Genomic DNA, 144,179 nt, shown 5'->3' with positions numbered 1-144,179 from the left:
ATTTGCACTTGAAGCGCCGCAAGCTATAGGGCTACGGACCAAGAGCTGGAAAGTGGGATTAGGCAGGATAGCTCTTTGTTGGCCAGCGTGGACACGATGGGCCGAATGGCCTCCTTCTGTGCTGTAAATTTCCATGATTCTATGATGTCATTTGACGCCTTATCAGCCGGTTTCCTTAAAGGAACCATGGCGATCTTTATTCTGACAGTTGTTCTGTCTGCTCTACAGCAATGAGCTGTTGCAAACACTGACCAGCACTGCACAAAGTTACACGGCTGCACCCAGGCTCTCCCATCACTCCCTCCATATCATAAGCATATGGAGGGAGTCACAGCACGCATGCACCCCACGACACCAATGCAGCCTTGTTGCACATTTCACAGGAGGGCACAAGCAGGAATGTCATCAAGAGGACCAGGCTGCAGTGGCACAAACCTTTCAATGATCTCAGTAGATCACAAAATATTACTGCAAAGCCACACTCAACCTCATCCAGCTGTGCCACTCATCACATTCTGATCACTCTGCCTTCCCTGCCCTACTCCCACACATCCTTACTCACACCAACCTACTTGCACCTCCACCCATGTATCTTCTCTATCTACATTATCACTTTCCCATCTCAGTAGCCATCCCTCACACTCACCCTCATCCTTGTCCAATCATACCAACTAACAATACACAAGGGTAGGCACTTGGGTCTTTTATCCAACATTCATGTAAAGTTTCTGTTAATGTGTTGTCAAACATTGAAATCTTTATTTTGAGCACTTTGCCTTCTTGGACAGATTTGTGTGGACAGAATTGGTTTAGTGAGTTGCAATGAATGTTGAGACAAAACGGTACCCCTGCAATGGTGATGAGTATCAAAGGAATGGGTTGGGCATTGCAGGGATGCTTTATGGTGCTGGTATGGGGTGGTGCCAACCTGGCACATCATGTGGCAGCCAAGGTGTACAGCATCAAGTGAAGTAAATCTGGCCATGGTGAGGTCATCCCTGGCCTCCTGTGCAGCAAAGTGGTCAGGTGCTAATGCCCAGTGTCCTGTGCAGCATCAGGTGATTGCGGAGAAGATTGGTGCTGTTGTTGGTGTACCCAGTGATGTTGGTGTTGGGGCTGATCATGGTGGGATTCTGAGGACCAAGGTGAGATTTTTTCAATGGCACTGATGTTGATGGAATAGATGGAAGCTGAAGTTGAGATGACAGGTGCGATCTGTCCCAGGTGAGATAGGTTGCTCCAATGAGGTGACAGTGGATAGAGTGTTTACTCCATACACTTCCAAACTGCATAAAGAACAAAAGTGTTTTCCAAATCCTGAAGGCTCCAGCTTCTAACATTGAAAATTGAACAGCTGCGTAATAGTCGTTTCTTTTACCAGTTTTGCAGCTGTCACTTATTCAGAGCGATGGACAGTCATTGAAAACCTGACCTACTTACCTGATGTGATCCCTGAGCACCGTGAAAGTTGTCAAAAAGCTGAAAAATGATAACCAGATGGTAAAATTCTGTTTAAGTACCTTTAAACACCCTCTTAACTATTTCAATTGGCTCCCCGTTGCTTAGTGTCGGCTCTGTAAAGCGCTGGCAGACCTTGCACTTGGGAAACTGACACAGAAGCGGGATCACAATGGGATCTGGACCCAATGTCAATCTTTTAGATTTTGACAGCGGACCCGCCCCTGAACCCGACCTCTGAACGCTGGCAAAATCCAACCCATTGAGTTGGTGGCCTGGGGGGGATGAAACAAACCAGACCTTTTTAATAAAACACATTTTCTTTTCACGATGATAAGGCAATATTTATTGTAACTTTATTTTATTTAATTACAGTATTGTAACTATTAAATATCAAAGCTTTTTGATCCCAAGGAAGGACCACTGTTTTGAGATGACTTAAGTCCAATTCTATTTTTAATACATGGGATTTTAGAATTTCACCAGTGTTTGGGAAATCACATTCTGTGATTGACAATGAGCAATTGGATGTGTCAGACTGGTGGAGTTGATTTGCTATTTATAGGTTCGGGTTTAGGCTCCTCTGGTAGAGAGGGTTTCATAAAATAAACTACGTATGACGTTGGCATACATAGAAACATAGAAAATAGGTGCAGGAGCAGGCCATTCGGCCCTTCGGCCCTTCGAGCCTGCACCGCCATTCAATAAGATCATGGCTGATCATGCAACTTCAGTACCCCACTCCCGCCTTCTCTCCAGACCCCCTGATCCCCTTATCCATAAGGGCCACATCTAACTCCCTCTTAAATATATCCAACGAACTGGACTCAACAACTTTCTGTGGTAGAGAATTCCACTCTCTGGGTGAAAAGGTTTCTCCTTATCTCAGATTAGGAGACCAAAACTGTACACAACTCAAGTTGTGGTCTCACCAAGGCCCTGTACAACTGCAATAAGATCTCCCTGCTCCTATACTCAAATCCTCTCGCTATGAAGGACAGCATGCCATTCGCTTTCTTTACTGCCTGCTGTACCTGCATGCCTACCTTCAGTGACTGATGTACCATGACACCCAGATCTCATTGCACCTCCCCTTTTACTAATCTGTCCCCATTCAGATAATAATCAGCCTTCCTGTTTTTGCCACCAAAGTAGATAAGCTCACATTTATTCACATTATACTGCATCTGCCATGCATTTACCCACTAAAGTAGACAGGAAACACAGACTAAACGGTGGCACAATTGAGGAAGAGTGGAGGACTTTTAAGGAGCTCTTTCATAGTGCTCAACAAAAATCTATTCCAGTGAAAAAGAAGGGGGGGTAAGAGAAGGGATAACCAGCCATGGATAACCAAGGAAATAAAGGAGAATATCAAATTAAAAAACAATGCTTATAAGGTGGCCAAGGTTAGTGAGAAACTAGCAGATTGGGAAAATTTTAAACGACAGCAAAGAATGACTAAGAAAGCAATAAAGAAAGGAAAGATAGGTTACGAAAGTAAACTTGCGCAAAACATAAAATCAGATAGTAAAAGCTTTTACCGATATATAAAACGGGAACGAATGACTAAAGTAAATGTTGGTCCCTTAGATGATGAGAAGGGGGATTTAATAATGGGAAATGTGGAAATGGCTGAGACATTAAACAATTATTTTGCTTCGGTCTTCACAGTGGAAGACACAAAAACCATGCCAAAAAGTGCTGGTCACGGGAATGTGGGAAGGGAGGACCTTGAGACAATCACTATCACTACGGAGGTAGTGCTGGCCAGGCTAATGGGACTCAAGGTAGACAAGTCCCCTGGTCCTGATGAAATGCATCCCAGGGTATTAAAAGAGATGGCGGAAGTTATAGCAGATGCATTCGTTATAATCTACCAAAATTCTCTGGAGTCTGGGGAGGTACCAGCAGATTGGAAGCAGCTAATGTAACGCCTCTGTTTAAAAAAGGGGGCAGACAAAAGGCAGGTAACTACAGGCCAGGTGGTTTAACATCTGTAGTGGGGAAAATGCTTGAAGTTATCATTAAAGAAGAAATAGCGGGACATCTAGATAGGAATAGTGCAATCAAGCAGACGCAACATGGATTCATGAAGGGGAAATCATGTTTAACTAATTTACTGGAATTCTTTGAGGATATAACGAGCATGGTGGATAGAGGTGTATCGATGGATGTGGTGTATTTAGATTTCCAAAAGGCATTCGATAAGGTGCCACACAAAAGGTTACTGCAGGAGATAAAGGTACACGGAGTCAGAGGAAATGTATTAGAATGGATAGAGAATTGGCTAGCTAGCAGAAAGCAGAGAGTCGGGATAAATGGGTCCTTTTCGGGTTGGAAATCAATGGTTAGTGCTGTGTCACAGGGATCGGTGCTGGGACCACAACTCTTTACAATATACATAGATGACCTGGAAGAGGGGACAGAGTGTAGTGTAACAAAGTTTGCAGATGACACAAAGATTAGTGGGAAAGCGGGTTGTGTAGAGGACACAGAGAGGCTGCAAAGAGATTTAGATAGGTTAAGCGAATGGGCTAAGGTTTGGCAGATGGAAAACAATGTTAGAAAATGTGAGGTCATCCATCTTGGAAAAAAAAACAGTAAAAGGGAATATTATTTGAATGGGGAGAAATTACAACATGCTGCGGTGCAGAGGGACCTGGGGGTCCTTGTGCATGAATCCCAAAAAGTTAGTTTGCAGGTGCAGCAGGTAATCAAGAAGATGAATGGAATGTTGGCCTTCATTGCGAGAGGGATGGAGTACAAAAGCAGGGAGGTCCTGCTGCAACTGTATAGGGTATTGGTGAGGCTGCACCTTGAGTACTTAAGGAAGGATATACTGGCTTTGGAGGGGGTACAGAGACGATTCACTAGGCTGATTCTGGAGATGAGGGGGTTACCTTATGATGATAGATTGAGTAGACTGGGTCTTTACTCCTTGGAGTTCAGAAGGATGAGGGGTGATCTTATAGAAACATTTAAAATAATGAAAGGGATAGACAAGATAGAGGCAGAGAGGTTGTTTCCAACTGGGGAGCACAGCCTCAAAGTACGGGGGAGCCTATTTAAAACCGAGTTGAGAAGGAATTTTTTCTCCCAGAGGGTTGTGAATCTGTGGAATTCTCTGCCCAAGGAAGCAGTTGAGGCTAGCTCATTGAATGTATTCAAATCACAGATGGATAGATTTTTAACCAATAAGGGAATTAAGGGTTACGGGGAGCGGGCGGGTAAGTGGAGCTGAGTCCACGGCCAGATCAGCCATGATCTTGTTGAATGGCGGAGCAGGCTCGAGGGGCTAGATGGCCTACTCCTGTTCCTAATTCTTATATTCTCATGTTCTTATGTTCACTCACCTAACCTGCATCCTGCAGCCTCTTAGCATCCTCCTCACAGCTCACACTGCCACCCAGCTTAGTGTCATCTGCGAACTTGGAGATATTACACTCAATTCCTTTGTCTAAATCATTAATGTAGATTGTAAATAGCTGGGGTCCCAGCACTGAACCTTGCGGCACCCCACTAGTTACTGCCTGCCATTCTGAAAAGCACCTGTTTATTCCCACTCTTTGCTTCCTGTCTGCCAACCAGTTCTCTATCCACATCAATACATTACCCCCAATACCATGTGCCTTAATTGTGCACACTAATCTCTTGTGTGGGACCTTGTCAAAAGCCTTTTGAAAGTCCAAATACACCACATCAACTGGTTCTCCCTATCCATTCTACTAGTTACATCCTCAAATAACTCTAGAAGATTTGTCAAGCATGATTCGGCTCTGACCAATATTTCAGCTAAGATTAAGGATGGCCAACAATCTACACTGTTAAAAGGATTAACAAATGTTTGTCATTCACTCCGGTGGTTATCAAGTTGAGGATCACCGGCCAGTTCTGAAAAATGGTGAAAGGTGTTATACAGGAAAGGGCTCTTATTAATGCTGGACCCATTGTGGCATCCAGTGCAAGCTGCATGTCAATTGAAACGACAGCACAAATAATTCAATGCTCCAGAGAGATCTCAAATTTCCTTATTGCCTTGAGACACACACAGCAATCATTACAATGTTGCATCAATCAGTCCCAATGCACATTTCTCAATTGAATTTGTCAATTTCCTCCCCTCTCTCTCAGACCACCTTTTATTGTGCAAACATCACAAATGAGCATACATTGAGAAGACAGATGCCTTTCTCGACCACAAGTTAGTTAATGATGAGGAAAGTGAATCATCCATTCAGAATGATCCTACAGGCCCCTTATTGCTGCACCTAATTATTTTTAAATGATTCTAGGATGTCTACTTCTACCCCTCTATCTGGAAGATCATTCCAAGGGTTGGTCACTCTTTGATGAAGATAAACTTCCTGATTTCATTGCAAAAATTACCTTTTACTAATTTGAACCTGTCCTACTCCTACAGTTTGAAATAAAGCATTATTTCAGATTACTCTTTTCCATATGTTTAACTAGTTTAGAAACCTCTACATCTCGGGGTTAATTTTAACACCCAGTGTGTTTCAGTCGAGTGGGGCCAATGCTGACTGGATGGGAAGTGGATGCAGAGCAACTGCTGGAAGAGAACAATCAGGCTGCCCACTGGCTTGCATAATCGCAGGGTCTCTCCTGAGGGAAAAGGGTGTTTTATTTTTAATTCGTTCTGGGATGTGAGCATCACTGGCAAGGCTAGCATTTATTGCCCATCCCTAATTGCCCTTGAGAAGGTGGTGGTGAGCTGTCTTCTTGAACATAGAAACATAGTTGCAATCCTTGTGGTAAAGATGCTCCCACAGTGCTGTTAGGGAGGGAGTTCCAGGGGTGGGGCGAGGGTAGGAGCGTGTGACAGGGAGGCCACTATTTTCCTTGTGGGTCCCGGAGGAGCACTCCTGCTCCCACTGGCCCCACAGAGGAAATGTCTTCGCTTAACAGGAGGGCGCCTTCTTCCGATTAAAATACTTCTGTGAGGGGTCTATTAATGCCTGAGTGTGGCGGGCGCCTCATCCACTGCCAAAGTCATTGGCATTACAATCGGAGATCAGCGGGAAATGGAGCCACTCCATTATACCTGCTCATCCGCTGTCTTCCCATAAGGATGCCTCCTTTCCAAATTGAAAAGCTCAAGGTTTCTTAACTCAGACACTTGACACTCGGGATGAGCCACGTGGCCTTTCTCTGTGTTATCTCCAGCACTTTACTGTCTCCTCTGTTTATTGGCATAATGGTGATAATAAATACAAGAAACATAGTTCATCCCACATCATTACTTTTGTCAAATATAGATAACGACACTAAATATTATTGTGACAACATTGACTAGAGAGCCCTGGTCCTGATTCCAAATCAAGCTACAGAATTCTGCAACGCAGCCAAGCAATCAATCTGGTTCAATCAGTGTGGATGATGTTCTGAATGTTAATCCTTTCTGTAATACAAACCTCAGGCCAATCCTAATGCATGCTTTTTTTTAAATTATGGTGAATATACTTAAATCAAATCACAATTACTTATTACATTTAAAGAAACGTATACCAGGACCTGTACTATGCATATAAATTGTAAAATTTTGAGGTAATTTATCCAACATCATTTCGGTTCTATTTGTTATCTTTTAGCACAGATAAGGGTTAATTAGTATTAAACTGGATGTAGCTAATTTACATTAATGATTATCATACCAATGACTTCTGCTGTTGTAGGGTTTTAATTGACTTCTAACCTTTACATGTTGAAAATTTCTCAGGATTTCAAGCAACTTTGGAGTTAATTGGAAACCTGGCAATTTTGGTGAAATGTTCCACGATTAAATTCACCTTTATTCCCTTGCCGCTGCCAGTGTATCTCATACTTCTCTTTCAGGTTGCTGGAGCATGATGCCCTCTATGTAGGTGTTTAAATCTTTCCTTTGAAATCTCTGTGCCTTTAACACCATGTAATTGAGCATCCAGATAACAATTTTAAAAGTATCCAATTTGATACCTACCACCAGGCATCCGAAACTTTTAAAGACTTTATGAGAATAACAAATACATCCTGGAGCGTGCCACTGGTTGCTCTATGTGCCTTGTTGTAGGTACATTTATGTGGCATTTGAGGGTATGCAGATGTGTCATCTCTCAGCATCCACCTATTATATTCCCCCGGGAGCCAACCATTCAATCAGTTTCAAAGCACAAATAGATGAGGCTACATAACATGAAGGCATCATTAGTTAAGTAATAAGCGAATAGTAATAGCTGGAAAATTTGTTACAGGTTTGGCGGGGGCGCAAACCGCTGGTGCCTGTCTGCTGACGATCACTCCGATCATGATGTCAGTCCTGGTGCAACCCTCACGCTTGCACCCCGGTCACTAAATTAGGTGCGGCCGCCTCATTTAGCGCCCACCAATAATGCCTGGAAAAACAGTCGGTACAGGCTTGCAGAGTTGTTAACTGGTGGCTACTTAAAGGGATGAGGAAGCACTTCCCTCGGAGGCCACAGTCACTGCAATGCTTACACAGAGCACGGTGCATGAGCCTCCGAGTTTGCAGCAGCAGACAGACATAACGGTACAGCTTGAAAACAAGTGATATTGAAAATTTTAATCGGTGCATTACTATGCCGCGCCTTTAAGACTAGGCTTTTCCCGGTATTGCAATTAGAGATCGGCGCATTTAATGGGTCGATTAAATTTAGCTTCGGCATTTTCGTTAGCGGCCCCCCAGGTCAAGTGTGTAACGGCTGATCTTGCGCCACCTTCAGCTTTTCGCCCAATGCCAACATATTTCTCGGTGGGAGGCGCAAACCTTTTCAAGCTGCTAAAGTTACCGCTCGCCCTGGGGCACGACCAAATTTCTCCCCCAAAGTCTCTTACACCTGGTATCAAATCATTACGCAGCCTCCACTTCTCTGGCACCGAATGACTGCTTGTACTCAGCCGCTCTGTTCCACCTTCAGGCACTCATGCCCCTGTCCTCTAGAACTTCCACATTAAATCAGCCATGATTTTATTAAATGGTGGAGCAGGATTGAGGGGCCAAATGGCCTACTCCTGCTCCTATTTCTCATGTTCTTATGTAAACCACCATCCTTTTAGACACCTCTTTAAAACCCTTTTCTTGACCATTCTTTCATCTCACTCCCTGACCTTTATCCCTTTTCTCTTGTACTTGGTGTCCACCTTTGTGTAGAATGCTCTGATGCTGCCGTCTATGTGAGGAGCATTCATGAAATGTAAGTGAAGACCATGTCAATTAAAATTCTTGCACACAACGTACAAGACCTTTCAAATTTATTCAGATTTCTACAACACAATCTAAGAGGCTTACCAGATTCCACATGAAATGTTTAAAATTAAATAGCTAGATTCAAATAACTGTGACCCTGCAACATCAATTAAAAAATGCAGGCTAGGATTTATTTCACGTACAGTTGTAATGGGTTCTTACTACACATCTGGGGATATCAAGCTCTGGATAGCCCCTCTGCAATTTCTTCTCATCCAATCCCAGCAAAGGTACCAGAAGGAAAGCACACTTCTAATATAGAACCCTTAAACTATAGAAGGTTAAAGCACAGGAGGCCGTTCGGCCCACTGTATTTGTGCCAGCTCTGCTAAAACAATCCAAAACTAATCCTATCACACTGGTCTCTCACCATAGCCATGGATTTAATGCATTTTCTCATCTGCAAAATTAGGATTTTCCAATTTTTTGCTTATGGCAGGTATTATGCCAAATTGTAATGGATGCAGGTTGCTGAAACTAAATAGCATGAGTCCTTAGGTATATCATGATCTATTTAACCTGAATATATTGGGAAATATTTTAGTTTGTGTATATTATTGCACATTAATTTATCACACCTATTAAAATTGGCTTTTCATGATAATATGTGACTTTATTGTAGTGTATAATTGTGATGCATTTATATATAATGTGCATAATTTCTAGTTATATAAATTAATAGTAATACATTTGGATTATCTATGAGGTGCATATTGCCTCACATTTATTGTTGTTTGGTGTTTGTATCAATGGTAGTAATTGGTAGTACAGTGCATTTCTATATCAAGGCAAAGTCTAATGCCAAGAGCTTTGGTTTTCCAACACACCCATCTCAATCTAGACTTAGATGAACTCCACTTCAACCCAATGATTCTATAAAGTTCAGTCTTGAAAATTTCAATTGACCCTGCATCCACAGCCTTTTAAGGAACAGAATTCCAGATTTCCAGTATGCGTTATGAGAAAAATATGATTTCTTGATTTCCCTCCTGAACGGCCTAGTTCTAATTTTACGATTGTGCCCATTTGTCTGGATTCGAAAGAACACAATCTAATCCTTTAACTATATTATACACCTTTGTAAAGTCACTCCTAAGTCTATGCATCTCTGAAGTAAATAAACCGAGTTTTTAGCATCTCTGAGTAACTATTCAGTTTATGAAGCTTGTGATACTCATCTGAACCTTTTCCAGAGCCTCTATATCACCTATGAGGAGACAAAACAAAGTAAAGGTTGAACCTTTCTGGTCTGGCACCCTCGGACCTGACTGGTGCTGGGACAGAGAATTTTCCGAACCATGGAAGGTCAAGCCAAGCCTAGGCATACCAGTACTTGCAGACAACGCCCGGGCTCCTGAACGCCTCACCACACTCCGGCTCTTTATTTTTGTTTCTATATTCTATTATAACATGTTTCCCGTGTGGCTGGCACTGCCTCCTGTGCAAGCCCAGCAGAGACGGGATTTCCTGTCACATTTTAAGATAGCTCAGCTGATGCCGAAGCCGAACCACGGATGTTTCCGGCCCAGAGAATCCTGGACAAGAGAAGTCCAACCTATATTCCAAATTGCAGTCTAACCAATGGTGTTGTACAAGGACAAAATGGTGTTCTACATTATATATTGAATATCTTATTAATACAGCCTAATTCCCTATTTGCTTTGGCTATGGTTTCTTGTCATTCATTACAGACTTTTAGAGAATTATAAACTATCCTTTTCTCTCTCAACAAATTTCAGTTATGCTCCATGTCAAGTGTAAGTGTACCCGCTGTTGCTTCTGCCCAAATGCGTAACACTGCAGTTATCCAGGTTAAAGGCCATTTGCCAGAGTTTGGCACATTCCCCCAGTGCATCTAAATCTGCTTGAAGAGATTTGGGGGCCAAAATTGCCCCCCACCAGAAAAGTGGCGCACTTACCCTGTTTGAACTGTTTTCAGCGCCGTGGTGGATGGCCTTCTGTGCGAAATTTCGCTTTTTGGCTTATTTCCCGAGCAGCCCGGAAGTCAGTCATAATGGGGGCAGAAGTACGGCGAAGAGCAGAAGTTTGCATACTAGAGGGACGGAAGTGGGGCGCAGGCGGAGTGTCAGTCATCAGTGTAGCGCTAATTATGTCATTATGTCTCTCCCCTTTACTTAAAGGGGAGAGCCGCTGCGAGCTCTGCCATTCGTTTAGTTAGGTCCACTGGGCCACCAGGGAGGGTTTCGGCTGGGCCAGCAAGCTGGCCCAACCCGAGGGCATAATTGTCGTCCTGACCTGGCAGTCAGCCGACAAAAAAAAGTAAAATGGCGACCATGGCAGTGCGCCCTCCCTTTTAATAGTGCCCGCACCGCTATTTTGAACACACTACAAACACAGTGCACCGACAGAAAAAGCTGTTGGTGACACTGAGTGGCGGCAGCAAGATTTTCTCTGTGGAATTTCGCATTCGGGAGGGCGGGGGGACAACTTCGGCGGTGCATGCCCTGATGATGCACCTAGTATGGATCGGCAGCAGCAGGGTGGAAGTGGGAGGAGCGGGTCACCGCTGTGATACCGCAGAAGGGCAATTTTCAAAATGGCGGCCATTCCACCCCATAGCTTGGCCGCCGATTTCCGGCGGTAACAGGCCTTAAGGGAAGGGGCAATTTCGGCCCCTTGATCTCCTCCACTAACAGTCGCATACATTTTCATATCATCTGCGAACTTGCGGACCATTCCCGCAGTACCTATCTCTAGGTTATTGACAAAAATAGAATAAAGCAGTGGTCCTAATCCTAACACCAATACCTGTAGACGTCGCTGGTAACAGGCCTCGAAACAGATCTGTAGCCATCAATAACAACCTTCTGCCTATGGGAATGTAGCAAATTCTCAATTTGTCACAGCAACTTATCATTCATTCAACAACATTCTGCCTTGTAGCATAACCTATTGTATGGTATATTATCAAAGACTTTGTGAAAATTCAAGAAATTCTGTTAACTTCTTCTAGCAAATTAATAAGTCGCAACCTTTTTTTTCCAGAAGTCATGTTGCGTGTCACTGATGATTTATTCCCTATCTAGCTGATCAAAAAGTGCATTTCTTATGACCCATTCAATTATCTTAGTTTTAACTGTTATCAGACTAATGGGCCTAGAGTTCCCTAGATCCGGTTTGTCAGCCTTTTTGAAAATAGGAACTACATTATCATCCTTGCAATCCAAGAGAACAACCCCAGATTCAAACAAGCTGTTAAATATATAGGCAACGGGCTTATAATACACACATCCCAACTCTTTAATAACCCTCGGGTGGATGACATCTGGACCAGCAGCCCGATCTACTTTGAGGCTCCTTATTCTGTCTAGAATGATATTCATTAAAGAATGTGACAAGATTCAACACCGCCTCCAGTGCACTAGTGCAGCCTTTGGCCACCTGAGGAAAAGAGTGTTCGAAGATCAGGCCCTCAGATCTGCCACGAAGCTCATGGTCTACAGGGCTGTAGTAATACCCGCCCTTCTGTATGGCTCAGAGACATTGACAATGTAAAGTAGACAATTCAAGTCGCTGGAGAAATACCACCAACGATGTCTCTGCAAGATCCTGCAAATCACCAACGTTAGCGTCCTCGACCAGGCCAACATCCCCAGCATTGAAGCACTGACCACACTTGACCAGCTCCACTGGGCAGGCCACACTGATAACATGCCAGACACGAGACTCCCAAATCAAGCGCTCTACTCGGAACTCCTTCATGGCAAATGAGCCAAAAGTGGGCAGTGGAAACGTTACAAGGACACCCTCAAAACCTCCCTGATAAAATGCAACATCCCCACTGACATCTGGGAGACCCTGGCCAAAGACCGCCTTAAGTGGAGGAAGTGCATCCGGGTGGGCGCTGAGCACCTCAAATCTCATCTCTGACAGCATGCAGAAATCAAGCACAGGCAGCGGAAAGAGCGTGTGGCGAACCAGTCCCACCCACCCTTTCTCCCAACGACTATCTTCCCCACCTGTGATAGGGACTGTGGTTCTCATATTGGACTGTTCAGCCACCTAAGGACTCATGTTTAGAGTGAAAGTCTTCCTCGATTCCGAGGGACTGCCTATGATGATGATGATACCGTAGGACAAATTCAAATAGACTTCCAAGATATGAGAGAGGTGCTAAATGATTACTCCTTTGCTTTGCCCCATTTTGGCCAGTAGAAATAGGACTGATTTATGAACTACTCCTACACTTCTGACTAGACCTGTGGTGATCCTCAACTATTTAAATTTTTACTATTTCCATCTCGACAGTGCAACCCATAGCTGATACTTGAGCATCATCCACTGATGCGAAATAATCATCTAACACCTCTGCCATATCTTGGGAGTTTGTTTGAATCTTTCAGTGATATATATATTTAGTGCTGTGCTGCCTCCTTCTTCCATTAAAACAGGAGACTGAAGAATGTCATTTTTAAGTGTTAATTTGCTTTCACTATAATTGGCTAAAGTAATATCCGGGCTATAATAATTAAAGTAATAAACATGTTCGGCATGCAGTCACACATTGAACAGTTAATTTCAGTTACAGTTAAGAAAATGTTCAACTTAAATTTGTTTTTCTTAAATGCCAATTAAGGTTATCAGGCAAAATTGCAGAATACCTGTCTTTCCTTATTGCTGTATTATTTAGCCCTAGCCAGTTGCTCGTCAATGAATGTTATAGATATTGATTTTTAAACTAGTTTAAAGATTTTCTTTTCTCTTTGCCATGTCCTATTTTGGCAAATAGAAACAGGATTGATTTATGAACAGCCTCTACACCTCTGACTCAGCCTACGGTGATATTTGGAAATCTTCCCCATCTTCGACGTGACTAACACCATCTTTGAATTTGCGCTAACTACTCTACTCTTGAGAGGCCTCCAATGAAGCCCACCTCATAGGAGTTTCCTATCATTGGCCTTTAATAAGGCCTCAACAAATATCAAATGACTTTTTAATTTCCTTTTTTGCTAATGTCCTTAAATCCTTTTTCAAAGAAGAAGGAATCAAGACATCTTAAAATGGACAAGTAGTCATTTGCACTTTCAGATCCAATTCCACCACTCTTTACAACAATATACATTGCCCTTACCCTTTGTTGATGAGAGGGACTTCTCCTGGCCCTCCCAGGTTGCATGTGGTACCCAGAAGGGATTGTGCCTGGGCTCTGCAATCCACATTGTTAAATTGTATGGATAGACTATCCTAGAAAAGAGAAAGATTCAATTATTTTTCAAAATCCCCAGACAAATAAATAACCATTGCAGTGTGCTTCTGCCTTACTGGTTTTCCACAAGTGTTTGGGTAGCAAAGAGCATGCACACACCGAAATAAGAGTACCGAAACTGTAGGTGTGAGTCCGTGGCCAAGAATACCGAAAGGGTTCTGAATCCATGTACTTGAAAGCTGTAACATAGAATAAAGGATAACCAGTGGGTGATGACAAACGACTTAAAACGAGGCGCTACAAGCTGTGCGCCCGGTCGCTAAGCTCTAACATTCGCAGTAATACCACATCCGGGCACTAACTGAGGCGAAACACAACCAAAAATCCAGCCCTTCAGCTTTGAAGAGAAATTAAAGAAATGGGGTCTCTTTTCACTAGAACAGAGAAGGTTCAGAGGAAATTTGAGGTGTTCACATTATGAGGTAAATGGGGAAAGTTATTTCCACTGGCCGATGAGTCACTAGCTACAGGGCAGAAGTTTACGATCATCTTGAAAAGAAGAAAGGGAGAGGTTAGCAGATTTTTGTTAAACAGAGTGTTTAAATGGGAAGTGGATAGAAAGTTGAATGAGAAACATTTAAATGGTTATGGGGAAAAGACAGAGGAATGGGATTTAATGGATAGCCCTTGAAGAGAGCCAGTACCACTGCGGTGGGCTTTATGGACTTTTTTTGCTGTAAAATCTTATGATTTTCAAAAAAGATATGGTTCAAGATCGAGCAGTGGGGAAGTGTAGATACATTCAAGGAGGAAATTTGAACACATCACTAATTTTCAAATGCTGAAGTTGCATCCCGAGTTAAATTTTTCTTCAACTGCAATGTTCACAAAATAATGTAACATTGTACATTATTAATATAAAAATTGAAACTCCCAAGTTATTCAACCACATTTAATTTCTAACTGTCAGTAACACGTTTGATTCACATAGCTTAGTTGTGAGGGGCCCAAGTTTCCACACGATAAAAAACAGGCGCCTCTCCGAGCTGGACGCCCGTTTTTCGCACCTAAAACGGTGCCTAAAAAAAAACTCGCGATTCTGGAGCGTTCTGCAGCTCCTTGTCTGCCTGGCGCGGCGCCCAGGGGGGCGGAGCCTACACTCGCGCCGATTTTGTAAGTGGGAGGAAGCGGGTACTATTTAAATTAGTTTTTTTCCTGCCGGCAACGCTGCGCGTGCGCGTTGGAGCGTTCGCGCATGCTCAGTGTGAAAAAAACATTGGCACTCGGCCATTTTTGTAGTTCTTTGTAGCTGTTTAATTTTTGAACATTTTTTTTATAAAAGCACATTGCCATCAGCACATCAGCACTTGCAGCCTTCTCACTGTCTATTCCCCCCCCGCCCCGCGGGAAGAACGGGCGCCTCCTCTCCCCCCCGCGGGAAAGAACGGGCACCTCCTCTCCCCTCCCCCCTCCCCGCGGGAAGAACGGGCACCTCCTACCCCCCCCCACGGGAAGAACGGGCGCCTCCTACCCCCCCCCGCGGGAAGAATGGGCGCCTCCCCCCCCCCCGCGGGAAAGAACGGGCGCTTCCTCTCCCCCCCCCCCCCGCAGGCAGAACGGGCGCCTCCCCCCCTCCCCCCCACCGCGGGAAGAATGGGCGCCTCCCCCCCTCCCCCCCCACCGCGGGAAGAACGGGCGCCTCAGGCTGACTGCAGAATTCTCCGTGCCTGAAGCACTTTCACACAGGTAGGAAGATGGTTTATTTAATCTTTTCTTTGCTTATAAATGTTTATTCAGGTTAGATTTATTTGTATAATATTTGTAGAAGTATAAATAAGGATTTATTGTAGAATTTAATGAGTTCCTTTCCCCCCCCCCCCCGCCCACCTCGTTCTGGACGCCTAATTTGTAACCTGCGCCTGATTTTTTAATGTGTAGAACAGGTTTTTTCAGTTCTACAAAAATCTTCACTTGCTCCATTCTACTTTAGTTTGGAGTACATTTTCACTGTGGAAACTTTGAAATCAGGCGTCAGTGGCCGGACACGCCCCCTTTTGAAGAAAAAATTCTGTTCCAAAGTAGAACTGTTCTACCTGACGAGAACTGCAGAAAAAAAAATGTGGAGAATTGCGATTTCTAAGATAGTCCGTTCTCCACCAGTTGCTCCTAAAAATCAGACGCAAATCATGTGGAAACTTGGGCCCAAGGAGTTTAGTTGTCTGTGACAAGATCTTACCAATAAAATATCCTCCATATAACTGAAATTGTATATTTTCTGTCTGAGGTATCTATGGCAACATTCAATAGCTAACGTCTTATGTTTGTTGTCTATTTGAAGGGTTGGATTTTCTGTTTTGCCGTTTTCGGGGCAGGAAAGTTACCACCCGGATAACGTCTGCGCGGTGCGGAGAAATTTTTGCCATTTGGGCCCTGCACTAGGGGCGCAGCGCAAAGGGAGACATTACACAACTTCCGCGGCTCAAAAATGGGAACCTCGCGAACTAAAGTGCGGAGCCAGGAGCGCTCAGAGAGAGGCCTTGGGAGGGGAAAAAAAAAACCTACAAAAACATTCCAAAAACATTGCCCACACCACCGCAACACAAATCGCTACAAAAAAAAAAGAATAAACACTGGAACATGCCTTTTTTGCACTTTATCTACCTCACTGCTGCCGGCATGGCTGGACCGCTGTGATTTCCCAGGTGGTCATTGCGGGTCGCGCTTCGGGGCGTACGGGTCGGGTGCGAGTCCAAACTACTGCCGGCGTTGCGTACCCGACGCAGCTCTGAGGCACCGCTGCAAAATCCGACCGGAGGATTGCGACCGGAAGCAAAAGACCTTGCCGCCCCATTTCTCGCCGCTGCGGGGTGGAACCTGATGAAACCCGGAGTGCAAAAGACCCAAAAATCCAGTCCCAAATCTTCTGAGATATTAAAATGGAGAGATATGCAACCCCATCTTACATAGTCTCTTTCACAAAATTCAAGTAGTGTATTAGCCATCTTCATACAGCATCTAGTTCCTGTAAAGTTGTTGAAGATTGTATGTTTTTATAGATGTACCAAATACTTTCACAATCCACAGTGATATGGGATCAATGCTGTGAAAGGCTCTTTTCGAAGTCCATGCATTTTATTGTGAACGAAGTCTGAGACCAAAGCACTGATGGCTTCAGTTCTGCCTATCCTTTGTATGTTTTTTCGCTCCATTGTTCATCGACATCATCTTTGATGCATTGAAAGTAAATAACTAAGGATGTTTAATTCCATAGGCCCCGAACTTGGTGAAAGCTAAGTTCTGGCCAAGTAACGCCCAAAGGACCACTGAGATACCTGACAGTACTTTGGGCAGGAGATTCGTGGAAAAGTCTGAGAAAGACTGCCCGGCGGCAAAAAAACGACTTGCGCCATGAATATGGGCAGCACCAAATGCAATCCTTGGCAAAGTACCACCAAGGATTGAGTCGGGCCGAGGGAGGGGGGAACATTTAAAATTTTAAATTTTCAAAAAATAAAAAAGAACACCTGAAGCACTGGAAAAAAAGTAAAGAATTTTACTAACCTTTTTTTGCAGGTTTTCTTACTTTTAAGGTTAGATCTGCCTCCACACATGGTCCTTCCGCCTGCTGCAACGGACTCCCGCCCACACCAAATTGAATATATTTAAGGCGGAGATAGACAGATTTTTGAGAGAGAAGGGAGTAAAGGGTTATGAGGAGCGAGCAGGGAAGTGGAACTGAGTACACGATCAGAGCAGCCATGATCTTATTGAATGGCAGAGCAGGCTCAATGGGCCAAATGGCCTAATCCAGCTCCTATTTCTTATGTTCTTAAACTGGCAACTCGGCGGGCAGGAGGACACTTATGTGAGTTGCGTGCCAGCTGACATTAGTGGGCGTTTCCCAGCGGTCTCCCTTCCTGCCGGCGGTAGGCCTCCTCCAAACTCACTCGGCGGGGAGACCGCCCAGAAAACTCGGCGGCAGTCGGAGGCAGCGGGCGGTGAGTGCACCAAGTTCGGCCTCATAGTAACTAGAGTCATTTTTTGTTTGGTGTTATGATCCACTTTTGTTTCTACCATTTGACAGTTGTTCTGTTACTGGTGGCTAGGTACTTGTTTCTTATCACACACAATATGATTCAATTAATACAATGACAATAAATATCAGTGTCCAAACTCTCCCTAATATATTTGCCTTTGTATCGTGTTTGCGGTATTGTGCTTATGCCAATGCAGTGGATTTATCAATGAGGAACTGAGTGAATCTGTATGTTAATCAATAAAACATTGTAGATATATAGGTTCCAAAATGGCACTCAGCCAGTTTCCTCAAAGAAATGCGACTGATGTGTTGATGCCCGCCAACCCGGATCAGCACTAACCCACCATATTTTGTGGGGGTCAGCTCATTTGCATATCATGGGCATTAGTATAACATGTTGGTGTAACTCTCAGATAATGAAGCAGTCCGTGCCAGCATGCAGCAAGACCTGGACAACATTGGGTTGATAAGTGGCAAGTAATATTTGTGTCACACAAGTATTGGGCAATAATTGTCTCCAACAAGAGAGAGTGGAAACACCTTCTCCACTTTGACATTCAATGGCATTACCATTGCTGAATCCCCCACCAGCAACATCATGGGAGTCACCATTGATCAGAAACTTAACTGGCCTAGCCACATAAATACAGTGGCTACAAGAGCAGGTCAAAGGCTGGGTATTCTGTGGTGAGTGACTCACCTCCTGACTCCCCAAAGCCTTTTCACCATCTACAAAGCATAAGTCAGGAGAATGATGGAATACTCTTCACTTGCCTGGATGAGTGCAGCTCCAACAACGCTCAAGAAGCTCGACATCATCCAGGACAAAGCAGCCTGCTTGATTGGCACTTCATCCACCACCTTCAACATTCACTCCCTCCACCACTGCCGCACTGTTGCTACAGTGTATACCATCTACAAGATCCACTGTAGCAACTAACCAAGGCTTCTTCGACAGCACCTCCCAAACCCACGACCTCTACCTTCTAGGCGCATACAATTCTGACTTGGAAATATATTGCCATTCCTTCATTGTCGTTGGGTCAAAATCCTGAAACTTCCTCCCGAACAGTAGTGTGGGAGAACTTTCACCTCATGGACTGCAACGGTTCAAGAAGGCGGCTCACCACCAACTTCTATTCGGGATGGGCAATAAATGCTTGCCTTACCAGCGATGCCCACATTCCATGAAGGAATAAGCAAAAATAATGCATGGGTGAGGAAATGGATCTTTAAAAATCATCATTCACTTTAAATGGTCGGCAGTAGGCTGAAGGAGGAGTAGGTAGGTGGTGAATATTCTGCAAGACTAAATTTGATGCAAGTGGCATAAAACGTCTCATTTAAGATTTCATGACTGTTTTAGAATGTCTTCTATTGGAGGAGCAGGCAGGGCGATGCAAAGCAGGGAATGGGCTATCCAAAAGGAGCAGAAGAGTCCCAAACTTCAGTGAGTCTGATCTTTAGATACTCCAGAATGAAATGCAACAGAAGAGAGAAAGGTTGTCAGGTTCCCATGGGAGGAAACTTCACAAAACTGTATTGAGAACTATGAGAATGGAAATGGCATTGCAAATGAGTGCTTCCTTTCATACCCCAGAACAGTAGACCAGTGCAGGAAAAAGTTCAAACGACCTGATGAGGCCAGACAAGGTAACAGAATGGCCACTGTCCTATCTTTTTCTTGGACACCATGGGCTCCAATATTATTACCCCTCGAATATGTACTCACTGTACTATGGGTTTAGGGGTTCACTAAATCTGTAGCACCAGTTTTAAGCTAACCTGCCCAGCAGGAATAGACCCGGTTTCGGTCAGACACCTGTTGTACACCACACTTGGTTTTACGTTCCTTTGACTTCAATGGACTGTAAAATTGGATTGGGTGCAAAACGGGCATCCAACCCAAACTAGCCCACTAGGTGGGTACGGTTACAATCAGGGATTCGGTCTTCAGTAAGTGTTCAGCATTAAGCATTGGCAGCCACCCTTGTAAGAATGACTTATTTCAAGCAAAACCTGAACATAATGGCTACAAAATGTAAGTGGCCACTGGTGACATATTTAACATTTGAGAGCAGACCATGTGCAAGGAGCAGGCCTTAGATCTGTTGGGGAGGTATTCTAGCCATGGGAGACAGCAAGATTGGTGGGACTGTGCAGGCTGTAGGTTATTGGGTACAGACCTACAAAATCATCATGTCATCCTTGTAATGCAACGGACAGCCAGGAAATCACTCACCCTTAATCTCTACCTAGTCTGTGATCATCCATTCTATGGTTATGCCCCCTTTGCTGCAGAGTTATTATTATCTTTGTATTGTACCGATGAAAGACTCGACGAGGCAATGTGTTGTACTCAAACCGTAGTGACCTTGGTCCTTTATTCGTAACTCCAGAGTGAGGCAGCCGCATGATGGCTCCCCTTTTATACAGCCCCTGTCACCAGGGCAGGACAGGAAACCCCGGTCTCCACCAGTTGCACCCTCTAGTGGTGCCAGCATCTATATGCCCAGTGTAAACCTTATTGATAGTACATCAGGTAAACAAGTCTCCATCTTATGCAACTATACAATGGCTACACATAGAGTATATCTATAGTCTGCATATATAACAGTTATCACAGCAACCAGGGGTAAAGGGAAAGATGATGATTAGGATAAGATGGTAAAGGCAGGAAGAAGGGTGGACCGAAGGAAACGATTTCCTTTGGCGGGGGAGTTCAGAACAAGGGGGCATAAGCTTCAAATTAGAGCCAAGCCATTCAGAGCTGATGTCAGGAAGCATTCCCTCACTGGGGTAGTGGAAATCTGAAACTTTCTCCCCCAAAAAACTGTTGAGGCTTGGTCAATTGAAAAATTCACAATTGAGAATAATAGATTTTTGTTACATAAGAACATAAGAATTAGAAACAGGAGGAGGCCACCTAGCCCCTCGAGCCTGCTCCGCCATTCAATAAGATCATGGCTGATCTGGCCGTGGACTCAGTTCCACTTACCCGCCCACTCCCCGTAACCTTTAATTCCCTTATTGTTTAAAAATCTATCGATCTGTGACTTGAATACATTCAATGAGCTAGCCTCAACTGCTTCCTTGGGCAGAGAATTCCACAGATTCACAACCCTCTGGGAGAAGAAATTCCTTCTCAACTCGGTTTTAAATTGGCTCCCCAGTATTTTGAGGCTGTGCCCCCTAGTTCTAGTCTCCCCGACCAGTTGAAACAACCTCTCCGCCTCTATCTTGTCTATCCCTTTCATTATTTTAAATGTTTCTATAAGATCACTCCTCATCCTTCTGAACTCTGAGTAAAGACCCAGTCTACTCAATCTATCATCATAAGGTAACCCCCTCATCTCCGGAATCAGCTGAGTGAATCGTCTCTGTACCCCCTCCAAAGCCAGTATATCCTTCCTTAAGTAAGGTGACCAAAACTGCATGCAGTACTCCAGGTGCGGCCTTACCAATATCATATACAGTTGCAGCAGGACCTCCCTGCTTTTGTACTCCATCCCTCTCGCAATGAAGGCCAACATTCCATTCGCCTTCCTGATTACCTGCTGCACCTGCAAACTAACTTTTTGGGATTCATGCACAAGGACGCCTGCAATTTCTGCGGTCTGGAAGAGTCCGTGTTCCATGTTTTTATGGAATGCACAAGGTTGCAGCCCCTGTTTTATTATTTGAAGGGGCTGCTCCTGAAATTCTGGCTGCACTTCAGTCCCACTCTCCTGATCTTTGGGCACCCTGTGCGGAGGGGAGCGGGTAGGTCCGAAGGCCTCCTCGTAGGACTGCTCCTGGGCACGGCCAAGGGTGCCATCAGCCGGTCCAGGCAGCGGGCGGTCGAGGGGGTCGTTCAACCTGACTGCCTGCCTCTCTTCCGCTCTTACATCCGGTCCAGGGTGTCCTTGGAGATGGAGCACGCGGTGTCCACCGGTACGCTTGCGGCCTTCCGCGAGAGGTGGGCACCGGAGGGACTGGAGTGCATCATCACGCCAGGCAACCAAATTTTAATTTGATTTTACGTTTTAAAGTTTAATTTGTTTTAATTGCCGGTGTTTTTAGTGTCCCCTTCCCTTTTCTAGGGGGCACCGGAAAAAATTGTGATTTTAGTGCCCAAAAAAAAAGAAGAAAAAAAAAAGAAAAACACAAAAAAAAACAAAAAAAGGAAAAAAGGGCCTTGTAAATGTCTGGTGTGTCACCCAGGTCGGGTGGCACAGTTTAATGTTTATGTTTTGCAGGTAGACTCTAAAAGAGTTTCATGCACAAGGACCCCCAGGTCCCTCTGCACCGCAGCATGTTGTAACTTCTCCCCATTCAAATAATATTCCCTTTTACTGTTTTTTTTCCCAAGGTGGATGACCTCACATTTTCCGACATTGTATTCCATCTGCCAAACATTAGCCCATTCGCTTAACCTATCCAAATCTCTTTGCAGCCTCTCTGTGTCCTCGACACAACCCGCTTTCCCACTAATCTTTGTGTCATCTGCAAATTTTGTTACACTACACTCTGTCCCCTCTTCCAGGTCATCTATGTATATTGTAAAGAGTTGTGGTCCCAGCACCGATCCCTGTGGCACATCACTAACCACCGATTTCCAACCCGAAAAGGACCCATTTATCCCGACTCTCTGCTTTCTGTTAGCCAGCCAATTCTCTATCCATGCAAATACATTTCCTCTGACTCCGCGTACCTCTATCTTCTGCAGTAACCTTTTGTGTGGCACCTTATTGAATGCCTTTTGGAAATCTAAATACACCACATCCAGCGGTACACCTCTATCCACCATGCTCGTTATATCCTCAAAGAATTCCAATAAATTAGTTCAACATGATTTCCCCTTCATGAATCCATGCTGCGTCTGCTTGATTGCACTATTCCTATCTAGATGTCCCGCTATTTCTTCCTCAATGATAGTTTCAAGCATTTTCCCCACTACAGATGTTAAACTAACCGGCCTATAGTTACCTGCCTTTTGTCTGCCCCCTTTTTTAAACAGAGGCGTTACATTAGCTGCTTTCCAATCCGCTGGTACCTCCCCAGAGTCCAGAGAATTTTGGTAGATTATAACAAATGCATCTGCTATAACTTCCGCCATCTCTTTTAATACCCTGGGATGCATTTCATCAGGACCAGGGGACTTGTCTACCTTGAGTCCCATTAGCCTGTCCAGCACTACCCGCCTAGTGATAGTGATTATCTCAAGGTCCTCCCTTCCCACATTCCTGTGACCAGCACTTTTTGGCATGGTTTTTGTGTCTTCCACTGTGAAGACCGAAGCAAAATAATTGTTTAAAGTCTCAGCCAGTTCCACATTTCCCATTATTAAATCCCCCTTCTCATCTTCTAAGGGACCAACATTTACTTTAGTCACTCTTTTCCGTTTTATATATCTGTAAAAGCTTTTACTATCTGTTTTTATGTTTTGCGCAAGTTTACCTTCATAATCTATCTTTCCTTTCTTTATTGCTTTTTTAGTCATTCTTTGCTGTTGGTTAAAATTTTCCCAATCTTCTAGTTTCCCACTAACCTTGGCCACCTTATACGCATTGGTCTTTGATTTGATACTCTCCTTTATTTCTTTGGTTATCCACGGCTGGTTATCCCTTCTCTTACCACCCTTCTTTTTCACTGGAATATATTTTTGTTGCGCACTATGAAAGAGCTCCTTAAAAGTCCTCCACTGTTCCTCAATTGTGCCATCGTTTAGTCTGTGTTTCCAGTCTACTTTAGCCAACTCTGCCCTCATCCCACTGTAGTCCCCTTTGTTTAAGCATAGTACGTTCATTTCTGACACAACTTCCTCACCCTCAATCTGTATTTCAAATTCAACCATACTGTGATCACTCATTCCGAGAGGATCTTTCACTCGGAGATCATTTATTTTTCCTGTCTCATTACACAGGACCAGATCTAAGATAGCTTGCTCCCTTGTAGGTTCTGTAACATACTGTTCCAAGAAACAATCCCGTATGCATTTTATGAATTCCTCCTCCAGACTACCCGTGCGATTTGAGTTGACCAAACGATATGTAGGTTAAAATCCCCCATGATTACCGCCATTCCTTTTTCACATGCCTCCATTATTCCCTTGATTATTGCCCGCCGCACCGTAAAGTTATTATTTGGGGGCTTACAAACTACGCCCACCAGTGACTTTTTCCCCTTCCTATCTCTAATCTCCACCCACAATGACTCAACATTTTGTTCATTAGAGCCAATATCGTCTCTCACAACTGCCCTGATATCATCCTTTATTAACAGAGCTACCCCACCTCCTTTCCCTTCTTGTCTATCTTTCCGAATCGTCAGGTACCCCTGTATGTTTAATTCCCAGTCTAGGCCACCCTGTAACCATGTTTCTGTAATGGCCACCAAATCATACCCATTTGTAATGATTTGTGCTGTCAACTCATTTACTTTATTTCGAATGCTGCGTGCGTTTAGGTGGAGTGTTTTAATCCTAGTTTTTAAACCATGATTTCTAGTTTTGACCCCTCCTGCAGTCCCTTTATATTCAGTGGCCCTTTTTGTTTTGTGCCTTGGGTTTCTCTGCCCTCCACTTTTACTCATCTCCTTTCTGTCTTTTGCTTTTGTCTCCTTTTTGTTTCCCTCTGTCTCCCTGCATTGGTTCCCATCCCCCTGCCATATTAGTTTAACTCCTCCCCAACAGCACTAGCAAACACTCCCCCTAGGACATTGGTTCCAGTCCTGCCCAGGTGCAGACCGTCCGGTTTGTACTGGTCCCATCTCCCCCAGAACCTGTTCCAATGCCCCAGGAATTTGAATCCCTCCCTGCTGCACCACTGCTCAAGCCACGTATTCATAGAAACATAGAAACATAGAAAATAGGTGCAGGAGTAGGCCATTCGGCCCTTCTAGCCTGCACCGCCATTCAATGAGTTCATGGCTGAAAATTCAACTTCAGTACCCCATTTCTGCTTTCTCGCCATACCCCTTGATCCCCCTAGTAGTAAGGACCTCTTCTAACTCCTTTTTGAATATATTTAGTGAATTGGCCTCAACAACTTTCTGTGGTAGAGAATTCCACAGGTTCACCACTCTCTGGGTGAAGAAGTTCCTCCGCATCTCGGTCCTAAATGGCTTACCCCTTATCCTTTGACTGTGACCTCTGGTTCTGGACTTCCCCAACATTGGGAACATTCTTCCTGCATCTAACCTGTCTAACCCCGTCAGAATTTTAAATGTTTCTATGAGGTCCCCTCTCATTCTTCTGAACTCCAGTGAATACAAGCCCAGTTGATCCAGTCTTTCTTGATAGGTCAGTCCCGCCATCCCGGGAATCAGTCTGGTGAATCTTCGCTGCACTCCCTCAATAGCAAGAATGTCCTTCCTCAGGTTAGGAGACCAAAACTGTACACAATACTCCAGGTGTGGCCTCACCAATGCCCTGTACAACTATAGCAACACCTCCCTGCCCCTGTACTCAAATCCCCTTGCTATGAAGGCCAACATGCCATTTGCTTTCTTAACCGCCTGCTGCACCTGCATGCCAACCTTCAATGACTGATGTACCATGACACCCAGGTCTCTTTGCACCTCCCCTTTTCCTAATCTGTCACCATTCAGATAATAGTCTGTCTCTCTGTTTTTACCACCAAAGTGGATAAACTCACATTTATCCACATTATACTTCATCTGCCATGCATTTGCCCACTCACCTAACCTATCCAAGTCGCTCTGCAGCCTCACAGCATCCTCCTCGCAGCTCACACTGCCACCCAACTTAGTTTCATCCGCAAATTTGGAGATACTACATTTAATCCCCTCATCTAAATCATTAATGTACAGTGTAAACAGCTGGGGCCCCAGCACAGAACCTTGCGGTACCCCACTAGTCACTGCCTACCATTCTGAAAAGTACCCATTTACTCCTACTCTTTGCTTCCTGTCTGACAACCAGTTCTCAATCCATGTCAGTACACTACCCCCAATCCCATGTGCTCTAACTTTGCACATCAATCTCTTGTGTGGGACCTTGTCGAACGCCTTCTGAAAGTCCAAATATACCACATCAACTGGTTCTCCCTTATCCACTCTACTGGAAACATCCTCAAAAAATTCCAGAAGATTTGTCAAGCATGATTTCCCTTTCACAAATCCATGCTGACTTGGACCTATCATGTCACCTCTTTCCAAATGCACTGCTATGACATCCTTAATAATTGATTCCATCATTTTACCCACTACCGATGTCAGGCTAACCGGTCTATAATTCCCTGTTTTCTCTCTCCCTACTTTTTTAAAAAGTGGGGTTACATTGGCTACCCTCCACTCCATAGGAACTGATCCAGAGTCAATGGAATGTTGGAAAATGACTGTCAACGCATCCACTATTTCCAAGGCCACCTCCTTAAGTACTCTGGGATGCAGTCCATCAGGCCCTGGGGATTTATCGGCCTTCAATCCCATCAATTTCCCCAACACAATTTCCCGGCTAATAAGGATTTCCCTCAGTTCCTCCTCCTTACTAGACCCCCCAACCCCTTTTATAACCGGAAGGTTGTTCGTGTCCTCCTTCGTGAATACCGAACCAAAGTACTTGTTCAATTGGTCCGCCATTTCTTTGTTCCCCGTTATGACTTCCCCTGATTCTGACTGCAGAGGACCTACGTTTGTCTTTACTAACCTTTTTCTCTTTACATATCTATAGAAACTTTTGCAATCCGTCTTAATGTTCCCTGCAAGCTTCTTCTCATACTCCATTTTCCCTGCCCTAATCAAACCCTTTGTCCTCCTCTGCTGAGTTCTAAATTTCTCCCAGTCCCCAGGTTCGCTGCTATTTCTGGCCAATTTGTATGCCACTTCCTTGGCTTTAATACTATCCCTGATTTCCCTTGATAGCCACGGTTGAGCCACCTTCCCTTTTTTATTTTTATGCCAGACAGGAATGTACAATTGTTGTAGTTCATCCATGCGGTCTCTAAATGTCTGCCATTGCCCATCCACAGTCAACCCCTTAAGTATCATTCGCCAATCCATCCCAGCCAATTCACGCCTCATACCTTCAAAGTTAGCCTTCTTTAAGTTCTGGACCATGGTCTCTGAATTAACTGTTTCATTCTCCATCCCAATGCAGAATTCCACCATATTATGGTCACTCTTCCCCAAGGGGCCTCGCACAACGAGATTGCTAATTAATCCTCTCTCATTACATAACACCCAGTCTAAGATGGCCTCCCCCCTAGTTGGTTCCTCGACATATTGGTCTAAAAAACCATCTCTTATGCACTCCAGAAAATCCTCCTCCACTGTATTGCTTCCAGTTTGGTTAGCCCAATCTATGTGCATATTAAAGTCACCCATTATAACTGCTGCACCTTTATTGCACGCACCCCTAATTTCCTGTTTGATGCCCTCCCCAACATCACTACTACTGTTTGGAGGTCTGTACACAACTCCCACTAATGTTTTTTGCCCTTTGGTGTTCTGCAGCTCTACCCATATAGATTCCACATCATCCAAGCTAATGTCCTTCCTAACTATTGCCTTAATCTCCTCCTTAACCAGCAATGCTACCCCACCTCCTTTTCCTTTTATTCTATCCTTCCTGAATGTTGAATACCCCTGGATGTTGAGTTCCCAGCCCTGATCATCCTGGAGCCACGTCTCCGTAATCCCAATCACATCATATTTGTTAACATCTATTTGCACAGTTAATTCATCCACCTTATTGCGGATACTCCTTGCATTAAGACACAAAGCCTTTAGGCTTGTTTTTTTAACACCCTCTGTCCTTTTAGAATTTTGCTGTACAATGGCCCTTTTTGTTCTTTGCCTTGGGTTTCTCTGCCCTCCACTTTTCCTCATCTCCTTTCTGTCTTTTGTTTTTGCCTCCTTTTTGTTTCCCTCTATCTCCCTGCATTGGTTCCCATCCCCCTGCCATATTAGTTTAACTCCTCCCCAACAGCACTAGCAAACACTCCCCCGAGGACATTGGTTCCGATTCTGCCCAGGTGCAGACCGTCCGGATTGTACTGGTCCCACCTCCCCCAGAACCGGTTCCAATGCCCCAGGAATTTGAATCCTTCCCTGCTGCACCATTGCTCAAGCCACGTATTCATCTGCACTATCCTGCGATTCCTACTCTGACTAGCACGTGGCACTGGTAGCAATCCCGAGATTACTACTTTTGAGGTCCTACTTTTTAGGCCAGGGTATTAAGGGTTACAGAATATTAAGGGTATTAAGGATTACAGAATAAAGGTGGGTAGTTGAAGTTAAAAAACAAATCAGCCATGATGTAACTGAATGGCGGAGCAGGCTCGAGGGGCCGAATAGCCTACTCCTGTTCCTAGGATGATGTTAAAAGTGATAATAATAGTTATAATGTGCAGCAGGCCACACAAGAAAAATCCTGCCCAACCTCACCATCCCCTGTATCACTTGCTTCCTCACTTCAACACAACAGGTCAGATACTTTTACCTGGGGAGAAGTAGATAGTCTAAGCGTGGATGTACCAGCAGATGATTTATGGAGCACGAGGGAGCCAGTGACGGTTATGAAAATGGCTGCTCTTGGCTCATAAGTCATGGGATTTCGATCTCGTGTTTACTTGCTGGCAAAGAAGAAATGTTGCAGCATAGAAGGTCCTACCTCCTTGCCGGCATCAATGACACAGTTTCACTGTAATATGCAACATATTTCCACCTCACAAGTGGCCCAGGACCAGTGAGTGTCTCCTCATCCACAGAAACACAAAACTGCAGCCCCAGAGATATTGGAGGACACGATAGACGGAACTCTGTATGTTGTCTTTCAGACACTGAGATGGGTCATGATCACGCAGAAGTCTCTGAATCTACTCCAGGCTGCAGACTCCAAAATAAAACACCTGCCAATATTCTGCTGGCAACAGTTTTGGCTCTTTATATCTCATTTTTATATCTCATTACAACTTGCCGGTGCAGTGCAGGGGCATATTAATCACAGGATTTTGGCACTCCTACTCCAGTCCAGGTCATATATTACAATACATTCCAAGTAGCACTGACACACACACACTGTAAGAAAGCCCCAGACCCAACTAGAAATGGGGTGGAAACAACAATAATAAAAACAACAATGTGAAACCCAACATAAACATGCTCCACCACAATTTACAGGTCGCAGTGAGTACAAAATCCATTCTCGCGGCAAAGAAATGCTGAATGAGTAATTTGATGAAAAAAAAGTCATATATTTTTACGATTTCCAAAGTCCCAAAGCACTTCACAGCCAATGGAGTAGTTTTTTGAAGTGTAGTTACTGTTGTAATGTCGGAAACACGGCAGCCAATTAGTACATAGCAAGTTCCCACAAAAAGTAATGTGATACTGACCAGATAATCTGTTTTTGTTATGTTGATTGAGGGATAAATATTGGCCAGGACACCGGGGACTACTCCCCTGCTCTTCTTCAAAATAGTGCCATGGGATCTTTAACTTCCATCTGAGAGAGCAGACTGGGCCTCAGTTTAACATCTCATCCAAAAGACAGCACCTCCAACAGTGCAGCACTCCCTCAGAGTCTTCACCTATACTTTAATGCTGAAGTCTCTGGTGTAGGATTTGAACCCACAACTATCTAACTATCTAACTATCAAGAGTGCTACCAACTGAGCCATGGCTGACACTGGTGGCTTCAGATTTGAATTGTGAGAGTACTTGGATATAAATAACATCACTGTAATTGTAGTTATCCTGTTTGGGTCAAAAATTTGTAATTAATAGTGCTTATCTTCCATGCCTTCTAGAAATACATCTTGAATGTTGTTCTTTTTATGATGAAATCCAATATAGCTAAAAGTATTGCAAATGATTCTGCACGATACTTGCCAGGATTTTCTTTCAGCTGAATATCATTTTTCAGTCTGAAGTCATTGATTTGGCTTGGCTTTACTTCGGTTAGATTGGGTCATGACTGTACTTAAAATATGAACATCTATAATGTTTTCCTTTTGTCCATCAATTGTAAAAAGGTAGTAATATCAAATGGATAAGATGCTATTACATGGCTTGGGGTAGCAACAAAACCATTGTTAGAACACTATCTCCATAAGGACTGCAGTCGTCAGGACAACGAGGGAAGTTCAATAATTACGATCTTGTCCTCATCACCCATAGCCCAATAATGAGTACATCAAAAACTATCAGCACCTCATTCTACTTTTCTAATGAGGCTTTTACAGCAGAATACGGGCCAATAATCAAATTGACCAAATGAACTAGATCTGCCAAATGAATAAGGACTTCCACAATGAACCTCCAAAACAGGTTTTAAACAGTTCTAATCTAGTTAATATGTAAATATCGTAAGTTGAAGCATCTTTACTAAATGATTAGATGTTCAGACAACTCTCTTGCTTCTTGCTTAACTGATAAATAGTCTTTGCAATCAGAGACAGCAGTTGTTTTGTCAAATGTGTCAGAATATTCATCTATCCATGGCAGATAAAGGGAATGAGTCATTAAAATTATCTTCAACCATTGTGGGCGACACCCCACCCCCCCAATGACTTAACTGGTGCAGCCTGGTAAATATCTCGGCAATACAGACCAGGAAGATTTAGGTCAATTCACAGCCTGTTGCTGAAATGATTGGGGTGACGGTAAGGTTGCTATAGTTGACCTCAGTGTTGCTGAATAAGAAAAGAAAAATCAGCCAGGATTTCTAGGACGTGCCACGAGAGCGGAAAATTGATTTTGTACAGAAAGAATAACAATGAAGTTTGAATAAATGTATTAGGGGAAACCTCAGAGAACCAAAAGGTCTAGCGAACTGTACAAATTGTTTAAAAGGATAAAATGACTCTCGTGGCAAGCGGTCAAATGTTTCCAAGGAGGATGTAACCTCCTATTGTTATCAATTTATAGCTATTAAACATTGCATTACAAACATAATGACACATGTTAAAGGTGTTTGAAGCACAGTCTGTTCTGCAAATGTGGCAGATTGTTCCTTCAGCGATGTATGGTATTTGCAACATTTACATTGCAGCACTGGCACTGCCAGACGTTGGCAGCAATGCCGTATTGCCAATGAAGCAGCACTCACTCCACTGCACACTGCCAGGCACCATTTTATTCTGCCTGTGGGTGGGCTGTGCACTCATCCCACTCATGCAGGCCAGCACTATCCTTTTCCGATTGCTGGTCTGGGTGGACGTTCTCTGGCCAACAAGGAAGGACCATGGGCAGAAAATGAAACTTCCACCCTGTTTTATTTGTGTTGTGTTGCTATAGGTACCCTGAAATCTGCGCAGAAATGTAAGTGGAGCAGGTTCTGGAGTGTGACAGCCAAGGCCATCAGAAGTGGTGTACAATACAAACAGGGTATGAAGAATCTCTTTTGAAATCGACATACACAGCAGGGAAGATCTAACATCAGCAGATACACAGTCTCTTGGAGTGGAAATTATTATTCCTCAATGCTTTTCTCTCCATTGGGAGTGAGCCGTCGCCCACAATCTTAACTGGCCATTCTTCTTGACTGAGCCCAGCTGGTGAGGGTCAGAGCAACACATAAAATGTTGCATTTTAAATGTGACATTGCTTTTGTCATGTGTTCTGAATAATTGGAATGGTTGAATCTCTTATTTTCTTGTACATTGACGTGCATCTGAGCAAACGTACACAAGAAAACCCGAGAAAGGGTTAATTTAAAGAAAATGCTAGAAGGGCTGTACCAACAGTCAAATAGGAGGGCATATAGAAACATAGAAACATAGAAAATAGGTGCAGGAGTAGGCCATTCAGGCCTTCTAGCCTGCACTGCCATTCAATGAGTTCATGGCTGAACATGCAACTTCAGTACCCGCTTCCTGCTTTCTCGCCATACCCCTTGATCCCCCTAGTAGTAAGGACTTCATCTAACTCCCTTTTGAATATATTTAGTGAATTGGCCTCAACTACTTTCTGTGGTAGAGAATTCCACAGGTTCACCACTCTCTGGGTGAAGAAGTTTCTCCTCATCTCGGTCCGAAATGGCTTACCCCTTATCCTTAGACTGTGACCCCTGGTTCTGGACTTCCCCAACATTGGGAACATTCTCCCTGCATCTAACCTGTCTAAACCCGTCAGAATTTTAAACGTTTCTATGAGGTCCCCTCTCATTCTTCTGAACTCCAGTGGATACAAGCCCAGTTGATCCAGTCTTTCTTGATAGGTCAGTCCCACCATCCCGGGAATCAGTCTGGTGAATCTTCGCTGCACTCCCTCAATAGCAAGAATGTCCTTCCTCAAGTTAGGAGACCAAAACTGTACACAATACTCCAGGTGTGGCCTCACCAAGGCCCTGTACAACTGTAGCAACACCTCCCTGCTCCTGTACTCAAATCCCCTCGCTATGAAGGCCAACATGCCATTTGCTTTCTTAACCGCCTGCTGTACCTGCATGCCAACCTTCAATGACTGATGTACCATGACACCCAGGTCTCGTTGCACCTCCCCTTTTCCTAATCTGTCACCATTCAGATAATAGTCTGTCTCTCTGTTTTTACCACCAAAGTGGATAACCTCACATTTATCCACATTATACTTCATCTGCCATGCATTTGCCCACTCACCTAACCTATCCAAGTCACTCTGCAGCCTCATAGCATGCTCCTCGCAGCTCACACTGCCACCCAACTTAGTGTCATCCGCAAATTTGGAGATACTACATTTAATCCCCTCGTCTAAATCATTAATGTACAATGTAAACAGCTGGGGCCCCAGCACAGAACCTTGCGGTACCCCATTAGTCACTGCCTGCCATTCTGAAAAGTACCTATTTACTCCTACTCTTTGCTTCCTGTCTGACAACCAGTTCTCAATCCACGTCAGCACACTACCCCCAATCCCATGTGCTTTAACTTTGCACATTAATCTCTTGTGTGGGACCTTGTCGAAAGCCTTCTGAAAGTCCAAATATACCACATCAACTGGTTCTCCTTTGTCCACTTTACTGGAAACATCCTCAAAAAATTCCAGAAGATTTGTCAAGCATGATTTCCCTTTCACAAATCCATGCTGACTTGGACCTATCATGTCACCTCTTTCCAAATGCGCTGCTATGACATCCTTAATAATTGATTCCATCATTTTACCCACTATCGATGTCAGGCTGACCGGTCTATAATTACCTGTTTTCTCTCTCCCTCCTTTTTTTAAAAGTGGGGTGACATTGGCTACCCTCCACTCCATAGGAACTGATCCAGAGTCAATGGAATGTTGGAAAATGACTGTCAATGCATCCGCTATTTCCAAGGCCACCTCCTTAAGTACTCTGGGATGCAGTCCATCAGGCCCTGGGGATTTATCGGCCTTCAATCCCATCAATTTCCCCAACACAATTTCCTGACTAATAAAGATTTCCCTCAGTTCCTCCTCCTTACTAGACCCTCTGACCCCTTTTATATCCGGAAGGTTGTTTGTGTCCTCCTTAGTGAATACTGAACCAAAGTACTTGTTCAATTGGTCTGCTATTTCTTTGTTCCCCGTTATGACTTCCCCTGATTCTGACTGCAGGGGACCTATGTTTGTCTTTACTAACCTTTTTCTCTTTACATACCTATAGAAACTTTTGCAATCCGCCTTAATGTTCCCTGCAAGCTTCTTCTCGTACTCCATTTACCCTGCCATAATCAAACCCTTTGTCCTCCTCTGCTGAGTTCTAAATTTCTCCCAGTCCCCGGGTTCGCTGCTATTTCTGGCCAATTTGTATGCCACTTCCTTGGCTTTAATACTATCCCTGATTTCCCTTGATAGCCACGGTTGAGCCACCTTCCCTTTTTTATTTTTACGCCAGACGGGAATGTACAATTGTTGTAGTTCATCCATGCGGTCTCTAAATGTCTGCCATTGCCCATCCACAGTCAACCCCTTAAGTATCATTCGCCAATCTATCCTAGCCAATTCACGCCTCATACCTTCAAAGTTACCCTTCTTTAAGTTCTGGATCATGGTCTCTGAATTAACTGTTTCATTCTCCATCCCAATGCAGAATTCCACCATATTATGGTCACTCTTCCCCAAGGGGCCTCGCACAACGAGATTGCTAATTAATCCTCTCTCATTACATAACACCCAGTCTAAGATGGCCTCCCCCCTAGTTGGTTCCTCGACATATTGGTCTAGAAAACCATCTCTTATGCACTCCAGAAAATCCTCCTCCACTGTATTGCTTCCAGTTTGGTTAGCCCAATCTATGTGCATATTAAAGTCACCCATTATAACTGCTGCACCTTTATTGCACGCACCCCTAATTTCCTGTTTGATGCCCTCCCCAACATCACTACTACTGTTTGGAGGTCTGTACACAACTCCCACTAATGTTTTTTGCCCTTTGGTGTTCTGCAGCTCTACCCATATAGATTCCACATCATCCAAGCTAATATCTTTCCTAACTATTGCATTAATCTCCTCTTTAACCAGCAATGCTACCCCACCTCCTTTTCCTTTTATTCTATCCTTCCTGAATGCATATAGAAAGTCTTGTATTTCGACATGGAGCATCAATCAGAGCGCTTTCGTACCTCTCGGTCCTGTTGCTGAACTGTTGATGGAGAAGAAAGCTGCCCGTTTGTCATTAAATTGAATTTTTGGTTGTTGATTTTTACTATAATAATTCACTCTTCAGTCCAATGGCTCAGTCTGTTTATTTTTTTTGTAAGACCTAACTTTGTTCATTCTCTTTGGAAGATATTATCACTTTTATTACCATTGATCAGAAAATTAGGTTTTGGAAACATGCAGGGAACACATTTTAAGGTAAATTATTTAACATCTGTGACTTTTGCTGAGAGTCTGTTTAATTTTTGTTGTGTAATCAATTCGATGAAATCACTTCAGTGAATAAAAATTGTTTTTCACCACACTTGACTGACTCATGTGTCTAATTAAGGTATCATGAGAGGACTGTAGGGAGAGAAAGATAATGAATACTGGAAATCAATGCAAAATATCCATTAGACTGGCCATATTTGTACTGCGTCAAAATGCGCATTTTTTCTCTGTGACACCTGCAGTCTCTTTAGCTGGAAATAATCACAATGGAACATAGTTTTGTGTCCCCCCCCACCCCTGTGTTTCCACAGGTGTACATTGGGCAGGGGTTTCTGGATAGTGGTTTTGAGCAGGAATCCTGACTGACTTAACCCTTCGTAATTCAGGCTCTCTCAGCACTTCACTCGCTGCCTTAGGTGAAATCAACTAGCCAGCTCAGACCAGTGATCAAATCTGTAACTCATTTAGTAAGTTTGGCTTAAGTACTTGTTGCATTAACCACCTTCAGTTTAATTTACTAATTTTGCATCTTCAGTTGCTCTGGTTACAGCAGAAATATGTGCCTTTCAATTATCTTTTGTGGTTTCAGAAGAACATAAGAAATAGGAGCAGGAGGAGGCCATTCAGCCCTTCGAGCCTGCTCTTCCATTCAATAAGATCATGGCTGATCTTTGACCTCAATCCACTTTCCCACCCTGTCCCCATATACCTAGATTCCCTTAGCATCCAAAAATCTATTGAATCTTGAATCTACTTGAATAAATGTGAAGCCAGTGTCGATCAATAGCCCTTGTCGACGATTTGAGGTAGAAATTGCCCTCCGCCTCAAATGGGGCGGATAATTTGAATTAAATGAATATTCTCTGCCCGAATCCATGGGGCAGAGAATAGAGGGATTTTGCCCTCTTTTGGTATACAAAATTGTCGGGGCGGTGTTTGTAGCAGTTGAGGGGCAGAAGTGCGACCAGAGTGGGGAGGAAGGCAGGCGGTGTCATGAGCACCACGCTGAGCACGGCAGCACGACGCGGACATGTCACGTCGCGCTGATGTGTCACAACATCCCTCCCCTTCACTTAAAGGGGAGGGTCGCTATGAGCTCTGCAGACCCTCAAGAGGGTGTGCCAGCCTGTTTGTTAGCGACCTGGCTGAATCTGTGGCCGCTATTGTCGGGTCGACTGCACTGCCCAGCCACTGGCAGCTTCCTGGCGGGAAAAACTTTCGGGGGCACAGAGCAGCGATGGCTCAGTGCCCGAGGGACAATTTATCTCGCGGGGCAGAAAGGGATCATGGCCAGGCAGTAAGAGGTCGGCGCGTGCCGTTTCTGTTTCCGCCACCCCCCCGGCCCAGAGATATTTTCGAATGGGTCGGACCATCCACCTGCCCCTGGCCTTGCCTCTTAGAGGCGGTAATGGACCTTAAAGAAGTGGGGGGCAATTTTGACCCCTTTGTTTCATCCTGAATAAAATATGTTAAGACTTCTTGTTGAGATTTTACTTGAGGGTTAGAGTCCTGTTATCTCCAAATTTTGATATATAATCCTCCAAGTCAAATCCCATTATATCATGGAGAAAGTTATTGAAGAAAATCTGTTGGGTCCCTTTTATCTTTTGAAGTGCCAGGAAGAATTAGATTTTATTTCTGCTTGAGAGGTTTTGAGAAAGTAGATAGCATAAAACAGTTTTTACTGGCAGGCGGGTTAGTAATCATAGGACACAGATTTAAGATAAATCCAGGGAAGAAATTAGATGGGTTTTTTTACAAGGCAAATTGTTACAATCTGGAATATACGACTTGGAATATATATAAAGGGGGAAGGAATCTGTAACTTTCAAAAACGAATTAGATATATACCCATAAAGGAGAAATTTGAAGTGTCATTGGGAAAGAGCACGTGAATGGGATTAATTGGAAAACTCTTCAAAGATGGGCCGAATGGCCTCTTTCTCTGCTGTATGATTCTATAATTGTATGATTGTGCTCACATGGATTTTTTTTTTTAAGTATTTCCTCTGCCTCAGTGTTTGAAATTCTAACTATAGACAGTTTGCTGGAGTTGGCAGTTTGCTAATACCCACAGCTTATGACTAGCAGCATGCTATCTAATGTAAGGATGAGTTCAGTGAGTCCTGTGCTCCCATTAGGAAAGGAAGCACAATATTGGAGATAGTGCGACAGCATTATAGCTCTAATTGTCCAACACACACCCGCTTTGAGCCTTGCATCCAATGAGAGCACAACAATGCTAACTTACCATCTAGAATCAAGCCTCTGTGGAGCATGCTGCCATGACAAGTCTTGTTTAGCTATAATAGTAGACCACAGATTTTGCTGTTTCCCTCAATTCTCACGATTTTAAATAATATAGAATACAATTTGCAATTTGTTTACCAATTTAGGGCCGGGAAAGGAAAACATCTCTTCGAAAGACAAAGCACACAAATGCTTAATTAAAGATTAAGAGCTAAACAGCCAGAGCTCGTGCACATTGCTGTCTCACTCAAGAGTTCTAGTTTTCCCTGAATTTAGGGCCCGAGCAGATATTAACACAATTGTTTTTGTTTTATAGATTATATAATGTTGATTAAACCTAACTTATATTCATATTATGCACTCATATTACTCTTGTGCAATTCAACTTTGTTTGCAATCATACTTCAGTAATAATGGAGAATGGAGGTAGGGAGGTTGGTTGCATCTTTTTTGTCAAATGATGTGATAGCGGCTTGAAAAAGTAACGGAATCAAGTAGAGCCAAAGCCTATCCCCAAGGAGAGAAAAAATAGGGGACTATACTTGTGATATCTTCTGTATGACCTCACAAACACAAAAGCTCTAAGATGGCTGATAACTTCAGGAACCTGTCAGGTGACCTGTTCCCTCTTTATTGTTGTAAACAGTAATGGCTGCATTACCACAGTAGTCCACTGGGTGGAGTTATATATATTACACTTCTCCCTCCTTAATAAAGAAGTAATTATAACAATCATCATACATAATTTACATGGTTATATATAACAACGGATGTGAACTTATTTTTGCCTTATTTACAAATCAAGCTTAACTGCTTGTTTTCTGTTTCAAAGAGGATACCTTCACTCTCGAACAAATCCTTCCAAACATGGTGTCAAACTTAGACTCATTCTAGGTTGATCCTGAGGAATGTTTTACTCCAAGGGGAACTCTCTACAACTTCAGGCTGTTGTCCTGCGTGACTTCGACTCAGACTTAAATCCTGACTTTCTCTTGCACTAGTTTCCAGTACATTGGATGCAGGATATGCTACTGATACTCTACTTGTATCAAAACTATCTGATGAGTCAGCAATAATCGAATCATTCCAACCTTCAACTCCTTCCACATTTTCAGGTAAAATATGATCAATGCGAACAAACCTAACCTGTCCATGATCAAATATCTTGATCAAATATGTGGAAAGACCACATATCTTTACCACTCTTCCTGGTAATGGTTCTTCACTCTCACCTTCTGATTTAATTTCACACTTCTCTCTTTTACTCTACCTCTATCATCAGACTTAGGTACAACACGAATGGGTGTAGCCCAATTACATAGGTCCATCTTAGAGATAATGTTGTCAGTCTCTAGTCTTTTGAGTTCTTGCTCAACTTTCTCCTCGAGTGCATATGGTACAGGACATGGCTTGCAGTAAACTGGTTTAGCTTCATTCTGTAACCTGACACTCGCCTTGAAGCCTTGGATCGAACTGCCTGTTTCACAGAAGACCTTTGGATACTTCTTGCTGACATCATCCTTTGATGCAAATCTTGTTTCAACACAAAAAATCTCACTCCAATCCAACTTCAGTGATCCCAACTAATTTCTTCCTAGTAAGGCAGGCTTGTCTCCTGCCACTACTAAGAGAGGCAAGCTCTGAAATTGATCCTTGTATTTCACCGGTACGGCAATACGACCTACCACAGGAATTTTCTCTCCTGAATAGCCTCGCAGTTCTATCTTGAATTTCTCCAATGGGAAATTATGCAATTTGTCGAGATATAGCAATTCCAGTACTATGCTCACGGATGCACCAGTGTCAATTTCCATGGGTATCTTGGTTCCTGCAACATCTACTTGGATGATGATATTTTTCAAATTGCTGTTGGATACCCTCATGCTCCTGATGATGTGTATCTCATCATCTTGTTGCTTTTCTTCCACGCTATGTAGTCTCTGGGGGTTTCTACTTATAGCCTGGAAAGTTGGTTGACTGTTCAGTTGCCATGCCTTCACAAGATGCTCAGTTTTCCTGCAGAAGAAACGCTCTGCCTTCACATATGGACAACTTTGAGCAATGTGTTGTCCCAGGCACTGATAGCATGACGTCAGTGCTCTGTTATCATTGCCAGTTCCTGAGACCTTGGGGCCCAACTGCCTTTTACTTTTAACCTGCAGGCGAATTCACCTCGGTTGTCTCACGAATGGAAATGCTACAAAATTTTCGGGAATATTGGTTAGTCATATCCAGTGACAAGCTGACAAGCTGAATCAAAAGTCAAGTTAGGGGTTGTCAACAACTTTCTTCTGATTGCTTCAATTTCCATCCCACAATCAAAGCGGTCACGCAATGCTGGGTCCTGAAAGTTTCCGAAATGACAGTGAATAGATAGCTTTTTTAATGCTACAATGTAGTCACTGATACTTTCGTCCATTAATTGATTTTGTGTTCTGAAACGATAAGTTTGCAGTGCTGTTCTCCATCAGTGATGTGTCCTTTGGCTTGACAGGCACAAGCAAATTTTTTCAAGGTTTCATACACCTCGAGCCCTGCTTCAGTTAAGAATATAGCCTGTTTTCTTTCCAACACCACCCAGTTACGGTTTTCATCATCGGGGACTTCGATGATACTATTCATGGTAAAAAATATTTCTAGCCACTCCATGTACACTCCGAAAGTTTCACGATGACGTTGAAACTCACCCAAGCACCCTATTATTCTCATAGGTGCAACCATATGGACTCTGGAGCTGCTAATCAAAACAAAGTAGCCCTCAGAGTCTCTCTGTCAGTTGGCTGAATCATCCACCAACAAACATTTCAGCTAGGTTATCCAGAAATCCTATCCTTTGTCACCAATGTGATATCTTCTGTACGACCTCACAAATACACAGTCTATAAGATGGCTGATAACTTCAGGAACCTGTCAGGTGACATGTTCCCTCTTTATTGTTGTAAAGAGCATTGGCTACATTACCACAGTTGTCCACAGGGTGGAGCTACATATATTACAGTACTCACTTCTGTTACCGCTACATGTCTCCTTAAAGGCAAATATAAAGCACCAAGAAGAAGTGTAAGCTAGGTCCCTGCACTATCTGCTGAAGCATGATACACCAATTTTGCACCTTTCATGTCTTCAGCACATCCCAAAGCACTTCATAGTCCATGAAGTACTTTTGTAATGTAATCATTTTTGCAATGTAAGCAAACATGGCAGCCAATTTGCACACAGCATGGTCCCACAAACAGCAATTATATAAATAATCAGACAGTCTGTTTTGAGGGATAAATGTTGGCTAAGACAACAAGAGAACTTCCCTGCTCTTTGAATAGAGCCATGGGAACTTTTACATCCACCTGAGATGGCTTTAGGTTTTATCTGAAAGATGACCCAGAAGACATTCCCTGAACACTGCACTGGAGAGTCAGCATAGAGTATGTGCTCAAGTCTCTGGGGCTAGAAATTGGTCTTTTGGTGATAACAGTTTTGGCATTTTTCGCCAAAAATATCACCAATCACACCGCTATTTCTTAAAGGCCTAAAATTGGCAAAAAAAATGCACCCAGCGGTAAAAATCGGCGTTGCACGAGGATTCACGATGGAAACCGCAGTGCTCGCCAACTTTAGTCCGAGGCCGATTACTGCTAAAAGACAGGCCCAGGGAAGGAGCAAAATCACAAAAAAAATAACAAAAAAACAAAAATAAAATATCACAAAATATTAACAAGAAGACCCTTAACTAAATAATTGCTGCAAAAAATTTAAAAATAAAATCTGTAACATACCTTCTTTGCAGGTCTTCATACGTACCGCTGTTTCTGGGGCTGCAACAGCGGCTTTTCTCTGGCGTTTTTTTCATCCAGAATATGGGTGCGCCGAATGGCCAATTTACAGCGATATAGTTTTTTTTCGTCTTGTACACTGGCAGTCCACTTTTCAGCGGTATTTCCAAACCGTCACCCAAGACTTTGGCCAATTTACCGGATCTCCTTTTTCTACCAAAAACGGCAAAATATTGCTGAAAAAACAGGCGCAAGAATGGCCAAATTCTAGCCCTCTATGTGTGAGGCTTGAACCCATGACCTTCTGAATCAAAGATGAGGTTTACACCACTGAGCTAAGGCTGAACAGCTGGTGAAACACCTGAGGCTAAAAGACAATTTAAAATTTGGATATTAAAAGAATCAATTTAATTGAAACACAATGCAATTTACTTTTTGTGTGTGAAAATGTTTTAAATTTGCTTCTTTGCAGGCAAAGTACTCTCAATAATGCTACATTTCTATCATTTGTCCAGTTGTGTTGCCTCTTTCTTCCCTAGTTTTCAAATGGTTTGCTGCTTGAAGCACTTTGCTCATCTTTGTCCAGAGGTAAAATTCTGTGGGTTCTTTTGGTTTCCCACCAGAGAAACGGCATAAATTAAGTTACGTGGGAGACCCGGAGAACTTTAGGGAATTTCAGAGTCAATGTGTGCAATAGAGCGAAAGTTAACTGTGACAAGAGGCCATGTAGTCACCATGCTGAACATTCGTTGTGGCTTATAACCAGTGATAAGATTGTCCATGTTTAATGTTTGGAAACCTGATGGAAATAATTTTTCATGCATTACACATAGAAAAATAGAAACATAGAAAATAGGTGCAGGAGTTGGCCATTCGGCCCTTCGAGCCTGCACCGCCATTCAATGGGTTCATGGCTGAACATGCAACTTCAGTACCCCATTCCTGCTTTCTCGCCATACCCCTTGATCCCCCTAGTAGTAAGGACTACATCTAACTCATTTTTGAATAGATTTAGTGAATTAGCCTCAACAACTTTCTGTGGTAGAGAATTGCACAGGTTCACCACTCTCTGGGTGAAGAAGTTTCTCCTCATCTCGGTCCGAAATGGCTTACCCCTTATCCTTAGACTGTGACCCCTGGTTCTGGGCATCCCCAACATTGGGAACATTCTTCCTGCTTCTAACCTGTCTAAACCCGTCAGAATTTTAAATGTTTCTATGAGATCCCCTCTCATTCTTCTGAACTCCAGTGAATACAAGCCCAGTTGATCCAGTCTTTCTTGATATGTCAGTCCCGCCATCCCGGGAATCAGTCTGGTGAACCTTCGCTGCACTCCCTCAATAGCAAGAACGTCCTTCCTCAAGTTAGGAGACCAAAACTGAACACAATACTCCAGGTGTGGCCTCACCAAGGCGCTGTACAACTGTAGTAACACCTCCCTGCCCCTGTACTCAAATCCCCTCGCTATGAAGGCCAGCATGCCATTTGCTTTCTTAACCACCTGCTGTATCTGCATGCCAATCTTCAATGACTGATGTACCATGACACCCAAGTCTCGTTGCACCTCCCCTTTTCCAAATCTGTCACCATTCAGATAATAGTCTGTCTCTCTGTTTTTACCACCAAAGTGGATAACCTCACATTTATCCACATTATACTTCATCTGCCATGCATTTGCCCACTCACCTAACCAATCCAAGTCACTCTGCAACCTCATAGCATCCTCCTCGCAGCTCACACTGCCATGCAACTTAGTGTCATCCGCAAATTTGGAGATGCTACATTTAATCCCCTCGTCTAAATCATTAATGTACAATGTAAAGAGCTGGGGCCCCAGCACAGAACCTTGCGGTACCCCACTAGTCACTGCCTGCCATTCTGAAAAGTCCCCATTTACTCCTACTCTTTGCTTCCTGTCTGACAATCGTTCTCAATCCATGTTAGCACACTACACCCAATCCCATGTGCTTTAACTTTGCACACTAATCTCTTGTGTGGGACCTTGTCGAAAGCCTTCTGAAAGTCCAAATACACCACATCAACTGGACTTGTTCACTTAACTGGAAACATCCTCAAAAAATTCCAGAAGATTTGTCAAGTATGATTTCACAAATCCATGCTGACTTGAACCTATCATGTCACCTCTTTTCAAATGCGCTGCTATGACATCCTTAATAATTGATTCCATCATTTTACCCACTACCAATGTCAGGCTGACCGGTCTATAATTCCCTGTTTTCTCTCCCTCCTTTTTTAAAAAGTGGGGTTACATTGGCTACCCTTCACTCCATAGGAACTGATCCAGAGTCAATGGAATGTTGGAAAATGACTGTCAATGCATCCGCTATTTCCAAGGCCACCTCCTTAAGTACTCTGGGATGCAGACCATCAGGCCCTGGGGATTTATCGGCCTTCAATCCCATCAATTTCCCCAACACAATTTCTCGACTAATGAGGATTTTGCTCAGTTCCTCCTTCTTACTGGACCCTCTGACCCCTTTTATATCCGAAAGGTTGTTTGTGTCCTCCTTAGTGAATACCGAACCAAAGTACTTGTTCAATTGGTCTGCCATTTCTTTGTTCCCAGTTATGACTTCCCCTGATTCTGACTGCAGGGGACCTACGTTTGTCTTTACTAACCTTTTTCTCTTTACATAGCTATAGAAGCTTTTGTAGTCCATTTTAATGTTCCCTGCAAGCTTCCTCTAGTACTTTATTTTCCTTGCCCTAATCAAACCCTTGGTCCTCCTTTGCTGAGTTCTAAATTTCTCCCAGTCCCCGGGTTCGCTGCTATTTCTGGCCAATTTGTATGCCACTTCCTTGCCTTTAATACTATCCCTGATTTCCCTTGATAGCCACGGTTGAGGCACCTTCCCTTTTTTATTTTTACGCCAGACAGGGATGTACAATTGTTGTAGTTCATCCATGCAGTCTCTAAATGTCTGCCATTGCCCATCACTGTCAACCCCTTAAGTATCATTCGCCAATCTATCCTAGCCAATTCACGCCTCATACCTTCAAAGTCTCCCTTCTTTATGTTCTGGACCATGGTCTCTGAATTAACTGTTTCATTCTCCACCTTAATGTAGAATTCCACCATATTATGGTCACTCTTCCCCAAGGGGCCTCGCACAACGAGATTGCTAATTAATCCTCTCTCATTACACAACACCAGGTAAGATGGCCTCCCCCCTAGTTGGTTCCATGGTCTAGAAAACCATCCCTTATGCACTCCAGGAAATCCTCCTCCATCGTATTGTTTCCGGTTTGGTTAGCCCAATCTATATGCATATTAAAGTCACCCATGATAACTGCTGCACCTTTATTGCATGCACTCCTAATTTCCTGTTTGATGCCGTCCCCAACATTACTACTACTGTTTGGAGGTCTGTACACAACTCCCACTCGCGTTTTCTGCCCCTTGGTATTCTGTAGCTCCACCCATACCGATTCCACATCATCCAAGCTAATGTCTTTCCTTACAATTGCATTAATTTCCTCTTTAACCAGCAACGCCACCCCACCTCCTTTTCCTTTCTGTCTATCCTTCCTAAATGTTGAATACCCTTGGATGTTGAGTTCCCAGCCTTGGTCACCCTGGAGCCATATCTCCGTGATGCCAACCACATCGTATCCATTAACTGCTATCTGCACAGTTAATTCGTCCACCTTATTCTGAATACTCCTTACGTTGAGGCACAGAGCCTTCAGGCTTGCCTTTTTAACACACTTACACCCTTTAGAATTTTGCTGAAAAGTGGCCCTTTTTGTTTTTTGCCTTGGGTTTCTCTGCCCTCCACTTTTACTCATCTCCTTTCTGTCTTTTGCTTCTGTCTCCATTTTGTTTCCCTCTGTCTCCCTGCATTGGTTCCCATCCCCCTGCCATATTAGTTTAACTCCTCCCCAACAGCACTAGCAAACACTCTCCCTAGGGCATCGGTTCTGGTCTTGCCCAGGTGCAGACCGTCCGGTTTGTACTGGTCCCACCTCCCCCAGAACCGGTTCCAATGCCCCAGGAATTTGAATTGTTCCCTGCTGCATCACTGCTCAAGCCATGTATTCATCTGAGCTATCCTGCGATTCCTACTCTGACTAGCACTTGGCACTGGTAGCAATCCCGAGATTACTACTTTTGAGGTCCTACGTTTTAATTTAGCTCCTAGCTGCTTAAATTCTTCTCGTCGAACCTCGTCCCGTTTTTTACCTATGTCGTTGGTACCAATGTGCACCACATATTGAAAAAAAGCTTTTGCAGCTTTCAGAGTAAAAAGCAGAACAAATTCTTATTATTATCTTTGTCATAATAACATATCCTAATGTGAACCACTAACAGGCTTTCTGTCGGTTTGATTGATGTCATGTTATGCCAGTCTATTGCGTCCAAGAACGGGTGCGCAGGAGATGGGGCGCATGCTGGACATTGCCTGTTCACATGGTGTCGGGCAACATGTTATATTCGTGCTGGGACCTTATTAAAATGATTCCGGCATGCCACCTGTGCTACCTGCATTACTCATGGATGCATGCCTGTTGGGGAGGAGCATGTGAAATTGGACATCTTTGATACTACTTAAAGGCAGCCTACTCCTCTTAAATGGGAGGTGCACTCTGGTTGCAGACAGCAGGGAAATTTTTCAGATTCAGGAATGTGGCTGGGAAAGATCCAGACAATGCACTCAGGTTCTCTGATGCTGCATTGGAAGCCTTGGTACAGGCAATGAACAGGGCAGAGGGAGAACTTGTTTTGTCTAACACTGCTGCCATGGAAGGTTAGATGGTTACCAACCTGACTTTGTGTGCCAGAGTGACTCCTGCACTCTGCTCTCATGCAAAACTGTAGGAGTGCTGAGATGCACTCTCAGGAAAGTGACCTTAGATCCATGGGAGAAGCACCCCCACCTCTTACTCTGCCAAGACCATTGTTATTGCCAAATCTGTGCTGGGGCAAGAGCTGCTCGAGATCACCCACCTTGAGCACCTCGACTGTTTGCTCAATGACTTTTCTGGTGGCAGCCAATTTCTCATTGTAGGTCAGCTCGGCAGCTGTGCTTGGGTTCCCGACAGGAGTCATGAGCCGAATCTGAAAGTAATGGGCCTCATTGCCAAATAGCCAGTTTTTAAACTCATGGCTTGGTTGGAACAAAGGTGGAACGGAGCACTGACGCAGGATAAGTGAATCATGAATGCTGCCAGGAAACTGGGCATCGACCTAACTGATGCGCTGTGTGTGGTTGCAGACAAGCTGGATGTTCCGGGGGAGGAATCCTTTACTATTGACAAAGATGTCAGGATGGTGTTGGGGAGTATGCAAGGCAATGTGGGTGCAGTCTATGTCACCTTGAACCCTGGGAAGTCTGCAGTACGGGAGAAGCCTAGTGGTCCCTCGTCCTGTCCATGGGGAAAGCGATGTAGCAGTTCCTCCTGGCACAGACTTCAGAGTGGTGGGCTGCAAACTCAGATGTCACTGATGCCAACTGCTGTAGCCTGGAAGGAGCCCTTGGCATAACAGTTGAGGTCTACAGTGATTGTAACAGGCAGAGGTGTCCATGCCCTGGTTTGAGGCTTGAGTTATGGTTCCAGCAGCTGACCTAACTTTGTGAAGATAGTCAACATCTGTCTACTATCAACCACGTTGCCACCTAGCAAACATAACCCATTGTTGTAACCGATTTACATTGATCACTGTTTAGAATCAGCCATAGTTAATTGACTGAAGTATTCTTTTAAATATTCTCTGTAGTGGACGGTACAAGATTTACCACAACAACAACTTGCATTTATATAGCCGCTTTAATGTAGTAAAGGTCCCAAGGCACTTCACAGGAACGATTTTCAAACAAAATTTGACACTGAGCCACTAATGTTGCCTTTAAGCGGCCTGGCAGCTCTCTGGACCTCACACACAGCCATCTTGCCAGCTTTTCAATGGAGAAAACTGCACATGTTCGATATTTTGAATGGGCCGCGCAGCCCCTTAAAGGGGCCGTGCGCCCCCAAAAAAATTAATGAGAATATTACGGGCCACATAAGGAGCTATTAGGACAGGTGTCCAAAAGCTTGTTCAAAGAGATAGGTTTTAAGGAGCTTTTTAAAGGATGAGAGAGAGAGGTAAAGAGGTGGAGAGCAATAGGAAGGGAATTCCAGAGCTTAGGGCCGAGGCAGCTGAAGGCATGGCCACCAAAGATGGAGTGAAGAAATTTGGGGATGCGCAAAAAACTGGAATTGGATGAGCACAGAGATCTCGGCGGTTTGGAGAAGTTTACAAAGATAGAAAGGGGTGCTGTCATGGAGGGATTTGAAAACAAGGATGAGAATTTTAAAATGGAGGCGTTGCCAGACTGTGGCTGAAAAATTAGTGCAGCGCGAATGGATTTCTTGGCCATGATTACTGTGACAATGGCTTTTACTCAACAGAATTTTTTTTTAAAGCTGCCTTTACGTGCATTGCAAGATGATGGTGGAATTGGGAAGTTAAAATGGTATGCTAAATCACAAGAGCAAATTTCAAGCATAGTTTCTAAAGTTATACAAAACCCAATTATTTTATTTGTAATAAAAGATGCAAGCCAGCTGCTCATTTCAAAAAAATAATTTTGCATTCTGAATGGGTTTGAGCTCAAGCTGACTGACATTGTTATTCAGAAAGGAACTTCTTCTACTTTTTGATTTGCGGTCTGCCCACAGGTTGAAGAATAGCCGACTCCTGGCTGTTGTTTATCAAGCATTAAATATGTTTTCTATGAACAAATTAAAGTTGAAAGTTTTTTTCACCAAAAACCATTTGAATAATTACACTTTCAGTGATGATTTATGATATAACAGTATTTATGGGGTGAAATAATCCTTTTTTTAAATTAAAAATAACATCCGCCCCATCAATTCTAGAGCTCTCACAAGCACCAGCAACAAAATTATTATATAATTTGATAAGTTTCCTTTTTCTTTTGTATCAGTTGAGTGTTATTAGTTGTGCTCCTCTAAACAGGAGGCACTTTTGTTCAATTTATTTTATTTGGGTTGATGACACTTAGGCAACCCAATGTCTCCTTAAGGGTCCACTTAAAAGAGTTAGTACACTCACAAAAAAATATTGTTTCACTCTGTGTTTTCTGCAAGGTGGGATGCATTACTACTGGCGCTCACCTGAAAAACCAATCAGAATACACTTGCAACAATGTTGCTGAGCTACTTGTTAGGCTGTTAACCGTGCACTCAATTGGTGAAAGCTTCAACAGTTTGCTCATGCTGCTGTACAACGTTTGGGCCTCTGCTGTTTTTTGTTCTGATTGGTGAACTCGTTCGAGTAAGAAATCCGGTATAACCAGACGGTTGCGTGTTCACTCAAGCTCCAAAAGGCAAGTCTGTGTTAAAAAAATAGTTTGTGGGAATGCTCTTTACTCTCGATTTGATTAAGCTTCTTAATAAATTCTGGTTCCCAGGTCGGCAGTTGTTAAAAACTGTGAGTAGTTTACAGTGTAAAAACTTTACTGTTGACACTGAGGAAAATGTTCAGTTGGGTAGCTGAGATTGGGAATGTCTGAAGAGAAATATAGTCTCTTCCATTCAGAATGCTGACTTGCAGAGTCTTAGATCATTCTGATTAACCTTTGACCATTCTATCAAGAACATCTAGAAACAAAAAGTATAATAATGAATAGTTAACATGTATTTCAAAAGGGAAAATCTTGCTTGAACTTTTTTGAAGAGGTAACAGTAGATGTAATTTATCTTGATTTTCAAAAGGCCTTTAACAAGGTACCCAATAATAGACTGATGGATAAGGTCAGAGAATGCGGTATCAGAATGGATAGCTATCTGGCTTCAAGACAGAAAGCAGAAGGTTGGTAGGTAGGTAGTGGTGTTCTACAAGGATCAGTGCTGGGACCACTCTTGTTCATAATTTACATTAACAATTTAGACTTTGGAATCAAAAACACTATTTCTAAATTTACAGATGATACCAAATTGGGGGATAGTCAATATTGAGGAGGACTGCAACAAATTACAGGAGGACATTAATAAATTTGCAGAATGGGCAAATAATTGGTAAATGAAGTTCAACAAAGATAAATGTAAGGTAGTATATTTTGATAAGAAGAATAGGGAGGTCACTTATTACTTGGAGGGTGCAAGTCTAGGTGGGGTACAGAAACAAAGGGATCTCGGAGTACAAATACACCAATCACTAAAAGTTGTGCCACAGGTTAGCATAAAAAAAGCTAACCAAGCACTAGTGTTCATTTCTGGAGGTATAGAACTGAAAAGTAGGGAAGTTATGCTAAACCTATTATCAAACTTTGGTTAGAGTACTGTGTGCAGTTCTGGTCACCATATTATTAAAAGGACATAGAGCCACTGGAGATGGTGCAGAGAAAATGTACAAGGATGATAACAGAAATGCAAGAGTATACATATCAGGAAAGGATGAACAGGCTGGATCTCTTTTCTCTTGAAAAAGGCAGGCTGAGGGGGTCACCTAATAGAAGTCTTTAAAATTATGAAAAGTTTTGATAGAGTGGATACAGAGAGAATGTTTCCACTTATGGGAAAGAGTGTTATCTAGAGGCCATCAATACAAGGTAGTCACTGTTGTGGAGCAATATTCCTCTTTCCCGAGTGGACCCACTGAAATAGAGGATCAACGCCCGATCGTTGACTCCAGAGATAGGTTCGAAACGATCTTTATTCCAACATATGCCGGGAAAGCTCTCAGTCTCAGCCGCTCAAGACAGGAACTTTCAAAAACGCAAAGGATTCACACATTATTATATAGATTTTGAGTAAGCTGGCCTCCAACTAATCCTTGAAATGACAGTGATCGAAAAAACTGCCAGTGGCAAAAGAAAAGTTATCTAACTGCCACAAAGAACACAAATGAGAGAATAGATACAAAGAAGGGGATTCAGTCAAAGCATTTGTCAATCCTTATCAGATTGCCTGCTAAGTGGCCTGTGATCTTTTCACCCTCCATAGCATATGGAACCAATCTCAGCCTGACATTGGAATGTGTTTGTATCTACAGGTTTGACCTTGCCCTGGCCTCTCCAGCCTGTGGCATTCTTTAAAAGATAAACACACAAGCTTGTTCTATATATTCCCTCAAAATCTAAAGTTTAATTTATGTTATACGGCCATTTCTCATCATTTATAAGTGAGTTTTACGCACAATCTGTCGGTATTTTCCTCATCTCCTACAGTCACCAAGAAATCCAATAGGGAATTCGAGAATGTGGAACTCGCTACCACAAGGAGTGATTGAAGCAAATAGTATAGATGCACTTAAGGGGAGTCTGGACAAGCACATGAGGGAGAAGGGAATAGAGGGTTATGCTGATAGATTTAGATGAGGAAAGATGGGAGGAGACTGCAGTGGAGCATAAATGCCGGCATGGACTGGTTAGGCCAAATGGCCTGTTTCTGTGCCGTATATCCTATGGAATCATAATCCAATGAATAAGTTGATTTTATTTCTCATTTCTTTTCAACTTTTTTGAATTGTTGACAACTTAACAGTGCAAGGTACTATCTACATGTTCAATATTTTTAAATTTGAATTATATGGGGCCAAAATTGATCCTTCTAATGCACTCTCGATGTAACTCTAGCAGATATGCTGGGTACAGGTCTTGCACAGGAATTCCCACTTGGCCTAGTAAGGGGAGAAGCCTCTGCCTGCCCCTGAACCAAGGCTATTAACGCAGGAAGGGGTGTGGTTACATTCCTGATCTGACTGGAATTTGGCAGGTCAGTAAAATCAGTGGGATCAGGCATACCACACCTAACATCATAGCGGCAGAAGGGGAACCCACTTTTTGCGTCCAGGCCTGGGATCTGGCCTTGTTCCCTGAAGAAAAATTCTGCTGATAACCATCAGCACTTTTTTTAAAAAAGGGGCAATTGTGTTTTCTCTCTGGGGGACACTCTGCTGGGATCTCAGCCTCCTGGAGAAGGCTGGCACTCAAGGTGTATCCCTAGTGACATGGGTAACTGCCTCAGATATTTACCTTGGTCACCTCGCCCTGACCTTGCAAACTCTGGTGAAATCAGTCCCGGACTAACTAGTAGGTATATTCTGATATTTGTGCGGCATGTACAGCCTGAACATTTTTGGTCCATGTAACTTTTCATGCTCACTAAACATCATTTGAAGAATAATGTAAAAGCCCAATGCTGTCTTTTTTTGGTGGAATGCTAAGAATTACTTGTGACTGTTAAATATCCCTACAAACACAGAGTCATAAGGCTTTGTAGTTTTGGAAGTACTTTACTTCTAAATTATTACAATAAAATAGGTCCAGTAGTAATGAATTTGTTTTTGCAGTCTTGCCTACTACAAACCAGGGATAGGATGATATCAGGGTTAACAACATAAGAATGAAGTATTTTGATTTACTCAATCAATAAATGAATTATATTGGGGTTAAATTGCATTCTTTGCAGTTGATAATGGTCACCAATATATGCGCGGTTCCTTTGGCACATATCAATACAAACAGGAGAACTATTTACTACTTTCTGGTCATCACAGATCATTAGAGTGAAAGGAACAAGACTGTGATAATCAGAAAGTTAGCCTTTTGACACTTACCTGATGAAATGTGTGAATTACGTTTGCTTACTTACCTGGATCTCTGAGGCCGTACTGTGTCAGACAACATCCCTGATGCTCTTTTAGAAATGATACCACAAGTATATAGAACAATTCAGAATGACCAATTGCAGAGATGGGGGAGAGCCGCAATAACTTGTATAATGCCTTGTTAATGTTGCCGAAACATCTTGAGATAATTCACAAAGTGAGCATTTGATCTGAGCAGAATTGAGGGAAGGATTTCGACTTGGTCCTCCATTTTAGGATTTGCTTTATTAAGCTTAACTACAGTTCAATGAAAGAAGACTTGAATTTTGATATTAATTACTTATTTTTGGATTCATATAAATATTGAATTTGATACAAATGTACAACCTATAATAAAACTTTAAAAAGATTATGGTAGCTTTCACTCCTTCACAGCCTAGCTCTAATTTTAAGATTATGCCCGCTTGTTTTGGTGTCTCTGCTTCTGTCTCATTGAATCCCTGTATTATTTTAAACACCTTGATTAGTTCACCTCTCAACCATCTAAGGTCAAGGGGAATCCAAGCCATGTTTATGCAGCCTGTTCATAATTTAGGCTTGTAAGCCCTGGTATCATTTTGGTGAATCTGTGCTGTAGCCGCTCCAAGATTGATAGATCTTTCCTGAATGCAGAGGCCCAAATGGAGTGCAATATTCCAGGTGGGGTGTGATCAAGGCTCTGTATAACTGAAGTATAACTTTCTCCACTTGGATTCCAGCCCACTTGTGATAATGACTAATGTTCCATTAGCTTTTTGTGGATTATTTTTGTACCTATGCACTAGCTATGTATTTTGGTGTTTTGTATACGTGGTCATCCAAATCCCTTTTGCTCTTCCACACCTCTTGGCCGCTCATCATTGAGAAAATATTCTGACTGTCTGTCTTGAATTTCAAGTGGATGGCCTCTCACTGCCTCACATTGAATCCTTCTACCTTAGTTTTCCCCACTCACTTAATAGAAACATAGAAACATAGAAAATAGGTGCAGGAGTAGGCCATTCAGCCCTTCGAGCCTGCACCACCATTCAATAAGATCATGGCTGATCATTCCTTCAGTACCCCTTTCCTGCTTTCTCTCCATACCCCTTGATCCCCTTAGCCGTAAGGGCCATATCTAACTCCCTCTTGAATATATCCAATGAACTGGCCTCAACAACTCTCTGCGGCAGGGAATTCCACAGGTTAACAATCTGTCTATGTCCCTTTTTAACATCTTGCACCCATCTACACATCTTACTGTGTTAGTCTAATTTGTGAATTAGATTCTAAAAATGAGCTACTGCTTTCTGGCAACATCCTAACTTTAACCCCCCCGTTGCTGGGTGAGAACTACTCTGTGGGGATTAACACATTGGTACACGCATGGTACACACACTTTGACAACACATTTTAGGGCAGCATCTGAGGCCCATACCCAGGCAGGTGCGGGCCTCAGTGAAATGCAAATACAGAGTCTGATAATGTAATTCAGATCTCGAGATCTTAATATGCATTCAGTTGTTTAGTGCCTGGTGCTTTACAAAGAAACCTGCTGGCGCCACACAGTTGCAAACCCAGAAGACGGCTGAGAAGGTAAGTAAATTTAATTTGTTTTGAGGTCCCCTTGTGGGCCAGGAGAACTGGGAAACTTTAGGCCTCTCCTAACCTAGGCTGCCCACCGACCTGGAGTATAGTAATACGTCTCAGGACTCGTATCAGTGAGTCAGGGCAAGTGACATTACACCAGCAGGCACTGACATCTCGCCCCAATAGTAAATGTTTTCTAAGGCCAACAATGATATTCTGCTGCTGAAGTAAATCTAAGTCCCTTTAAGGTCACACATCGTGACAGGAGTTTCAGGGCAGTGTCCTAGGCACAACCATCTTCAGCTGCTTCATCAATGGCCTTCCCTCCATCATAAGGTCAGAAGTGGGGATGTTCACTGATGATTGCACCGTGTTCAATTCCATTTGCAACTCCTCAGATAATGAAGCAATCCATGCTCCATGCAACAAGATCTGGATAACAATCAGACTTGGGCTGATAAGTTGCAAGAAACATTCGCGCCACAAAAGTGCCAGGCAATGAACATCTCCAACTAGAGAGTCTAATCACCTCCCCTTGATATTCAATGGCATTACCATCATCCATTCCACCACCATCAACATCCTGGGGTCACCATTGACCAGAAACTTAACTGGACCAACCACATAAATACAACAGCAGGTCAGAGGCTGGCTATTCTGCAGCGAGTGACTCGCCTCCTGACTCCCCAAAGCCTTACCACCATCTACAAGGCACAAGTCAGGAGTGTGATGGAATACTCTCCACTTGCCTGAATGAGTGCAGCTCCAACAACATTCAAGTGGCTCGACACCATCCAGGACAAAGCAACCGACTTGATTGGCACCCCATCCACCACCTTAAACATTCACTTCCTCCACCACCGGCGCACCATGGCTGCAGTGTGTACCATCTACAAGATGCACTGCAGCAACTGGCCAAGTTTCTTTCGACAGCACCTTCCAAATCTGTGATCTCTACCGCCTCGAAAAACAAGGGCAGCAAGTGCATGGGAACACCACCACTTCCAATTTCTTGTCCAAGTTACACACCATCCTGACTAGCAAATATATTGTCGTTCCTTCATTGTCACTGAGTTAAAATCCTGGAACTCCCCAACTGCAGTCAGAATCAGAGGAAATCATAACGGGGAACAAAGAAATGGCAGACCAATTGAACAAGTACTTTGGTTCGGTATTCACTAAGGAGGACACAAACAATCTTCCGGATATAAAAGGGGTCAGAGGGTCTAGTAAGAAGGAGGAACTGAGGGAAATCCTTATTAGTCAGGAAATTGTGTTGGGGAAATTGATGGGATTGAAGGCCGATAAATCCCCAGGGCCTGATGGTCTGCATCCCAGAGTACTTAAGGAGGTGGCCTTGGAAATAGCGGATGCATTGACAGTCATTTTCCAACATTCCATAGACTCTGGATCAGTTCCTATGGAGTGGAGGGTAGCCAATGTAACCCCACTTTTTAAAAAAGGAGTGAGAGAGAAAACAGGGAATTATAGACCGGTCAGCCTGACATTGGTAGTGAGTAAAATGATGGAATCAATTATTAAGGATGTCATAGCAGCGCATTTGGAAAGAGGTGACATGATAGGTTCAAGTCAGCATGGATTTGTGAAAGGGAAATCAAGCTTGACAAATCTTCTGGAATTTTTTGAGGATGTTTCCAGTAGAGTGGACAAGGGAGAACCAGTTGATGTGGTGTATTTGGACTTTCAGAAGGCTTTCGACAAGGTCCCACACAAGAGATTAATGTGCAAAGTTAAAGCACATGTGATTGGGGGTAGTGTGCTAATGTGGATTGAGAACTGGTTGGCAGACAGGAAGCAAAGAGTAGGAGTAAATGGCAGGCAGTGACTAGTGGGGTACTGCAAGGTTCTGTGCTGGGGCCCCAGCTGTTTACATTGTACATTAATGATTTAGACGAGGGGATTAAATGTAGTATTTCCAAATTTGCGGATGACACTAAGTTGGGTGGCAGTGTGAGCTGCGAGGAGGATGCTATGAGGTTGCAGAGTGACTTGGATAGGTTAGGTGAGTGGGCAAATGCATGGCAGATGAGGTATAATGTGGATAAATGTGAGGTTATCCACTTTGGTGGTAAAAACAGCGAGACAGACTATTATCTGAATGGTGACAGATTAGGAAAAGGGGAGGTGCAATGAGACCTGGGTGTCATGGTACATCAGTCATTGAAGGTTGGCATGCAGGTACAGCAGGCGGTTAAGAAAGCAAATGGCATGCTGGCCTTCATAGCGAGGGTCAGGGAGGTGTTACTACAGTTGTACAGGGTCTTGGTGAGACCACACCTGGAGTATTGTGTACAGTTTTGGTCTCCTAACTTGAGGAAGGAAATTCTTGCTATTGAGGGAGTGCAGCGAAGGTTCACCAGACTAATTCCCGGGATGGCGGGACTGACATATCAATAAAGACTGGATCAACTGGGCTTGTATTCACTGGAGTTCAGAAGAATGAGAGGGGGTCTCATAGAAACGTTTAAAATTCTGATGGGTTTAGACAGGTTAGATGCAGGAAGAATGTTCCCAATGTTGGGGACGTCCAGAACCAGGGGTCACAGTCAAAGGATAAGGGGTAAGACATTTAGGACTGAGATGAGGAGGAACTTCTTCACCTAGAGAGTGGTGAACCTGTGGAATTCTCTACCACAGGAAGTTGTTGAGGCTAATTCACTAAATATATTCAAAAAGGAGTTAGATGTAGTCCTTACTACTAGGGGGATCAAGGGGTATGGCGAGAAAGCAGGAATGGGGTACTGAAGTTGCATGTTCAGCCATGAACTCATTGAATGGCGGTGCAGGCTCAAAGGGCCGAATGGCCTACTCCTGCACCTATTTTCTATGTTTCTATTTTTCTAACATCACTATGGGAGTGCCTCCACCTCATGGACTGCAGCGGTTCAAGAAGATGGCTCACCATCACCACCTCAAGGGCAACAAGAGATGGGTAATAAATGCTGGTCTTGCCAGCGATGCCCGACCAACCATGAATGAATAATAAAAAACATGTGTTGAGTAAATAGTGGCCGAGGAAAGAGTTTAATTGATCTTCAGCCTGCAACTGTATAGGGTATTGGTGAGGCCACACCTGGAGTACTGCGTGCAGTTTTGGTCACCTTACTTAAGGAAGGATATACTAGCTTTGGAGGGGGTATAGAGACGATTCACTAGGCTGATTCCGGAGATGAGGGGGTTACCTTATGATGATAGATTGAGTAGACTGGGTCTTCACTCGTTGGAGTTCAGAAGGATGAGGGGTGATCTTATAGAAATATTTAAAATAATGAAAGGGATAGACAAGATAGAGGCAGAGAGGTTGTTTCCACTGGTCGGGGAGACTAGAACTAGGGGGCACAGCCTCAAAATACGGGGGAGCCAATTTAAAACCGAGTTGAGAAGGAATTTTTTCTCCCAGAGGGTTGTGAATCTGTGGAATTCTCTGCCCAAGGAAGCAGTTGAGGCAATCTCATTGAATGTATTCAAGTCACAGATAGATAGATTTTTTACCAATAAGGGAATTAAGGGTTATGGAGAGTGGGCGGGTAAATGGAGCTGAGTCCACGGCCAGATCAGCCATGATCTTGTTGAATGGCGGAGCAGGCTCAAGGGGCAAGATGGCCTACTCCTGTTCCTAATTCTTATGTTCTTATGTTCTTATGTAGGTGAGAACCTTGGCTTTCTTTGATGGACAGAAATATCCTTGTCCCTTTTATTAATTAAGAGGCTTTTGGTAGTTGGGAGGCTTCCTATAAATTCCAGACAACTGCCTTTGCTCATTTTATACTTAAAAAAATAATTACAACTGTAAAAAATGATTGAGTGAACAGAATTTGGATTGTGATTTATGATGTGATTATTCTGACAAAAAAAATACAGAAAATCCTATTGGTCATTAAAAAGTTTTAATTTAAAATGTATGTACTGTATGACTCTTGGGTACAATGTATAATGGGCAATATGTTGTGGACTGGTACAAACTCATCAATAACCTGTCTGGCAGAAATTGCCCCTCTCAAAAAGGCCAGGTATTAATGGGGTGCAAAAGGATTTTCACCTGGGCATGGTGGCCAGAGCACCGCCCCCCCCCCCCCCACCGCACCCGGAATTACCCCTGGGGCTCTGCTGGCGAATAGTGTTTTGGGCCTCGCCCTGCAATCAGCGCACCGACCCAGTGCACACATGGCGATGACGAAAATTGCCCCGCGGGACGCGAGGTCGGAGTGGGGCGACGCCACCGACAGCTTTCGGGGCAAGAAGCTACGGTGGCTGTGGTGCCCCAGCCACCCTTGCAGGGGAGGTGGTAGCGCGGCAGCCACCTTTTTTTTCCTGTCAGCCGACCCTTTCAGTCGACCCGACAATGGTGGCCGCTGGTGCGGCCGGGCCGTCAACATGCAGCCCGGCACCCCGTCTGGCCCGGCCGACACCCTCCCTGGTGGCCCAGTGGGCGTCACTAAAGAGGCTGCAGAGTTTGCAGCGTCCTTCCCCTTTAAAAGGGGAGGGACATTGTGGCGCATCAGCATGACGTGGCAAGTCCGTGCCACGCTGACGTCATCAGTGCGGTGCTGATGTGCTGAGCGTAGCGACGTGCAAACGCCCCGTTACCGCAACAACATTTTTTTAATTCAAAGAGGCGAATTCCGGGCTTGTGACGGGGCAATTTCGGCCCCGATGTCTTCAATCTTCTGGACTACTCCAATTGCTTAAATTAAAAGGTCAACATCTTTTGCACAACAAATAGTTCTATTAAATACATTTTTTAATCAAACAGGATAAAGTCCGTATTTTAGAAAAACAATTTTTAATAATTAATACAGAAATTGAATTCTCTGCCAACTGGTGCTGCAGAGTACACATTGTACATTGAACATTTTATTTGCATGAGTGATATTTTGCATTCTTCCAGCTATTTAATTCTTTGTTGCCTACTTTCACAGTAAAATTAATCCCATTTGGGATGCCTTAAATACCACCTTCTTCATCACACTTTATCAGAGGAACTGTTTATTGTTTGGAAATACACAGCTGATTTGGCTGTATCCTGATTTCAATAGGCTCATATTCAAGTAACAATGATCTACTTTAACATGACTTGTATAATTGCATTGTGTATTTATAATGGAAAAGCACTTTATTATTAAAATAAACTCCGTTATGTAAATTAATTGCAAAGCAGTATCCTAAAATACAGCATCTAGAATGCACTGCCTGAATGGGTGGTAGAAGCAGATTCAATCGTAACTTTCAAAAGAGAATATATTCTTGAAGAAAAGTATTATGTCCGTAATGTACTTATGAATGAGTCCACGAGGCAATGTGTTGTACTCAAGCTGTAGTGACCTTGGTCCTTTATTCCAAGCTCCAGAGTGAGGCAGCCACATGGTGGCTCCCCTTTTTATACAGTCCCTGCCACCAGGGCAGGAAACCACGGTCTCCACCAGTTGTGCCCTCTAGTGGTGCCAGCATATATATATATATACACAGTGTAAACCTTATTGACAGTACATCAGGTAAACAAGTCTCCATCTTATGCAACTATACAGTGACTATACAGAGAGGATATGTATGGTCTGCATATATAACAAAAAGGAAAAAAACATGCAGAGCTATGGAGGAAGAGCAGCGAGATTAGAACTTTCATAGAGCTGGCCGAATGTATTGGAGATTCATTGCATTGCAGCACATTATTCTGGATATGATATCAAGAGGGACGATTTTTGTTGGAAATCCTGTGCACAATGAAGTAATGATAAACTGAGAAGGCAAAATGTCGAAGACCATGTGGAGAAAGATTACACCGTCACGCAATGATTTGTTTTAGACTTGGAATACTACTTGTACAGAGGATGTGATAAGGCACTATATAGATGCAAGTTCTTTTATTCCTTTTTTTTAGTACTTTTGTGGCTCAGTAAAGACAGAAAATCTGTTGGAGCCAATATTTTTAGTCAAGGTAGTTAGTTCCATGGCTGGCTGCTTCTTATCAGAATCCAGAAACAAAGCAGGAGGAAGGGTGATGGTATTGACGGGTCCTGTGGATTAAATGTATTTGATGGGCTTTAACCAATTGAATATTGGATTTCTATCACCAGCATCATACACTTTAGAATTAAGAACATAATCTCAGTAGACTAGTAAGGCATGGGCTAGAAATTGGATGCATTTACGTCTCCCGGTAGGGGGTACAAATGCCATTTGCAACTGGGCACGGCGCTGACATAGCCTCCTGCCAAATTAGGTGGGAGTTTAGCGACGGCACTATGGCGATACACCCTGATCTCCGGGCGCCCAGAGATTGTGCCATCATTGGCATACACATCGCCCCATTAGCGCCACAGACCCAAAATTCATTTTTACCCCCCTGCAGCAGCGCCGGGCAAAAACACCGTCAGCTGCAGGAAGCGCTGATGGGGCGACCGGTCGCTGCCAGGGCAATAATTAAAGGTGAGGTGGTCAAGGGAAGTGAAACAAAACTTAGCTTTGTTGATGTCGTTTTCTTCGCGGATTCCTGCTCGTGATCGTTCAGCCCGGCACTCAGCTTGAGTGCCGGACTGATCGTCTGGGTTTGCTGTGCCCTTGGTGGTCCAGGTAAGTCCGTTTTAAATTGCAGAGCCTGCTGCGATGGCCCTTCGCTTTAAAGGAGGGGAGGTCCATTTGTTCACGGCAGCGCTGCACGGCCCTGTGTGCAGCACTGCTGAGCTTCCTGTCATGCCCATGTCCCTTAGCGCTCCAAGAAGGAAGTGGAGCGCCTGCTTTAGTTCTGAGATAAATCTCTAATTAAAAGTACAGTTGTATAACTTGAGCACTAATGACCGGTTCATCTCTTTGAATTTTTAGACCCATTGATGTACAGTCTAAATGTGTGAATGCTTTGCCATCAGCATACTGTAGTTACTCAAGATTTGCAGCAAGCTTAGATTGAAATACCAGATTTTATTAAGTGGAAATAGATAACCTGGTGGTATAACATGCAAGCATATTAATCTATTTAACTACAGAATGTGGGGACATTGGTTTGCAGCCATGATTTTCACAATTCGGCATTTTTACACAATGGAAGTCAACTCAAACAGCTGTTTGTGGACAGTTGTAGAGTAGTACTGGCAGACGCATAGGACCAAGTGTCTCTTTGCCAATTATATAGAATAACGAATGACACAATGTTAAGGAATGGTAATAAGGGACACTATGAAGAATGGTAACTAAACAATGGGATCTAAAAGAGGGTGGGAGGGCGAAAAATAAATCTTAACCTAAGGGGAACGGAAATGTATGTTAAATTTTACTTATGCTAAAGTGAGGCCTAACTTTGGAAATTATATTTCCGCATGGAATATAATACACGTGTTGAATTCACACTCCACGGGGGTGAAATTGGCCTACGCCAGTCATACAAAAATGGCTCCGAGCGAATTGGCAGCCCGTTTTACACCCCGCCCCATTTTCTCTTCCTCTGAAGTCAACAGAAATGAAAATTGGTGCGGTGTCAAACTGGCTCCGATTCATTAGGAAGCCTTTTCGTGCTATTGGCGTTGGCCAATTCCACTCCCACAAATTTAGCATTGGTGCAGTTGAATCAGCTTTGCACCAATACTAAAGTTAATCAGGTGTGAAAGCCTAAGCTGTTTCTGCTATGCTCCAGTGGCACATCCGATTCAGACTTCTGAATTCACTGTAACTGCTGTGTGGGCACAAAGTGTATTAGCTTCAGGCCAACATCACAGTGCATTGTAAATGCACCTGTAGCTTACACGGCAGGGTTTTATGGGAATGGTAGTGCAACCAATACCTTACCTATTTTTAAGTTTGACCTCATTGTGCCTCCAGCAATTAAGTAGTCTGTCACATCAGAGGTATCCAAGGAATGGCTTCCCAGCACAGAACCAATGCCTCAGTGAAAAGAGTGAAAAATATACTGAACTAGCATAACGTTATTGCGGTCCGTCTGGAAACAGCTTCATGTCTCACTGAAGATGTTGTTTGCTATAGGATCACAACTCCGTAATTCGATCTTCTGTGAATTTGTTAGCAATGTGCATTTCCAGTCATGGAATGACGTTTTGAAAATCTGAGCTGTAACATTGCAAAAAGTATTGAAATGCAAAATGCTACATCCCTCTAGAAACTTGGAGGTCGAAATTGGCCCTTTTTATAGCAAGACACTTTTTGCCCGGGGAAGGAAGGCGGTACCTTCTCCCGGGAAATTGTCCAGGAGTTTGCGTAGGCACTGTCATAGCAGTGTCTACAATCGCTGGGCGCAGTGACCCCTCACTGCCCCACGCCGATCCCTTAACGCCCCACAGGGGAATTTGCCCTACGGGTGGCGAGGCTAGCGCAAGCAGAAGTCAACGCCAGCTTCTCAAGTCGCGAAGGTGGAGGACATCTGTTTTCCGGGCACTCCTTAATGGGGTGGGCGCCAGCGCACCAGGCCGCCATCTTTTTTTTTCCATTGATACTTGGGTCCGCTCAACAATGGCGGCCCGAGCATGGTCATGGCTGCCATCGTGCAGCCTGGCACTCCATCTTGGGTCACTATTGGCCAGATCGCATGCTGCCCTGGTCACCTAGTGGAGGTCATCAGAGGCCATGCAGAGTGCGCAGCGGCCCACCCCTTTAATCGAAGGGGAGGGGTGTTGAATCATGTCAATGCTACGCGGATGCTTCCTTCAGCACCCCAGTAACGCCCCAGTTACCGCCCCCAAAGGAAGTGGAACATGCGAGATTGCTTTAGTGGCGGTAAAGGCAATTCCGCGGCGGGGCAGAACTTCTACGTCGATCACTAAAAGTCCAGGCCCCAGAAGGTTACCGCCCGCAATCGGGGCGCAGGGCAATATTGCCCCCTTGGGTTGCTGCATGTTAGTGCACATTTCCCACAAGGAAAAGATGCTGCGGGGAGCTAGTGTGTAACAGGGACTAGCACGTGCTGAAACTGTTCTGCCGCAATGATTTCAAAATGGGTGCTATATTTCTGCTGGATGAACAAGAACAAAAAGCAAGTTCCATTAAATCTCTAGAACAGACAAATCCTCTGTTTTCTGTCATGGACACTGGCTGCAGCAAACTGAAGTTAACGGAAATGTAAGGTGGTACATGAAATTCAGCAATGAAAACATTTCTATTTAATCAAGTTATAGATTTTATACACTTGGAATTAATTTAACAGAAATTGCTGAGCTATCAGATAATGCTAAGTATAAAAGACCATAGCTGGAGTTTCCTCTAGCTCTTGTTGGGGGACAGAACCTCAACACACTCCAAACCAGGCCATTGGCCCAAGCCTGGGATACACCAGGTGAATAATTGGCGGCCCATGCATCGTGAGACACTGAGCCTAGAATGACCTGGACCTGTGAAGATTTGGGTAAAATGTGAAGAAATTTCAGCTCCCTTTACAAAGTGGGGAGGGGATGCAATAATAAATAATTTGTAAAGTAGTTATTACTCTTATTGGGCCCAAGTTTCCACATGATTCGCGCCTGATTTTTAGGAGCAACTGGTGGAGAACGGACTATTTTAGAAATCGCAATTCTCCACATTTTTTTTTCTGCAGTTCTAGTCAGGTAGAACAGTTCTAGTTTAGAACAGAATTTTTTCTTCAAAAGGGGGTATGTCCGGCCACTGATGCCTGATTTGAAAGTTTCCACAGTGAAAATGTACTCTAAACTAAAGTAGAATGGAGCCAGTGAAGATTTTTGTAGAACTGAAAAAACCTGTTCTACACATTAAAAAATCAGGCGTAGGTTACAAATTAGGCGTAGAGAACGAGGTGGGGGGGAGGGGGGGGAAGGGAACTCATTAAATTCGACAATAAATCCTTATTTATACTTCTACAAATATTATACAAATAAATCCAACCTGAATAAACATTTATAAGCCAAGAAAAGATTAAATAAACCATCTTCCTACCTGTGTGAAAGTGCTTCAGCCAGGGAGAATTCTGCAGCCGTTCGTGCCGCTGAGCGGGAGGGGTAGAGAGAGAGAGAGAGAGAGAGAGAGAGGGGGGAGAGAGAGAGAGGGAGGGAGGGAGGGAGAGAGAGAAGGGGGGAGGGAGAGAGAGAGGGGGAGGGAGAGAGAGAGGGAGAGAGAGAGGGGAGGGAGGGGGGAGGGAGAGAGGGGAGAGAGGGGGGAGGGAGAGAGGGGAGGGAGGGGGGAGGGAGAGAGGGGAGGGAGGGGGGAGGAAGAGAGGGGAGGGAGGGGGGAGGGAGAGAGAGAGAGCGGGGCGGGGGGGGTGGGGGGTCGGGTCGGGTCGGGGAACAGGAGCGCGGGCGGGTCGGGTCAGTCGGGGGGGGGGAGCGGGTCTCGGGTCGGGTCGGGTCGGGTCGGGGCGGGGGGTGTCGGGTCTCGGGTCGGGGGAGAGCGGGTGTCGGGTCGGGTCGGGGCGGGGGGGCGGGGAGCGGGTGTCGGGTCGGGTCGGGTCGGGGGGGGGAGCAGGTCTCGGGTCGGGTCGGGGCGGGGGTGGAGCGGGTGTCGGGTCTCGGGTCGGGGGGGAGCAGGTGTCGGGTCGGGGGGGGGAGCAGGTCTCGGGTCGGGTCGGGGCGGGGGTGGAGCGGGTCTCGGGTCTCGGGTCGGGGGGGAGCAGGTGTCGGGTCGGTGGGGGGAGCGGGTGTCGGGTCTCGGGTCGGGGGGGGGGCAGCGTGTGTCTGGTCGGGGGGGGGGGGAGCGGGTCTCAGGTCGGGGCGGGGAGCGAAGCGAGTGTCGGGTCTGGTCGGGCGGGGAGCAGGAGCTGGCCGTGGGAGGAGCCTCATCCACGCAGCCCCAGTGAGGCCATTGGGCCAGGGCTAGGGGCTGCGTGCTTCGGGCCCCTCCCACACAGTTCGGCGCCTGGAGCTACTGCACTTGCGTGCCGACTGTAGCGTGCATGTGCAGCGGTCCCGGCACTGTTTTCAGCGCCGGGACCTGGCTCCGCCCCCCCACAGCTCGTGCTTGCTGCGCCGAGGGCCACAGGACCTGTAAGTAGGTGGAGAATACCGAGGATTTTTTTAGGCGCCGTTTTAGGCGTGAAAAAGGGGCGCCCAGCTCAGAGAGGTGCCCGTTTTTTTTCTTGTGGAAACTTGGGCCCATTGAGGTGGCATCTATTGCTATTATTTGGCAATATTCCACAATGTATTTTTTATCATTGTAAATGCACTGACTGTCTAATTGGGCAGTAGATAGAACATCATGCTCTTCCCCTTCCCGTCTCCTCCGGTCTCTAATGTTTCCCTTCCTCCTTTTCCATGAGAAAGCAGCATACAGAAAATACAGACAATTTGGCATATGTGTTTCACTGCAAAGTTTTTGTCTAATCTTTCATGGCAATGTATAATTGTCAGTCCCTGTCGGGTCTTGAGGGCATTATTTGAACTCTTGCAAACTTTGTCTCCAGCAGCAGATAGCAGACATTGCAGCTGTGCCAAAATAGAGCACCATTACTATCTCTAAATTAATTAAAGGTTTTACTGTAATGATGAAGTAATGGTAAAAGCTTGATTTTTCACCCTTTAGTTGGCTCGTCTCAGTCAATTTTCTCGTGTTTGAAAAATTCAGGAGGAGCATATCTTGTTAACTTTATGCTTGACATTTGTCTTTATGACTTTAATGCAACTCTAGGCAAAGAGCAATAGATCTGGGCCAAATAGCTTCGTCAGCCTGTTTCTCAAATGTTAATCCTCATATTTTCTGTGTCACCTCATACTATACTTATCCTGAGTGACAAAAATGTTGTGTCAGAGATTAGTGCTTAGCACAGCATTTTCTTGCTGCAAGGTCTTTCTTTGACTGTTCCTTTTCAGAAAGCTTTCTGTTCTCACGGCGACCAAGGCCACAGTAAGAAATGTATTTCATGCCCTTACCTGACTTCCTGATTGATGATGTAATCTGTGAAATTGTTGCAGTGTCACGCCAGATATGATATATTTGGATGTAACCACACAGGCAACGAGGTTATATCTTAATTGTTATGGAGCATGGAGTTCAGATTTATTGTCATGCAAGAAATGTGTTTGCCAGCTTGCTGACGTGTTGTTAACCCTCTGCTCCCCAGAGGGGGATACATGTCGAGTTAAATACTTAGTGAAATGGGCCTAATTGTAACAATTCAACTTTTTTTATATTTATGCTGCCAATGTTGTCTTTCATGATGCTATGACTAAAAGGCATCTCTAAAGATGAGGTGGGGGGCACGGAATTATTTTTAAAAGCTTATGTGATTATGGATTTTACATGATTGCAGATAGTGGTTGAAGGTAATCTGTGTCTTCTCATTACTGCCTTCTTCCAGCGAGCTTCTCCTTACATATGTCCTGAGCTCAAATTGGGAAGCTGTGGATGATCCAGCATGTGGATTCTCCCATTTGATGCATCATTGTAATGCCCCTGCTGACGTACCAGAAAGCAAACTTTGCATTCCTGAGCAGAGCAGGAGAAGACCTCCTCTTGGGACCATTTTCTTTCTGTCTTATTTGGCAAAGATTAAAGATTAGCAAAGCTACATTTTAGAGAAAGCCAGAGCACCTGCATTAGTCAAGGTGGCAACTGAACCACAGGTTCCAATCAATGAATGTAGCTGGCAGTAACACTGGTATTTATATTAAGGTACAATAAAAATTTATATTTCTACAAAGTGGCTAAATGGCATTAATGATATTTTACAATGCTTGAAGTATAAATGTATTTTTTAACATGATTCTCTATATTTATGATTTTTACAACTATAATACTTTTGACCAGACCCCAACTGCAGGCAGACACTGTAAATGTTCTGTGGGGTGGGCATATCCTGATTAGAGGATATATCTTGTGTTAACTAATGTAGTTTTATTGATGCTTTTTATGGAAATAGATTTTTAATCAGTAGTTGAAAATGAATTGGTGGAAACCCAAATTGTTGAGAGGCATTTCCCGAATATGATAAATGAACCAATTTTGTTTTTTTATGCAGCTAAATATGATTCAGCTACTCAGTGGGTTTTCCAACTGTATGGAGATAGTGAGTAATATATCGGCAATTAAATGTGTGAGATAACTAGTCATTATTGGTGTTTCTTTAATAGAAATCATGGGTGAGTGACATTCAGGTACCAGCTTATTGTTTTTACACTGTTAAAGCCGGCTCCCTTATAAAACAGTAGAATCGTACACCCACATTATTTTAGAAATATATACAGGTGCAGCTTTGAAAATCCGGAGTTCTGGACTCCGGGATGATGCATGGCAGGTTCGTCCTGAATCCGCAAAATGTCCCGGAATTCATACACCCTGCCAAACCATTACTGCCGCCAGCCGGGCCCAGGGACAAGTCAAAAAATGAAATCCAACTACCGCACAGTGATAAAAATTGCAAGAAAAAAACACCAATCCTAACTGTTCCAGGCCAGGACTTCATAGTCACCGCACCGCTGCTCCTGGGTCCGCAGCAACTCTGCACAGCACACAAGTCCACGGCCAGAGCCCACCAAGCTCCGCGCTCAAGTCCCCGGCCAGAATCAAACGCTGTACAGCACACTGCAGCTCCCTAAAGCAGTAACCGCGCAGATTGCCACGCCCCATGACTCCGAACGGAGCTGACCCGACCTCACCCGAGCAGAATGCGATTTTAAGTTTGCACACCTGTACCTGTAATAAAAAATACTACCTGTACCTGCACCTGTACTGCACATGCACTTTTAAATTCAGCATTAAAAGAAAAATTAGTGGCATTAAACATTATAGGGCTACCCCAGCTGATCCACCTACATCCCATGATCAGATCCCACCCAACCGGACTCAATCACTGTGGTGTTTTTCATGATTTAAATGATCTGCACAGCTAAAGATTGTGAATGTGTTGTCACTGCAAACATGTCATAAAACCCAATGGGTTCAGATAAAGGAAAGAGGAAGCATAGTTCATTTTCAATTGCCAAGAAAGTGGAGTTACTCCAGAGAGTAGACAGAGGTGCTTCAGTGAGAAGATTGAGTGAGGAGTATGGACTCGCCACCATCTATGACATCAGAAAACAGAAAGAACAGCTCATGAAGTTTTATGCGGAAAGTGATGCTCGGAAGAAAATGAGTAAGAGAAAAGGTATGCAGAAGCCGAGATGTGAAGATGTGGATCGAGCTGTAATGGAATAGTGGCGACAGAGGCGAAGCGAAAAGATTCCTTTGTCTGGCCCAATGGTGGTGCAACAAGCTAAAGTATTCCATGCACAACTGGGGATTGAAACTCCATGCGAGTACTCTTCTGGTTGGCTAGCCAAATTTGAAAGGTGTCATAGCATCAGGCAACTGAAAGTATGTGGTGAGAAAGCCTCAGCAGAGCATGAGGCAGCTGAAAATTATATTGATGAGTTCATCAAACTAATTGCTGTTGAAAACCTTTGTAAATGTACAATGCTGACGAGACAGCACTGTTTTGGCACTACGTACCGCGAAAAACATTAGCAGCAGAGGAAGAAGCACAGCCAGCAGGTTTAAAAGATGCTAAAGATAGGTTGACTGTGCTTGCTGCTGCAAATGAGGCTGGGACACAAGTGTCAGCTTATGGTCATTGGGAGAACCCATGTGCAAGATGTTTCAAGGGTTTGAGAGTATTGCCAGTGCATTATTATGCCACTAAGAAAGCATGGGTAACCAGGATAATCTTTCTGAACTGGTTTGAGAAGAATTTTGTCCCTCAGGCGTGTGCTCATTGCACGGAAGCTGGCCTTGAGGAAAACTGAAAAATATACTTGCTGCGAGACAATTGCTCAGCACATCCCGATGCTGAGCTTTTGGTAAAGGATAATGCCCATGGAATCTACTTACCTCCAAATGTTACATCACCGATACAGCCAATGGACCAAGGAATTTTGAGATCGATGAAGTGTCTCGACAAAAACGAGTTTATGTGGTGTTTGCTTAATGCTGTGAACACAGGCATGGGAATAAAAGCATTCTCAAAAGCTTTCTCGATCAAGGACGCCATAAGAACATAAGAAAATAAGAAATAGGAGCAGGAGTAGGCAATACAGCCCCTCGAGCCTGCTCCGCCATTCAATAAGATCATGGCCGATCTGATCATGGACTCCGCTCCACTTCCCCGCCCGCTCCCCATAACCCCTTATCCCCTTATCATTTAAGAAACTGTCTATTTCTGTCTTAAATTTATTCAATGTCCCAGCTTCCACAGCTCTTTGAGGCAGCGAATTCCACAGATTTACAACTCTCTGAGAAGAAATTTCTCCTCATCTCTGTTTTAAATGGGCGGCCCCTTATTCTAAGATTATTCCCTCTAGTCCTAATCTCCCCCATCAGTGGAAACATCCTCTCTGCATCCACCTTGTCAAGCTCCCTCATAATCTTATATGTTTTGATAAAATTACCTCTCATTCTTCTGAATTCCAATGAGTAGAGGCCCAACCTACTCAACCTTTCCTCACAAGTCAACCCCCTCATCCCCAGAATCAACCTAGTGAGCCTTCACTGAACTGCCTCCAAAGCAAGTATATCCTTTTGTAAATATGGAAACCACAACTGCACACAATATTCCAGGTGTGGCCTCACCAATACCTTGTATAGCTGTAGCAGGACTTCCTTCCCAGCTTTTATACATCATCCCCTTTGCAACAAAGACCAAGATACCATTGGCCTTCCTGATCACTTGCTGTACCTGCATACTATCTTTTTGTGTTTCATGCACAAGTACCCCCAGGCCCCGCTGTACTGCGGCACTTTGCAATCTTCCTCCATTTAAATAATAACTTGCTCTTTGATTTTTTTCTGCCAAAGTGCATGACCTCACACTTTCCAACATTATACTCCATCTGCCAAATTTTTTCCCACTCACTTAACCTGCTTATGTCCTTTTGCAGATTTTTTGTGTCCTCCTCACACGTTGCTTTTCCGCCCATCTTTGTATCGTCAGCAAACTTGGCTACATTACACTCAATCCCTTCTTCCAAGTTGTTAATATAGATTGTAAATAGTTGGGGTCCCAGCACTGATTCCTGCGGCACCCTACTTGTTACTGGTTGCCAACCAGTGAATGAACCATTTATCCCGACTCTCTGTTCTCTGTTAGTTAGCCAACTAATATATTACCCCCAACACCTGCCATATGGGCAGCTGCGGATGCATGGAACTTGATAAATGCAGACACCTTGGTCAATGCTTGGCATAATATCTGGCCATCAACTATGTTTGCTGAAGATGATGCTGATGATGCTCCTCAGGACTTTCAAGGCTTTTGTGTGTCCAGGGAGAAAGCAATGATTGCTCAACTTTTAGATTATGCAAGAGGGCTGATTGCAAAGCTGTGCAGGAATTGAATGAGGACGATGTCGCAGAAGTCATGGACATAGACAACAATGCTCCCATTGTGCATGCAGTGACAGATGAAGAAATCATGCAGAGGGTTTTGCATCCAGAAGAAAAGGATGAAAGCCGTGAGGATGATGTCGATGCCTGTGATCAAGTCACAAGAGTGCCCATTGATAAAGCAATCAATCTATGTCAAGAATTAATTAACGCCTTAGAGCAACAAAGCGTCATAAGTGAAGAAGAAATACTGCAGGTCTACAGAATTCGGGAAAGATTAGTGAAAGAAAAGCCCAAATTATTTAAACAAAGAACAATATTAAATATCTTTCAAAAGATGACGCCTCAGAAGGCCCAAGGCATACAGCGTGCAACTACACCAGTAATTTCCACATTAGATCATCATCATAAGCAGTCCCTCGAAAGGAGATGACTTGCTTCCACGCCAAAAAGGGATGAGTTCACAGGTGTTTCAATGAAGGATCTAATATTCCAGATCCCGAACTACATCTCGGAGGGTGGAAGATGCCTGTGCTTGGATTTTTTTAACGTGTGGTGGCCATTGCACACCAGCCACCACACGGACTTGAGAGAGCTAGGTCTTGGTCCAGTGGCAAGGATTACCCAAGACGACTGGAGACCAGCTCTGCTGCACAGACCTAGTGCGCACACATATCGCAGTGTGGGCTGGCTCGTGCTGCCCCTGGGCCTTCGTCTCTTCTAGGCCCCAGACTCACTCCTCTCCTGGGCCCCGGTCACTTTCTCTTCAGACTCTTGCTGTTCCTTCGCCCCTCCTGCTGTGCCTGGCCCGCACTGCAATCAGCGACCTGACTTTGCAGCCATCGCCCTCCTGCAGTGGTTTGCCACCGCACACTGCTCCCTCTGATGGCCCCGGCCTGCTGATGGTCTTGCAGGCCGGGACCACACCGATTTCTGGGCCAGACCGACGCACGCTGCTCCCTCTAATGCAGCCTTTCAATCACAGTAAATCCTCTTCAATTCACTAACCTGGCCTTTCGATGGCAGTGCATTTACCCAGCATTAGATAATCTATTACTGGGCCATCATCAGCCCCAGACATCAGAGCTGAGCCCTCAACCTCAAGCACAACCTGCAGCCAATTGTAACTGTACCTGTTTATTTTTACTCTGTTTACCAAATAAAAGCCTTCATTTACTGTTTTATATTTCATAACTTTAATGTTTTTAAATAAAACCTTTATTATATTTCATGCTTTGAGTACTGTACATTCCTTTTCAAATTTGGTGATGGTAGAAAAAGATACAGGCCGGGAAGCTCACATCAAGTATGGTGAAATAGAAGCCTCTTTTAACCCAGGGTATGTTCCTATGAACTTTGCATTCAAGTACTGTACTGTACAGTCTACAGGTACAGGGGTACAGGGCATCAGACTACCATCCAAAACATACAGGTACAAAAACAAGAGCGGGAGACTTACCATGTGTTGCGAAGAAGAGAGGACTGCAAGGCCTGCGAAGATAAGAACTACAAAATGACATCCAAAAATGCAAATATCGGAACCTGGGCTCAGGCATTTCCGGACTCAGGACGTGTTTCTGGTATTTCGAAATCCGGAAATACTCGAACACGTTCGAAAGTCCAGAAAAACACGAAATCCGGAACGGCCTCAATCCCGAGGTTTCCAGATTTTAGGTGCTGCACCTGTATATGTGCACACTACCAAGTCACCTCAACTCCGGGGGACTGCCTAAGAAGAAGATAGTGCACAGCAGATGCCAATTCTAATTGGAAAAAGAAATTGATGCACTTTGAAAAGACTGTGGGGCCGAAATTCAGCGTACGGATAAGGCCCGTTTCCACCGTTTTGCGGCGGCCATGCGGCTGAATTGAGTGGCTGCTGCATTGCAATCCAATAGCCGCCCTGACCCAAATTCACCTCGGGGGTTTTTCAGCCTGTCTTCACTTCCGCCCCGCTGCTGCCAACCACCGCAAGCGTATCATCAAAACATTCACCACCGCTCTACTGCACCTCCAGAATACTCCGACAGAAATTTAATTCAAAGAAATTGTTGCTCCGCTGCGCGGTGGCCCTGCCAGCTATCTCTGTCGGTGCACCTCCTCCTGACTGTACAACCCGGCAGCGCAGCGGCCCTTCAAGGGGTAGCGCACTGCTGCGGCCGCCATGTTTTTATTTTTACCGGCCGACTTCCCAATCGGCCGGCAAAATATTGCCCACGGGTTCAGCTCTTGGGTGCCAGGCTGCTGGCCCAGCCAAAACCCTCCCTGGTTGCCGAAGCTAAAAAAAAATGCCCATTTTTCTCCTCTTTAATGGAGGAGAGAGAGTGTGGTGATGCACACGCACTATGATATCATTACCACTGAATGACAGAGGCGGAGACTCGATCCCGCCCCAACTTCTGCCCCTCAGCAGGACTTACCGCCGCACTTCTGCCCCCACTATGACTGACTTCCGGTCCGACGGTAAAAAAAGTACTAAGTGCCTAAAATCGATCGAGAGTCTGCTTCAAGTTTCCTGGTGGAAAAACCAGGTAGGAAATCGTTGGTGCACCAGTTTTCTGGCATGCTTGAATTTCAGCCCCTGTCTGTTTTCAGATTGTTTGGCTTAGTGAAGATGTTTGGATAGCCCAGCTTTAAGAAAGAATTCCTCATCTTTTCACAGTATTGCAATAAATACAGTTGATGGGGAAATAATTAATTCTATGTAAGTAAATGATTGCAGGATATTTAATTGTGCTAAGTAATTCATTACTTCAAGTATTTTTTACATGCTTGATGAAATCTGAATTGGTAGAATGACAAATTCTTCAATATGCTGATGTTAGTCACAATGGTAATTTAATTTTGGATTGTGTTCAACATGATGCTATATCTCCGCGATCCAAACAATCTTCGGTATAATTTACACCAAACCACACCATAGGGCTGTGTAGGCTATCAAGGCATCTTGGGGAAAGTGATTACGCACACTTGACTTCACTTTCTAAAATGTGCCCATGAAAGTGAGAAATGGCTGTACTGGGAAAAGGAACATTTCTTCATTTGATCTACCTAATGTCAGTCTTGACACACCAACACGGCTTAACTTTCTGTTAGTTCGTCTCTAACTGCAACACCTCTTCAACACCCTCTACTCACTGGCTGCCTTCTCCCATTCCAGTTCACCTTGGCTGCCAATCAACCCCCCCCCACCCTCCCATCCACCATCTGTGGTCTCATCCTCCCTTCCACCAGCAGTGGTACCTCTCCCCCCGCCCTTCCACCATGGGCTACCTCTACCCCACTTCATATCCTTATTACTGTAACTCCTCTGACTGAATTTTCCATCTGCAGTCCCCCTTCTCCATTGGCTGTATCTATCCTCTCCTGATGGCTGTCTGACTGGCTCATGTCTCAGAACCAACACTTGTGACCTGAATTTCCCTTTCTTAACACTCTTCCTCTTACCCCTCCCCTTTCCCACTCTCAATCTGCTTCCCTCTCCCACTGTATTCTCCCTCCCTCCCTTCCCCACTCACCTCCGTGCTCCACTTGCCCCCTCCCCCTCTTCCCTTGCTTCCTCCTAACTTTCTCTGCTCTACCACATTAGTTCAATTATTCTCTATCCTCTAACCCTGCTGTACCTGGGAAATCTCCATGGGAAATCAACACGTGTGTGTGTGTGTATTGGAAGGAAAGAGAACTTCCCTATATGCTGTGACTCCCTCCATAAGCACATGGAGGGAGTCATAGGAGAGCCTGGGTGCAGCCATAAAACCTTTGTACAGTGCTCGTCAGTGTTTGCAGTACCTCAATGCTGCAGAACACTGACAGAACAACTGTCAAAATCAGTGTGGACATGGTCCCTTTAAGGAAACCGTCTAATGACACATCATCAAATGACATCATCAGACCCACTTCCTTTTAATTGGCCAGGAACCTCCCAGGGCGAGCTTAACAAGCCCCATCGAGATCAGATTCTTCTCACAGTGAAGGCTGGAGCCAGGAGCGGGGTCACAACACACACCAACCCCGGCCGCCCCGGACCTGCCATAGTTGGCGAAATCGCGGCGATTGTTTCATTCTACTTCACTCTAGAACCATGACTGGGCCGTGACTGCAGATTTTCACTGCCAGTTTGGCATTGGTGTAAAATGCGAATGCCCCCTGAAATTCATGTGTTTGAATTAAAATGTGATAAGTTTTAAAGCAAGTATATTCTTTCCACATTCTAAATTTATTTCAGGGATTGTGTGCACGACTTTTTTTTTCTCATTTCTACTGCGTTAGTTGTGAAGTCTATCAAAATATAGTAAACTTATATTCACTGCCTCTCCAAAATGAACGCATTTTTGGACAGATGAATGACTGGCGTGCAATGTATAAACTCATTGCAATAATTCCCCAGCTAATTCAACCTTTTAATTTAGGTGTGTAAGATGAAATTTAAAAAAAATCTTTTTAATTGAACTTGGCCTTGCCTTCTTCGGATTCAAAATTAAAATGATGTGAAAATAATTGGAAAAATCAGTACATTATTCTCCAGGCATTTTATTTATTCAAATTTTGTCATATTTCACAATCACTTTTCTAAAATTTTGTAATAACATGGGAATAAGCGCATCACCTATTCTTGCACTTCAATTTTCATCCCTAATCCCCTTTTCCCGATAGTAACTTGATCTGAAGTACCATTTCACAGGGAGGTGGTGGCCTTTCAGAATTTCAGCAATTATTCAAGAATGGCCCTAAAAACTATGTGGACAGTCGCACTTCTGGAGGGGAGCTTCGGAAATTCAGACACATCTACTTTCATCAATTGACGAGAGATATCTACCATCCCAGTGGAGAGAGGTCAACATTTGTCCGATCTTCAAGAAGAGACTCGGGTAATGACAGCAAAGTGTTACTAACCAGTGTGCCCTATAAGCTTCTTGAGTGCATTATCCATTCACACATTATGACCCATCTGGAGGAGCATGAGGTACTTGCAGACAACCAACATGGCTTTTGAGCCAAACTCTCCACAATGACTCAACTGGTTATTGATGATAGACAACATTACTTGCTGCATTGAGAAAGGGGAAACAGTCCACATAACCTTCCTCGACTTTGCAAAAGCCTTTGACAAGGTGCCACACAATAGACTTCTCACCAAACTACAAGCTTACGGATTTCGAGGGTCTACTCTCGCATGGCTAAGACATTTCCTTACCTCAAGAACAAAAGCACAACAGTAAGGTACTGAGCTTCCTGAAACTGAACCTCTGCTCAATCCCAAAGAAAGTGAAAGAGCAAGCCTTCACAATGCTAGATAGACCAATTCTGGAATGTGTTAGTCCTGCATGGGACCCGTACCAAAATTGAGCAGCTTCCTCTTGATAGCTGATTTAGATGAAGGAATTGAAGATAATATCTCCAAGTTTGCAGATGACACTAAGCTGGGTGGCAGTGCGAGCTGCGAGGAGGATGCTAAGAGGCTGCAGGGGGACTTGGACATGTTAGGTGAATGGGCAAATGCATGGCAGATGCAGTATAATGTGGATAAATGTGAGGTTATCCACTTTATTGGCAACAACAGGAAGCCAGATTATTATCTGAATGGTGACAGATTAGTAAAAGGGGAGGTGCAAAGAGACCTGGGTGTCATGGTACATCAGTCATTGAAGGTAGGCATGCAGGTACAGCAGGCAGTAAAGAAAGCAAATGGCATGCTGGCCTTCATAGCGAGGGGATTTGAGTATAGGAACAGGGAGGTCTTACTGCAGTTGTACAGGGCCTTGGTGAGACCACACCTTGAGTATTGTGTGCAGTTTTAGTCTTCTAATCTGAGGAAGGATGTGCTTGCTATTGAGGGAGTGTAGCGAAGGTTCACCAGACTGATTCCCAGGATGGCAGGACTGACATATGAGGAAAGACTGTATCGGCTAGGCTTATACTCACTGGAATTTAGAAGAATGAGAGGGGATCTCATAAAAACTTATAAAATTCTGATGGGACTGAACAGGTTTGATGCAGGTAGAATGTTCCTGATGTTGGGGAAGTCCAGAACCAGGGGTCACAGTCCAAAGATAAGGGGTAAGCCATATAGGACCGAGATGAGGAGAAACGTTTTCACCGAGAGTTGTGAACCTGTGGAATTCTCTGCCACAGAAAGTTGTTGAATCCAATTTGTTGGACATATTCAAAAGGGAGTTAGATGTGGCACTTACGGCTAAAGGGATCAGGGGGTATGGAGAGAAGGCAGGGGTGGGGTACTGAGGTTGCATGATCAGCCATGATCATATTGAATGGCGGTGCAGGCTCGAGGGGATGAATGGCCTGCTCCTGCACCTATTTTCTATATTTCTATGAAGCGATCAAGAAGAAAGCTGCTCGATTCTGTATGAAAGACTACAAACAGACCAGTAGCATTACTGCAGTGCTGAAAGCCCTAGATTGGGAAATGCTTGAGAGGAGGAGGAGGGACTCTAGATATCAAATTATCAGTGGACAAACTGGAATCTGAATGGAAAGTGTGCAACAACCTGCATGGCACAACAGATCAACAAGAGGGATGACTGGTCAAGAAAGATGTACACAAGTTCAGCTATTTCCCATGACAATTGTTGACCAGAACCAGTTTGATAACAAAATAGTAACCACAAGGTCACTAGACATATTTAAACAAACTGAAGAATTTGAATTAGTAATTTCACTGTTGCATTCGGCCAGTGACCTTGCCCCTTACAAAGTTGTCGGAGCACAGCTGGAGTCAACCGAGACAAGAAAATCGCACTGCTCATGATTTTCTGACCATTAAAATATCTAGTAACTTCTCCTGTCAGGCAAGTGCTCCCTGCCAGAAGCAGAGTGTCGAGAGTGGGAATCTGGCATATTTAAACCTAACCATGTCCTTACTTAGATTTTACATGTGCATGTTCAGCAAGTATTTCTAGATAGCCAGAACCCCAATAAAGGAGCACTGAGGCAAGTTTCAATGCCTTGGCTTATGGTTTGGAGAAGCTAAAGAACTTTCATGATGCCTTTTATGACCTCGGGACATTTCAAAACAGTTTACTTCAAAAGTGAAGTCCTTTTTGAGGTGTAATCTCTGTTTCAAAGTAGGGAAATGCGAGAAGCCAATTTGCACACAGCAAGATCTCACAAACAGCAATGAGATAAATGACCAGATAACCTGTTAGTTAAGGAATAAATGTTGGCCAGAACACTGAGGGAACCTTCCCTATCCTTCTTTGAAACAGCGCCATGGGATGTTTTATGTCCACCTGAGGGCAGTTGGGGCCTTGATTTAACATTTCATATGAAAGATGATATCTTAGACAGTGCAACATTACCTCGCTACTGCACTGAAATGTCAGCCTGGATTATGTGCTCAAGTGTCTGGATGATGAGATGATCCAGTACAAACTGAGGATTAAACCCACATTTCTCTGGTCTGTAGGCTCAGTGGATGACTTGTAGTTATTAGGAAAGTTGTTAATTGGTTTACTTTTTTAATAAATAATATATTTAGGTTCACTGAACTTAATAAAACCTCATGCAAACATCATCTCCTGTCAATGTATATATATTGGAAACATTACTATCCCAGCATATTATTCAATCCAGCCTTGGGATTTAATGCACTTTTCTAATAATAAATATGCTTCAATTGTTAGATTGTATTGATTCTACAGGGAATCTGGGACCTGTGAATAGGGCAAGCAACTGTGTATCTTGTTAACCAATCTGATTGAAGAATTGTTAATGAGCAGCACACAGTCTATACCAGAACGTGTCGGTTAGAATATTTAATTCAATGCCAAATTAGGTACAGAAAGCGAAATAAAGAGAGGAAAAGAAAAATGAGATCGGGATAAGAGACAGAAAGATAAAGTTTTTAAAATATATATTTAAAAATAGTTATATCTCCAAAAATAATTGAAACCTGAAGGAATGAAACTTCACATTTAAAAGTTAATTTTCAGTGCCACAGACATTATTTGGAACTAATTAAGACTTATCATGCTGTTAAAAAAATGTACTTGCACTGGAATGGATAATCCCTAACATTTTAAAATAAAATCACAGAATAGTACAGCAAAGAAGGAGGCCATTCGGCCCATCGAGTCTGTGCTGGCTCTTTCGAAGAGCAATCCAGTTAGTCGCACTCCACCGCTCTTTCCACATATTCCTGCATTTTTTTCTCCTTCAAGTATTTATCCAAGTCCCTTTAGAAGGCTACATTGAATCTATATCCACTGCCCTATCAGGTAGTACATTCTAAATCCTAATCCTCATGTCACCTCTAGTTGTTTCGCCAATCACCTTAAATCTGAGCTCTCGTGTTATCGACCTATCAGCCATTAGAAATATATTTTTTAGTTTTCTGGTGAATTTAGTGTTTATCTGTCACATAACTACTGCAATTTCATTGAGTTGCATGTTTTACAATGCAAGATACCGGTATAGCCCAGCTTCTGGAGAAGCAGGACAACTTCCAGATTCATGTGTTTACCTGCACATGTGCAGAAGTTCCTGATTGATTTACACTTTAATAACGTTCAATACTGTTAGACCCATTATTATTTCTACGGCAATATCCAGCCCACTGTGATTAACATTTGAATGAACATTAACTGTATTGCACCCCCACGCACCAAAAACAAGGAGAGAAATTCACTATAGACCCGTATGGGGCGCTAACTTTTAAAAGTTTGAAAAGTTAGCGCCAGGTGCTAACGATTTCCAATTTTAAAAAGATGTGCCGTTTGTGCTCCAAGAGGGAAGTGGAGTGCTAAATCAAGTGCTCCACTTCCTTCTTGGAGTGCACTTGGCAGCAGGCACACTGGGCCTTGCAGCACTGCCACGTTAAAAGGCTTCCCTCCCTTAAAGGGACGAGCTATCGCTGCAGGCTCTGCAAAATAAAAACAACTTACCTGGACCACGACTGCGTGGGATCGCGGCTTCCATCAGCCCGGCACTCAAGCAAAGTGTCGGGCTGATTGATTGTGGGCAGGAACCCGCACAAAAATCTGGAAGAAAAAAGGTAGCCCCCCGTAGGCGCTAACAGGAGGCGCAAAAGGTACCCAATTTTGCCCCCAAGGTCTCTTGTGCAAATTGCTCAAAAAGCTGTGGAAGAGAAAAAAAAACACCAGCTGGCCTCTGTACAACCTAGTCACTCTCCTAGCCAAGTAGAACACTTGACATTGATGAGGAGGAGAAGTGGAGCAAAAAGCAGGATTGCCAGATTATCCTGGTCAACTTCAGAATTCTTTTTAGTTGGCTTGTTGGTAATTCTAGAGTTATCCTGGACTCCGGGGGACTGCCTAAGAGAATTCTAGAGTAATGATCTGCCCTTTCTAATGACCTTTTTTATTCTCCATACATGAGACTCTCTCTGATTCATGCAGTTTGCTCAGTTCTCTTTCAACAAAGCAATGTTTGTAAACTCACATGTTTCATTACATTTCCTTGTTCCCTTGCCCAGTCGCAGAAACTGTGAAAAGCACTTGCTGCAAATGCCAATTTAATGACTCAGTCCTTTGATTATAGAGACAATGATATTCTGAATCTACAATCCCAAAAAGGGGACCCAGGACCAAGACATTTGTATAAAAACATTGGCCTGTGTGGTTTATTGATCAAGAATAGGGAGGGGGAAGGGGGGCGGAAATGTTAAAATGCTAAAACACAGTACATTTTGGTCTTGTAGCTGTCCAGAGAATTAAAGGTGAGGCTAGCAAATAGATGAAAGTAATTTAAATGGAGAAAGACGAGGCGTGAATGATAAACAACTATTTCCTTTGGGCAACTACTTCACTAGGACAGAAAGGCTACCAATCAGCAGAGAAGAAACATCACATCAGTAACGGCCTTAATATTCTTCCAGACAACACTATTGTTCCATTGCATTGGGAGCAGGTTATCTTTGACAAGCAATCAGGGTATTGAAAGGAAGGCATTTTTTTTGAAGATTAAAAAAAAATGTAGTATTTTATTTCTGTAGGATAGGAAGACCGAATCTTCAAGGAGCAGAAAAGCAGACTAGTACCTTTCAATGGAAATATGTATTTATTCAGCAGTGTCTTGCTTTGTTTCTGCAATTCTTTGAAACAAGAAAGAGGATTACATGTTAACCTTTTGAAAGCGGAATTATTATCCTGGTAAAGAAACTTGCCTGACAGTTCACTGAATGAAAATGTCACATTTACTAAATTTGGTAAAGTGCAGTGACACAAAACTGCATTGAAATAATTTGTGCTGCATCAACAATAGCACCAAACTTCATCCCATATTCAATATGGTTTTTGGAATGGTTTGTTCCAAAAAAATGAGCCAACACAAAATGTCCTCAAAAATGTCTTGTCTTAAATCTTTGCATATGTATTGTAGAGCTGAGTTTCTATATTACTCCATGTTTAGTAGTTTCCCTATAAATAAGAATGCAAAATGTATCCTGTTCATAAAGGAACAAGAAGAATATTTTCCGTATTTATTGAAGGTGGACTGTGGGAAAGTGAGAGCATATTTTCTCCACAGATTGGTTGGCTATAGCACCCTATTCTTGGCTGATGAAAGGTGTGCTCACCACACTGCAAGATGACTTTGAATCAGTTTTTCATTCTCACTGAAGCTACATGTTGCGGTATTTTTTGACACGGCAGTGATGTGACAAAGCTTATCACCAATGTTGTTGACGGTATCAGGCGTAAAACAGGACTGGGAGTGGAGCTATGAACCAAGTTCATCTTAAAGCACAGCAGACCCTGGGATTTTGCTTGGTTACGACATCCCACGCACTATAATCTTACTGGGAGGAGGGGTGCTCCCAATCCTTTTCTTTAAAACAAGGGGCTAGATTTTCCACTTCACATCACCCACCTATGGCCCATCTATCGCCCAAAATGGACCTCTATCGCCCATTTTGAGCAAAAAAAGTGGAAACTAGGCCCAAAACATCGCCGGAAAAACAGGTGCCTAAGTTTCCACTTTGATCGCCGAGATGATCGCCCAAATGATGTAATGTATGCTCACAGGTTTGTTGAGTTGGGAGTGGCTTAGCCAGTCACATGATGTTCACAAGACTCAATAAAACCCCAGCCAGTTAGGTTCGGGGGATTCACGATGAGCCTGGTGGATGAACTGGCAATATGTAATGTGATTGTTAAACCTTTTGCTAATAAACCAGCTAGTTCTTAATGACAATGTGTTACTATGAATTCTTAAGCAAAGAACCCATGAAGCAAATACATTACAGAAGGGTTACAGTATAACTGATAGAAAATGGACTAAATCATTTTGTGATCAACTCAATTAGTACATGGCACAGTACAGTACACACATTCCGCCAGTCAGTTAGATGCTTTTCTATAGCTGACGGCTGATGTTGTTCTCATGACAAAGCAAACACTGAAATGACATTTCTATGTTTAGTTTCTTAGTTGGGCAATTTGGATTCCTACCAACTGAAAAATTGATTCTGTCATTCAGCAAGGCATCAACATGTCATTGTGCAGCCAGGAAGTGGCATCTTTCATAGGTGGCTGTGCGCATTCAAATCCTCAATAATTGATAGAAAAAATAATCGGTTGTCATATCCGTGCTATCATTTGAGAATGTATTTTTCTTCTGTACAGCTCTTGTATTGCTGTTTAGCAACCGGATTTCCCCCAACATTTACACTTCCTGTTATGTGCTGTTTGCATTTGTTAACGATTGAACAAGAATTGCAAAAAGAAATCTCTTCGCAATCGTTCTGTTTATAAAATGTTAATACGGCTGAGATAGCCTGAGATGTCAAGAGTCCCTTGGTTAATTTGGAGTGTAATTGTTTGACATTTTCTGAAGGTTAGCTGGGTGTGTGTGGGTGGGGGGTGGGGGAGGAGCTAATGGGGGACAGACAACTACAGTTCCAAAATCCAGCTCTCTTTCATTCTACATAATTGAAAATAAATCAAGCTGGCATTTTCTGATGGACTTGCTGAAAACCAGCCAGCTCCTGAGGGATCTATTGCTTGTTAGCTATGGATTTGTAGAATTAATAACCAGTTTTAATAGTCCGTAACTTTAAATAGTAAGCTGACAAGGATTTGCAACACGTTCCTTCTCTAGGAGTGCTGAAATTTCTTTGGAGCTTCAGTGAAATGGTTATTTTACCATTGCCCAAAAATTGGGGTCGGCGATATAGCTATGGAGTACGCTGCCGACCTTCGAAAATAATTTGCACTTGTCTTTTGCAAGGTCACACACGTAGACTTGGTGTTAGGCGCTGCAGAGTTGTGCAGAGCGTATTGCATCATTGAGCCTAGACGTGCAGTATACAGCCTATACACGAGAAGACACTCTCTCAAAATCTGTCAAAACTAAGCCACGCCCATAGAAACTTCTTTCAGTCTATAGCATTGAAATTGCCTTGAAGATTTTAAAAGACTTGTAATGAAACAGCAAATTGTTCCTTAATAAATTTAGATGCAAGTATTGAGAATATTCATGTTACATATTTCATTGTGAGACAGTTACTGAATGCATTAAATGAAAACAAATAGAGGATAGAACTGTTGGTAAAATATGCAGAACTGTATAGTTACCAAAACTGGAACTTGGACATTTCATATATCAGCGTTTTGTTAATATTATGCAACAAAATACCTATATATTTTTTTTTAAATGCAGTTTATGTATAGAATCATTTTGTTCTTTCTTGAGTCTTCTACACAATCGTGTTTAACAGACAATTATCAAACATCTTTGCCTTTAAATTTTCTTTATCGGCATCTCCCTGACTAAAATTTTAAAAGTTCATATTTTTATTTGAAATATGAATTCTCAAATTCTTTGAAATGGAGCACGGATGTAACTTGCACCGCTATAGTTAGTCAAAACATGTGAATGTACATCATTAATAATGTAAAATTTATCATTAGTGCAAACCTTTTTAACAACTTTTAAAATGCAACTGCTGTCAGGAACCATGGCAGAAAATGCCTGCAAGGCCTTCCGGGTTCCCTTCTCCATGAAACAGGCTCCTGCACCTGCTTTCTCTAACCGTAACATTTTCGTCTGTAATTGCTGCACAGTTGACTGCACCAGAAATGAGTATTTCCCCATCGGTACGGATCTACCTTCGCCTGAAACGGGTCGCACCTTCCGCTCCTGATGGTTTTTTCTGCTGTGTAAAAGATGAGGTCGACTCATTAGCGAAATTCAGATCTTTGGCGGTTTTTTTCCGGCGAACAGAAAGTCAGTCATAATGGGGGCGGAAGTGGGAGTGGGATTGAGTCTCCACTGCTGTCAGTTAGCAGCAGAGTGGAGATGATGTCCTGACGCATGTATGTCACCACACTCTCCCTTTCACTTAAAGGAGAGAGCCTTCGGCATTGTGAAACATCGGTCCACTGGGCCACCAGGGATGGTTTCGGCCAGGCCAGCAGTCCGGCATCCAAGAGGGGTTGCCAGGCTGCCTCTTGGCGACCCGGCCAAACCTGGGGGCATATTTGGCCGGCCAATCTGGAAGTCTGCCAGCACAAAAGAACATGGCGGCCGCAGCAGTGCGGCCTTCCTTTGAAGGGCCGCTGTGCTGCCATGGCTCAGAGTAAAAGCAAGGTGCACCGAAAGAAAAAGCTGTTGAGGGCACCGTGCGGCGGATTTCAAATTTTTCAAACTAAATTTCGCAGGAGGTATGATGCAGGTGCAGGGGATTGGCAGTGTGCCCTTTGATGACACACTTAGGATGATTGGCAGCAGTGGGGCGGAAGTGGGGACTGACAGAAAATCCTCAGTGAATTTCACTGGTGGCGGCCATTGGACCGGAAGTCAGCGGCCGCTTGACTCTGCACCTGGTCACCACTTTCTGGCAGTAAGTGAATTTCGGCCCCCATCTGTCAAAGGGCGTACCTTGGCAGATCACAAGTTCCTGATTTAGAGCATGCGGAATACCCAAACTTGCGGTCAATTTCAAAGGCAGTATGATGGCATACTCTGAATACGCCATCATACCCACCGCAGAATTTTCCCCATTATATCCCATCAACAATAAATACTGAGGGTACATTACTGGGCAGTATGTGGGTATGCTTACATGTAGGATGAGTGATTTTGGCACATCATGACTAATCTTATAGCTCTGCACTTACCGGCCTCAAAGTTCAAGTGGTAGGAACGGGCACAAGATGGATTGGAACAATCAGGATTCCACCCGATCCAAAGAACGGCCTAAATTCTAGTTGGATGGTTTAGGGTGATGTTGGGTCTTCCACCCACTACTTCCCCACCGTCCCCCTCCCTCCCCCACCGACCCCCTCCCTCCTTCACATCCAAGAACAGTTAGGGAAATCTATCAACAGGGATGCTATCCAGCCCTTTCATTATTTTCGAGACATCGATCAGGTCACCTCTCAGTCTACGCTGCACTACAGTCAATAGACTAAGGTCCTTGAGCTATCTGAGTAGCTGACATTCTTTAAGCTGGGAATCATTTTTGTGGCTTTTCTGAACTTTTCCAAGGCTACTATATCACCCACTATATGGGGGGACCAAAAGTAGGCACAGTACCCTTGATTCGGTCTTACCAGCGACCTGTTGAGTATCAAAATGGTGTCCTATGATTTACGCTGTGTGGTTCTATTACTACAGTCCAATGCTCTGCTGCTTTTAACTACAGTTTCTCAACATTGGTTATGATCTGTGCGCAATATTACCAAGATCTTTTTCTCTTACAACCTCTTTCAGTGTTGTTCCCTGCAAATGGTACATGTATTCTGTGTTGGCCCTACCAACTTGCATGACACAGCAGTTAACTTCTGCTGTTCCCTCCACTTTGGGGCTATGTTGATGTCAATGATGGATTGGATTAGGCGATGATCCATCCAACAGTCGTCAACTCCTGTCATGGCGCGGTTGATGCGTACATCCTTGCGATCCTTGACTCGGACGATGACATAGTAGAGCAGGTGCCAGTGTTTGGAGCGAGGGTGTTGCCAGGATGCCTTGTATTTGTCCCTCTGTTGGAACAAGGTGTTGATGATAACAAGTTCATGTTCTAGACATTTTGTCAGGAGTAGGGTACCGCTGGAGTTGGCTTTCCCTACCCCCTCTCTGCCAATCACGCCTCCCCAGAGGGCTGTGTCTTTGCTGACCCTGACGTTGAAGTCACCGAGGAGGATCAGTTTGTCATCCGCAGGGACGCGGGACAGGGATTTTGAGAGGTTGGAGTAAAAACCCGCTTTGGTATCATCTGTCGCATCGAGTGTTGGGTGAGTCAGAGAGTCGTAAGATGTTCGTTAACCCCGCAGGGGGAGTTCTTTGAGGCGGTCGACCAGCACATTTTTGATGGCGAAACCGACTCCGTGGAGGCGCCGTTCTTCCTCTGATTTCCCTTTCCAGAAGAAGGTGTAACCTCCACCTTGTTCTTTGAGCTGGCCTTCCCCTGCCCGCCGGGTCTCGCTTAGGACGGCGATGTCAAAATCAAAACGTGTAAGTTCCTGGGCAACTATGGCGATGCGGCGTTCTGGCCTGTCGCTGTTGGAGTTGTCCATGAGGGTCCTGAAGTTCCAGGTCCCGAACTTTATGTTAAAGGAGTGGAAGATGCCTGTGCGTGAGTTCTTTTAACGTGGGGTGGTCGTTGCTCACTGGCTACCACATGGGCTTAGCTGAGCAAGGTCGTGGTCCAGAGGCAAGGGGGTCTAAGACGACTGGAAGCCAGGAACTGCTGTATGGGCCTAGTTGCCTACGGCGAGATGTTAGCCGCAAGCTCGGTGCTGAGTAGCGCCCATGATGGTAGGTGGTCTGAGGCTTGGTTGGGGGCAGGCATTGTGAGGGTCAGTGGCCCACTGGAGTTCAGTGTGGAAGGTCAGGGTGTTCACAGCCATGGTACTCACCACGTGCTGGAGGAGAAGAGGCCAGGTCACCAGTGGGGAAGGAGAGGCCCAGTCATCGCTGAAGGAGGAGGAGAGGCCGACCGTCGTCGTAGAAGAGGAGGAGACCCGGTCGCCTCGAAGCGAGTACGGTGGTGCCAAACAGCCAAACTTAGGCGGTACTTTTTTCAGGAACGGCGTTACTGAAAATGGCAATATTTTGACAACGCCATCCTTAAGGTTAGTGGAATTTAAGCAGTTTATTTTTAGGACAAAAATTTTGTTTTAACGAAATCATTGACCTCAACATAGCCCCAAAGCGGCGAGAGCGGCAGAAGCAGTACTTCAAAAAAGTCAATGCCGGAGCACTCAAAGACCCAGCTAAGAGAGCCCTATATAGTCAGCGCTTCACAGCTAACCTGGCATGCCTTGATGACACCGAGACGCAGAATGCCTACAGCGCTTGGTCTGCCCTCAGGCCTCCATAACCAATGCCTGCGAAGAGATGCTCGGTCACTTAGCCAGGAAACACCAGGACTGGTTTGATGAGAATGACGAGATCCAAGAGCTAATAGATCATAAACGCAGGGCATTTCTGAGTCTTAAACAACAACCCAACTTGGGAGCAGCAAGGCAGCATTACAGACAGCTTAAGGCCGAGGTCCAACAAGCAATTCGGGATCTAAAGAAAAGGTGTGGATGGAGAAAGCACAGGAGATACAGCAGCTGGCCGACAGCCATGATGTGTGAGGATTCTTCACTGCAGTCAAGGCCACCTACGGTCCAATCACCCAAGGGCCCACCCCACTGCTGGCCAAGAACGGGGAAACACTCATCAAGGACACTGAGGCAGTCGGGGCCCGTTGGAAGGAGCACTTCGAAGATCTCCTCAATCAAGACTCTGCCTTTGACTCAAGTGTTCTTGAATTCATCCCGCAGCATGCTACCCATCACCACCTCAGTAAAACCCCAACACTGCACAAGGTAGAAAAAGCCGTAAGACAGCTTAAGAACAACAAGACTACGGGAGCGGATGGAATCCGTGCTGAGGCACTGAGGTATGACGGAGAGGCACTGTTGGCGCGAATACACGACCTCATCTCTCATCTGGAGGGAGGAGAGCATGCTGGGAGATCTCAGAGATGCAGTGATCGTGGCCATCTTTAAAAAAGGGGACAAGTGCGACTGCGGTAACTACAGAGGAATCTCCCTGTTGTCAGCCAGTGGGAAAGTCGTCGCTAGAGTCCTCCTCAACCGTCTTCTCCCTGTGGCTGAGGAGCTCCTCCTGGAGTCACAGTGCAGATTTCGTTCCCTACGGGGCACAACGGACATGATTTGTACAGCGCGACAGCTGCAGGAAAAGTACAGGGAACAGCACCAGCCATGATACATGGCCTTCTTCGACCTTACAAAGGCCTTTGACATTGCCAACTGCGAGGGTCTTTGGAGCGCCCTCCTCCATTTCGGATGCCGCCAAAAGTTCGTCACCATCCTCCGCCTGCTCCACGACAACATGCAGGCCGTGATCCTGACCAACGGATCCATTACAGACCCAATCCACATCCGGACCGGGGTCAAACAAGGCTGCGTCATTGCCGCAACCATCTTCTCAATCTTCTTCGCTGTCATGCTCCACCTCACAGTCAACAAGTTCCCCGCTGGAGTGAAACTAAACGGCAGAACCAGTGGGAACCCGTTCAACCTCCATCGTCTCCAGGCCAGGTCCAAGACCACCCCAACCTCTGTCGTCGAGCTACAATACGCAGACGACGCCTGCGTCTGCGCATATACAGAGGATGAACTCCAAGTCATAGTCAACGTATTTACTGAGGCATACGAAAGCATAGGCCTTACGCTAAACATCTGTAAGACAAAGATCCTCCAAAGGGCACAGCACTGTCCCCCAGTCATCAAGATCCATGGCGCGGCCCTGGACAATGTGGACCATTTCCCATATCTCAGGAGCCTCTTATCAACAAGAGCAGACATTGGCGACGAGATTCAACACCGCCTCCAGTGCACCAGTACAGCCTTCGGCTGCCTGAGAAAAAGAATGTTTGAAGACCAGGCTCTCAAATCTGCCACCAAGCTCATTGTCTACAGGGCTGTAGTAATACCTGCCCTCCTGTACGACTCAGAGACATAGACCATGTACAGTAGACACATCAAGTCACTGGAGAAATACCACCAGCAACGTCTCCGCAAGATTCTGCAAATCCCCTGGGAGGGCATACGCACCAACGTTAGTGTCCTCGACCAGGCCAACATCCCCAATATTGAAGCACTGACCACACTTAATCAGCTCTGTTGGGCAGGCCACACTGTTCGCATGCCAGACACAAGACTCCCAAAGCAAACGCTCTACTCAGAACTCCTTCACGGCAAATGAACCAAAGGTGGGCAGAGGAAACATTACAAGGACACTCTCAAAGCCTCTCTGATAAAGTGCAACATCCCCACCGACACCTGGGAGTCCCTGGCCAAAGACTGCCCTAAGTGGAGGAAGTGCATCCGGGAGGGCGCTGAACACCTCGAGCTCATCATTGAGAGCATGCAGAAATCAAGCGCAAGCAGTGGAAAGATCGTGTGGCAAACCAATCCCACCCACCCTTTCCTTCAAAGACTATCAGTCCCACCTGTGACAGGGATTGTGGTTCTCGTATTGGAATGTTCAGCCACTTAAGGACTCATTTTAGAATGGAAGCAAGTTTTCCTCAATTCTGAGTGACTGCCTATGATGATGAATAACATGCATGACACTACAGTTATCTAGATTAAATGCCATTTGTCATTGTGTGGCCCAGCACTAAATCACAGATTTTTGTGTAATCTACAAATTTACTTATCATAGTCTGAACACCACTGTCTGGGTTATTAATTAAAACAGTGAACAGTAGTGAGCACAGAACCGATTCATGGGGGATACCACTGGTAAGTGCCTTCAAGTTGAACCATTAATTACAAGAACCAATTCCTCATCCAGAGTTTCAAACCCTGACTGATACCATAAGATAAACCTATTGTGAGGTAACTTATCAAAGATTTTCTGATAGTCCAGTAATGTCTCCTGGATTTCTCTCTTCCACTACCCTAGTGACTTCCTCAAAAAAACTTCATTTTTCGAAAACCATGTTGTGAAATTCTAATGGCCCCTTCCCAATGAATATGAAGGGCATCTTTTTCGAGTCTTTTCTAGCATTTTGCCAATAATGGATGTCAGGCTGATAGGCATGTAGTTGCCTGGCTCTGATTTGTCTCCTTTATTTTTTGAACATAGGAACTACATGAGTTATCTTCCAGTATTGGGGAATTATCTTTGACTCTATTGAACTATTGATGATACGGACAAAAGTGCTCACAGAGTACCTGACCCATCTCTTTAATCACCTTTAGATGGATATTATCCATCCTCGAGCCATATCAATTTTGAGCTTTCCTAATCTATCCAAGATGGCATTACTATCTATTTTAGCAGTAATACTGTTGTTCAATTTCGAGCAGCCGATGACATAAGCGTCAGCTAAAGGAGAATAGACTAATGCAAAATAATCATTTAGTAGCTCTGTCATAACCTGAGAATCCGTTTCTATCTGCCCTATCATATCCTTTAGTGGTTCTATATGCTCCGTAATGATCATCTGACTTCTGACATAACTGTAAAAGCTTCTGCTTTTACTGCCACAATTATGCATCATCTTCTTTTCCAGAGATCTCTTGGATACTCTTGTGGCTATTTTTCTCACCTTCAGTTGCATGTGATACTGTATTCTGTTATTCGGTGAGTTAAATGCCTTAAGTGTTGAGAGTGCCTTCTGTTTCGATCTGGTTTGCCTCTGCACATTTCTGGTTTTGCCATGCACTCTTTTAACCATTGGGACATACAAACATGGCTTCATGCTGTTTGAGAATAGTTTTAAATGGAATCCTTTTGTCCTCAGTATTCGATTGCCTATCTAGCAGGGTTGCCTAGTCAACTTTTGTCAGGTCTTCAGCCATTTTTGTAAAGGACAGACTGAGGTACACCTAGCTGTACAATCCCAGCTTCTTCAGTCTCTCTGCATAACTGAAGTCCCCCATCCCTGGTATCATTCAAGTAAATCTCCTCTGCATCCTCTCCAATGCCTTGACATCCTTCCTCAAGTGTGGTGCCCAGAATTGGACACACTACTCCAGCTGAGGCCTGACTTATAAGGTTTAGCCTAACGTCCTTGTTTTTTTTTTACTCTCTGCCTCATTTTATCTTTACCTTCTCACCTCGTTTTCATTCTGATTGCGTCTTGTAGTTCTGGCATTCTGTGCGGGCGGGGAGGGAAGTGCCAAATTATGCATTTGCGGAGAATATGATCCCAGGCCATGCATGCACAATTTGGTGGATTGGAAAAAGATGAAGAAAGGCCAAGTGAAAAAGTTGCAGAGATGGAGGAAATTGTGAATCTCAGGCCTCTTGAGATACATGCAGGTCTCTGGAAAGAAAAGGTTGGAGTGTGCAACAATAGAAAAAACATAAAAAATATGTCATTATTATCTTCCAAATGTATTTTACACTACATATTCAGTAAGGCCAGAAATTAAAAATGAGAGCTGAATCCACTTTTTAAAAAATGATTTCCGAAGTATTATTGGCTGAAATTGCAGTCTTTCAAAAGGGTAGCTCATTTGTGGGTGTCTGTGGAATCTATCCTTCAGTGCATCAGGACGGTTAAATTATGTTAATTAGTGTGGCAATTAAGGGCACATTTTCGAGCCAGCATGGTAATTCATGTGACTGTCGAACAGGTGAATGAGGTCTTGGAAAACAGATGGGGATCCATATTGCAGAAACCCCATATGAATTGTTCAGTGTCTAATCTTCCACCTGGCCTATCACTCAGTCTGAATTGCCTTTTGTGCAAGAATTTAAGTTTAATATTGAAACTGATGGAAATTGCACTTAAATGAAGCTGCACATACTCCCTGGTTTTGTAGGGGAACATCCTATGTGATCATCTCACCCTTATAAAACAAGTAGTGATGGAAAGGCATATTCCATCCCTTGTTGAAGCTTATAAAGGTATCTGATGGATAGACCTTTTATAATGTCATTTTTCTTTGGATTTTAACTGCTAGATTTCTGATTGCTGCATTGTTTTCAAGAGCTAGGCCATTCCATAGAATTATAGAAATTTACAGCATGGAAGGAGGCCATTTCGGCTCATGTCCACGCTGGCCAACAAAGCACTATCCAGCCTAATCCCACTTTCCAGCTCTTGGTCCGTAGCCTTGTAGGTTACGGCACTTCAAGTGCATATCCAAGTACTTTTTAAATGTGGTGAGCGTTTCTGCCTCTCCCACTCTTTCAGGCAGTGAGTTCCAGACCCCCACAATGCACTGCGTGAAGAAATTTCCCCTCATCTTCTCTAAAACAGAAGAGGAATAAATGGCTCCAAGAGGTTTGTTCAAATAGTGTTTGGATGGTTATAATGCTGTGTGGTATGGTGGTATGCTGGCGTATGTGGGTGAATGATTGCTTGTAATTAATTCTTACTCAGTCAAAGAGAGAGTATTGGCTTGGGGAAGGCTTGCTCTCTCTCTCCTCTCTGGCCCCGGAACTTGCAGAATATGCAAAGGCATAAAGTTTCTGTGCTCTTTCCCAATGAGTGTTTGCCTCCTCCTGTTTACCACCAATGGCACTAAAATTCCCACTCTCAATCCATATGTGTGTAAATGAACATGTCAGATTTTGCTAGAAGGGCCATATTACAACATAATTCTAAAAGGACAATGAGTGTTAAAAAAACAAGCCTGAAGGCTTTGTGTCTCAATGCAAGGAGCATTCGTAATAAGGTGGATGAATTAACTGCACAGACAGCTGATAACGGATATGATGTAATTGGGATTACGGAGACATGGCTCCAGGGTGATCAAGGCTGGGAACTCAACATCCAGGGGTATTCAATATTCAGGAAGGATAGACAGAAAGGAAAAGGAGGTGGGGTAGCATTGCTGGTTAAAGAGGAGATTAGCGCAATAGTAAGGAAGGACATTAGCTTGGATGATATGGAATCTGTATGGGTAAAGCTGCGGAACACCAAAGGGCATAAAACGCTATTGGGAGTTGTGTACAGACCACCAAACAGTAGTAGTGAGGTTGGAGATGGCATCAAACAGGAAATTAGGGATGCGTGCAATAAAGGTACAGCAGTTATCATGGGTGACTTTAATCTACATATAGATTGGGCTAACCAAACTAGTAGCAATACGGTGGAGGAGGATTTCCTGGAATGTATAAGGGATGGTTTTCTAGACCAATATGTCGAGGAACCAACTAGAGAGCTGGCCATCCTAGACTGGGTCTTGTGTAATGAGAGAGGATTAATTAACAATCTTATTGTGCAAGGCCCCTTGGGGAAGAGTGACCATAATATGCTAGAATTCTTCATTAAGATGGAGAGTGGCACAGTTAATTCAGAGATAGGGTCCTGAAATTAAAGAAAGGTAACTTTGATGGTGTGAGACGTGAATTGGCTAGGATAGACTGGCTAATGATTCTTAAAGGGTTGATGGTGGATAGGCAATGGCAAACATTTAAAGATCACATGGATGAACTTCAACAATTGTACATCTCTGTCTGGCATAAAAATAAAATGGAGAAGGTGGCTCAACTATGGCTAACAAGGGAAATTAGGGATAGTGTTAAATCCAAGGAAGAGGCATATAAATTGGCTAGAAAAGCAGCAAACTTGAGGACTGGGAGAAATTTAGAATTCAGCAGAGGAGGACAAAGGGTTTAAATAGGTGGGGGGAAATAGAGTATGAGAGTAAGCTTGCAGGGAACATAAAAATTGACTGCAAAAGCTTCGTGATGAAAAAAAGATTAGTGAAGACAAAAGTAGGTCCCTTGCAGTCAGAATCAGGTGAATTTATAATGGGGAACAAAGAAATGGCAGACCAAGTGAACAAATACTTTGGTTCTGTCTTCACGAAGGAAGACACAAATAACCTTCTGGAAATACTAGGGGACCAATGGTCTAGTGAGAAGGAGGAACTGAAGGAAATCCTTATTAGTCACCAAATTGTGTTAGGGACATTGATGGGATTGAAGGCCGATAAATCCCCTGGGCCTGATAGTCTGCATCCCAGAGTACTTAAGGAAGTGGCCCTAGAAATAGTGGATGTATTGGTGGTCATTTTCCAACATTCTATAGACTCTGGATCAGTTCCTATGGATTGGAGGGTAGCTAATATAACCCCACTTTTTAAAAAAGGAGGAAGAGAGAAAACAAGGAATTATAGACTGATTAGCCTGACATCTGTAGTGGGGAAAATGTTGGAATCAATTATTAAAGATGAAATAGCAGCGCATTTGGAAAGCAGTGATAGGATTGGTCCAAGACAGCATGGATTTATAAAAGGGAAATCATGCTTGACAAATCTTCTCGAATTTTTTGAGGATGTAACTAGTAGAGTGGACAAGGGAGAACCAGTGGATGTGGTGTATTTGGACTTTCAAAAGGCTTTTGACAAGGTCCCACACAAGAGATTATTGTGCAAAATTAAAGCACATGGTATTGGGGGTAATGTATTGATGTGGATAGAGAACTGGTTGGCAGACAGGAAGCAAAAAGTAGGAATAAACAGGTCCTTTTCAGAAAGGCAGGCAGTGACTAGTGGGGTACTGCAAGGTTCAGTGCTAGGACCCCAGCTATTTACAATATACATTAATATTTTAGACGAAGGAATTGAATATAATATCTCCAAGTTTGCAGATGACACTAAGCTGGGTGGCAGTGTGAGCTGTGAGGAGCATTCTAAGAGGCTGCAGGTTGACGTGGACAGGTTAGGTGAATGGGCAAATGCATGGCAGATGAAGTATAATGTGGATAAATGTGAGGTTATCCACTTTTGTGGCAAAAACAGGAAGATAGAATATTATCTGAATGGTGACAGATTAGGAAAAGGGGAGGTGCAACGAGACCTGGGTGTCATGGTACGTCAGTTATTGAAAGTTGGCATGCAGGTACAGCAGGTGGTGAAAATGGCAAATGGCATATTGGCCTTCATAGCAAGAGGAATTGAGTATAGGAGCAAGGAGGTCTTACTGCAGTTGTACAGGGTCTTGGTGAGGCCACACCTTGAATATTGTGTACAATTTTGGTCTCCTAATCTGAGGAAGGACATTCTTGCTTTTGAGGGAGTGCAGCGAAGGTTCACCAGACTGATTCCCGGGATGGCAGGACTGAAAGACTGGATCGACTAGGCTTATCTTCACTGGAATTTAGAAAAATGAGAGGGGATCTCATAGAAACATATAAAATTCTGACGGGATTGGACAGGTTAGATGCAGGAAGCATGTTCCCGATGTTGGGGAAGTCCAGAACCAGGAGTCACAGTCTAAGGATAAGGGGTAAGCCATTTAGGACCGAGATGAAGAGAAAGCAGGAGTTGGGTACTGAAGTTGCATGATCAGCCATGATCATATTGAATGGTGGTGCAGGCTCGAAGGGCCGAATGGCCTACTCCTGCACCTATTTTCTATGTTTCTATGTTTACAGATGTTGCTGTGATAGTTCCTGTTTTGGGCTGCAGTTGGAAGGTTTAACTTTCTGCAGTTTGGGGATGTCTGTGAAACTATGAAAGCTCCTCTGTATTGGACGCGGTAAGCACCTTTTCCACCACCTCCTCTTGCACATTCTTCACCACACTGCTATGGGAAGATTGTCTTTTAGTGTTAAATAAGGTTACTTCCCTTCAGCCACTTCCTGAAGGAGCAGCCCCACAGCTGCGTCGGTGAATGGAGAGATTCTTTGTGCGTATCAGTCTTCAGCAGATGCAACAATTTGCTGCAGAAATAAATAACTTCACCATTAATCCAAAGGTGCAGCCCATTTAAGAGCTGCAACCTCTTTAGATTTCATGTCTACACCCGCCCCTTCCCTTTGAGCAAGCTCCCAGCAGGAGGTTATTCCAGGCTGGAGGTTTGCAATGAATGTATAATTAGACCATCCTCAGAAGATCCAGTGGAGTTGGCCATTCCTAAATCACACAACTGAAAAGTCTGCAGCCCAAATGCTGTGACTGGATAATTTGCCTTTTTGAACGATAGATTTTTGGATATTAAGGGAATCAAGAGATATGGAGATAGTGCAGGCAAGTGGAGTTGAGGTAGAAGGTCAGTCATGATCTCATTGAATGGCGGAGCAGGCTCGAAGGGCGAAATGGCCTACTCCTGCTTCTATTTCTTATGTTTTTATGTGTTTTGTAGACTGATTTAATTGTCACTCAGACCCCAGGGCCGATTTTAACTTGGCCAGCTCAGCGGAAGTGAGGAGCCAGCAGCTCTAAAATAGCTGTGCTGCGCTTCGGGTTCCGTACCTATTCGGATCCCACCAGTCCGAATTAGGTGGGAGCTTCATCATATCGAATATAAATGAGGGACCTATGAAAGAAACAGAATCCCGATGCAATCTGGAGAGGGAACCGTGCATGCCATGCATGCTGTGCTCAGTTATACCGGGCACTGAAGCAGAAAAGGCCACAAAAGGTAAATTGAGAATTATTTTTGTGGAGCCAAGTGGGCTGTTGCTGCCCCAGACATCCCCACCCTCCCCAGTTCCGCGATCAACCCCCACTCCCTGGGATCTACCTATCAGCCTGTTGGCTGGCCCCTCCTTCAAGCCACTCAATAGTGCATCGGTGAAAGTGGCCAGGCCAAGTGGGACATCTGTTTGGAGTGTGGACATTGCCGATGGTTTGACAACGTGGCCCGATCCTTGAAATGGCTCAGGCCTCCTGTTGGCAATATCGCATGTTGCAAGCCTGGAGTTACACTCTACCACAGTGTGTGCAAGATTTTTTATTCTGCTAATTAATACATCTAAAAATGGCTCTTGGAGGTAGGAGCTGATGGGGTCGAAATTCAACCTCCCATAAAGGAGACCACGTACCGCCAGAAAGTGGCGGGCAGACGGCGGAGTCGAGCAGGCGCCAACTTCCGGTCCAATGGCCGCCACGATCGAAATTCATCCCGGGGATTTTTCTAGCGGTCCCCACTTCCTCCCGGCTGCTGTGGTGCCCCTGACAGCTTTTTCTCTTGGTGCAGCTTCCTTTCACTCTGGGAGCCACGGCAGTGCGGCGGCCCTTCAAGAGGAGGGAGCAATGTCGCGGCCGCCATGTTTTCTTTTGCTGGACGACTTTCCAATCGGCCGGATTATTATGGCCCCGGTTCAGATGGGCCATCAACAGGCAGCCTGGCAGCCCCCTCTTGGGTGCCCGGCCGCTGGCCCAGCCAAAACCCTCCCTGGTGGCCCAGTGGACTGAAGCTAATCACTGGTGTTCTCCGTTTTAAATGAGGGGAGAGACGTGGTGACGGACACGTTCACTGACATCAGCACTGCTCTGTCGCTGACTGACAGCGACGGAGACTCCGTCCCACCCCCCATTTCTGCCCCTCACCAATGCTTACCGCTGCACTTCTGCCCCCATTATGACCAACTTCTGGTCCATTCCAAAGAAAATTGCCAAAGAGGTGAAAATCGATCAAGAGGCCACGTCATTTGATGTGATGGTGAAAACACTTGGAAAATGGTCGGTGCACCAGGTTTGTGGCGGGGGTGAATTTCTACCCCGATGTTTTTGAAATTGGGTGGGGCAGAGCTGTCTATTGTCAACCACCCAACAAACATAACCCTTTGTTGTAACCAATTTACTTCGACCACCATTCAGAATCAGCCATAGTTAATTGGCGGAAGTCCTCTCATAAATATTCTCTGTAGTGGGCAGCAGCAGATTTACTACAACAACAACAACAACGTATTTATATAGCGACTTTAATGTAGTAAAACGATCCAAGGTGCTTCACAGGAGCTTTATCAAACAATGTTTGACACCGAGCCACATGAGATATTGGACAGATGACCAAGAGCTTGGTCAAAGAGGTAAGGAGCAACTTAGAGAGAGAGAGAGAGAGAGAGATAGAAAGGTGGAGTGGGAGGGAATTCCAGAGTTTAGGGCCTTGGCAGCTGAAAGCATGGCCACCAATGGTGGAGCGATGAAAATTGGGGATTGCAAGAGGCCAGAATTGGAGGAGCACAGAGATCTCGGACAGTTGTAGAGCTGGAGGAGGTTATAGAGATAGGAAGGGGTGAGGCCATGAAGGGATTTGAAAACAAGGATGAGAATTTTTTACTTGAAAATGGTCATGGGCAAGGAACTGGGAATGAACAGCTTTCCAGGTAATTATAATGTTTAGGCATCAAAAGTAAAGTGCATTCAGAACAGCAACAGAAAGCTTTTAAACTAAAGACAGCATCTGAGAATAGCCACTTGGTGCCTCCCCTGCTTCATGTTAATTTGCTGGATAAATTCAAAGCACAAAGTTTTGCTGTTTTTTTGTTACCTACTTTTGATAACCACTCCTTGACGTGTGCTGGAGAGGAAAAAGATCATAAATAAGTAACCAAGGATTTTGGAACCTCATTATTATTCACATAATCACTGCCAGTCCTTGCAGCAGTGCAGCATGATGGATGAATGCCCTGTATTCTCCGAGCCAAGGCTGAGCAGCTGCACTGTGTTGGGTTAGACTGCACACTTTCCATTTAAAGCTTGGTGAGTCAGAGAGAAGCTGCCCACACAGAATTGGTTAAGTTCTTTATTCTTTCTGAAGGAAGCAGTTTATCCCTTATTTCATAAGCTCAGGTGGGGATGGCATTTCTGACAGAAATGGTCTGTATGATTTGCTGTCTGCAGTCTCTTCGTGAGGGCACAATAATCAAATCCAGTGGTTTTTTCATATTGTTCAGTGCATTTGAAGAGGTCAGACACTCCATGATTATACTCTTGCTCTTGAATTAATTCATTCCAACTTCAGCCCAAATATTTTAGAGGAATGCCTCCCTAGTCCAATGCAATGGGTACCAGCAATATTTTTACCAAGAGTGCATCAACTAAAAGATCAGAATTTGTGGCACATGTCAATTATCTTGAGATGATACAAAAATGGCAGAATCAATTATATTGGTTATTTATGTAGATAGATCTTCCCAATGCATTATCAAGAGTGTTGTTGTGATATAAAAATTATGAAAGATGAATACATTCTAAGCTAATAATTAGTTTGAAGCTTTCCAAATTAGGGTCAAACTGTCCTTTTATGTAGAAACGTTGTTTTCTTAGACACTGGAAGCTTAATTGTGACCATTCAGTTGCTATTGTCCACTTTGAACTTATATAAAAACAATGGTCCATTATGCCAAGCAACAGGAATTGTAACAACCTAATCTCAAAAGTGATAATTGTTTTATCTGCATTAATACATTTTCTTGTTTTATGCTGGATTCTGGCACTTGCAGCTTGCAACCTGTAAAATGAAGTTGGAATTAATTAATTCGAGAACAATTTGTATCCTGTTCAGGCACAAATCTTTTTCAGATTTTCATTATTATCCTGAATAAATATTGTGGAGCAGAATTGTTTGATCCTACTCCACCGGAGATTTTGCTTTCATACTTGTGAAGTATCTGTGCGGTCACTAAATTGGACACCCACTGAGAGGATACACTGCCTGATAACTGACTGGCAAAAAGCTTGGAAGTTGCATAATTTTACAAAATGGCCAATTTAATCTTTGGTGCTTTGAGTCTTGTGAGGAATTCCAAGTCTGGACACTCCATTGGGCCACACCTTTTAACTTGGATGCTACTATTCCAACATCTGGATCAATCCACCTCTGCTATTTGGGCTAGATGGGTGTAGAAAGTATAGCCCAGCAGGGAGGGTTTGGTAGTAGGCCAGCTGTCACCACTCGCAAGACAAGTTTTAGTCAAAGCCAGGATGTCAATATGATCATCTACCATAAAATATTGGGTAGCAAGAGTTTTGTTCATGTGTGGATGGACATTCTCGAGGGAAATGCAAAGAGGGACGGTTATTCCAAAGAGGCAGATGTGAGGGGAATGGGCCATGGGTGCTTTGGTATGCCCTTTGGAGAATGTAGAGAGAGAGAGAGACAGAACGTAGTTGAGGGCTTTAATCAAGAGGAATTTAAGCCTCAGATGGCTGCAGGGAAATGGAAAGGAAGAGTAGTGATGGGTTTGGGTAAGGATTTGAGGGCTGACAATAACTGAAAGGAAGAAATGAAAGATGACATGGCTGGGTAACAGTAAGGAGCAAATAGAAGGGGACCGACAGGGGGGCGGGGGAAGGAAGAAGTTATGGGTTTGGATCCAGAGCAGCAACTAAATATGTGGGTGCTATAGACATTGCAAAGTTTAGCGGAGACCTGTTGTGGTCATAACCAGAAGACAGGAAGGAAATGATATGAACCAGTTAATGTCAGTGAGACCTATGGCAGGATTAAGCCAATCTGTAGATAGCTTGGTGCTCCCCCCCGCCCCCTGGCAGCATCTGCCAGCCACTGTGGTTGGCATGTCTGATTGCTATGTGGTGGAGGAACGTAGGTCTGATGAGCCATGGACCTGAGACTCACCGACTCTTAATGGTCGGCAGTGGCGCGGGCAATGTTCGCTTCTGAAACCCAGTGCAATTTGCACCCACCCGGTTTGCCGATTGCGCCCAAAGCCAAACCTCTGCCCCACATTGCGGCCCCATTATGGCCCCGTACTGTTAGCAGTACGCACCAGCGAATCTGGTGGAACAGCAGGGGAGCAATGGAACTAGCACCCAGGCACCAGGAGCAGTAAAAATCAGGGAAGGTGAAGCATACATCCATGGAATCAGTGCGGATGAGGGAGCTGGTCTGAGCAATAGGTAGCAAGGAGTGCACAGGATTGGAAGCATCGACAGGTGGCGAGGACCTGCTCCAACCCTGCCCATGAAGGGTGATGGCGTTCTGAAGGATGAGCGGAGCAGATGAGCAGCCACATGAAGAAAGCGGATATCGCAAAGGGGAGATCATTCAGCAATGTCCATGGCAGGATGGGAACTAGTCGGGACAGATTGCAACCAGTCCATGGTAGGGTGAAACGTCCCAGCAGAGGAGCAGCATAATTAAGCCCACAAAAGAAGGCCAGATACTGGACTATAGGCAGTTCAGCACAGGTTATAGGCTTGGAATTTCTTGGAAAGTGTTGCCGTTACTGCGATGTAAGAGCATTAGAATCTGTTGCATTAAAAAGATAAATGTTTTTGCAGTTGCATTTTCTTAAAAATGCTGTGCTTAATGTGTATTTAATAGTTTGAAAGCTGCAAACTTCAATTTTTCATACATCAATGAGATAGAGGGACATAAAGAAGGAAGGTGGCATATGTTCTGCACTATCCTCTGATTGTTGGCAATGATTTCTGCTTCTTTTTCATTGCTTTTTATATTCTGGCATCTGCTAGTAAGAATCTCGGCAAAAGTTTGGCACAAGTAGCTATTGGAAAGCTCGGTCTAAAAACGGACTTCAAATTTGACGTAACTTCTGTACAAGAGCAATCCTGGAAATTCTGAGATTCCATGGTCTCCATAGCAAGTGGTGGCAAAAGTGGAAGTTACAGTGAAGCTCAGAAACCAGAGGAAAAATGGGATTAGGCTCAGGAGAAAGTGCACTTCTGCCTCGGAAACACAACAGGGTAAAACTGAGCACCAGAGTTCAGTCCAGAAGGCCAACAGCGGGAGGTGTGGGGATGGATGGCCACTTTAAGCTGGAATAGGTTAGCTTAAACTTGAAGAAATTGAATGGCAGAGCAGATTCAAAGCAGCTGAGGCACAAGGAGAGCTATGCAATCTTGATGACAGAGGGGTCCATAAAATTCAATGTTAGCAGAGTCCCAACTGTCGAAGAACACAAATAAAAACAGAATAAACAAGATCAAGAGTGGGCAATGTGCATTGTATTGGTATCTGACTGGAGACTCACCACCTTGGACCCTATCTAAATTTCAGGGCTATGGTTTTCTGGGGGTGGGGGGGGGGGGCGATATCAGAACATAAGAATTAGTAGCAGGTGTAGGCCATTTGACCCCTTGAGCCTGCTCTGCCATTCAATAAAATTATGGCTGATCTACCTCAACTCCACTTTCCTGCACTATCCCCATATCCCTTTATACCCTTAATAATCAAAAATCTATCTATCTCTGTCTTGAAAATACTCAACGACGAAGCCTCCACAGCCCTTTGGGGTAGAGAATTGTAAAGATTCACCACCCTCTTTATCTCAGTCCTAAATGGCTGACCCTTTATTCTGAGACTGTGACCCCTGGTTCGATACTCCCCAGCTCGGGGAAACAGCCTCTCTGCATCTACCCTGTCAATCCCTGTAAGAATGTTGTATGTTTCAGTGAGATCACCTCTCATTCTTCTAAACTCTAGAGAATATAGGCCTAGTCTACTCCATCTTTCCTCAGAGGACAATCCTCCTGTCCCAGGAATAAGTCCGTTGAACCTTCATTGCACTCCCTCTATGGTATGTGTATCCTTCCTTATGTAAAGAGACCAAAACAGTACACAATATTCCAGGTGTGGTGACACCAGGGTCCTATATAATTTGGCTTTGATGTTTTTGTGGCGATAATGGCGGCGGGGCGGCAAAGTTAGCGCCCGGGAACAGTTTTTGCCTCCGTAAGTAAGTTTGGGCAGCTGGGCACTGAGTCAGTGGGCACAGCGCTAAGGGAGATGTTGTACACGTCTCTTAGGGTGCTAGGATGGGAAACTCCTGAGCTAAAGAGCCGGGTTGGGAGTGCTCCAAGATACACCTGGGGGGGGCGGGACCCACAAAAACATTACCACAACACAAATCACAAAAAAAATTTAAAGAAAAAACAATCACACTTGCAATTACCTACCTCTTCGCTGTCGGGATCGTTGGACTGCCTGATTTCCCAGGCGGTCAGTGTGGGGTGCAGATGGGTCGGGCTGAAGTTCAAACTCACACCGACGATCTCTTCCGGGCGGTGCTGCTCCGTGCTGCCGTTAAACGGGACCAGAGGATCACTGCGGGGCGCTGGAGGCTGACTGCCTGGCCAAAACACCTCGCTGCCGTCATTGCCACTGCTCCGGGGCGAAAAATGGAGCGCTGAAGATCCAAAAGTCCAGCCCCATTACTCCTCAACTCAAATATATATGTATATAAAGACCCTGCACCTCTAAAAAGTAAATCTTGAGCCTTCAATACTAGTATCCCCTTCAGGTATTCATTGACTTCTGTTTTCTTTTCTTCAGTATAATTGGAGAAATGTTGGATATGCTAAACTAATTACAAAAGGATGGAGGAAAGCCATAAAATGGAAGGACCCAGGATGAGATAGTTGGATTGAGATGGGATGTAAAAATCCCATATAGAAGCGAGCCAAACGTGAACAGAGAGGACTGAAACCAGTACCTAAATATCATGGCATATTTGATTCAGATGTTTTGGCATCCCATGAACTGATTTAATATAAAATGACTGAAAGCTAGTTATTGGATTCCCCCAATGGCTCACAGTTTAACTAGTGAGTAACTGAGCTGTGCAGACCAGCACTGTCCCAGGCTCAATTCCCAATCTCTGCCAGGTTAGCTGATCCGAGTCGGGACTAAAATCTGTCCCAGTACCTTTCGATTCAGGAAGATAAAATCAACTAGGGTTCCTGTTTCTTCCTGTTATCATTCTTGGCGCATGAATAATAGTCACTTGGATGAGGTTAGTCCAACAAACGGTCAACATCTCCACACGAAGGAAGAAAGAAAGATTTTCATTTATTTGGTGCCTTTCATGACCACCGGACGTCTCAAAGCGCTTTAAGTCATCGAAGTACTTTTGGAGTGTAGTCACTGTTGTAATGTGGGAAATATGGCAGTCAATTTGCGCACAACAAGCTCCCACAAACAGCAATTTGACAACCAGATAAGCTGCTTTTGTTATATTGATTGAGGGATAAATATTGGCCAGAACACCGAGGATAACACCCTTTCTCTTCTTCAAAATAATGCCATGGGATATTTTATGTCCACCTGAGAAACCGAGGTCATGTCTGCTCTAACGTCTCATCCAAAAGGCCACACCTCCAACAGTGCAGCACTCCCTCAGCACTGCACTGGAGCGTCATCCTAGATTTATGTGCTCCAGTCTCTGGAGTGAGACATGAACCCACAACCTTCTGACTTAGAAGCGAGTGTGCTACCCACTGAGCCACAAGTGGGAAAAAAAAATGGCAAGGAAAGCAGGCAAACCTTGTGCTATTTTGTATTAAATTCAGAATTGGTAAAAATAGCTGTTTCTTTTGAAAATGAGTGCACGAAGAGATACCTTCGCTGGGACAAGGAGCAACCTGTAATTTCACTGCCTCAAAGCAACTCGTACACTGTGACAAGTCTCCCGCCACACGTAGGAGGTGCTAATCATTATCCAAAACAGTATTAACTGACTGACTACGTACATCATTTTGCCCTGAAGGTGGCATTAGAGGTGAAATAAACAGCAGCTTTCTATCCAAGCTTCAGTGTCAATCTGCAGTGTGTTTGAGATGTCTTTACACCCACATTTACTTCAGAAAAATGTCGAGCAGAAAGAGAGACTATTCTACTGCTTACATTTACAATTTGAAAACAGACACAAAAATTGAAAATGTTGGAAAGACTCAACAGTCCAGACAACATTTGTCGAGAGAAGAGACATTCCAATGTTTCAGAAGCAGACCGTTCATCGGAACAGGTTGTTTGGACTTCAAACATTAACAAACCTGCCGCAGATGTTTTATAAGATTTGTTTATTCAGCTGCTGTGGGTAAGTGAAATGCTTAATTCTCAAGTTTCACCTAGGCTTAGTGGTAGCACTCTTGCCTTTGAGTCGGAAGGTCATGGGTTTAATCCATTACAGCATGTAATCTAAGCTGATACTTCACCACAGTAATGCGGGAATGCTGCATTGTCAGAGATGTTGGGGCCGAAATTGCCCCCTCTTTAAGGCCCATTACCGCCTCTTAAGAGGTGGATAGGCCTTACCGATCGGAGGCAGATGGATGGGCCGACCTGTCCTAAATTGCCCCCGGGCTGGGAGCGGCGGGAATGGGTTCCCCCACGCCACCCATGCTGCCGCCCAGCAGGCACGCACCAATCCCCTTACGACCAGTGGCGACCTCTCTCCGATCCCCAAGGGTAATTGCCCTGCCCCACCCGCATCCTTTAATGCTCCAAGAAGATGCTCCACTCCACTCCTGGAGCGTAAGGCCAATTTTTTCAGAGCGGGGAAACATTAGCACCTGCCACTAAGTTTCCCACCTTTCAGAAGTTACCATTGCCAAACGGGACAATGATGAATTTCTCACCCATAAACTTTGAGTCAATTAAAAGCTTTATGTAAATAAAGCCATGTACTGTTTATTCATACACCTTAACATCAGGATAGATTTCTCTCTGCTCCTTAAAATATATAAAATGACAAAATTACAACTCTCTTGAAACATGGATGATTTCTTATTGTAATCTCTCTGCAGTGAAAGACTACAATAACAAATAGACCTGTAGCTCTTGACTGCGATCTACATGCACTGATCTGTCTCTGCCTGCCCTCTCACTGACTGACGGCAGACTACCTGTGGGCTGTTAATATAGTTCTGTGTGAAAAAATCTCTGTCACTGAGCTGCCAATCTCACACACACTGCCTCAGACTGTGGCTTATTCTGGGAACTATGCCCAGGTGGCGTCCTGTAGTATGGCTGGTTACGTGCAACGCTAGGCAAATTAAATAAAATGATAACTTAAGCAACACAGTGTCCCAATGGTACATTGATGGTACATTGTGGATTATGTCTGATAATAGCACAAGATGTCTGATAATGTGCATGACGACCCACCAGGATATCAATTAACATTTTACACCACCATCTCTGGGCCAATTACATTTGAGTTTTTTCCCAGACAACTGTCTATTCTAAATTAATGGCTTTCTGCTGACAAGAATATTTTGCATGGCCTCAAGTTAAGCTGATTTTAGCAATACAAACATTCATGAAGGAAATATAACAATTTTGCCACAATTACCACAGCTTGGATGAGAAATCTGTTGCAATTAATATGCTCAAACTATATAAGAACATAAGAAATAGAAGTAGGAGTAGGCCATATGACCCCTCAAGCCTGCTCCGTCATATAATATCATGGGTAATCTGATCTTGGCCTCAACTCTACTTTCCTGCCTGTTCCCCATAACCCTTGACTCCCCTATAGTTCAAGAATCTTTCTATCTCAGCCTTGTATATGTTCTCTGGGGTAAAGAATTCCAAAGATTCATGACCCTCGGAGAGAAGAAATTCCTCCTCATGTCCGTCTTAAATGGGTGACCCTTTATTCCGAAACAATGACCACTCGTTCTAGATTCCGCCACGAGGTGAAACATTCTCTTCGCATCTACCCTGTAAAGTCCCCTCAGAATATATGTTTCAATAAGATCACCTCTCATTCAACTAAACTCCAATGAGTACCGGCCCAACCTGCTCAACCATTCCTCATAAGACAATCCCTTCATCCCAGGAATCAACCTAGTGAACTTTCTCTGAACTGTCTCCAATGCAAGTATATCCCTCCTTAAATAAGGAGACCAAAACTGTATGAAGTACTCTAGGTGTGGTCTCACCAATGCTTTGTACAGTTGTAGCAAGACTTCCCTACTTTTATACTCCACCCCCTTGCAATAAAGGCCAACATTCCATTTGTCTTCCTAATTACGTGCTGTACCTGCATGCTAACTTTTTGTATTCCGTGTACAAGGCAACCCAGATCCCTCTCTACCGCAGCATTCTTTAGTCTCTCTGCATTAAATAATAATTTGCTTTACTATTCTTCCTACCAAAGTGGATGACCTCACATTTTCCCACATTATACTCCATCTGCCAAATTTTTGCCCACTCACTTAACCGATGTATATCACTTTGCAGTCTCTTTGTGTCCTCCACACAACTTGCTTTCCCATCTATCTTTGTATCATCAGCAAAGTTGGCTACAATATACTCAGTCCCTTCATCCAAGTTATTCATGTAGATTGTAAAAAGTTGAGGCCTCAGCACTCATCCCTGTAGCACCCCACTAGTTACAGCTTGCCAACCAGAACATTACCCATTTATCCCGACTCTGTTAGTTAGCCAATCCTCTATCCAAGTTAATATATTGTCACCCACACCATGAGCTCTTATCTTGTGTAGTAACCTTTGATGTGACACTTTATTGAATGCCTTTTAGCATATTAATTACCTCTGAGACTTTTGATACAAAATTTTGGGACTTGGAATGCAATTTGCAATACATATGTTAAGTGTTATATAATGACTTGCAATGCTGTCATATCAAATTGCTTGCATTCTCAATCCGTGCTGTTTCATCCTTTGTCACAAAAGCATATTCATAGAGTCCACCATAGGGAGAATGAGGAGCCCCAGGCACAACTATTGGTAGTGGAGGAAGAAATGGATAAAGGAGATTTGCAGCTTTAAAAACTCATGTACCAGCACTAATTGACAGGACATGTACCCAACTGATAAAGCTGTCACTGATTCATAATGCCCTTCAGGTCTGTGAATCCATCCGACACTGATACATTGATATTGGACCTGAACTTTTGAACATCATCCACCAATCCATTTCCAAAGATTGCAAATTATGCTTCTTAATACCATTGAGTTTCCTTCTATAGATGGCGTCATGACCTACACATTCATTGGCATGGCAACAAATGATCATACGGACAATCTGGTCCATCAAGCCTGTCGCACACAATTGCGATACCTTGTGTATCACAATATACACTCTCCACCCCATCCTAAACCATGTGACCCCTGGGAGAGTCAATAAACTAGATTAAGAAACCCAGGCCAATTTGGGGGGAAAAAATCTTGGAAATTCCTCTCTGACCCATGTAATCGATCGAAATGAGTCCAGGAGATTACTCTGGCCTTGAATTCCCTGCTGTACAGGTGCAGCGTCGAGAATCTGGATCCCTCAGGACCGAGGCTGCTGTGTATCTGCAAAGCATGTACTCCCATGTTCCGCCACCAGGGAGCACATCCCCTGAAGTCCCAAGGGGTCCCAGCATCCCTTAGGAGCACTGTATACAAGCCAACCCCTAAGACTTGTTCCTCACTCTGGAGTGTCTTAATAAAAACTGAGGTCACTGTTACTTTAACCTCCCTGTGTGCAGTCTCATCTGTGTTAGGAACACAATAACTGGCGACGAGTATACGAATCCAATGCAAAGATGCAGCAAACTGTGGGCATCCTGGAGAAGTTCTTGGAGGGTGAGGACTGGGAAGCCTATGTTGAACGGATACACCAGTACTTTGTAGCCAACGAGCTGGGCGGAGAAGAAAGCGCTTCAAAAAGGAGAGCGGTCCTCCTCACGGTCTGCGGGGCACCGACCTACAGCCTCATGAAGAATCTTCTGGCTCCGGAGAAACCCACAGATAAGTCATATGCAGAGCTGTGTACACTGGTTCGGGAGCATCTTAACCCGAGGGAGAGCATGCTGGTGGCGAGGTATCGGTTCTACACGTGCCAGCGATCTGAAGGTCAGGAAGTGGCGAGCTATGTCGCCGAGCTAAGGTGACTTGCGGGACAATGTGAGTTTGATGGCTACCTTTAACAAATGCTCAGAGACTTTTTTGTACTGGGCATTGGCCACGAGATCATCCTACGAAAACATTTGACTGTAGAGACACCAACCCTCAGTAAGGCAATTGCGATAACACAGGCGTTTATGTCCACGAGTGATAACACCAAACAAATCTCTCAGCACACAAATGCTAGCAATGTTCATAAATTAACTGGAACTGTGTTTGTGAGCAGAAATGTACAGGGCAGAGTCTGCAAATGCCAGCAGGCCTCAGGTGACCCAGATGACTCAGAGTCCACAACAAAGGATGAATGCAAGGCAATTCACACCTTGTTGGCCTTGTGGAGGCTTCCATTCAGCCTATTCATGCCGCTTCAAAGGATATGTTTGCAAGAGCTGTGGAACAATGAGACACCTCCAACGAGCTTGCAAACGAGCTGCAAGCTCTGCAAAACCTGCTAACCACCACGCGGCAGAGGAAGATCAGTCCATGGTGGATCAAAGCAATTTCGAGCCTCAGAGAGAGGAGGCAGATGTTGAAGAACACGGAGTGCACACATTTTCGACGAAATGTCCACTTATAATGCTAAATGTAAATTTGAATGGCTTACCTGTAGCCATGGAACTGGACACTGGCGCTAGCAAATCCATCATGAGTAAAAAGATGTTTGAGAGATTGTGGTGCAACAAGGCACTCAGACCTGCCCTGAGCCCCATCCACACGAAACTGAGAACGTACACCAAAGAGCTTATCACTGTCCTGGGCAACGCGATGGTCAAGGTCACCTACGAGGGCACGGTGCACGAACTGCCACTCTGGATTGTCCCAGGCGATGGCCCCACACTGCTTGGAAGGAGCTGGCTCGGCAAAATCCGCTGGAACTGGGATGACATCCGAGCGCTATCACATGTCGATGAGGCCTCATGCACCCAGGTTCTGAACAAATTTCCTTCCCTTTTTGAGCCAGACATTGGAAATTTTTCCGGGGCGAAGGTACGGATCCACTTGGTCCCAGAGACACGAACCATTCACCATAAGACATGAGCGGTACCTCACATGATGAGGGAGAGAGTGGAAATCAAGCTGGACAGGCTGCAACACGATGACATCATCTCCTCAGTGGAATTCAGCGAGTGGGCTGGCCCGATTGTTCCAGTACTCAAAAGTGATGGCACGGTCAGGATTTGCGGCGATTATAAAGTAACTATGAATCGTTTCTCACTACAGGACCAATACCCGCTACCTAAGGCAGACGACCTATTTGCGACGCTGGCAGGAGGCAACACATTCACCAAGCTCAACCTGACTTCGGCCTACATGACGGAGGAGCTGGAGGAGTCTTCGAAGAGCCTCACCTGCATCAACATGCACAAGGGACTGTTCATCTACAACAGATGCCCATTTGGAATTTGGTCGGCTGCAGCGATCTTCCAGAGAAACATGGAGAGCCTACTCAAGTCGGTCCCACGTATGGTGGTTTTTCAAGACGACATATTGGTCACATGTCGGGACACCGTTGAGCACCTACAAAACCTGGAGGAGGTCCTCCAGTGACTGGATCGCGTAGGGCTGCGGCTGAAGAGGTCGAAATGCGTCTTCATGGCAACAGAAGTGGAGTTTTTGGTGAGAAAGATCACGGCGGATGGCATTCGTCGCACCGACGCCAAGACAGAGGCTATCAGGAACGTGCCCAGGCCACAGAACGTCACTGAGCTGCGGTCGTTCCTGGGACTCCTCAACTATTTTGGTAAATTCCTACCAGGGTTAAGCACCCTCTTAGAGCCCCTTCATGTGCTATTGCGTAAAGGTGAGAACTGGGTATGGGGAAAAAAAACAAGTAATTGCTTTTGAGAAAGCCAGAAACATTTTATGCTCCAACAAGCTGCTTATATTGTATAATCCATGTTAAAGAATTGTGCTAGCATGTGATGCGTCGTCATACGGAGTCGGGTGTGTATTACAACAAGCTAACGTTGCGGGGAAGTTGCAACCTGTTGCCTATGCCTCCGGGAGCTTGTCTAAGGCCGAAAGGGCCTACAGCATGATTGAGAAAGAAGCATTAGCATGTGTGATTGGGGTAAAGAAAATGCATCAGTACCTGTTTGGCCTCAAATTTGAGCTGGAAACCAATCACAAGCCCTTCATATCACTGTTCGCTGAAAACAGGGGAAAAATACTAATGCCTCAGCCCGCACACAAAGGTGGACACTCGTGCTATCAGCGTATAACTATACCATCCGCCACAGGCTAGGCACGGAGAACTGTGCGGATGCGGCTACCATTGCCCACCACGGGGTTGGAAATGGCGCAGCCTGCAAACTTGTTGATGGTCATGGAAGCGTTTGAAAATGATAAATCACCTGTGACGGCCTGCCAGATTAGGACTAGGATCAGTCAAGATCCTCTGCTGTCCCTAGTAAAAAACTGTGTACTGCATGGTAGCTGGGCCAGCATCCCCGTTGAAATGCAAGAGCTAATCAAGCTGTTCCAGCGGCAAAAGGACGAACTGTCCATTCAGGCAGACTGCCTGTTGTGGGGTAACCGCATAGTGCTACCCAAAAAGGGCAGGGAGACATTTATCTCGACTCTCCACAGCATAAACCTGGGTATAGTAATGATGAAAGCGATAGCCAGATCCCACGTGTGGTGGCCCGGCATCGATTCTGACTTAGAGTCCTGTGTACGGCAATGCAGCGTGTGCGCTCAGTTGAGCAACGTGCCCAGAGAGGCACCACTAAGTTTGTGGTCTTGGCCCTCCAGACCATGGTTAAGGATTCATGTCGACTATGCAGGCCCGTTTCTCGGTAAAATGATCCTGGTGGTGGTGGATGCTTTTTCAAAATGGATTGAACGTGAAATAATGTCGGGAAGCACTGCCACTGCCACCATTGAAAGCCTGAGGGCCATGTTTGCCACCGACGGCCTGCCTGACATATTGTCCAATGACAATGGGCCATGTTTCACCAGTGCCGAATTTAAAGAATTCATGACCTGCAATGGGATCAAACACGTCACTTCAGCCCCGTTTAAACCAGCCTCCAATGGGCAGGCAGAGCGGGCAGTACAAACAATCAAACAGAGCCTCAAACGAGTCACAGAAGGCTCACTCCAAACCAGCCTGTCCCAAGTACTGCTCAGCTACCGCAAGAGACCTCACTCGCTCACAAGGGTGCCCCCGGCTGAGCTACTCATGAAAAGGACACTTAAAACCAGACTCTCGCTGGTTCACCCCAATCTGCATGATCAGGCAGAGAGCAGGCGGCAGCAACAAAATGTAAATGATGGACGCACCACTGTGTCACGGGAAATTGATCTGAGTGACCCTGTGTATGTGCTAAACTATGGACATAGTCCCAAGTGGATCGCGAGCATGGTGATAGCTAAAGAAGGGAGTAGGGTGTTTGCAGTCAAAGTAGACAATGGACAAATTTGCAGAAAGCACCTTTACCAAACGAGGCTGTGGTTCACAGACTGCCCTGAACAACCCACAGCAGACACCACCTTTTTCGAGCGCACAACACACACCCAAAGGATCAACGACACTACCCTGGACCAGGAAATCGAACCCATCACCCCCAACAGCCCAGTAAGGCCAGGTTCACCCAGCAGCTCTGCAGGGCCAATAACACGCCAGCCCAGCAAGGGCACAGCCAACACACCAGAACAGACATTTGTACCGAGGTGGTCCACCAGAGAGAGAAAGGGTCCCGACCATCTCACCTTGTAAATAGTTTTCACTTTGACTTTGGGGAGGAGTGATATTGTGTATTTGTAAAGCATGCACTCCCATATTCCGCCACCAAGGAGCGCAGCCCCTGAAGTCCCAAGGGATCCCAGCATCCCTTGGGAGCACTGTATATAAGCCCTGTTCCTCACTCAGGAGTGTCTTAATAAAGACTGAGGTCACTGTTACTTTAACTTCCCTGTGTGCAGTCTCATCTGTGTTCGGAACACAATAGAGGCCATTCCAGATTCCGGACTTTTGATCGTCTTTCTGAGTTCACGAATCCAGAAACACCCAAGCACAGATTCGGGTATTTCCAGATTTCGGAATGTCAGAAAGGGAGGCGGGGGCACTGAGGAGAGAGGGTTGGGGCCCCGCCGAGGAGAGAGGGTCCGTCATGAAGACGTTGTTTGGGTGGGCCCCGTCATGGAGGAGCTGTTCGGGCAGGCGCCGCCGAGGAGGTGTTCAGGCGGGCAGGCCCCATTGCAGAAGAGGTGTTCACGCGGGCCAGTCCCGTTGCGGAGGAGGTGTTCCGGCGGCCTGGTCCCGTCGCAGTGGAGGTGTTCAGGCGGGCCAGCCCCATTGCGGAGGTGGTGTTCAGGCTGGCTGGCCCCGTTGCGGAGCAGGTGTTCTGGCGGGCAGGTCCCGTTGCGGAGGTGGTGTTCGGGCGGGCCCCGTTGTGGAGGAGGTATTCGGACCGGTCGGCCCCGTTGCGGAGAAGGTGTTCAGGCGGGCCGGTCCTGTTGAGGAGGAGGTGTTCGGGCAGGCCGGAGGCACGGCCCCGAGGTAAGGGCAGCAGCGGCGAGCGAGTGCAGGCGAGTCCCAAGGTCGAGCAGCGGTGTGAGGCCCCAGATTCGGCAGCTCCGGATTCCGGAACATTTTACAGATTCACGACGACCCTGCCACCGATCGGTCCGGAGTCTGGATTTCGGAACATTCCGGATTCCAGGACTCCGGATTTTCGAAGCTGCACCTGTACCTAACTTCTGTAAGAGGTGATTTCTTCTGCAGCCAGAAACAAATCCAGCTTTCGCTTGAAGGAATTCAGCGAGTCTGCATCCACCACACAAAACACCAGCTTGTTCCAAATGTCTACTATTCTCTGGGAAAAGAACTACTTCCTGACGTCTAGCCTAGATCTATACAACTTGTGACCCCTGGTCCTGCCTAACCTCTGTAATTGAAATAAACTTTCAGCTGGAACACCATCTATTCCCTCCATTGGGCTCTTTAGCTGCCACCTCAACTTCTTCCACCATACTTTACTGTGTGTATCAACTCACAATCCTTTCAACTCCTCCTCTATGTTCCTTTGCAAGAAATTTCAGAGTTGGTGCCTGCACAAGATGGAGTGAATGATAACTGTGATGTAGTGGGATCTTGTGCATCACTGGGGTCTCTCCCATCGTCTTCTAAAATCCCTATAGAAAGGGAAAAGAAGCAATTAGCCTTTTGATTCAGAAATATGCCAAGACATTTATTGTGTGCCATACCATTGCGTGGTATGCTAACATTTTAGTGAGTGGATGAGTTTGCAGGGAGCGATAAGAGCACGAGGAATAATGTTGGGAATGCCCTTGGACCTGCTTTCACTCTGCCACTAACTTTTCATGCTCCCACTACTTTGTTGGAATCTTTCTCCCTCCCACCACCCCCCCCCACCCCACTACCAATTTGTAGGCTAGCTGCTTTGTGACTGTTGATTGAACACATGTTGGGATGCCCCACACAAATACACACCATCCTCTGATCTCTCATCATGCTTCAATTCTGGTTCAGAATGACATTAAGTTAAACATCAAAATTATTTTGGAGATTCCAAATTACTCATGAGAAAAATTGCAGGAGATGAGATGCTTTCAAGAAATCAACTGTATCAAATCTCATTAACCCTCTGGCAGGGACCATTTCAAGCATTGCCCTGGGCTCAAGGGGCAAATGGCTGCCTTCTGTGCTGTAATCATTTTATGATTCTGTGATTCTATGAAATCTGAATCCACAGCAGGAACATTTATCAGGGAATTAATTAATCTATTTAAGGAACTATTTTGAGTAATTGTGTAAACCCTGGGAATGACAACCTTCGGTTTTAAAAAAAAAATTGATAGTGCTCCTGTCATTGTGATGGTTTTTATCAAAATTATAGATTCCTTTTCCCTCGGTATTTGTACATATATGTATGTGTTTATATAGGATTTTAGAGTTCCTTCTGTGTTCACTGTTGTTCAAGTTTAAAATTTTGAAGACATGAAGACTCTGAAACCAGAGGGAACTCGAATGTACAAAACGAATGAAATCTTACTGCCAAAATAATCTATAATCTGTCTTGAGAAGGAGGAATCAATGAAAGCCTGAATGAATTTTTTTTTAAACCGATGTATTTCAGAGTCCAGGATTCCTTTTGCTCAGGCATATTTGTCTGAAATCTTGTCTCTGCTCAGTCAGACCATTGGATGGGGCAGCACCCAGTAGCTATGTTGTTCTGCTCAAGAGGTGAAAACCTGGTAGATATTGATTAGCACTGATGCACATAGCATTGTACATCCCTCACAGACTTGGCTAACTGATGGGGAATGAATGATAACAGTGCCTTTTGAGGAAAGATTAAAAAAAAATGGATAGTTACACCTCAATCCATCTGTTTTGATGTGCTGTGGAGCTATTTTTTCACAACTCCCTAATTTAGTCATTCCCAAGTTTAGTCAGTGTAAAAAAATCCGGCTCACTGTATTTTTAAATAAAGCTAAAATGGGAACTCTCATTAACCCTCTGGCAGGGATTAGTTCAAGCATTGCTCTACTCCTCACACAGTCTCGCCTCTTTGTCGGTGTCGACCAAGGGTCAGAGGTAGCACTCTTGCCTCTTGAGTCATAAGATTGTGGGTTCAAGCCCCATTCCAGAGACTTCAGCACATAATCCAGGTTGACACTTCAGTACTGTGCTGAGGGAGTGCTGCAATGTCAGAGGTGCAGTCTTTTGGATAAGATGTTAAACCGAGGTTCCAGCTGTCCCCTCAGGTGACGTAAAATATCCCATGGCAATATTTCAAAGAAGAGCAGGGAGTTTTCCTGATGTCATAGCCAAAATTTATTCCTCAACCATCATCACAAAAAAAAACAGATTACCTACTAATTATCACATTGCTGTTTGTGGGAGCTTCCTGTGCTCAAATTAGCTCTGCATTTCCAACATTACAATAGTGACTACACTTCAAAAGTACTTTGTTGGCTGTAAATCACTTTGTGATATTCCTGTGGTCGTGAAAGGTGCCATATTATATGAATGCATGTCCTTTCCTTTAAGAGGCCATATCCGAGCCAGTAGAAACCAAGAATAATGAAGAGTGGTGGGTGGTGGTGAGGGAGAAACACCCAAAATGCAAACATCATCATCATAGGCAGTCCCTCGGAATTGGGGAAGACTTGCTTCCACTCCTAAAGTGAATCCTTTGGTATCTGAACAGTCCAATACGAGAGCCACAGACCCTGTCACAGGTGGGACAGACATTCTTCGGGGGATGGAGGGGGTGGGACTGATTTGCCGCGTGCTTCTTCCGCTGCCTGCGTCTGACCTCTTCATGCTCGTGGCGTTGAGATTCGAAGGGCTCAATGCCCTCCCGGATGCACTTTCTCCACCTAGGGCGGCCTGTGCAGCAAAACCAACTAAAGCATGGAGTAATATGCAGCCAAGATTAACTGAAAGCACAAAAAAAAGCTAACCTTCCTTGACAAAGGCCTGCCGAACGGACCTCACTGGGAAAAGTCCAGCATAGTCAGTTTTTATGGGTGAAGCACAAATTTGGGTGGAGCCTCACTCAAATGTCAGAAAATATGATGTAGGACTCCATTGCAAAAAAAAATTACTTTTAAGGGAGGTTTATTATGCATGTAACTTTTCCGAGCGAAGCGAGCCATTGAAAAATCAGGCACAGAAAGAATGCAATGCTGGAGGCAGGAATTTCCAGGCTACAGATGCCATGAGGCTTCGCAAACAGTTTGCATCATTGGAAAACCTACCCTAGAACTGAGCGCACTGTTGCCCAGGGTTTAAAAACAGCAGAAAACCAAAAGGAAAGAGAATATTTAAGAAGCATAGAATAAAAATAGTTAAATTTTGCTGGATGGCGCTCCTGTGAAGCGCTTTGGGGCGGCCTTACTATGTGAAAGGCACTTTTTTCAATGCCAAAGCAAAATACAGTGGATGCTGGAATCTGAAATAAAAACAGCAAATGCTGGAAGTACCCAGCAGGTCAGGCAGCATCTGTGGAGAGAGAAACCGAGTTAACGTTTCAGGTCGATGACCCTTCATCAGAACTGGAAAAAGTTAGAGATCTAACAAGTTTTTAAGCAAGTGTGGGGGCAGGGAAAGGGGGTAGGGGAGGAAAGAACAAAAGGGAAGGTCTGTGATTGGGTGGAAGGCAGAAGAGATTAGAGAGACAAAAGGGATGATGGTTCAAGGGAAATGGAGATGGTAATGGGACAAGTTAAGAAACAAGAGATGAGTCCAGATAGAGTGTAACGAGAGATGGCAGAATCACCATCAGCTGCCGTGGGAAAGAGAAAAAAACAGAAAAAACATAGTGGGATGAGGTTATGGATTCAAATTGTTGAACTCGATGTTGAGTCCAGAAGGCCGTAAAGTGTCTAAAAAAAACAATGAGATGCTGTTCCTTGAGCTTGCCTTGAGCTTCATTGGAACTGTGCAAGGGGCCGAGGACGGAGAGATCAGAATGGGAGTGGAGCGGAAAATTAAAGTGACAGGCGACCGAAAGCTTGGAGTTCCAAACTGAACGGAGATGTTCTTCAAAACAGTCACCCAATATGCGTTTGGTCTCCCCAATGTAGAGGAGACCACTGCGTGAGCAGCGAGTACAGTATACTAAATTGAAAGTACAACAAGTAAATCGCTGTTTCGCTATATAAATGCAAGTTGTTGAGAAAATACTGGATATTACAGAAAGAAATAGATGCCTTCAGAAAGACAGAAAATATGACAGAAATTGCAGAGAGGGGAATGGGGATAGAAAAAGAGAGAAAATATTACAGAATCTTTACACAAGGCGAGGGAGAGGAGAGAAAAATATAGAAATCACAAATTCAGAAATCAGAAGATTACAAAGAATGAAAGAAAATTGAGTAATGAAGGATGATAGTACAGGTGGAAGAGCTACTCATTTGGGAGGGAAAGAGATCCTGTGGAGGCAGAGAGAGAGCGAGAGCCCGTTGACTGGTTGGGAGGAGGACGATAAGAAAAGAAATCCTGCTGTAGAAGGGAGAGGGACTTGGGATCAACTGCTAGTGGGTTGCTGTCTGAGCTGAGGGGCTGCATATTAGAATCATCGGGAGTGCCACAGGAGATTTTGTGGCAGTAAGTGTTCAAGTAAGTTGAAATGTGAAGCCAGAGTCGTAGGGGCTCAAATTGCACGCCGCCCCAGACGAGTTGCACGTACCATTTTTGAACGGTTCCATTCCACCCCAATGTGCGGGACGGACAATCCGGAGAAATTCAGGTGTTGGTGCTTTTTTTCCCCCTGAGTGCGGCAGAAGTGGTCTCAACATTGGGGCATATGTGAGGGCGGGTCGGAGTAGCCGTCATTAGGGGGGCAGAAGTGGGGGCGGGACGAATGGCCAATGCTGCAAGTCATCAGCGCCGCGCTGATGACGTCATTGCGCTGGCGCGTCACAAGCTCCCTCCTCATCAGTTAAAGGGAAGGACAGCTGTGAACTCTGCAGCCACTTTAGTGGCAAACACTGGACTACCAGGGAGGGTTTCGGCAGGGTCAGGCTGCCTATTGGCGGCCCAACCGAACCCGTGGCAATAATTATCGGCCCGACCTGGCAGTCGGCCGACAAAATAAAATGACATGGATTCGCCGGCCGCAGCACTTCCCCTTTAAGGGCAGGCCGCGCCACCAATCCACAGAAAGGGCACCAACAGCAAAAGCTGTCAGTGGCACCGATCGGTGACGGGGCCGCTCCCGTGGGGCAATTCCGGGAATGGGGCAATTTCCCGCGGGGTAATTTCGGGAAGAGGTCACCGCCGGTCGGTACAAGGTCGGTGCGCGCATGCCGCAGCGGGCAAACAGGCGGAGCGGTCCCCTACACTGCTCCAAACCTGAGGAAGGGCAATTTTTAAAATGGCGTCCCCTCTGCAAAGACTCGCCGACCATTCTGCACCGACCCAAGGCCACCGCTTTCAGGTGGCCATGGGCCTTGTAGAACATGAGAACATAAGAAATAGGAGCAGGAGTAGACCATTAGGCCCCTCGAGCCTGCTCCGCCATTTAATAAGATCATGGCTGATCTGATCATGGACTGAGCTCCACTTCCCTACCCACTCCCCACAACCCCTTATCGATCAGAAATCTGTCTATCTCCACCTTAAATATATTCAATGACCCAGCCTCCACAGCTCTCTGGGGCAGAGAATTCCACAGATTTACAACCCTCAGAGAAGAAATTCCTCCTCATCGCAATTCTAAATTGGCGGCCCCTTATTCTGAGACTATGTCCCCTCGTTCTAGATACCCCACGAGTAGAATCATCCTCTCTGCATCTACCTTGTCAAGCCCCCGCAGTATCTTATATGTTTCAATAAGATCACCTTTCATTCTTAACTCCAATGGGTATAGGCCCAACTTACTCATCCGTTCTTCATAAAACAACCCCCTCATTTCCGGAATCGACCTAGTGAACCTTCTCTGAACTGCCTCCAATGCAAGTATATCCCTCCTTAAATAAGGAGAGCAAAACTGTATGTAGTACTCGAGGTGTGGCCTCACCAATACCCTGTACCATTGTAGCAGGACTTCTCTGCTTTTATACTCCACCCCCCTTGCAATAAAGGCCAATATTCCATTTGCTGTGATGATTATTTACTGTACCTGGATACTAACTTTTTGTGTTTCATGCACATGGACCCCAGGTCCCTCTGAACTGCAACATTTTGTAGTTTCTCTCTATTTAAATGATAAGCTTTTTTATTTTTCCTGCCAAAATGGATAATCTTTCCCACATTATGCTCCATCTGCCAAATTTTTGCCCATTCACTTAGCCTGTCTATATGTCCTTTGCAGATTTTTTGTGTCCTCCTCACAATTTGCTTTCACCCACCTTTGCATCATTAGCAAACCTGGCTACATTACACTCGGTCCCTTCATCCAAGTCATTAATATAGATTGTAAATAGTTGAGGCTCCAGCACCAATCCCTGCGGCACCCCACTTGTTACCGTTTGCCAACCTGAAAATTTATCCCGACTCTCTGTTTTCTGTTAGTTAGCCAATCCATTATCCATGCTAATATGTTTCCCCCAACCCCTTGAGCTCTTATCTTGTGCAATAACTTTTTACGTGGCACCTTATTGAATGTCTTTGGGAATTCCAAATACACCATATCCACTGGTTCCCTCTTATCCACCCTACTCATTACATCCTCAAAGAACTCCAGCAAATTTGTCAAACATGATTTCCCCTTCATAAAACCATGCTGACTCTGCTTGACTGTATTATGCTTTTCCAAATGTCCTGCTGCTGCTTCCTTAATAATGGATTCTAGCATTTTACCAACAACAGCTGTTAGGTTAACTGGTCTAGAGTTTCCTGCTTTCTATCTGGCTCCTTTTTAAAAAGGGGCGTAACATTTGTGGTTTTCCAATAAGCTGCGACCTTTCCAGAATCCATGGAATTTTGGTAGATTACAACCAATGAATCCAATATCTCTGTAGCCACTTCTTTTAAGTCCCGAGGATGCAGGCCTTCAAGTTCAGGGGACTTGTCCACCTTTAAGCGCATTATTTTACTGAGTATTTTTTCGTTAGTGATAGTGATTGTTGTAAGTTCCTCCCTTCCTATAGCCCTTGATTATCTATTATGGGGATGTTTTCAGTGTCTTCTACCATGAAGACCGATACAAAATGGACACTTTTGTACAGACAGGGGCAATTTTGGCCCCTTAGTCATTGCATAGTGAGAGAGGGAAAAAAAGAGGTTATATTCCTAAATAAAAACAAAGCGGTGTCTTTCCAGAATAATGACTTTATTCTATGATCCCCCTCTATTTTATTCATCAAGAGCTTCCGTGAATGTTGTTGAGCTATGCAGATAGTTATGTTTGGTTGCAACAAGTAGGGATTAACTTGGGTCCTGATTGAGCAGGGGGCAAACACGACATGGGTTCGGGGCACAAAAAAGTTTTTTTTAAAATTCAGAGTAGATCCTGAAACATTACCTTGATGGGTTGTGTTGTGTATCTGTAAAGCATGCACTCCCATGTTCCACCACCAAGGAGCCCATCCCCTGAAGTCCCAAGGGATCCCAGCATCCCTTGGGAGCACTCTATATAAGCCGGCCCCTAAGGCCTGTTGCTCACTCTGGAGTGTCTTATTAAAGACTGAGGTTACTGTTACTTTAACCTCCCTGTGTGCAGCCTCATCTGTGTTAGGAACACTATAACTGGCGACAAGAATACGAATCCAATACAAAGATGCAGCAAACTGTGGGCATCCTGGAGAAGTTCTCAGAGGGTGAGGACTGGGAAGCTTATGTCGAACGGCTAGACCAGTACTTTGTAGCCATTGAGCTGGACGGAGAAGGAAGCGCTGCAAAAAGGAGAGCGGTCCTCTTCACAGTCTGCGAGGCACCGACCTACAGCCTCATGAAGAATCTTCTGGCTCCGGTGAAACCCACACATAAGTCGTATGAGGAACTGTGTACACTGGTTCGGGAGCATCTTACCACGAGGGAGAGCGTGCTGATGGCGAGGTATCGGTTCTAAATGTGTCAGCGATCTGAAGGTCAGGAAGTGGCGAGCTACGTCGCCGAGCTAAGGTGACTTGCAGGACAATGTGAGTTTGATGGCGACCTTTAGCAAATGCTCAGAGACTTTTTTGTAAAGGGCATTGGCCATGAGACCATCCGACGAAAACTTTTGACTGTAGAAACACCGACCCTCAGTAAGGCCATTGCGATAGCACAGGCGTTTATGTCCACCAGTGATAAAACCCAAACAAATCTCTCAGCACACAAGTGCTAGCAATGTTCATAAATTAACTGGAACTGTGTTTGTGAGCAGAAATATACAAGGCAGAACCCACAAGTCTGCAACTGCCAGCAGGCCTCAGGTGACCCAGATGACTCAGAGTTCCCAACAAAGGATGAATGCAAGGCAATTCACACCTTGTTGGCATTGTGGAGGCTTCCATTCAGCCTATTCATTCCGCTTCAAAGGGTATGTTTACAAGAGCTGTGGAACAATGGGGCACCTCCAACGAGCTTGCAAATGAGCTGCAAGCTCTGCAAAACCTGCTAACCACCACACGGCAGAGGAAGATCGGTCCATGGTGGATCAAAGCAATTTCGAGCCTCAGAGAGAGGAGGCAGATGCTGAAGTACACGGGGTGCACACATTTTCGACGAAATGTCCACCTATAATGCTAAATGTAAAATTGAATGGCTTACCCGCAGCCATGGAACTGGACACTGGCGCTAGCCAATCCATCATGAGTAAGAAGATGGTTTGAGAGACTGTGGTGCAACAAGGCATTCAGACCAGCCCTGAGCCCCATCCACACAAAACTGAGAACGAACACCAAAGAGCTTATCACTGTCCTGGGCAGTGCCATGGTCAAGGTCACCTACGAGGGCACAGTGCACGAACTGCCACTCTGGATTGTCCCGGGCGATGGTCCCACACTGCTTGGAAGGAGCTGGCTGGGCAAAATCTGCTGGAACTGGGATGACATCTGAGCACTATCACATGTCGATGAGGCCTCATGTACCCAGGTTCTTAACAAATTTCCTTCCCTTTTTGAGCCAGGCATTGGAAACTTTTCCGGGGTGAAGGTACGGATCCACTTGGTCCCAGAGGCACGATCCATTCACCACACGGCACGAGCGGTACCTTACATGATGAGGGAGAGAGTGGAAATCGAGCTGGACATGCTGCAATGCGAGGGCATCATCTCCCCAGTAGAATTCAGCGAGTGGGCCAGCCCGATAGTTCCAGTACTCAAAAGTGATGGTACGGTCAGGATTTGCGGCGATTATAAAGTAACTATTGATCGTTTCTCGCTACAGGAACACTACCCGCTACCTAAGGCAGACGACCTATTTGTGACGCTGGCAGAAGGCAAGACATTCACCAAGCTCGACCTGACTTCAGTCTACATGACGCAGGAGCTGGAGGAGTCTTCAAAGGGCCTCACCTGCATCAACACGCACAAGGGACTGTTCATCCACAACAGATGCCTGTTTGGAATTCGGTCAGCTGCAGTGATCTTCCAGAGAAACATGGAGAGGCTACTCAAGTCGGTACCACACACGGTGGTCTTTCAGGACGACATATTGGTCATGGGTCGGGACACCGCCGAGCACCTACAAAAGCTGGATCACGTAGGGCTGCGGCTGAAGAGGTCAAAATGCGTCTTCATGGCAACAGAAATGGAGCTTTTGGGAGAAAGATCGCGCTGGACAGCATTCGGCCCACAGACGCCAAGACAGAGGCTATCAGGAATGCGCCCAGGCCATGCAACGTCACAGAGCTGCGGTCGTTCCTGGGACTCCTCAACTATTTTGGTCACTTCCTACCGGGGTGAAGCACCCTCTTAGAGCCCCTACATGTGTAGTTGCGCAAAGATGAGAACTAGGTATGGGGAAAAATCCAAGTAATTGCTTTTGAGAAAGCCAGAAACATTTTATGCTCCAACAAGCTGCTTGTATTGTATAACCCGTGTAAAAGACTTGTGCTAGCATGTGACGCATCGTCGTATGGAGTCCGGTGTGTATTACAACAAGCTAACGTTGCGGGGAAGTTGTAACCTGTCGCCTCTGCTTGCAGGAGCTTGTCGAAGGCCGAGAGGGCCTACAGCATGATTGAGAAAGAGGCATTAGTATGTGTTTTTGGGGTAAAGATAATGCATCAGTACCTGTTTGGCCTCAAATTTGAGCTGGAAACTGATCACAAGCCCCTCACATCTCTGTTCGCTGAAAACAAGGGGATAAATACTAATGCCTCAGCCCACACACAAAGGTGGGCACTCGCACTATCAGCATATAACTATACCTTCCGCCACAGGCCAGGCACCGAGAACTGTGCGGATGCTCTCAGTCGGCTACCATTGCCCACCACGGGGGTGGAAATGGCGCAGCCTGCAAACTTGTTGATGGTGGCACAGCCCGCAGACTTGTTGATGGTCATGGAAGTGTTTGAAAATGACAAATCACCTGTCACGGCCCGCCAGATTAGGACTTGGACCAGCCAAGATCCTCTGCTCTCCCTAGTAAAAAAACTGTGTACTGCATGGGAGCTGGGCCAGCAGCATTCCTGTTGAAATGCAAGAGCTTATCTAGCTGTTCCAGCGGCGAAAGGACAAGCTGTCCATTCAGGTAGAATGCCTGTTGTGGGGTAACCACGTAGTGTTCCCAAAAAAGGGCAGGGAGACGTTCATCTCGGATGTCCACAGCACACACCCGGGTATAGTAATGATGAAAGCGATAGCCAGATCCCACTTGTAGTGGCCCGCTATCGACTCTGACTTAGAGTCCTGTGTACGGCCATGCAGCGTATCTGCTCAGTTGAGCAACGCGCCCAGAGAGGCACCACTAAGTTTGTGGTCCTGGCCCTCCAGACCATGGTTGAGGATCCATGTCGCCTATGCGGGCCCATTTCTCGGTAAAATGTTCCTGGTGGTGGTGGATGCTTTTTCAAAATGGATTGAATGTGAAATAATGTCGGGAAGCACCGCCACCGCCACCATTGCCACCCACGGCCTGCCTGACATACTGGTCAGTGACAACGGGATATGTTTCACCAGTGTCAAATTTAAAGAATTCATGACCCACAATGGGATCAAACATGTCACCTCGGCCCTATTTAAACCAGCTTCCAATGGGCAGGCAGAGCGGGCAGTACAAACCATCAAACAGAGCCTTAAACGAGTCACAGAAGGCTTACTCCAAACCCGCCTGTCCCGAGTACTGCTCAGCTACCGCACAAGACCCCACTCGCTCACAGGGGTGCCCCCGGCTGAGCTACTCATGAAAACGACACTTAAAACCAGACTCTCGCTGGTTCACCCCAACTTGCATGATCAGGTGGAGAGCAGGCGGCAGCAACAAAATGTAAATGATGGTCATAAGAACATAAGAATTAGGAACAGGAGTAAGCCATCTAGCCCCTCGAGCCTGCTCCGCCATTCAACAAGATCATGGCTGATCTGGCCGTGGACTCAGCTCCACTTACCCGCCTGCTCCCCATAACCCTTAATTCCCTTATTGGTTAAAAATCTATCCATCTGTGATTTGAATACATTCAATGAGCTAGCCTCAACTACTTCCTTGGGCAGAGAATTCCACAGATTCACAACCCTCTGGGAGAAGAAATTCCTTCTCAACTCAATTTTAAATTGGCTCCCCCGTATTTTGAAGCTGTGCCCTCTAGTTCTAGTCTCCCCGACCAGTGGAAACAACCTCTCTGCCACTATCTTGTCTATCCATTTCATTATTTTAAATGTTTCTATAAGATCACCCCTCATCCTTCTGAACTCCAAAGAGTAAAGACCCGGTCTACTCAATCTATCATCATCTCCGGAATCAGCCGAGTGAATCATCTCTGTACCCCCTCCAAAGCTAGTATATCCTTCCTTAAGTAAGGTGACCAAAACTGCACGCAGTACTCCAGGTGCGGCCTCACCAATACCCTGTACAGTTGCAGCAGGACCTCCCTGCTTTTGTACTCCATCCCTCTCGCAATGAAGGCCAACATTCCATTCGCCTTCCTGATTACCTGCTGCACCTACAAACTAACTTTTTGGGATAGATGCACAAGGACCCCCAGGTCCCTCTGCACCGCAGCATGTTATAATTTCTCCCCATTCAAATATTATTCCCTTTTACTGTTTTTTTTCCAAGGTGGATGACCTCACATTTTCCGACATTGTATTCCATCTGCCAAACCTTAGCATTTGCTTAACCGATCTAAATCTCTTTGCAGCCTCTCTGTGTCCTCTACACAACCTGCTTTCCCACTAATCTTTGTGTCATCTGCAAATTTTGTGACACTATACTTTACTTTGTCTCCTCTTCCAGGTCATCTATGTATATTGTAAACAGTTGTGGTCCCAGCACCGATCCCTGTGGCACACCACTAACTACCGATTGCCAACCTGAAAAGGAACCATTTATCCCGATTCTCTGCTCTCTGTTAGTTAGCCAATTCTCTATCCATGCTAATACATTTCCTCTGACTCCGCGTACCTTTATCTTCTGCAGTAACCTTTTGTGTGGCACCTTATCGAATGCCTTTTCGAAATCTAAATACACCACATCCATCGGTACACCTCTATCCACCATGCTCGTTATATCCTCAAAGAATTCCAGTAAATTCGTTAAACATGACTTCCCCTTCATGAATCCATGTTGCATCTGCTTGATTGCAGTATTCCTATCTAGATGTCCCGCTATTTCTTCTTTAATGATAGCTTCAAGCATTTTCCCCACTACAGATGTTAAACTAACCGGCCTTTGGTTACCTGCCTTTTGTCTGCCCCCCTTTTTTAAACAGAGACGTTACATTAGCTGCTTTCCAATCCGCTGGTACCTCCCCAGAGTCCAGAAAATGTTGGTAGATTATAACGAATGCATCTGCTATAACTTCCTCCATCTCTTTTAATACCCGGGGATGCATTTTATCAGGACCAGGGGACTTGTCTACCTTGAGTCCCATTAGCCTGTCCAGCACTACCTCCCTCGTGATAGTGATTGTCTCAAGGTCCTCCCTTCCCACATTCCCGTGACCAGCAATTTTTGGCATGGTTTTTGTGTCTTCCACTGTGAAGACCGAAGCAAAATAATTGTTTAAGGTCTCAGCCATTTCCACATTTCCCATTATTAAATCCCCCTTCTCATCTTCAAAGAGACCAACATTTACTTTAGTCACTCTTTTCCATTTTATATATCGGTACAAGCTTTTACTATCTGTTTTTATGTTTTGCGCAAGTTTACTTTCATAATCTATTTTTCCTTTCTTTATTGCTTTCTTAGTCATTCTGTGCTGTCGTTTAAAATGTTCCCAATCTTCTAGTTTCCCACTAACCTTGGCCACCTTATACACATTGGTTTTTAATTTGATACTCTCCTTTATTTCCTTGGTTATCCATGGCTGGTTATCCCTTCTTTTACCGCACTTCTTTTTCACTGGAATATATTTTTGTTGAGCACTATGAAAGAGCTCCTTAAAAGTCCTCCACTGTTCCTCAATTGTGCCACCATTTAGTCTGTGTTTCCAGTCTACTTTAGCCAACTCTGCCCTCATCAAACTGTAGTTCCCTTTGTTTAAGCATGGTACGCTTGTTTGAGACACTACTTCCTCACCCTGTGTCACGGGAAATTGATCTGAATGACCCTGTTTATTTGCTGAACTATGGACATGGTCCCAAGTGGATTGCAGGCACGGTGATAGCTAAAGAATGGAATAGGGTGTTTGTAGTCAAACTAGACAATGGACAAATTTTCAGAAAGCACCTGGACCAAACGAGGCTGCGGTTCACAGACTGCCCTGAACAACCCACAGCAGACACCACCTTTTTCGAGCCCACAACACACACCTAAATGATCCACGACACCACGCCGGACCAGGAAATCGAACTCATCACGCCCAACAGCCCAGCAAGGCCAGGCTCACCTAGCAGCCCTGCAGGGCCAAGAATACGCCAGCCCAGTGAGGGCACAGCCAACACACCAGAACAGACATTTGTACCGAGGCGGTCCACCAGGGAAAGAAAGGCTCCCGACCACCTTATCTTTTAAATAGTTTTCACTTTGACTTTGGCGGGGGGAGTGATGTTGTGTATCTGTAAAGCATGCACTCCCATGTTCCATCACCAGGGAGCTCATCCCCTGAAGTCCCAAGGGGTCCCAGCATCCCTTGGGAGCACTGTATATAAGCCAGCCCTGAAGGCCTGTTCCTCACTCTGGAGTGTCTTATTAAAGACTGAGGTCACTGTTACTTTAACCTCCATGTTTGCAGCCTCATCTGTGTTGGGAACACAATAGGTTTAATGCCCTTTTCTCATTCCTACAGTCTTGTGTTCTTATCCAGCATTATATATCTGTTGATACAGGATTTGGAATTTCCCTGGTAATGAACCACTGATTCATTCTCAATAATGACACCACAGTTTTTAATCCTCTTATGTGAATGCTATGGAGCATCAAGGACATGGAGCATGCTGACATTTGGTATCGACACTGACAGTGGCTGCCAACAGGAGGAAAACAACATGCTGGCGACAACAGAATCAAACCCATTTAGTCAGTTTGCATTTGGAGATTACCTTTCTACAACATCCTCCACTTCTCTATCTATTGTCAACTATAGATTTTAAAAGAATAGTGTGCATTATTTAAAATATTGTGTTTCTAATACATTACATTCATTACAATGGGTCAGATGACATTCATAAATCATTTAAATCTTCTGTCGCATAGCATTATTGTAATCCTTCATTTGCATAATATCCTTGTAACATAATCAAGAATCTGATATTCTACCTACATTAAAATAATGAGCAATAATTTTTGCTCTATCATTCTCTGAACACTGAAAATATTAACAAAAAAATCACATTGGACTCAATTCTGTTTGCAAGACAAGCATGGTGTTTAAAGTAAAAAAAAAGACCTGTTAACATATGTTAAGTGTTCTGCTCTTGATCACCAAAGATGTAAATGCCAAATCCTGCCTTCTAATGAGATTCATGATTTGCATGCAGAACATTTTCTGCTCATACCATTACACCTGTTCATGACAGCAGCAACGAGGAAGCAGTAGAGGGGCGGGTGATCAATTATTCATGCTTGCACTCAAGTATGTGCACAGAAATATCGCATAATTGGTTTACGAACAGATGGGATAGAAATGACAGATGATTGTATTCAACTTGTTTATGTCCACTTGTTCATTGCTGTTCCATTGAATGTACACAAATTAGCACAATTTTTAACATGTAACATAGCCTTTCAAACTGCCTGCTACCTCCCGTCACCCCACCACCCCCCCATATCCTGTGGTGTCAATAAGGGAATCTTACTGGGTTCCCGAGGTCACTGGGTCTCTCTTTTTTTTTGTCTGTCAGATTTTGTAATTTTTCTTGAGTTACTACAATAGTGGCTTATTTTTGTGAGGAAACCAAGGTCAATTATTAGCCCGGAATTTGCGGTCAGCCGTGAAGCGAGAGTGTTCACTGCTGGCCCCAACATACGCTTCGCACAAGGCCCTCGCAATCCCTGTGTCGAAAGTTCGGGTTTTCCGACCTTCAATTCAAATCAACAAAGTTAGTGGAGATCCCCTTGTACGAACTGCTGTGACGTCGAGAGTGTCTGAGCAGCCAATAAATATGCAGAATTATCGCAGACAGCGACCAAAGAAGTGAGTAAGCTCTTAAAATTCTAACTTAAAAAAAAATGTAAAGGAGAGCAAACCAAAGATTGGGGATCTCGCATGGGGAAAAGGCAAACCCGAAATAAAAATGGACAATCTTTTTTTTTTAAATGTAATTAAAATTCAAATTATTAAAACGGACACGTCTAACACTGTACAAAATTAACATTAGTTTTCCAGGCCCTTAACATTTGTTTAGGAGTAATAAATCTGTCAAAACTCCAGTTACACCTAATTCCTTTGTGTTTACCTTTTGCACGTGTGCCAAATCCCGAAGTTGCGGTGGGTCTCCAAGGTGGAATGATGATGAACACTACCACTGTGCCATCATTCTGACCACAAATTCCTAGCCATTGTGGACATAGTCAAACGTTATAAGGATCAAACTTGCACGAGAACCTTTGGCCCTACTCACATTTAAGAGTTGGGACTAAGGGTCCCGAGGAGCGATTTAGGGCTCAATTTTTTCCAAAGCTTTTTTTTGGCGTACTTGAAGAGTTACACCCGTTTTTTTTGGGCCCAAGTATGCCAAAAATAATGTTTCCCCGTTTGATTTCTTCTTTTTGGCACAGCCTAGCCTGTCCTTTAGTTTTGGGGCCTTGATCTGCGCCAAAAAGATCGGGTTGCCATGGTAACCAGGGACACAATGCAGGCTGAGGCTGGAAAGTGAAACATGCAGCCAGCTCACAGCATCCTGCACAAGCACATTAAAATACATTGCAACAACTTCACAAGCACAAATACATTGCAGCAACTTCCCTCCATTAAATTATTAAAGTTCCCCCCCTGCTGGTGCCGATCCCCTCTCCGATCCCAGGCTGAAGGGCCTCTAGGTCCATTCCCCTGCACCTAGCCCTGGCCGGTGGCCTCCTCCCTCCTGGTCCCGCACCTAGCCCTGGCCAAGTGGCCTCCCGGTCCGCCTCCCCGCACCTAGCCCTGGCCGAATGGCCTCCTGGTCCGCTTCGCCCGCACCTATCCCAGGCAGAATGGTCTCCTCCCTCCTGGTCCCAGAACCTAACTATACCCGAAAGGCTTTCCTCCCCCTCTCTCCCCCTCTCTCTTGCCTCTTCTGCTACTGCTGTCCGGGCATCTGCTGCATTTACCTGCGCCGATTTCATTATCTGCGCCAATTTCCTTGACTCCCCAGAAGGTTTTTTGACAGAGGTCACATTTGCTGGCCTAAGAGGAATTGGAGTAACTCTCAGCTGGCCAAACTTGCCTAACTGGCCAGAATTGATGCGGGTCGCAGGTTATGCTCCCTTTGGCTGAAAAAAAAAGTACTTAAAAAAATCGTAACTGAGTTACACTGGTGCAAATTGATTGGGGAAACTTGGGTTTTTTAACTTAGGCCAAAAAAAAACAGTGCAAATCACTGGGGAAAATTGAGCCCTTAATATTTGCAGTGGTTGCCCTATCCATAAAATGAACCACTAATCTGTAATATAGTTCTCCAAATATATTTCAATACTTTTGTCAATCCCTGCAGCTTCTACAAATGTTTTCTGCCAGTCTAAGGTTAATGACACAAAGGATATTCCTTAACATAAGTTTGTGATTTTTTTTATTGTACATTAATCATGGCCATTGGTTCTTCTCTCTAGGTTTTACACACAATAGTCCTTTGCATCTGCATTGATTTCTTTCCTTATTTAAAAATATTAGATTATATGGCTGATTTCCCCAGTCGAATGCTTGCAGAGAGCACTCGTTATTGCATCTTGGGGCCCCATTGCCTGATTATTCAACATGTTTCAATTAATGGATGATATGTCAGGGATAGCAAGCCCATGATTTTCCCAACTATTGTTTTCTGGGAGCACCACTCCTCTCCAGGAATGCACAATTGGGGCATCAGCCATTATTGTTCCACCTTTCATTTATTTTGTTCTCGATAGAAACAGCCTTTGACTCCTCGTTCCCTTCATTGATCAGCAATAAACTTTGTGGCTTTTCCTTGAATCTTTTTATACTGCTGAAATTTCACTGCAGGGCATTGGTGTACAAGCACTTAATTTGTTCATTTGAAATTGTTCTCCCTGCTAGTTTGGCAGAGACTTTAGCCTGTTTACTTTATTTTAGTTAACTAGCTTCACCAAAGTAGCAGAATGCAATTTCAAAGGAACAAGTTAAGCATTCATAGCTGATAACCCAGTACTGTGATCACAATTGGACAGAATACTCCAAGGAGCAAGACCTCTGTTTCTGATATTTGTAGCAAAATTTTAAATGTGTTCTTCTCATGTTTTGTATGAACAAGAAAAGTCTTGCCCCATGTGTCATCTCATGAACATTTCATCGAGTGTTAGTACTATTTCGTCAGACTTATGAATCCATTTGTACAACTACTATTTGGCCTTTATAGCTGCTGCTCTGCACTAAGGTTGTTAGCTAACTATAGCATTGTCAATGTTCTTGGTTCACTCACCAGTCTGGGGGTGATCATAGGCTGGAAACTTCCTCTGATCCTGTTTCCGCTGCACTTCTGGAGAAATTACGGTGGTGGGAGCAGCTCTGAAGAAATTCCTGGCCATAGCTTTTGCTTTTGCTTCTTGCATATTTAAACTCTCCATGTGATTCGGGAACATTTAGAAAATAAAAGAACTTCCGCAAATTGACAAAACTCTAGTGGTGCCAAGGCTCAAATTATTGCACCAATCTAATCTTTTTTTTGACTTGCCTTATTTAATAATGTCACTTTAATTTGGAAATCAAATGCTATTTTTTGTACTAATGAATATTATTTTACAATTCTTCAATTTCATTTGAGATCTATGTACCCAATGGCTAAATTTCTATGATTTTTGAATTTTATGCCTTTCCATTGAGCATTCTTGCTTCCAGCACAGCTCAATATTTGTAAACTGAACTATTTTTAATAACCTTTACGTGAACACGTGAGCACAAAGACTCATTATTAATAACCTACTGTTTTTTACTGTCTCATTAGAATACTGGAATTTATCATTGCTTTTTATTTACTACTATCCACTTTACTAATTAATGTATCCCAAAAGATAAGAGGCCCGAAATTCAGTACCGCTGGAAAGCTGGTGCTCGCACCCCCCCCCCCCTCCCCTTTTTGTGGCCATTAGCGGCGAAAACCTTTCATGGCTGGGCCACCTCATATTCAGCTCCAAAAGTGAACAAATGGGTTCCAGCGCTAATGAACTCTTCCAAAATAGAATTTTCTCAGCGGTGTGTCTGTCTTCATTTGAGCGTTATCACCACTGAGAAATTCAGCATGCAGGTAAGGGTTTCAAATGAGCCAGCTGCTCCCTGGCCTTTTTAAAGACCAGGGTTTGTAGCAAGGCCCTGAGGGGGAAAGGAGGTTGGAAGGATGGCTGGTGTAAGAAGTGCAAGGAGAGCCAACAGGTTCACTGATATAGAGCTGGAGACACTGATGGATGGTGTGGAGGACAGAAGAAGAATAATGTTTCCTCACGTGGGGAGATCTGGCAGACAGGCAGTACATAATGCATGGAGGGAGATTGCAGGGAGGTATCAGGCACCTCCATATATGTGAGGACACACCTTCCCAGGAGGATGCTGGCCAGTCTGCACTCGGCCCTTCTAGGGTGTCGATGGGTCGACGCATCCTAGATCTGGGGTGACGGGGATCTCCTCCTCCTCCTCCTGCGCCCCCTTCTCCTCTTCTTCCTCCTCCTCCTCCTCCTCCTCAAGTAGTACTGTTAGCTCAACCTCCCACAGCTGTCCCCTCATGATGGCCAGGTTGTGCAGCATGCAGCAGACCATGATGATTATGGAGACCCGTTGAGGAGAGTACTGCAAGGTACCACCAGAGCGGTCCAGGCACCGGAACCTTTGCTTAAGGATGCCTACGCACTGCTCGATGATGCATCTGGTGACACAATGAGCATCATTGTATGCATGTTCTGGCGCTGTCCTGGGTCTGCAGTGGAGTGAGCAGCCAAGTGGACAGGGGATATCCCTTGTCCCCAAGCAGCCAACCGCAATCCTGATTTGGGCCGGTGAAGACGGTGGGCACACTGGTCTGGCGCAGAATGAACGAATCATGACTGCTGCTTCCCTTGCCCATTGCCTGTCTGCACGGTGCTGATGGCAACACCTTCTCCTGCATGCCACCCTGCTTCTGACCAAGTGTACCAGGTGTCACCCTCCCAAAACTCCTCCCATCCTCTGGGTGAACCCTGCCAAGCAGGTCTCTGCAGCCCACAGGACTCCACTAAAGAGTCAAACCTGAAAGTTGTACAAAAGTACAGGGGTATGTGCAAACCTCTGAGCAGCACTCAGCAGGTTTAATGGAGCCAAAACAATTAATAAAACTATGTGAAAAGATAAATACTGCTGACCATGGAAAATGAAATAAAAATACTAATAATTAATAAACTATATGAAAAGATAAATACTGTGGATGCATGTTGGAAAATGAAAAAAAAAGCAATAATAAGTAAGAAAACTTTATACCTACCAAAGGACCCCAGTGGTGTCACGTTCGAGCACCGCATCGAAAACCTCGCTGGGGCACTGCCGGGAAAAGTCCTACCTTTTCTTCGGTGAATTTCGCTGTGGTAGTCCCTTTCCAGCGGTCTGCACGCTGCAGAGCTCACCACTGGAAGCCTTCCTTTACAGTGGCTTCACCTCACCGTTTCCGGTGGAAGTGAACACCGCTGAAACCTTCCCCGAGCTTGAATATGGCTCGAGGAGAGAAAAGTACCCGACCACAGCGGCCGATCGATTTTTTCGATCAATCGCCCAAACTCCGCAGTGGCTGTCCCTTTGTAGACAGTGAATTTCTGACCCAAGGAGTAACGTGAGCTTGAATCCTACCATGATAGTTTGAGAAGTTGAATTCCTTTTTAAAAAATCTGTAAATAAGTATCTGGTATCAGTAAAAGTGACCATGAAACTGTCGGGTTGGTATAAAAACCCAATTGGTTCACTAATGTCATTTCATGTCATTTAGGGAAGGAACCTTCCGTCCTTACCCGGCCTGACATTTGTGTGCCTCCAGTCCCATGGTTTTTCTTTATAATATTGTTTTGCGCTTCACAGCTCCAAAATGGTAATGTTTTGTTTCTGGCAAAGAATTTCACTTGATGGGAGTTTAGATTGGAGAATTGAGCAGGGAAATCAACAACCAATACTCTAATCTGTGTTCTCATCAAGTGAGACTCCATTCTGTGAGCAGAGTGGGCCTAGTTTGCTGTGTTAATAGGTCTGAAATCCTGGAATCCTGCTGCTGAACCCTTTTATGAAAAAGGAAACACACTTAGCTAGTTTAGAGATCACCATAATTAACCAGCTGTTGTTTCAAAAATATGGCTACTGTTTTCCCTGATTCTGCCTCAGTTTATTCTGATGTCTTTCATTTAGTTCATCTGAAAAATATCATCTTTGGCCCCCACAACAAACTCCGCACCCTTGCGTAAGAACATAAGAATTTAAGAATTAGGAACAGGAGTAGGCCATCTAGCCCCTCGAGCCTGCTCCACCATTCAACAAGATCATGGCTGATCTGGCCGTGGACTCAGCTCCACTTATCCGCCCGCTCCCCGTAACCCTTAATTCCCTTATTGGTTAAAAATCTATCTATCTGTGACTTGAAAACATTCAATGAGCTACCCTCAACTGCTTCCTTGGGCAGAGAATTCCACAGATTCACAACCCCCTGGGAGAAGAAATTCCTTCTCAACTCGGTTTTAAATTGGCTCCCCCGTATTTTGAGGTTGTGCCCCCTAGTTCTAGTCTCCCCGACCAGTGGAAGCAACCTCTCTGCCTCTATCTTATCTATCCCTTTTATTATTTTAAATGTTTCCATAAGATCTCCCCTCATCCTTCTGAACTCCAACGAGTAAAGACCCAGTCTACTCAATCTATCATCATAAGGTAACCCCCTCATCTCCAGAATCAGCCTAGTGAATCGTGTCTGTACCCCCTCCAAAGCCAGTATATCCTTCCTTAAGTAAGGTAACCAAAACTGCACGCAGTACTCCAGGTGCGGCCTTACCAATACCCTGTACAGTTGCAGCAGGACCTCCCTGCTTTTGTACTCCATCCCTCTCGCAATGAAGGCCAACATTCCATTCACCTTCCTGATTACCTGCTGCACCTGCAAACTAACTTTTTGGGATTCATGCACACGGACCCCCACGTCCCTCTGTACCTCAGCATGTTGTAATTTCTCCCCATTCAAATAATATTCCCTTGTACTGTTTTTTTTCCCCAAGGTGGATGACCTCACTGATTCTATTCTGCCCCCACTCCCACCCTCCTTCCCTGGCCATTGTCACTGTGAACCCGACTGCTCGCAATCTCAGCATTCTATTTGACTCTGAGCTGAGCCTCTTGCCTGTTTCCACCTCCAGAACAAGCTCCATCTATGCCTCTGCCTCAGCCCATGTGCCACTAAAATCCTCATTCATGCCTTTGTCGCCTCTAAACTCCACTATTCCATTGCGCTCCTGGCCGGCCTCCCAACCTCCACCCTCCATAAATTTCTACTCATCCAAAACTCTGCTGCCTGTATCCTATCCCGCACCAAGTCTGTGTTCCTCCAACTATGGCTCCATATTTGCGCTCACTCCCTTGACCCATACCTTTAGCTGCTTATGTCCTCAATTCTGGAAGATGCCTCCTCAAACGTCACCTTCCTCCTTTAAGACTCTCCTTAAAACCTACTTTGACCCAAGTTTTTAATCCCTCCTAATATCTCCTTCGATGGCTGTGTTGATTTCTGTCTAATTATGCTTCTGTGAAGCACTTTGGGACATTTTTCTACATTGAAGGTGCTATATAAATGTAAGTTTTTGCTGCAAACAATTCACTGTTACCCTCTCAGCAAAAACAAAATACTTCACTGACTTTAATGGGGAATAGGTGTGGTTTCAATAGGTGAATGTGTTTGACCTTCCTGGATCTTTTGGTATTCATGTAACTGCCATTGTCTGCTCCAATGCTAAAAATCATGTGCCATTATTTCTGCTACAGTTTGAGGTCTCGAAGGCGCTTAGCAGCATTTCCCAGTGGATGTCATATGGCGACCATTCTAATTGTGTATGCTAGTATTGGCTAGCAGAAGTGTCGGATCTATAGTCGAAATCAGGCAGAGACATGTTAGCACATCATTTACATAGAGTGTGACCATTTATCTGTTTCTTTTTTTAGTATTCTTTGAATCAAAATTGCATTCTTACAGATTCCCATCTGCTTTGTTTTAATTATTTGATTTAAACTTGTGTTTAGATTTGAGCAAGTGATGCTACCCAGGAGCAGATGTGCAGATTGATGTTGCTAATGGCTGCTTAACATTTCAAGTAGCTGAAGACAACAAAGGTAATTAACTGATTTTTCTTTGTACAATTAATTTATTCATATATGGAAGGATGTGTGTGTGTGGGAGAGGGGGAGTTTGTGTATACACACAAACGTTGACGTCAATACAGCAAAAATCGTATTCGGTGAGTTCAGCTACTCTATGGCCTAATGTCAAGCAGCACTTTTCCTTAGTACTGCCCATTTTGTTGAGAGCCAAGTAACTGATTGATTTGAGAAAGGTAATCTAGTGGGCTTGTTTGGAGCATGGGCAGATGCAGCAGGAGCGGCGAGAGACTGTAGAGGGACGTGATGGGGGCCCAAGGGAGGCGCGAGTTTGGAGCCAGGGGCCCGGGGCATCATGGGCCAGCCCACACTGCTATATGTGTGCGCACTCGGTCCGTGCAGCAGAGCTGGTCTCTAGTTGTCTTGGATAATCCTTGCCACTAGCTCTGTCAAGCTCATATGGTGGCTAGTGTGCAACGGCCACCACATGTTAAAAAAATTCACGCACAGGCATCTTCCACCCTTCAGGATGTAGTTCGGGTCCTTCATTGAAACACCTGTGAACTCGTCCTTTTTTTGGCATGGAAGCAAGTCATCCTCGTTTCAAGGGACCGCCGATGATGATGATGATGATCCCTTCAAGTTGTCTTTGTGTGGAGCGGATTCTAGTTATTTTCAGAGTGAGGATGGCCTATGGTAAATAAGTTTAACTCAAATCCATTTAAAGAGGGAATACAATCCATCTTTAATACTTTTAAATAAATGAAACCATTGGCAGAAAATTATCAACAACGCAAATTTCCTTTCGCTTTTGTGTTTTTCTTCACTTTCATTTTTTTTCCTAATATTTTTGTTTAGAGATACTCGGTTAGAAATTGTAAGGCTCTGTAACCAGTGCACAGCTCGACTAGATGCACACACATGGCTCCGAGTCGGGGCTACAGTGTCGCAGTCCTATCTGACTACACTTGTGTTCAGCTTAGAATTTCTTCCTGATCATCTTCTTGAGAAACTATTTGTTTTTGTTTGTGAAGGGAGAAGAGCCACCTATCAGTTTGGTTACAATGCTGTCACTTGCAAGTAGCAAATTGGTACATTTCAACATACTTTATCACCTATTATTTGTTTACAAACTAAAAGAAGATTCCACTTTTTTGAAGGCAGTGTCCCTGTAAATGATTTGTCATCAGGGAAATAGCAGTGGAGAATTACCAAGGCCAACATCCAACTGAACTAACATTGGTAGAGGTACAGTTATTAACCCAGGGTGCATCAAGGAGCTTATTATTTCAATAGCAATGATCATTTGCATTTATATAGAGTTCATCTCATAAAAACATCTGTGGTTGGGAAAATTTTGGAGTCCATTAAAGATGCAGTAGCAGAACATTTGGAAAAGCAAAATTCGGTCAGGCAGAGTCAGCATGGATTTATGAAGGGGAAGTCATGTTTGACAAATTTGTTGGAGTTCTTTGAGGATGTAACGAACAGAGTGGATAAAGGGGAACCAGTGGATGTGGTGTATTTGGACTTCCAGAAGGCATTTGACAAGGTGGCACATAAAGGGTTACTGCATAAGATAAAAGTTCATGGGGTTGGGGGTAATATATTAGCATGGATAGAGGATTGGCTAACTAACAGAGAACAGAGAATCGAGATAAATGGTTCATTCTCTGGTTGGCAACCAGTAACTAGTGGGGTGCCGCAGGGATCAGTGCTGGGACCCCAACTATTTACAATCTATATTAGAGACTTGGAAGAAGGGACTGAGTATAACGTAGCCAAGTTTGCTGACGATACAAAGATGGGAGGAAAAGCAATGTGTGAGGAGGACACAAAAAATCTGCAAAAGGACATAGACAGGCTAAGTGAGTGGGCAAAAATTTGGCAGATGGTGTATAATGTTGGAAAGTGTGAGTCATGCACTTTGGCAGTAAAAAATCAAAGAGCAAGTTATTATTTAAATGGAGAAAGATAGCAAAGTGCCGCAGTATAGTGGGACCTGGGGGTACTTGTGCATGAAACACAAAAGGATAGTATGCAGGTACAGCAAGTGATCAGGAAGGTCAATAGTATCTTGGCCTTTATTGCAAAGGGGATGGAGTATAAAAGCAGGGAAGTCTTGCTACAGCTACATAACGTATTGGTGAGGCCACACCTGGAATACTGCGTGTAGTTTTGGTTTCCATATTTACGAAAGGATATACTTGCTTTGGAGGCAATTCAGAGAAGGTTCACTCGGTTGATTCCGGGGATGAGAGGGTTGACTTATGAGGAAAGCTTGAGTAGTTTGGGCCTCTACTCATTGAATTCAGAAGAATGAGAGATGATCTTATCGAAACGTATAAGATTATGAGGGAGCTTGACAAAGTGGATGCAGAGAGAATGTTGCCACTGATGGGGGAGACTAGACCTAGAGGGCATGATCATAGAATAAGGGGCCGCCCATTTAAACCAGAGATGAGGAGAAATTTCTTCTCACAGATGATTGTAAATCTGTGGAATTCGCTGCCCCAGAGAGCTGTGGAAGCTGGGACATTGAATAAATAGACAGTTTTTTAAATGATAAGGGGATAAGGGATTATGGGGAGCGGGCAGGGAAGTGAAGCTGAGTCCATGATCAGATCGGCCATGATCTTGTTGAATGGCGGAGCAGGCTCGAGGGGCCGTATGCCTGCTCCTGTTCCTATTTCTTATGTAAAAAGGAACATCCCTGAATGCTTTATGCGGCAGTGAGATGGTGGAGGAAGCAGTAAAGACCCAGTCAAATTGTAGAATGTTTAGGAGGTCTAATGAAGGTAGAAAAGCAAATTTGTTTTAGGAGAGAATTGTAGAAGTTGCTGTGTTTGAAAGCTCATCCTATGGTGTTAGATCTGAGGGATCTTAGAACAAACAGGTAATCTGGAGTTAGATGAGCACCGTTGATTTGGTAATCAATTTTAAGATGCTGACTAATAATATTGAAATCGATTTTGCTGGAACGTAGGATGGGTGGTGTTAGGTTTGTGTGACTTTGAGCAGAAATGGTTGTGAAGTTTTGGATTAGCAAAAACGTACGAAGGTTGGAGATTGTGAAGTCTTTGCTGTGTATTATTGTAACTTCCTGAGATTGTTTGTCACAGTAATTGCTCTAAGCTAATTTCCCTGTCAATGAAATGGATGGAAAATAACAATGTTAAATTAGTTTTATTTTTAAGGATTAATATGGAGAGACTGTCTCTTTAATTTACCTGATTATTGCTTTAATGAGAGAAAAATATGACAACAACGTGTATTTATATAGCACCTTTAGCATAGTAAAACATCTCAAGGCACTTCATAGGCGTAATATAAGACAAACCAAATAAATTTGACACCGATCCACATAAGAAGAAATTACAGCAGATGATCAAAAGCTTGCTCAAAGGTGTAGGTTTTAAGGAGCATCTTAAAGGAGGAAAGAGAGGTAGAGAGGCAAAGAGGTTCAGGGAGGGATTTCCAGAGCTCAGGGCCAGCCAGCCAGAAATGGCCACTAATGGTTCAGCGATTATAATCAGGGATGCGCAAGGGGGCAGAATTTGAGGAGTGCTGATATCTCGGGGATGGGGGTGGGGGGGGGTGGGGGTTTGTGAGGCTGAAGGAAATTACAGAGATAGGGAGGGGCGAGGCCATGGAGAGATTTTTAAACAAGAATGAGAATGCTGAAATCAAGGCGATGGGTGAGCGGGACTTGGTGCGAGTTAGGACACGGGCTGCCGAGTTTTGGATGACCTCAAGTTTACATAGGGTAGAATGTGGGAGGCCAGCCAGGCGTGTGTTGGAATATTCGAGTCTGGAGGTAACAAAGGCATGGATGAGGGTGTCGGCTGCAGATGAGCTGAGACACGGGCGGAGTCGGGCAATGTTAGAGGTGGAAATGGGTGGTTTTAGTTATGCCGCGGATATGTGGCCAGAAGCTCATTTCAGGGTTGTTATGTCTGTAATGCACTTATGAATGACTCCACGAGGCAATGTGTTGTACTCAGACTGTAGTGACCTTGGTCCTTTATTCGTAACTCCAGAGTGAGGCACAAGCATGGTGGGCAGCCTTTTATACTGGGCCCTGCAAACCTATGCAGATGATCCTCAGGTCTCCCACCGCAGTGCCCTCTGGTGGACAGCCTTTGCCACTGGGGCAGGAAACCCCGGTCTCCACCAGTTGCACCCTCTAGTGGTGCCAGCATAGTATATACACAGTGTAAACCTTATTAATAGTACATCAGGTAACAATTCTCCATCTTATGCAATTATATAGTGACTACACAGTGAGTATATCTATGGTCTGCATATATAACATCACTCTCCCCCAATCCTTTGTGCCGATTACCTTTGCAGTATGTGCTCTGGCTTAGCTGACCCCAGACTTAAGTGCCAATAGCCCTTGCACCTTGGCTGTGCTATGGCTTGGCTCTCTCCCTGTTAATCCCCAAGTCCTTTTGCCACAACATTGGGTAGTGGTTACCAGTTAGGATGGTTTGATGATGCAGTGGAGGTTCCAGTGGGTTCTGGATGTGATCCATGTGTGCGTCCATGGCTATATAAATCCATTTCCCTGCCCCCCCGCCCCCCCGCCTCCCACAGAGCGAGATCATGCAGCAGGCCCGTTACATTAACATACAGGATCAGACACAGTGCAAGTACAAAGAAAGGAAGTTACAGTTTGTATCGTGGCACCTTGGTTCAGTGGCTTACATTTGTTACATTTTGTGGTCATGCGCCAGGATTGAGTAGATTGCATTCATGCTTCAGTCATGGTAAGTACTGACGTAGCAGTATAGGTCTGCGAGGAAGCAGATTCCAGAGCAACCAGTCGTCGGATAGCAGTGCTGCACCCCCTGCTAGCGGGGTAGGCTTGGTTCGTTCACCTAACCAAGACTCAGGGCCTTTGCCGTTGCCTAGTTGTGGGCAGAGCCACAGATGTGTGTGGTCTCCCTGTCCTCCTTTGAGGGCTGCAGAATCTTCTGCCTGCTCTATAACGGTGTTGGGAACCTGGCTGTTCCAGGTCCCGTTTGGGGAACTCGTTGGTTCTGACCTTTCACTCCCGGACATGGCCGAGTGACTGGGTCTGGGGGCTGCGCCGTCTCCACGCGGGTGGTGGGCAACGGCGGCCGACTGCGGGTATTGGCGCCATTTTCATTTCCAGGTCCGTGGCGAATAGTGCCTGCAGCGTGGGATAGACTTGGGGCAGGGTAACAGGATCAGCGCCTTTACCTTCCCGAATTCGCTCGCTTGCTACTTTTGGGGACACTCTATTCCCGACATCTCGCAACAACATTTTGTTCTTTACATTAGGAATAGTACCGACATTTTGCAACAACATTTTGTTCACAATCTTAATCGTTTCATTACATTGTTTGCCTTGCATACAATGTCTCTAAGTTCAGTTGGTTGCAGGTCTCCTTTAAGAGAACCCTGCTGGCTTTACCCCAATCAGATCCTTTGTTCAACACCACGCGTTGCACCTTGTGATATGGCCGTGGCCATCTTTTTTTCTAGCCATGCTGCATATCACTGAAGCAGGGACACCATCTTGCCTCTGTCCTCGAGGTCGACTGCTTGATCCTTCTCTCCCACGATTCTACCACAAAAGCTGGAAGAGTGCTGTGAATTCGATCTTCCTCCCCAGGAGTCCTGCCACTGGAGCCGGGAAGGTACTTTTAGGTCGTTCCAGTTGGATTATTGCCACGCAGTCGTGATGGACAGTCTGTGCCTCTGGTGCTGCGCTGGTCTGTTCTCTGGTGCCTGGCCCAAGCGAAGGTGAGGTTTTGCTCTGCCTCTGAGCATGGGGGACATCGATTGCTGGAGTGAAGAGGCCTTCCCATTTTCACTGGATCTTCTCCATCCACCTTCTTCTGAGTAGCGTTGGACGATCACCTGCAACAATCCACAGAGATAACTTATGCACCACGTCATTATGGATTACACTTACATGTGCACTACCAACGACTGGGATCAGCTCCTTGGTGTAGGAGCGCAACTTTTGCTGTACTGGAACCAGCTCGGTCGTTTTTCATTCCATAGCCTCTCAAAGGCATCCTGGCTCATCACTGACTGGCTTGCTCCCGTGTCCACTTCCATGAAGACTGGAATGCCATTTATCTCAACTTCCATCTTCACTGGACGACAATCGTTGGTGCAGGTATATACTCCATACACTTCTTGGGGCTGAGCTGTCTCTCTGGCCAAATCATCATACTCCCCGCTGGATTCAAAGTCATCTACCGACTCCTCTGCTAGATGGTGAGTCGTATTTCTTTTACACATACGCTGGAGGTGGCCCTTCATGTTACAGGCTTTGCATATGTACTCAGCAAACGAACACTGGTGAGCCCTACGGTTTCCTCCACAATGCTAGCATGGTGCTACTCGATTAGCACCCCTCGGCGGACTCTGAGTTCTGGAACCCTGAGGTCTATGCTCTCTGCCCTGGGCAGAGCCACGTTCTACAGTCTTGTCTGTGAAAGGCACCATTCTGTGTACAGTACTTGCCGGGTTTGAGTCCACAGGATGAATAATTTGCTTGGCGCTGCAGGTCGAGGTCATGAACGCCTGACTGATGCTGATGGCCTTTTGCAGATTGACTGTGGTGTCGGCAGATAATAGCTTATGAAGGAGGCCCTCGTGGCCAATTCCCATAACGAAGATGTCTCGCAATGCTTTGTTGAGGTGCGTGCCAAAATCACATGGTGCCGCAAGTCTCCTGAGGTTGGCAGCATATTTTGCAATCTCTTGGCCCTCAGGTCTGTGGTGAATGTAGAATCTGTGCCTGTCCATGAGGTTACTCTGTTTTGGTTTTAGTTGGTCACGATTTAGTTCAGTCAGCTCAGCATATGTCTTATCCTTGGCCTTTGTGGGTGCCAGCAAATTCCTGATGAGGCGGTACACCTCGGGCCCACAACTGGTCAGCAGTATAGGCTTGCGCTTCTCCGCCAATGTGTCTGTCTCCCCTGCCAGGTTGTTTGCTACGAAATATTGCTCAAGCCTTTCCATGAAGGCATCCCAATCATCACCCTCTGCGAAGGCTTTTAGTGTGCCAAAGGTAGCCATAATCGCGTGAAAGTCCATATTCTCGTCGCCAGTTGTTATGTCTGTAATGCACTTATGAATGACTCCATGAGCAATGTGTTGTGCTCAGGCTGTAGTGATCTTGGTCCTTTATTCATAACTCCAGAGTGAGGCACAATCATGGTGGGCAGCCTTTTATACTGGGCCCTGCACATCTATGCAGGTGACCATCAGATCTCCTACCACAGTGCCCTCTGGCGGACAGCCTCTGTCATGGGGGCAGGAAACCCCGGTCCCCACCTGTTTCACCCTCTAAGGGTGCCAGCATAGTATATACACAGTGTAAACCTTATTGATGTACATCAGGTAACAAGTCTCCATCTTATGCAACTATACAGTGACTATACAGAGAGTATATCTATAATCTGCATATATAGCAAGGGTCAAATATGACACCGAGAGCCGGATTTTCCAGAGATTTGCAACCAGAGATTTGACCCTCCACGGCAAAAACCCAGTCGCAATGCTAGGGCGGGATCTTCGGGTACCTGTTTGCGGCCGCACTTCCAACTGCCACTGGGGAGAGGTGCGTCGATGTGCAACGATGCCATTTGCATCCGTGTTTCGGCACGCTCCGACCCATATGCCATGCCCAGAATAATGACAGGTCAAACCTGTCGGTGCAGCCCTGCCGGCAGCGGTAAGTACGAGAACCTGCAAAAAAGCTAAGTTAAAGTTTTTTTTTGCAGCGATTAGATAGTTAAGGGTCGTGTAAATGTTTCTGGAATGTGTTTTGGAATTTTTTCCCCCTCCTCCCGAGGCCTCTCTCGCAGTGCAAACGACCCCAGACTAAAGTTGCTGAAACTCACGTGTTGCGCCGCGAATGCTTGTGCAACGCCTCCCTTACTGAAGTGCCATAAAGACCAAAAATTCGGCCTAAAAACGGTAGCGCAGCAAAAATGGTAAGTTTCAAATATCGCTCCTGTTTTCACCGAAAAACTCTAAAAGCCAAAAATCTGGCCCCTTGGTTGCAAATAGTCTGCCAGATGCCAGGGAGAAGGACGGAGTCAGTGGCCAGGGAACACAGTTTGTGGCGGGGACCAAAGACAATGGCTTCAGTCTTCCCAATATTTAATTGGAGAAAATTTCTACTCATCCAGTACGAGATGTCGGATAATCAGTCTGACAATTTAGAGACCATGGAGGGGTCGAGAGAAGTGGTGGTGAGGTAGAGGTGGGTGTCGTCAGCATACATGTGGAAACTGATGCCGTGTTTTCAGATGATGTCGCCAAGGGGCAGCATTTCGATGAGAAATAAGAGGGGGCCAAGGATAGATCCTTGGGGGACAGCAGAGGTAACGATACGGGGGTGGGAAGAAAAGCCATTGCAGGTGATTTTCTGGCTACGATTAGAAAGATAAAAATGGAAACAGGCGAATGCAGTCCCACCCAACTTGACAATGGTGGAGAGGCGTTGGAGGAGGATGGAATGGTCAACCATGTCAAAGGCTGCAGACAGGTCAAGGAGGGATAGTTTACCTTTGTCATTTGTGACTTTGATGAGAGCCCTTTCTATAATGTGGCGGGGCGGAAAACAGACTGAAGGGATTCAAACATGGAGTTCCGCGAAAGATGGGCACGGATTTTGGAGACGACAACACATTCAAGGACTTAGGAGAAGATAAGCAGTTTGGAGATGGGGCGGTAGCTTGCACGCACAATGGGGTCAAGGGTTGGTTTTTTTTGAGGAGAATGTTGATGACGGCAGATTTGAAGGAGAGCGGGACAGCACATGAGGAGAGAGAACTGTTAACAATGCTAACATGGGAGCCAGAAAAGGAAGTTGGGTGGCCAGCAGTTTAATGGGAATAGGGTCAAGGGAGCAGGAAGTGGGTTTCATGGACAAGATGAGCATGGAGAGGTCAAGAGGGGGAGATCATAGAGAAACTGGAGAAAGATGGGAGTTCAGGGCTACGGCGGGGGGAGGGGTTCCTCAGAAGAAGTCTGTTATGGGGCCCAAATATAAAAGGACAGCAATAACTTGATTCTAAATTTGGTTTAATAGTTTTCACAGGTGTTAATGTGCTCAGAAATAAAGGTTACTGGTAGAGGTTCAAAGGCTTAGCACCAAATGATGAAAAACTCTGACCTGGATCAAAAGTCTGTGCTGACCTAATTTAGACTGATTCTAGATATGTTTCATGGGGAAACGGGGGGCAAATTTTCATTTTGATTCTGATGGGCTGTTCATTGCAAAAAAATATCCTCTTGTGCATCCTTAGTCCCATCTTTCCACTTGCCATATTACCAATTCTTCTCCTGTACTGCATTATGTGATGGTGGTAATTATGTTTGAGATACTGATAACTCATTAAAATAGTAATTGCCTTTCTATGATTTACTTTTAGTAATAATATTCCAGTGCATAATATTAATAAGTATAACTAGTTGCAATTCAATTGAAGTATAACTATTGAGGTGTCGTGACTGAACATGTGCAAAAAATTCGAGTCACTTAATGATGAGCTACTGCTACTAGTAGGATTTACTGCACCAAACAAGGACATGATTCTGTGATTTGTTTTTGTTGTAATATTGGCAAAAATTAAATTAAAAAAATCTTTGGTTTACTTTTGAATATAGTTTGTGTGCCTACAATCTCCATTACAATCTGGGTCCTGTGGATCTGATGGTCTGGGGCTATGTGACCAAGCCATCCAATCTCTCTCTGTCTGTCTTTCTGATCCATTTAGTCCTCAAGTGTGCTGGAAACAATATCTGACCCTATTACTATAACCAAATGTTCCAGTATTTTCCCCCGTATCCGAATTGTGAATTTATCTGGTGATGTGGCCTTTGTATATTAACTGTGGCTTTCTTTATACAATTCCTGACTCCACTGTTGAGTGAGGAGTTAAGTCATGACACTATTGCAGAGCTCATTACTGTCCTCTGGTGGCTTATTTATATCACTATCTTCCAATTGGATTTAATGGTGCCCCAATGTAAATTGGCCCAAAAATTCCTGGAACTGGTCAATGAACGGCAGCTGGCGTTAGTTACACTCGCCCTTGCCCATTTAATAGCCATGATATTTTGCACAGCAAGTTGCTGGAAATGTGAGATGGAAATGGTATGGCGCCCTCTGCAGAGCATCTGGGATCTCAATGAACAGGACAAGCGACAATGTATCTCCTTAACCAATAAAATTGAAGG

The sequence above is a fragment of the Pristiophorus japonicus genome, chromosome 14 (assembly GCF_044704955.1).
Source record: "Pristiophorus japonicus isolate sPriJap1 chromosome 14, sPriJap1.hap1, whole genome shotgun sequence".
In the NCBI taxonomy this organism is placed as follows: domain Eukaryota; kingdom Metazoa; phylum Chordata; class Chondrichthyes; family Pristiophoridae; genus Pristiophorus; species Pristiophorus japonicus.
The sequence above is the reverse complement of the archived record's forward strand: the minus strand, read 5'-3'. Positions refer to the sequence as shown.